At 43.0% G+C, this 102,150-nt stretch overlaps 3 protein-coding genes across 4 annotated transcripts; 1 reads left to right on the top strand and 2 right to left on the bottom strand.

The window, feature by feature from the left end:
* Nucleotides 1–16,627: 16,627 nt before the first annotated feature.
* Nucleotides 16,628–58,269, bottom strand: ern2 (endoplasmic reticulum to nucleus signaling 2). The gene is made up of 22 exons (XM_003229643.4): nt 54,456–58,269; nt 51,570–51,690; nt 51,310–51,346; nt 48,370–48,442; nt 48,214–48,286; nt 44,274–44,399; nt 42,878–42,985; nt 41,412–41,670; nt 38,683–38,761; nt 38,446–38,599; nt 35,572–35,681; nt 32,654–32,815; nt 32,288–32,558; nt 29,835–29,925; nt 28,165–28,354; nt 26,608–26,707; nt 26,227–26,426; nt 24,220–24,367; nt 23,222–23,349; nt 20,389–20,512; nt 20,228–20,295; nt 16,628–17,297 (listed from the first exon to the last, which is right to left on the bottom strand). The coding sequence occupies exons 1-22, from the start codon at nt 54,546–54,548 to the stop codon at nt 17,118–17,120; spliced, it is 2,895 nt and encodes a 964-aa protein (XP_003229691.3). The 5' UTR covers nt 54,549–58,269; the 3' UTR covers nt 16,628–17,117.
* A 2,270-nt stretch (nt 58,270–60,539) lies between these two features.
* Nucleotides 60,540–78,113, bottom strand: ubfd1 (ubiquitin family domain containing 1). 2 transcript variants are annotated; one of them, XM_062964531.1, is made up of 7 exons: nt 77,961–78,113; nt 73,929–74,195; nt 73,626–73,834; nt 71,452–71,517; nt 71,220–71,325; nt 69,441–69,523; nt 60,540–66,821 (listed from the first exon to the last, which is right to left on the bottom strand). In XM_062964531.1, exons 1-7 carry the CDS (start codon nt 77,998–78,000, stop codon nt 66,711–66,713), a joined length of 882 nt encoding a protein of 293 aa, XP_062820601.1. In that variant the 5' UTR covers nt 78,001–78,113; the 3' UTR covers nt 60,540–66,710. The 2 variants fall into 2 exon arrangements, with proteins under 2 accessions (XP_062820601.1, XP_062820600.1); XM_062964530.1 differs by having other exon boundaries at nt 77,916–78,040.
* A 35-nt stretch (nt 78,114–78,148) lies between these two features.
* Nucleotides 78,149–100,813, top strand: ears2 (glutamyl-tRNA synthetase 2, mitochondrial). Its single transcript, XM_062964529.1, has 9 exons — nt 78,149–78,299; nt 81,577–81,732; nt 85,326–85,515; nt 87,141–87,616; nt 89,190–89,298; nt 92,098–92,251; nt 93,518–93,648; nt 95,651–95,786; nt 100,296–100,813. Exons 1-9 carry the CDS (start codon nt 78,239–78,241, stop codon nt 100,377–100,379), a joined length of 1,497 nt encoding a protein of 498 aa, XP_062820599.1. The 5' UTR covers nt 78,149–78,238; the 3' UTR covers nt 100,380–100,813.
* Nucleotides 100,814–102,150: the final 1,337 nt, after the last annotated feature.

The raw sequence follows: 102,150 nt of genomic DNA on the forward strand, positions 1-102,150 counted from the left end.
TTTCAATACATCGTGATATTTTGGTGCTAAATTCGTAAATACAGTGATTACTATAGAGCATTACTGTGTATTGAACTACTTTTTCTGTCAAATTTGTTGTCTAACATGATGTTTTGGTGCTTCATTTGTAAAATCATAACCTAATTTGATGTTTAATAGGCTTTTCCTTAATCCCTCCTTATTATCCAAGATATTCGCTTATCCAAGCTTCTGCCGGCCCGTTTAGCTTGGATAAGTGAGACTACTGTATTATTATTATTATTATTATTATTATTATTATTATTATTACATTATAATAATAAATATATAATAAATAAATTATAATAAACTATAATATAAATAAAATAATAATAATGTAATAATAAGATATAAAAAATAAAATATAATATTTTATTATAGTTACATTATATTTATTTTTATTATAATTATTATTATTAGCAAACAAGATAGACATGCTGAATTTCATATCACAAAATCACAAGTCGAACACTTCCCAAGCGTTTAGGACTGTGATGTATTTTCGGATGATGCATGTACATCCCAGCAGGGTGGCCTTTTGCATTTGGCAGATCGTAATTTTGTCAATGTCTATTATTATTATTTATTGTTCTATTATTATTAAATATAATTATAAAAATATAATAAATAAATTATAATAAAATATAATATAAATAAAATAATATTAAATAATGTAATAATAAAATATAATAATAAAATATAAAAAATATAATATTTTATTATAGTTACATTATATTTATTTTTTATTATATTTATTATTATTATGAATTGTATGACACAGCAAACAAGATAGACATGCTGGATTTCGTATCACAAAATCACAAGTCGAACACTTCCCAAGTGTCTAGGACTGTGTGATGTATTTTCGGATGATGCGTGCAGATCCCAGTAGGGTGGCCTTTTGCAGTTGGCAGATCGTAATTTTGTCAATGTCTATTATTATTTTATTATTTGATGTACAAGATGAGTCCACAGCAAACAAGATCACTATGTGAGGTATCGGCAAATAATGTGTGCAGATCCGAATTTTATCAGCGCTGATTGTTTTCAAGTGCTGGCTAAGGTATTTAGGTATTGCACTCAGTGTGCCCATCACCACTGGGACCACCTTGACTGGCTTTTGCCATTCCACAGATACGAGTACATTAGTTTGTAACAATTTAATCCCAACAAAGTGGGAACCAATGGATGGCCATCTGTCGGGAGGGATTGCATGGTGTCTTCCTTGATGACAAGGAGTTGGGCTGGGTAGCCTTTGAGGGCCCTTTCCAACTCATTTTTTCATATGCTTCTATTTGGGAGTCCAGTGGTGTATCTCCTCCTCTGGAGGCTGGGTGGCCATCTGTCGGGAGGGATTGGGTGGCGATTTCCTATCTGGGAGAAGGAGGACTGGATGGCCTTTGCGGGTCTGTTCCAATTATATGAGTGATAATGATAATAATAATAATAAATGACAATGAATAATAATACAGTGATTCTATTTTACTGCCTAGCAAAAAGGGGTTGGACTGGATGGCCTTTTGGGTCCATTTTATGATTCAGAGGCTGGATGGCCATCTGTTGGGAGGGATTGGATGATGTCTTCCTATCTGGGAGAAGGAAGAATGAATGGCCTTTGCTGGTCTCTTCCAATTATATGATGATGATGATTATGATTATGATTATGATGATGATAGATGGTTGTGGATAATAATATAGTAATTCTATCTTCCTGCCTGGCAGAAAGGAATTGGACTGGATGGTCTTTAGGGTCCCTTCCAAGTCTAGGATTCTGTATGTAGAGACTGTATGGCCATCTGTCAGGAGGGGTTCGATGGTGCCTTTTTCCTTAGCAGAAGGGGGTTGGACTGGATGGCCTTTGGGGATCCCTAGAATTTTATGGTTCTATGAATTCAGTCTAGATAGCCTTTGGAGTTCCCTTATATTCCACTTAATATAAACTACAGGGGAGTCCAATGCTGTCTCTATCCTCTGGAGGATTTTAAGCAGAACCTGGATGACCATCTATCGAGAGGGTTTTAAGATTGTATCTTCCTTTATGGCACAGTGGGGTTGGCATACAGGGGACCCTTCTCACTCTAATGGAATATTTATGGAGCATATGGGAGTACAACGGAGTCTCTTTCCTTCTCTGGAGGTTTTGAAACAGATGGACATCTGTCAGGAGGGCTTGGATGGTGTCTGGCAGAAAGAGGGTGGACTGGATAGCCCTTGGGGGTCTCTTCCGACTCTAGGATTCTAAGCAGAGCCTGGTCAGTCCTTGGATAGGAGACCTCAAGACGGAATACAGGGAGTTCCCAAGTTGGAAAACTCGGAACAGGTCCATTTTTCAGTGTAACTCCACCCAAATATATACACACACACACACACACATATATATCCATATATCGGGCTGAGCAGCACCTGGGGTGCTCATTTGCATAATAATAATAATAATAATAATAATAATAATAATAAATAACAATAAATAACAATAATAATAATAGATATGAAATCCAGCATATCTATCTTGTTTGCTGTGTCATAATATAATAATAATAATAATAATAATAATAATAATAATAATAATAATAATAATAATAATAATAATAATAATGGGAGCCCCTGATGACGCAGCATGTTAAAGTGCAGAGCTGCTGAACTTGTGGACCAAAAGGTCGCAGGTTTGAATCCGGGGAGCGGAGTGAGCGCCCGCTGTCAGCCCCAGCTTCTGCCAACCTAGCAGTTCGAAAACATGCAAATGTGAGTAGACCAATAGGTGAAGGTAAGGGTGCTCCATGCAGTCATGCCCGTGGCCACATGACCTTGGAGGTGTCTACGGACAATGCCGGCTCTTCGGCTTAGAAATGGAAATGAGCCCCAACCCCCAGAGTTGGACACGACTGGACATTAAGTCAGGGGAAAACCTTTACCTTTACTAATGTAATAATTGTTATTTTATTGTATGACACAGTAAGCAAGATACATATGCTGGATTTCATATCACAAAATCACAAGTCGAACACTTCCCAAGTGTCTAGGACTGTGTGATGTATTATTTATTTATTTATTTATTTATTTTATTATGACACAGCAAACAAGATAGATATGCTGGATTATTATTATTATTATTCCACTGATCTGATTATGCGGCCAAGCCAAACACTGGGTCGGGGGTGCATGGGGGTCCGGGAACAGAGGCCATTTCTATTTCCTCAGTTCCTCTGTCCTTGGTAAAACAATAAATCCTTGAATTCGACTTATGTATATCTTTTATTAGGGGAGGTCTGGGGCCTTCGATCACATAAGGGTGCTTTGAATTTGCTCTTACTTTGGCACATGTATGTATGTAAGTATGTATGTCAAAACATGCAAGTAATTGTGTTTGCTCAGAGTCGAGAGTGTTGTGCAGAACCTTCAAAAGGCCAGTGTTGATCCTCAACGGTGTCCATAGGAACGGAAAGTCTGGATCGGTTCTGGATTTTCGGTCACAGAAGGCCAGGAGAACGGCTCCTTTGTGACCCGCTTCTGGTTCAGTCAGAGACTGTTGGGAGAGATTCATTCCACAGGTAGATAGAGTCGAATGACTGTCCTTTCTTCTGCCTGTGGGACGTGGACTTTTGTTGATTTCTGTTTTGGTGGAGCATCCTTATGGTCCTCGCCTGTGTTGCCATCTCCATGCAAAGCTCTCTTCAGGCCTCCCTTTGCTGGTGCCAACGCTAAAAGTTCAGCCGGTTGGCAGAGTCCAAGAAGGAGGGATCCAGACAAAGAGACCACCTCTCTTCTCTGACCCAGTCCTGAAGGACCTGGAGGCCCGTTTGAAGAAGATGGCTATTCACTGGCAGTGGGGCCTCCCCAAAATGGTCCAGGATCCTCTCTGCGCAGTCTCGCCGGCCACATTAGGAAGAAGCCCAGCCTGCAAAACCCACAGTTTATGTCCAAACCCATGGACATAAAATGGAAGGGACACCACCAAGAGAGGGTCCTCCTCAGAAAAAGGAGGCCCAAAGGTTACCTAATGAAGAACACCAGAAACCACCAACAGCTCTTCCACTAGCTTTCATTCCACTTCCAAAGATCAATGCACTGCAATTGTATGTGCCAAGAAAATCAGAGCTAAAACCACCCAGGGCCACGGAAGACTGCAAGGCCACGTTTGCTGGCCCTTCTCATAACCTGGAGAAGCAGTTGGAGGAGCAGGTGGTGGAGAAGGTAGACATGAACACCCAGCACGAGAACCTGAGGCGGTTGCTCCGTGATCATGACCAGAGGGCAAAAGCCCGACCCAAGGCCAAGAAGGTCCCAACTCCTACCAAAACACTGGGGGTAGGTAGGGCTCCGAAGGTCTCAGAGGGATCTGCAGAAAGGGACCAACCAAGAAGAAGACCCATGGCTAAAGCGCCTGCAGAAGGGAAGGCAAAGGACCCCACAGCCTCCCCCCAGCTTCCCACAAAGGGTAGATTGGCTCCCAGCGGGACCTCCGACGTGTAGTTCAGAACACCTTCAGGTCAACTAACCGGGCCAGCCCAAAGACCGGTCAGGAAGAAACTTTGGAGACCGGAAGGAACAAGGCTCCGATGGTCTCAGAGGGACGTGGAGAAAGGGACCAGCCAAAAAGATGACCCATGGCTAAAGTGTCCACTGGAGAGGAGGCAATGGACCCCACAGCTTCCCACAAATGGAAGATTGGCTCCTGGTGGGACCTCCGATGCATAGTCCAGAACACCTTGGCAGCCTTCAGGTCAACTCACTGGGCCAGCCCAAAGACCGGTCAGGAAGAAACATTGAAGACCAGAGGGAACAAGGCTCCGATGGTCTCAGAGGGATGTGGAGAAAGGGACCAGCCAAGAAGAAGACCCATGGCTAAAGTGTCCACTGGAGAGGAGGCAACAGACCCCGCAGCCTCCCCACAGCTTCCCACAAATGGATGATTGGCTCCTGGCGAGACCTCCGACGTGTAGATCAGAACACCTTGGCAGCCTTCAGGTCAAGTAACCGGGCCAGCCCAAAGACCGGTCAGGGAGAAACTTTGAAGTCCGGAGGGAACAGGGTCTCCGATGGTCTCAGAGGGACGTGGAAAAAGGGACCAGCCAAGAAGACGACCCATGGCTAAAGTGTCAACTGGAGAGGAAACAACAGACCCCGCAGCCTCCCCACAGCTTCCCACAAAGGGAAAGTTGGGTCCTGGCGGGGCCTCCCACGTGTAGTTCAGAACACCTTGGCAGCCTTCAGATCAACTAACCGGGCCAGTCCAAAGACCGGTCAGGAAGAAACTTTGGAGACCGGAGGGAACAGGGCTCTGATGGTCTCAGAGGGACGTGGAGAAAGGGACCAGCCAAGAAGACGACCCATGGCTCAAGTGTCCACTGGAGGGGAGGCAATGGACCCCACAGCTTCACACAAAGGGACGATTGGCTCCCGGCGGGGCCTCCAACGTGGAGTGCAGAACACCTTCAAGTCAACTAACCGGGCCAGCCCAAAGACCGGTCAGGAAGACACTTTGAAGACCAGAGGGAACAAGGCTTCGATGGTCTCAGAGAGATGTGGGGAAAGGACCAGCCAAGAAGACGACCCATGGCTAAAGTGTCCACTGGAGGGGAGGCAACGGACCCCACGGCTTTGCCATGCCACGAGGAGTTAGAATATCACCTGCTGCCTTGTGCCTTTAAGATTCTAAAGGAGTAGATCTTAGCTTTGGCTCCTGCCAGCCTGAAATGGCAGTTATTTTTTGTCAGTTAGATTTTGTCAGTTGGTGAAGCACTGGAAGGAAGTGTAGGAAGCCAAAAAGAGTATAGAAATTCACGTCACGTCGGAACTGTACCCAGATTAGATTAAAAAGCCATACACTACAGCAATAGAGACAGTCATGACAACATTGTATTAGTCACTGAAGGGGCAAAGATGTAAAAAACACTCCTCTTAATCCAAAGTCAAAAGCAGGAGCGCCTTTTCTGTGAAGAGGGCGAGGAAAAACACCACAAAAAGTTGGATCTTCAAACTGCAAAAGAACTATTGATTGCGTGGCCATAGCAATGTGACAAATACATGCATACATGCAATCAAAGGATTTGTCCGAATTTCCAAAATGTTTGAAGAGGGTTTTATCACCTCCACAGAAAGTACCGAGCACATCCTTATTGGCTTACAAAGATTATTTCCCCCATTTGTCTAATGTTGTCTACGTCACAAGCATCTTAACCATCATGCAATCCCATTGGTTTTCTATGCTGTAACAACATGTGATTCTTTAGACGATGGTGCTTTCATGTTACTGACCCTGACTTGTTGCAAGTATACGCTCGAAATCGTATGGGACTTGATGTATTGTTATTATTTGAAAGTAACTTCTTTTCTCTGGAACAACTCTTTTCCCAAACATCAGCATTTTCTCTCAAGCGCAGGGAGGAGACAAAAAATTATTAAAGTTGTCTTTCCCAACCTTTTTTACCTGGAGGAATCCTCAAAAATCATTATTATTTCAAGGATTATTTCAAGAAAAAAATGATTATATCTACAGCTTTAAAAGGGTTTCTTTCCCAATTAAATATCTCACAGAACCCATAGCAAGTTTTTGTGAAGCCCTATGGATGGCTATGGACCCTGCAATAAAAATTAAAGTGACCTTGAAATATGGCAGAAACATTTATTAAAATATGTGTGGGGAAGCAAAATGCCAGATGTGACTACATTGAATCTAGCTTTTAAAAAATTTGTTTCAAAAACAATTATTGTTTCATACACTCACAGAGCAATATCTTCTTATTCAAGTTGTAACTTCCTCCATACTCGATCCTATACCTCCCAGTCTCTTGGATCAATTTTTAAGGGATATAACTAAAGAAGGGATGTGCAGAAAAACTCCTTTTCATAAACTTTGTTCTGTCCAAGGAAAGGAGATTGCTTGTAATCCTAACAGGCCTCTTGCAACTTAGGTCAATCAAAACATATGGGACTTATAGAAATTACAAGTATCTTTGAAAATTCTTTTTAAACCCACGTCCCTCTCATCACCTCAATCCTACAAAGAATCTATTCTATGATTCTATGAATCCAGTCATGACAAGACTTTATACTCTGTGGCAATATCTATCCAGAACTGCATAGACTTAAAGATTTATTTCCTCACAAGAGACTTCATAGTGGCAACAAGAGGAAAAGTGATCCATTTTGTCTGTTAATATTTCGTTTTACCAAATACAATGTCCGTTCTGTCCTTCATCATCATCATCATCATTTAATTACTTATTAATCGCACTCCATCCAAGATGCTCTAGGCGATTTACAAGATAAAATTGTAAAGGACAAAAACATACATACAAATATTGATAAAATTAATAATAATAATAATAATAATAATAATAATAATAATAATAAAACTTTATTTATATACCGCCCTATCTCCCGGATGGGACTCAGGACGGTTTACAGTCACAAAAGCAACACAAACATTACATAACAAAATAATACAGTAGAGTCTCACTTATCCAACATAAATGGGCCGGCAGAACGTTGGATAAGCGAATATGTTGGATAATAAGGAGGGATTAAGGAGAAGCCTATTAAACATCAAATTAGGTTATGATTTTACAAATTAAGCACCAAAACATCATGTTAGACAACAAATTTGACAGAAAAAAGTAGTTCAATACACAGTAATGCTATGCAGTAATTACTGTATTTACGAATTTAGCACCAAAATATCACGATGTATTGAAAACATTGACTACAAAAATGCGTTGGATAATCCAGAATGTTGGATAAGCAAGTGTTGGATAAGTGAGACTCTACTGTACACATTATTAAACAAATAATACAATTTTGACAATAAATCACACTTACATGACCAGATCAAGGGGACGGGAACCATAAAACCAATATATTAAAATGTATCATTTTAGGCTAGGGAAATCTTGTGCCATATATTCAGGCTCAGAAATTGGCGGTAACATAGATCAAAAGCTATCAAAAGATGGAGGAGGCAAAAGAATGGTTTACCCCAAGGCAGCGTTCTTGCCCCGACCTTATTTAACATCTTCACGAACGATCAGCCACAACCACCACTCACAAAGAGCTTTATATACGCTGATGACCTTGGCCAGGGGTCCCCAAACTTTTTAAACAGGGGGCCAGTTTATGACCCTTCAGACCTTTGGAGGGCCAGACTATAGTGGGCTGAGCAATAATAATAATAATAATAATAATAATAATAATAATAATAATAATAATAATAACAACAACAACAACAATAAAAAGAGGGTTGGAAGAGACCCTTTGGGCCATTGAGTCCAATCCCCTTCTGCCTTTGTGCACCAAAAGCACAAGCAAAGCACCCCTGACAGATGGCCACCCAGCCTCAATGTTAATAATAATAATAATAATAATAATAATAATAATAATAATAATAATAATAATAATTCTCAATTAAAAGACAAAGTATGGATTGTCGATGTTGCAATCCCAGGGGACAGCAGTATTGAAGGGAAGTGACTGGAAAAGCTTACACAATATGAGGATTTAAAGATCGAACTGCAAAGACTCTGGCACAAGCCAGTCAAGGTGGTCCCAGTGGTGATCGGCACACTGGCTGCAGTGCCTAAAGACCTTGGCCTGCACTTAAACACAATCGGCGCTGACAAAATTACCATCTGTCAGCTGCAGAAGGTCACCTTACTTGGATCTGCCCGCATTATTCACCGATACATTACACTTGGGAAGTGTCCGACATGTGATCCAATACAACAGTCAGCAGAATGTCTGCTGTGGACTCATCTTGTTGTGTTTCTAATAATAATAATAATAATAATAATAATAATAATAATAATAATAATAATGACAGCTGGCCGCACTACAAACTAGAGCTGACAGCTGGCGCAACAAAACATTGCATGGAAAGTTCCTTGAAAAAATTGAAGGAAAAGCTGATAAGGAGAAGACCTGGCTCTGGCTCACGAATGGGACCCTGAAGAAGGAGACAGAAGGCCTGATCCTTGCAGCCCAGGAGCAAGACATCAGGACAAAGGCAATTCAGGCCAAGATTGAAAAATCAGCTGATGACCCAAAATGCAGACTGTGCAAGGAAACCGACGAAACCATTGATCATATCCTCAGCTGCTGTAAGAAAATCGCACAGACAGATTACAAACAGAGGCGCAACTATGTGGCCCAAATGATTCATTGGAACTTATGCCTCAAGTACCACCTCCCAGCAGCAAAGAACTGGTGGGATCACAAACCTGCAAAAGTATTGGAAAATGAACATGCAAAGATACTGTGGGACTTCCGAATCCAGACTGACAAAGTTCTGGAACACAACACACCAGACATCACAGTTGTGGAAAAGAACAAGGTTTGGATCATTGATGTTGCCATCCCAGGTGACAGTCGCATAGATGAAAAACAACAGGAAAAACTCAGCCGCTATCAGGACCTCAAGATTGAACTTCAAAGACTCTGGCAGAAACCAGTGCTGGTGGTCCCGGTGGTGATGGGCACACTGGGTGCTGTGCCAAAAGATCTCAGCCGGCATTTGGAAACAATAGACATTGACAAAATCACCATCTGCCAACTGCAAAAGGCCACCCTACTGGGATCTGCACACATCATCAGAAAATACATCACACAGTCCTAGACACTTGGGAAGTGTTCGACTTGTGGTTTTGCGAAACGAAATCCAGCATATCTATCTTGTTTGCTGTGCCATACAACGTCGTTGTGTTGATAATAATAACAACAACAACAACAACAACAACAACAACAATAATAATAATGGTTGTAAGAGAAGAAGAGGCCCCTTGGGTCATTTAGCCCAACCCCCTTCTCCCCTTGTGCCGTGGGGGGCGGATAAATGGCTTCGATTGGCCGCATCCGGCCCCCGGGCCTTAGTTTGGGGACCCCTGACCTTGGCCTTACAACACAAGCAAAAGATTTTGAAACATTTGAAAATCAACTCACCAATGCCTTGAAAGATCTCTCCAGCTACTACAAAGAGAACCACCTGAAGCCCAACCCTTCCAAGACACAAGTGTGTGCTTTCCACCTACGTCACCGTGAAGCCAACAGGAAACTGAAAGTTACTTGGGAAGGCCAAGAGCTCAAACACTGTTTCCATCCTAAATACCTTGGTGTCACCTTAGACCAATGATGGGCAACCTTTTGCACCTGCTGTGTCAAAATTCACCAAAAAACCTAGCATGACTTGGGGGGGGTGTCGCTTCGAGAAAAAAACCATAATTTCACAATATGTATAGTTTAAATAACAAAAATATATAATTGTAATATATAACTGTATTTAATAAATCAAAAACTATTTACTACCATTATTTCCATGTACAACAATCTATGGTACCTCTTGCAGTTTCCACGCTGATTGCTCTCTATTGTAGTTTCAACGTAGTCACGAATAATGAATAATATAATAATAATATAATAGTAATAATATAATAATGTACTACAATAATAGAATAATAGAATGATACATATATATACAGTAGAGTCTCACTTATCCAACACTCACTTATCCAGCGTTCTGGATTATCCAACGCATTTTTGTAGTCAATGTTTTCAATAAATCATGATATTTTGGTGCTAAATTCGTAAATACAGTAATTACAACATAACATTACTGCGCATTGAACTACTTTTTCTGTCTAATTTGTTGTATAACATGATGTTTTGGTGCTTAATTTGTAAAATCATAACCTAATTTGATGTTTAATAGGCTTTTCCTTAATGCCTCCTTATTATCCAACATATTCACTTATCCAACATTCTGCCGGCCCGTTTATGTTGGATAAGTGAGACTGTATACCGTGTTTCCCCGAAAATAAGACAGTGTCTTATATTAATTTTTGCTCCCAATGATGTGCTAGGTCTTACTTTCAGGGGATGTCTTATTTTTTCCATGAAGAAGAATTCACATTTATTGTTGAACAAAAAAATGAACATTTATTATATACTGTACAGTAGTTGTCATCACAAACCAGCATAACCAGACAAACTGTGAATCCTATCAAGAATTTCTTGTTACTACCAATATTTCCATGTACAACACTCTATGATACGTTCATTTACCGATCCTATATGCTCTGGTGTTCTGTTCGTTGGGCATGCTTCCAAACAAAAGCTTTGCTAGGTCTTACTTTCGGGGGAGGCCTTATTTTTAGCAATTCAGCAAAACCTCTACTAGGTCTTATTTTCTGGGGATGTCTTATTTTGGGGGAAACAGGGTATATATATGTAATGTGCATAATTCCCATGGAGCAAACAACAAAACCACTGGACCAAATCACACCAAATTTGGCCACAAAAGACATTTTGTCAAAAGACACGGCAGCGTGTCAGCAAAAATGGCTAGGCGTGTCAGTGCTGACACGCGTGTCATAGGTTGGCCTTAGACCAAACACAAACATATAGGAAACACTGCACGAACACCAAGCACAAAGTAGCTGCACACAATAACATCCTGCGGAAACTGACTGGCAGCGCATGGGGTGCAGACCCACAAGTAATAAGATCATCAGCCCTGGCCTTGTCTTTCTCAACTGCTGAGTATGCCTGTCCTGTTTGGCACAAGTCTGCCCATGCAAAGCAGGTGGACATAGCACTGAACGAAACATGTAGAATAATCACAGGATGCCTTAAACCTACACCTGTTGATAAACTCTATAAGCTAGCTGGCATTGCCCCCCCTGACGTGTGACGGGAAGTTGTTAGGGTTAGAGTGTGTAGCGGAACCAGCAGTGTCCAGTTAACACCATGTGCAAAGAAAACCACACCAGGCAGAGGAATTGAAAGAACAAAGGAACTTTACTTGTTGAGTTGAAGTTAAGTAAACAGTTCAGCAATCGTACAATGTCCTTGTAGTTGCATAAGATCAATAACTAATAAATCAGCAATCAATATATCCAGCATAGCATATTCGAACTGCTACTTGACCGTAGCTAGAGAGCCTGCCTTTTTCTGTGCTCTCTCAGCAAGTGTCAGACCCCAGGCAGCAGGGCACCAAGAATCATACACGGAGGCCAATCTCTATCTAATATCTTTATTAAGGAAATGTATAAAAGCAATAAAAACAAGTGAAGAATATAGTTCAGAGGCAGACCTTTCAAATGAGGTCAAATATAGTCCAAAAATGTATTGTCCAATAAATGATATTAGAGTTCAAAGTTTAAATCCAATACCGAAACACACACTATTGCCAAGCAATAGTGTGGGGAAATGCCAGAGTCTTAGGAGTCCAAGGTAGCTTGACAACAAGGCTGGATATAATCTTGGTTCTTTAACAAGGTCCGTGACTAGGAACAAGGCAAACAGTGATTCTTGGAACTAGATCCGTGGTTAAAAGCAAGGCAAGGCAGTACTTGAATTCTTGATCCGGGAAGCAAGGAACTGGGGTTACGAAGTCCACACACGATCTTACTCCTGAAGCTGCTCTGTTGACTCCGCAAAGATTCTCCCGCGTCAGGCACCTATATTGGGGTCTCGTTTTCCCGCCAACAACCTCTTTCCCTAGAGAACGGGAAGCGAAACCCAACTTTGTCCAGATGCAAGACTCCTTAGAATTTCCCAAGGGAAGCAGGTCTAATCAGCCTGTTGTTTGGCTGCAATCCGTAAACTCCTGCGATTCTGTTCCCTCACTCCTCTGTCTGCACAATAGGATTCTCTCCTAGGGAACGGAGGCGAGGAATGTCCAAGGTCTGTTTTACTGAATTCTTGGGTACAAACATCAACATCCGGCAGGTGAAAAGACTCCGGCTCTTGCTGAACCGGCGAAAACCCCATGTTTTCGTCTTCATCTGCCACGATGGCACTAGGAACAGGACTACAAGGCCCATGAGGCATCAGAGCAAGCTCAGATTTCCAACTGACAATCTCAGCCATCTGACAGCAAACCGATACATTGTTTGAGGCGTGGCTTGCCTCTGCAAAGAGCTGAGCTCCCTTTGCAGGCAACTTTGCAAGGATTTCTTTACACACACACACATATAGCAATTTGGCGCAATAGAAGTTGCTGCTAACTGTGAGAGAAAAAAGGTTGAACATTGTGAAAGCCACCCACTGCATGACTATCAGCCTCCTCTCAACAGACTCAAATCAAGGAAGGGTTTCATGAGAACCACCACTCCTCTTGATGTCCCCCCAGCAACAGCAAGGGTGTCCCTCTGGGCAGCTAAACCAGGCAATTCCAACTGGATGGCCTCCCAGGAGGGTCTTCCTCCAGGGGCAAACCAGGAATGGGCAACTTGGAAGTCCCTAAACAAACTGAGAAGCGGAGTGGGCAGATCTAAAGACAACCTGGCAAGATGGCACTACCTGGAGGAATCCTCCACCTTGTGTGACTGTGGAGCTGAACAAACAACTCCGCATATGTCTGCTTGCCCACAATGCCCTGCCTCATGCACGGAGGAGGAGCTGTTTAAAGCTACAGACAATGCGACTGCTGTTGCCCGCTTTTGGTCCAAAACTATTTAGCTGTTTGTGATTCCTTTAGTTTATCACTTTTAAACTTATTTATTATGCAATCCTTTTGACACGAAATAAATAAGCATGGAAGCAGAACAGCTTCCCACAAAGGGAAGATTGGCTCCTGGCGGGGCCTCTGACGTGTAGTTCAGAATACCTTGGCAGCCTTCAGGTCAACTAACCAGGCCAGCCCGAAGACCGGTCAGGAAGAAACTTTGGAGACCGGAGGGAACAGGGCTCCGATGATCTCAGAGGGACGTGGGGAAAGGGACTGTAACAAGCTAAGAATGACTAAGATTTTTTCAGGCAGGGGAGAATTTTTTTATCCCACCACTGCCAGCAGTTTGTAAAGGACTATAACAACTACCACCAATTTGTAACATGGCGGCACCAATTGGCAAGGAGGTGCCTCCAATGCAGCAATGCGCAACCACCAAAGACTCAGGGAGGAGACCTTTTATTATTTTTTTCTTCTTCTTCTTCACTTTAAATGGTAGCGTAACTTAGTTTAGAATATATGTGACAGAGGTCTGGAGGTTGAAAGAACAATAACAAGTTTATTCAGGCACAGAGCTTAGTGGTTTCAATGTTGTTTCTCACTTAGAGGTACACTTTCTTCAACAGTTGCATCCACAGATGAATCCACTCTCAAAATACTTTCTCCTTTCCTTGAGCAATTTAAACCTTTTCCTCTTCTTTCAACTGATACTATTAACTGAACACTTTGGATCTAACTGGAATTGCTTCCTTTTACCACTCAGATTCTACCAATAAACCCAAACAAGTCACTTGACTTGCTTAATATGACACAATTAAATATCTGAGCTTCCCTGGTTTCCCTAACCTGGAACCAGTCTCTTCCCTGTAACTCTCTGACCAGAGACTCTAAAACCAGCCTTCCCTGTGGTTCTCTGACCACAGACTGTAAAACCAGCCTTCCCTGTGGTTCTCTGATCACAAACTCAGTCACTTTTCAAATTCTGCTCTCTCTTCTGCTAAACGGCAGTTGGCTCCGCCTACATCTCCATGGCAACCAGTTTCAGAATGCAGAGATGGCTACCCCCTTCATGCAATAACTTCATGCAAAAGAAATACACACAATTTAACATATCATCTTCATACTTCAGTACAGGGACCAGCCAAAAAGACAACCCATGGCTAAAGTGTCCACTGGAGGGGAGGGAATGGACCCCACAGCTTCCCACAAAGAGAAGATTGGATCCCGGCGGGGCCACCCACATGTAGTTCAGAACAGCTTGGCAGTCTTCAGGTCAACTAACCGGGCCAGCCCAAAGATCGGTTAGGAAGAAACTTTGGAGACCGGAGGGAACAGGGCTCCGATGGTCTCAAAGGGACGTGGGGAAATGGACCAGCCAAGAAGACGACCCATGGCTAAAGTGTTCAATGGAGGGGAGGCAACGGACCCCACAGCTTCCCACAAAGGGACGATTGGCTACTGGTGGGGCCTCCGACGTGTAGTTCAGAACACCTTGGCAGCCTTCAAGTCAACTAACCGGGCCAGCCAAAGACCGGTCAGGAAGACACTTTGGAGACTGGAGGAAACAGGGCTCCGATGGTCTCAGAGGGACCTGGGGAAATGGACCAGCCAAGAAGATGACCCATGGCTAAAGTGTCCACTGGAGGGGAGGCAACGGACCCCCAGCTTCCCACAAAGGGAAGATTGGCTCCCGGCGGGGCCTCCCACATGTCATTGAGAACACTTTGCGAGCCTTCAAGTCAACTAACTGGGTCAGTCCAGAGTCCGAGGCCGAGAGTGTGTGACTTGCCCAAGTTTATCCCAGAACAAAGTCGCAATCCAATTAGTATTTTCTATATTTTATACATAGAAATGATTTTTTTTTAAAAAAGTCGCAATCCAAACTCTGATAGTAGCAGTAATAGATAATGATAGCAGTAATAGATAATGGTAGCAATAATAGATAATGATAGCAATAATATATAATGATAGCAATAGATAATGATAGCTATAATAGATAATGATAGCAATAATAGATAATGATAGCAGTAATAGATAATGATAGCAATAATAGATAGTGATAGCAATAATAGATAATGATAGTAATAATAGATAATGATAGCAATAATAGATAATCTATCCCACACAGTAGTAGCAGTAATAGATAATGTGATATTTATTGTGTTTATTATTAGACCCAGTCTCTTTTGTGTTACTGACGATGGAGTTTTGGCCACCAATTATTTGGATGCCATCCAAGAACTGAGACATAGATTGTCAACGCTGACATGGCATGTTATGAATAACTTTTCAATAAATTTTTATTGCAATTTCAGTGTGAGAAGTATATCAGAACTTTTACACAACATTTAGACATACAGACATATAGACCAGTGATTCCCAAAGTGGGCGCTACCGCCCCCTGGTGGGCACTGCAGCGATCCAGGGGGGCGGTGATGGCACCAATTAGGACACGGGGGCGGGGCCAGGGGAGGGGTGTGGCTTCTTCCCAAGAGCCCGAGACAGGGCTGAGAATCTATACCTCTCCTGAGGCGCGTGGTGGGACACAGAGGGCGGAGCTAGGGAAGGGGGCGGGGCCTCCTTCCAAGAGCAGAACAGGGCTGAGCCTCTATACCTCTCCTGAGAGGCCTTTTAGGACTAAAGGGCGGGGCTAAGGGTGAGGGCGGGGCCTCTTCCCAAGAGCCCGAGACAGGGCTGAGCCTCTATACCTCTCCTGAGAGGCCTTTTAGGACTAAAGGGCGGGGCTAAGGGTGGGGGCGGGGCCTCTTCCCAAGAGCCCGAGACAGGGCTGAGCCTCTATATCTCTCCTGAGAGGCCTTTTAGGACTAAAGGGCGGGGCTAGGAGTTGGGGCGGGGCCTCTTTCCAAGAGTGTGAGACAGGGCTGAGCCTCTATATCTCTCCTGAGAAGCCTTTTAGGACTAAAGGGCGGGGCTAGGGGTGGGGGCGGGGCCTCTTCCCAAGAGCCCGAGACAGGTCTGAGCCTCTATACCTCTCCTGAGAGGCCTTTTAGGCCTAAACGGCGGGGCTAGGAGTTGGGGCGGGGCCTCTTCCCAAGAGCTTGAGACAAGGCTGAGCGTCTATATACCTCCCCTGAGGTGCTTGTTAGAACATGGGGGCCAGGTATAGAGGTTCAGCTCTGTCAGGCACTTGGGAAGAGGCCCCACCCCCTCCTCTAGCCCCGCCCCCTGTGTCCTGGCAGGCGCCGCAGGACAGGGATAGAAGCTCAGCCCTATCTCAGTGCTCGTAACTCCGCCCATCCCAGTCCTGGCCACCCATTTGTGGCCCCGCCCCCTCTCCCTCCCAGCCCTGCATCTTGGACTAAGGGAGAGGCTCAGCCACACCCTCTCGAGCAGGAGCCACACCCACCCCTCTAAGCCACGCCCCCCTTTCCAGGGCCAAATAAGTTTGGGAACCACTGATAAAGACATACAGCTTTTATGCAACTATATCGGATTCTCAAACAACTTGAAAAACCCAGAGCGGTCCAGTGATTCCGGCCATGAAAACCCTTCGACAACACAGTGCTGAGCTCAACTGACCCCTTGGAGTGGGATGGCGGTGATCAGGGAGCGCCAGGCGCATGGCTTGGCTGCTGTGAATATGTCAAGGGGAGCTGCCACTCAAAGCGTCCAGCCCCAGCGGCTCCTTTGGGGCCCTTCCTCAGTGCGGCTCTGGGGCGTAATACCTCCGCAAGGGCCCTTCTCCGGCGCAGAGGCGCAAGGCCCGGTGCGTGTGCAGCAGCAGCCGAGGGAAGCGGCTTGTGAAATAGCAGACAAACCCCTGCGGGACGTGGCCCAGGGCCTCTTGCACCTCGGCAGGCAATTCGTGGTAGTGATGCTTCTGCAGAGAGACATAGAGAGACTAGCCATGCATTGCTCTTCTAGCAGAGGATTTTGACCACCAAACCCTACCTTGCTCTATCTATATTTATAAAAGGGTAATGAAATTTCGGCCTAGGACAAAACAACAAAACGACACATCCCAGAAACACTAAACTTGGCAGCACAACCCCTCATCCATGCCTCTACGTTCATACAACAAAAAGAAAAGAAAAATAAAGTCCTAATTAGAGGGAGAGGAATAATTGTTTTTATCCACTTGCTGCCAGTTAGAAGGCTAAGCTCCGCCCACTTGGTCTCCTAGCAACCCACACAGCGCAGGGGACAGGCAGAGTTAGGCCTCACTTAGGCCTCTTCCATACTGCCTATAAAATACAGATTATCTGATTTGAACTGGATTATATGGCAGTGTAGACTCAAGGCCCTTCAACACAGCTATATAACCCATTTATAATCTATATATAATTTATAACCAGGGGGCTCTGGTGGCACAGTGCGTTAAAGCGCTGAGCTGCTGAACTTGCGGATCGAAAGGTCCCAGGTTCAAATCCCGGGAGCAAAATGAGCGCCTACTGTTAGCCCCAGCTCCTGCCAACCTAGCAATTCGAAAACATGCCAATGTGAGTAGATCAATAGGTACCACTCCGGTGGGAAGGTAATGGCGCTCCATGCAGTCATGCTGGCCACATGACCTTGGAGGTGTCTACAGACAACGCCGGCTCTTCGGCTGAGAAATGGAGATGAGCACCAACCCCCAGAGTCGGTCACGACTGGACTTAACATCAGGGGAAAATCTTTACCTTACCTCATCTTATATTATCTGCTTTGAACTGGATTATCTTGACTCCACACTGCCATATAATCCACTTCAGTGTGCAGTCGGACACAATTGGACTTAATGTCAGGAGAAAACCTTTACCCTTTACCTTAACTACCACCAATTCCTCAATACTTTATTTCCCATACCACCAGACTTCGCCACAGCAACACGTGGCCGGGAACAGCTAGTTATTTCTAAAGAGCTGGATTACAGAGGATCTGAAATCACAGAGTGGCAGAATGGTTTGAGCATTGGATAGTTGGCTAACAAATGAAGTTTATTATTACCGTATATACTGGAGTATAAGCCGACCCGAATATAAGCTAGGGCACCTAATTTTACCAGAAAAAACCTGGGAAAACATTGACTCCAGTATAAGCCGAGGGTGGTAAATTTCAGAAATAAAAATAGATACCAATAAAATTACATTAATTGAGGCATCGGTAGGTTAAATGTTTTTGAATATTTACATAAAGCTCAAATTTCAGATAAGACGGTCCAATCATTATTCTCATCTTCTTCAATATAAATGTGCTTATGTATCCTTTTAATAATAATAATAATAGAGTAAAATAATACATGTAATAATAATAATAATAATAAATACAGGAAAATAATACAAGTCATAATAACGGTGTAACGGCATCAACTGCCACTTGTAAGCCGCCCTGAGTCCCCTTGGGTGAGAAGGGCGGAATATAAATAATTGAAATAAATAAATAAATAAATATTAACTGCATTAAGTTTGGGTTGCTGTGAGTTTCCTGGGCCGTATGGCCATGTTCCAGAAGCATTCTCCCCTGACGTTTCGCCCACATCTATGGCAGGCACCCTCAGAGGTTGTGATTTATATTGTAAACTAGTTCAGTGAGGTTTGTATATTTGTGGAAAGTCCAGGATGAGAGAAAGAACTCTTGTCTGTTGGAGGCAAGTGTGAATGTTGCAATTAATCACTTTGATTAGCATTGAAAAGCCTTGCAGCTTCAAAGCCTGGCTGCTTCCAGCCTGGGGGAATCCTTTGTTGGGAGGTGTTAGCTGTCCCTGATTGCTTCATGTCTGGAATTCCTCTGTTTTCAGAGTGTTGTTTTTTAAAAAAAAAATTATTGAAGTTTATTATTAAAAAGAAAAAGAAAAACAAACAAACAAGCAAACATGTAACATAAATGAAGGACGTACAGACATACCATTGTGCAAAAAAGTAACAAACAAAAAACATAGATTACTATACAAATTTGTGTGAATGTCTGAGGAAGAAATAAATAAATTAACCTTAAGAGGAAAAAAAAGGGAGAAAAGGAAGAAAAAGAGTAAAAATTGAAGCCTAAATCATCCCAACAGACGCAACATCTATGCACCAACAATACAATTACATTAAAATTGACTTCCTTCTATTGTGCGGTGTTGTTCTTTATTTACTGTCCTGATACAGTAGAGTCTCACTAATCCAAGCCTCGCTTATCCAAGCCTCTAGATAATCCAAGCCATTTCTGTAGTCAATGTTTTCAATATATCATGATATTTTGGTGCTAAATTCGTAAATACAGTAATTACATCATAACATTACTGCGTATTGAATTACCTTTTCTGTCCAATTTGTTGTATAACAGGATGTTTTGGTGCTTAATTTGTAAAATCATAACCTAATTTGATGTTTAATAGGCTTTTCCTTAATCCCTCCTTATTATCCAAGTTATTCGCTTATCCAAGCTTCTGCCGGCCCGTTTAGATTGGATAAGTGAGAATTTTTTAAAAATACACTGGTAGTCAGATTTTGTTCCTTTTCATGGTTTCCATGAAATTTTTTCCATGGTTGCATTTTTATGGTTTCCAAAGCCTGGCTGATTCCAGGCAGGAGTCAGCCAGGCTTCGAAGCTGCAAGGCTTTTCAATGCCTGATATAGATGTGGGTGAAAAATCAGAAGAGAATGCTTTTGAAACATGGCTATACAGCCCGGAAAACTCACAACAACCCATCGATTCCAGCCATGAAAGACCAATGGTTGGGGAATATGGGTGCTCTATGCTGCCTAACAGCCCTCAACTTCCACGGGCTCATATATCCAACCCCTTTTTAATTCCTGTGGCTTGGTTTTAGGTCAGCAATAGGGATACCTTGTTCCTCATGGCCCGGAGGAGGTCACGCACAGAGCTGCCTTTGTACGTCCGGAACTTGCGGAGGTCTGTGGCAAGAAAGAAAGAAAGAAAACAGCAAATATCCTATTGTGGGTTCTATGGGCAGTCAAGGGTTTCCATGGCTATCTATGAGACCAGACCTGTCTGCAGCGGGAGGGAGATGTGGGTCCGCCAGTCGCCACGCACCACTTTGTGGTCCCCGGCTTCCAATGCGCTGACAATGGGTCCCTCCGCAGGCTCCTTCTCAATGCGGTCGCTGACGTCCTGGGACCAAAGCAAAGGCGCAAGAAAATACAGAAAAAGAAATGCACCTTCAAAATAATAATAATAATAATAATAATAATAATAATAATAATAATAATAATAAAACTCAGCCGCTATCAGGACCTCAAGATTGAACTTCAAAGACTCTGGCAGAAACCAGTACAGGTGGTCCCGGTGGTGATGGGCACACTGGGTGCTGTGCCAAAAGATCTCAGCCAGCATTTGGAAACAATAGACATTGACAAAATCACCATCTGCCAACTGCAAAAGGCCACCCTACTGGGATCTGCACACATCATCCGAAAATACATCACACAGTCCTAGACACTTGGGAAGTGTTCGACTTGTGGTTTTGCGAAACGAAATCCAGCATATCTATCTTGTTTGCTGTGCCATACAACGTCGTTGCGTTGATAATAATAATAATAACAACAACAACAACAATCTGTCAGCTGTAAAAAGCCACCTGACTGGAATCTGAACACATCATCCAAAAATATATCACACAGTCCTAAACACTTGGGAAGTGTTCGACTTGAGATTTGTAATACGAAATCCAGCATATCTATCTCATTTGCTGTGTCATACTGTGCCTTTGTGCCAATAATAATAATAATAATAATAATAATAATAATAATAATAATAATAATAATAATATGATGTTTGGCCCAATGGCCAAACAATAAGGTGTCACCAGCCAGAGGCCTATAAATATCTGGGCATATTAAAGCTGGACAACATCAAGCATGAACATGTGAAAACTGTGGTCAGTAAAGAATACACACAAAGGGTCAGAAAAATTCTCAAAAGCAAGCTCAATGGAGGCAACACCATCAAGGCCATAAACACCTGGGCCATACCTGTCATAAGATATACTGCTGGCATTATAAATTGGACACAGGCGGAACTGGACAATTTGGACAGAAAAACAAGAAAACTCATGACCATTCATCATTCACTGCACCCTCGCAGGGATGTTGACCGGCTATATCTGCCTAGAAGATCCGGGGGCAGAGGACTCTTACAAGTCAAACAAGCAGTCAAAGAAGAAGAACATGCCCTGGCAGAATATGGAAAGCAAAGTGAAGAACCTGCTTTGATTGAAGTCAAAAATCAGAAACTCCTCAAAGCACAGCAGACAAAAAACCAGTACAAGAAAACCGCACTACAAACTAGAGCTGACAGCTGGCACAAGGAAGCATTGCATGGAAAGTTCCTTGACAAAATTGAAGGAAAAGCTGATAAGGAGAAGACCTGGCTCTGGCTCACGAATGGGACCCTGAAGGAGGAGACAGAAGGCCTGATCCTTGCAGCCCAGGAGCAAGACATCAGGACAAAGGCCCAATGTGGCCCAAATGATTCATTGGAACTTATGCCTCAAGTACCACCAACCAGCAGCAAAGAACTGGTGGGATCACAAACCTGCAAAAGTCTTGGAAAATGAGCACGCAAAGATACTGTGGGACTTCCGAATCCAGACTGACAAAGTTCTGGAACACAACACACCAGACATCACAGTTGTGGAAAAGAAAAAGGTTTGGATCATTGATGTTGCCATCCGAGGGGACAGTCGCATTGACGAAAAACAACAGGAAAAACTCAGCCGCTCTCAGGACCTCAAGATTGAACTTCAAAGACTCTGGCAGAAATCAGTACAGGTGGTCCCGGTGGTGATAGGCACACTGGGTGCCATGCCAAAAGATCCCAGCCGACATTTGGAAACAATAGACATTGACAAAATTATGATCTGCCAACTGCAAAAGGCCACCCTACTGGGATCTGAGCGCATCATCCGAAAATACATCACACAGTCCTAGACACTTGGGAAGTGTTCGACTTGTGATTAGTGATACGAAATCCAGCATGTTTATCTTGTTTGCTGTGTCATACTGTGTCTTTGTGCCAATAATAATAATAATAATAATAATAATAATAATAATAATAATAAATTATATAAAAATGTAATGTGTGTTTTTCCCATGGAGTAATCAACAAAACCATTGAACCAAATCACATCAAGTTTGGCCACAAAAAACATAGTCATCCAATCTGGGTCTTTCAATAAAAAAATAAAGTCCAATTTATGGAGGACAAGGAAGAGCCGTTCTCCCCCTGGCTGCCAGTCAGAAGGGTAGGCCCCGCCCCCTTCATGTCATAGCAATCCCCTCAGCCACAATGGCGCCCAGTGGACAGGCAGGGTTCACTTAGGCCTATAAAATACAGGAAATAACATATACTAACTACCACAAATTCCTCAATACTTTATTTCCCATACCACCACACTTTGCCACAGCAACGCATGGCCGGGCACAGCTAATAATAATAATAATAATAATAATAATAATAATTATTATTATTATTATTATTATTATTTATTTATACTCCACTCCATTTCTCGAAGGACTCGGCTTACACTGGGACAAGACCAAAACAGTATTAGAATCCAAAACAGTATTACAAATTGACTCTGATTTATGGCAAACTTAGCATACAGATTTCTTGGTAAGACCTATTCAATGGAATGGAAAAGATTGGGGTTTGCTCAAGGTCACACAATGGGTTTCCATGACACATCGGGAACCTGAACCCAAGGCCAGTCCTCTATGTGTTTTAATTCGTAAATGTATCATGGATGCATAGATAATTAACAGTAATAATCAGGTTAAAAGCAGTATGCCTCTTAATGTATTATAACTTTGGACATCTGACCTGGAAGAACTGCAGCTGCTTTTCGGGGTTCCAGAAAAAGGGGTGCAGGAGGACCTGGGCGGCCGAGGGGCGCAAATGGGGGTTGCTGTCAATCATGGCTTCTATCAGATCCCGTCCAACCACGTTGTCTTTGGGGCAGAAGGATAAAGAGTTGGTTAAAGCAAGTCAAGCACATTGCTTTTGAAATGGCAGACAAAGGTTTGAGGAAATGAGACAAAGAGAGTTCCGGTGGCTGTAGGAAAAAAATGACGTTTATTCTCAGTAGCCAGAGAGACTAAGCAATATGGACCCTCCTTTCTCCAGGAAAAAAAAGGGTACAAGACAAAGGAACACAGATCCTTATATACTATTTTGGCCTACCTCTATCTACGTCACATAGGTATTATCCATCACCAATTAGTGTCAAAAAAGTCTTACTTTGCACTTTACTAAAAGCTACTTTTGCATTTTCCTAAAATATAGACTACTTTCAAGACCTCTGACCCTCCATTAGGCCTTATCTAAGGAATTCCCATCTAGGCTCTCAGGATCCATTAATTAAGGAATTCCCCCTACCTTAGCTTGTTAGAGAGTCATTAGCACTCCTACATGGCACCAGGTCTTATCTTGACATCCCAAAAAGCCTTAATTTGTTTCTTGTCCATTAGCTTATCTATTCTTGTTGACACTTAATATATGTCTCTGAAACTTAGAGTGAACTTTGGTCTTTTGCTATGGGTAGACAATTATCTGCTGAGCAGAGTGTATTTTAGGCTATAGGCATACAATTCTGCTTGTGATTACATTTTCCTATTTCTATTTCTTAACATGATTACATTCAATATATAGTTTCCAATACAAGTATTATATTTTCCCAATACACCTTCATCACTTTCATGAATGTAAACAACATCCCTGCAAAGCAAGCCAGTAGTACTATCAGACCCATAGTGATGCAGGGACGAGAACTAAGTGAATGTGGATTATTCAGTCCCACTTGAACTCAGATTCACCCTCACCATGGGTCTCCTGCTGCAGCCACTCCAGACTATAGGTCCCGGATAGGATGTTGGCCTGGCGACGGAAGCTCTGCCCAAAGGGATGCCGCCCGCCGGACACCACGTAGTAGAAGACGCAGCCAGCCGAGAAGAGGTCCACTGCACAGGTCTGCCGGGAATCAACCAGGGGTTGGGAAACTGTTTGGCTTCCCGGGATCCAAATCCAAGGATAGGGAACTGTCTCAATCTGGCCGCAAAGAACTCCCCAGAAGACCAGGCTCTTCCCTTCCCCATGGCACCATCCTTGGCTCATCCCCACTTGGCCCTCCTTCTGGGCAGGATGGCACAATCTAAGCCCTCCTGACAAATCTAGCCATAGATCTGATTGCAAGAGAGAGAGATGATAGATAGATAGATATACTGTATTTACTCAAATCTAATACTCACCCTTTTTGGCTAAATCACCTTGCCAAAATTTGGCTGCGCATTTAGGTAAAGATAAAGATTTTCCCCTAACATTAAATCCAGTCGTGTCTGACTCTGGGGGTTGGTGCTCATCTCCTTTTCTAAGCCAAAGAGCCGGCGTTGTCCGTAGACACCTCCAAGTTCATGTGGCTGGCATGACTGCATGGAGCGCCGTTACCTTCCCGCTGAGCGGTACGTATTGATCTACTGATATTTGCATGTTTTCGAATTGCAAGGTTGGCAGGAGTTGGGGCTAAGAGCGGGTGTTCACTCCGCTCCCTGGATTCGAACTGTCAACCTTTCAATCAGCAAATTCAGCAGATTGGAGGTTTAACCCACTACACCACTGGGGGCTTATATACAATATATTATTATATTATTAGTATAACTCAATGCTAATAATATAATAATATATTATATTATTATATTATTATTATTATTATTATTGGATTTGAACCACTAACCTTTCAGTCGGCAAGTTCATATTTCTTAATGAACTAAGTGCCCCTCTCTTTTCATTGGAATATAAACTTTTTGGAGCATGGCAGCACAAATGTATGTATATATGGCAGCACAAATGTATGTATATATACTAGGGTTATCCAGAAAGTAGATTACATTTTGGAATTAAAGATGGGTAACCACCCCCCCCCCCACCCCCCGATGATTTCGACATATTTTGCACTTTTGGCCCAGATTCTTTGAATTTAACCCATTATTTTATCATTTTATTTCTGTTTGTGATTTTTTAAAGACTGTTTTTATTGTTGCTTGATGTTTTTATCGTTGATTGATCTGTTCTATTGTTCTGCTTTTATATTGTTGTGTCTGGGCTTGGCCCCATGTAAGCCGCCCCAAGTCCCTTCGGGGAGATGGGGCGGGGTATAAGAATAAAATTATTATTATTATTATTATGAACAAAGTATAAGAGAAAACATTTACCATATGCAGTTGAAAGCCAGACCCAAATACCACTTCTCAACATAGTCACCATTCAAATCTAGGCACTTATCATAGCAAGGAATGAGCTTGGCAACTCCTTCCCCACAAAACTCTGCCGCTGGCCTCCTCAACCAGCCGGTCACCCCTTTCCGCAGCTGCGCATCGTCACCAAAACGCTGCGTTGAGGACGCAAGAGGCAGAGTTTGGTGGGGAAGGAGTTGCCAAGCTCATTCCTCGCTATGATAAGTGCCTAGATTGGAATGGAGAATATGTTGAGAAGTGGTATTTGGGTGTGGCTTTCAACTGCATATGCTAAATGTTTTCTCCTATACTTTGTTCATTTTTAATTCCAAAACGTAATCTGCGTTCTGGATAACCCTCGTATATACACACACATACACATATGATAGATATAGAGATGGAAAAGACCCCCAAAGCCATCCAGTTCTACTCCCAGCCATGCAGGAAAAGCACAATCAAAGCGCTCCAACAGATGGCCATCCATTTTGCACTATTGGAACTGCATGTCACTGGAATCTGACCGCCCCGATGGAGAAGGAGAAGGGTCTACAATGCAGTGGGATAGCTCTGGGGTCGCTCTCTCCTCGCCGCTGAACTCACGGGGTTCTCCGTGGGGTCCTCCCTCAGCAGCTCTGGTGCAATCCATCCCTCGGTGCCCGGGACCCCCGACCGGAGGCTGAAGCTCTGGCGGCCCCCTTGGAGCTTCTTGCAGAGGCCAAAGTCGGAGATGACCGCCCGGATCCGGCCGTGGCCGTCGGGGGATGAGACCAGGATGTTGCAGGGCTTCAGGTCGCGGTGGACTGGAGGGAGAACGGGGCGAGAGAAAGGAGGTCACACTCTCTTAGAGTTCCAATGCTGTGCAAGTCACACTCTCTCAGCCTTTGAGGAAGCCTTTGAGGAAGGCAACGGAAGCGAAATCCTGCCCAGAAAACCCCAGGTTTGGAGCTGGGGTACTAAATGACAATGCTTGCTCCTTCTTACCGATGCTAAGGGAATGGAGGTGGGCCAAGCCGGACATGGTTTGGTAAAGCACCGTTTTCAGATTCAGGCCTCGCCGTGGGAAGTCCGGGGTCTCCACATACTAGAAATACAATCAGGAGGAAAAACAAACAAAGCAGGTACAATACACAATATTTCCTTCTTTGGAGTCCTATGCTCAATAGATGTAGGTGCATTCTGTCAAAAGTGTTAAGAGATATGGTTTGTGTGGTGTGAATTTTTCATTTGCAGTGTAACATTCCAGTAAAGCAGTGGTTAAGTGCATAGAGAAAGATTAATTGCTAGAGTGACACTGTGTAGTTGGAGCCTCCAGTGGCCTAGGGGATAAAAGCCTTGTGACTTGAAGGTTGGGTTGCTGACCCGAAGGCTACCAGGTTCGAATCCCACCCGGGGAGAGCACGGATGAGCTCCCTCTATCAGCTCCAGCTCCATGCGGGGACATGAGGGAAGCCTCCCACAAGGATGGTAAAAAGATCAAAAACATCCGGGTATCCCCTGGGCAACGTCCTTGCAGACAGCCAATTCTCTCACTCCAGAAGCAACTCCGGTTGCTCCTGACACAAAAAACCCCCTGTAGTTTCCGCATTGCCGGACATAAGTCACTGTTGTGGAATGTGGGCGTTGACAAGTTTATAGATAATGTTCTTCTGCCGGACATGTAGATGGACTTCCCTGGCTATGCTTTGTATATAGATGTAATTACTGCAATAAAAGTTAAGAACTGCCGGGTTTGGCTGAGTGTGCATTTATGTTCGTGTGACTAAGCAGATTGCTAAATCGCCAACTGAGAGGAATTGAGATGGAGAGGTGAATGAGTCTCAATTTACCTCTCCTGAAGCTCCTGAAGGGGCTGTGGCGCAGGTGGGAGAGCAGCTGTAATGAATCACTGCAATGAATCACTCTGACCAGGAGGTCATGAGTTCAAGGCCCGCCGGAGCCTATGTTTGTTTGTCTTTGTTCTATGTTAAAAGGCATTGAATGTTTGCCTATATGTGTAATGTGATCCACCCTGAGTCCCCTTCGGGGTGAGAAGGGCGAAATATAAATGCTGTAAATAAATAAATAAATAAACTATTTCCTATGTAGCTTTGCCTCTGGATATGCCCCTCCCTTCCTGTGAGCTGGTGCCTTTCTCCAGGAAGTTCCAAGGAGAGAAGAAAGCTCAGAGTAAACAAGTTAGGTCATTGGTATCACTTGTGCCAAGTGGGTGTGGAAGGTGAGGAAGGCCCTCAGCCATTGGTCAATTTTAGATAAGCCAAGATATATATTCTTTGTTAACTACGCACATGTTGTGATGGCCATTTGCATGGTACAGACCCATTAGAGTGGGTGCCTATGGCTGTTTGCCTTATCATTAGTTGTGATAACAATAAAAGGCTTGTTTTATTGGTCTCTTGGAATTCTCTCCTTTACTTCCCCTCCGGGCCAGTCTCCACTGATAAAAAGGACTGTTGCAAAAACCCCTGCAATGGGAGCAACAGCAATCCACGTTTGCTTTGAGCCTTGAATATCCCCGCTTTGGAAGCCCTGGACTCTCACCTCTTGCAAAGTGGCAGAGCAGAGCTCGATGGCGATGTAGCGGAACTGCTGGTCAGCCTCGGTGCAGAAGTAGCGCACGACGTTGGGGTGCTCGTCGGACTCCCGGAGCAGCTGCACCTCACGGTCCACCAGTGAGATGCAGGAAGGCAGCAGGCGCTTCACGGCCACCGGACGGCCCTCAAAGCGGCCCCTGGAGAAGGAAGAAATGAAGGAACGAAGGAGAGAATGAGAAGAAGGAAAGAAGTGACGAGTGGAGTGCCATCACCAGGGTTCCGTCCTGGGCCCGGTTCTGTTCAACATCTTTATTTATGACATAGATGAAGGGTTCGAAGGCACGATCATCAAGTTTGCAGATGGGACCAAATTGGGAGAGCCAATACTCCAGAAGACAGGAGCAGAATCCAAAACCATCTTCACAGATTAGAGAGATGATTGGCCAAAACTAACACAATGAAGTTCAACGGGGACAAATGCAAGATACTCCACTTAGGCAGAAAAAATGAAATGCAAAGATACAGAATGGGGAATGATGCCTGGTTCGATAGTAGTATGTGTGAAAAAGATCTTGGAGTCCTCGTGGACAAGAAGGTGAACATGAGCCAATGATGTGATGCGGCAGCTACAAAAGCCAATGGGATTTTGGCTTGCATAAATAGGAGTTTAGTCTAGATCTAGGGAGCAGGAGCCCCGGTGGCGAAGTGTGCTAAAGCACTGAGCTGCTGAACTTGCAGACCGAAAGGTCGCAGGTTCAAATCCCAGGAGCGGAATGAGCACCCGCTGTTAGCTCCAGCTTCTGCCAACCTAGCAGTTCGAAAACATGCCAATGTGAGTAGATCAATAGGTACCGCTCCGGTGGGAAGGTAATGGTGCTCCATGCAGTCATGCCAGTGGCCACATGACCTTGGAGGTGTCTACGGACAATGCCGGCTCTTCGGCTTAGAAATGGAGATGAGCACCAACCCCCAGAGTCAGACATGACTGGACTTTACGTCAGGGGAAACCTTTACCTTATACTAGATCTAGGGAAGTCATGTTACTCCTGTATTCTGCCTTGGTCAGACCACACCTGGAATCACACTGTGTCCAGTTCTGGGCACCACAAATGAAAGGAGATGTTGACAAGCTGGAAAGCGTCCAGAGGAGGGTGACTCAAATGATCAAGAATCTGGAGAACAAGCCCTATGAGGAGCGGCTTAAAGAGCTGGGCATGTTTAGCCTGCAGAAGAGAAGGCTGAGAAAGAGACATATGTATAAATATGTATGGGGAAGTCATAGGGAGGAGGGAGCAGGCTTGTTTTCTGCTGCCCTGGAGACTAGGACGCAATGGAACAATGGCTTCAAACTACAGGAAAGAAAGGAGATTCCACCTGAAAATTAGGAAGAACTTCCTCATTGGGAAAGAGAGCTGTTCAGCAGTGGAACTCTCTGCTCCAGGGTGTGGTGGAGGCTCGTTCTTTGGAGGCTTTTAAGCAGAGGCTGGATGGGCATCTGTCGGGGGTGCTTTGAATGCGATTTTCCTGCTTCTTGGGAGGAGGTTGGATTGGATGACACATGAGGTCTCTTCCAACTCTGTGATTCTATGATTCTATGTAGAGGAAGAAGGGAAGGTAAAGGAGGAGAAGGAAGGGTTTAGCACCTTGGAGAACTCATTTTGAGTTTTTACCACTCACCTGAAGACAAAGGTGCCCCCAGCCCCTCGGCCCAGCACTTCCTTGGGGCTGAAGGAGATCTTCCCCACCACAATGTCTTCTGGGTTGGCATCTGTTGGGAAGGGAGACAGAGAGGACTGATGAAGGCATATTGGGAAAATACAGTAGAGTCTCGCTTATCCAACGTAAATGGGCCGGCAGAACGTTGGATAAGCAAATATGTTGGATAATAAGGAGAGATTAAGGAAAAGCCTATTAAACATCAAATTAGGTTATGATTTTACAAATTAAGCACCAAAACATCATGTTATACAACAAATTTCACAGAAACAGTAGTTCAATATGCAGTAATGCTTCATAGTAGCTCCTGTATTTACGAATTTAGCACCAAAATATCACGATATATTGAAAACATTGACTACAAAAATGCGTTGGATAATCCAGAACGTTGGATAAGCGAGACTCTACTGTATAATACTTGTATGGAAACTATATATTGAATGTAATCATATTAGAAATAGGAATAGGAAAAATGTAACCACAAGCAGATTGTGTGCATATAGCCCCAAAATGCACTCTGCTCAGCAAATAACAGTCTCCCCATAAGCAGAGACCAAAGTTCACCCTAAGTTCTAGAGACATATGTTAAGTGTCAATAAGAATAGATAAGCTAATGGACAAAAGACAAATTAAGGCTTTTTGAGATGTCAAGATAAGACCTGGTGCCATGTAGGAGTGCTAATGACTCTCTGACAAGCTAAGATAGGGGGGAATTCATAATAATAACAATTTATGCATTTGACCAGTCATATGACCATTTCAAAGTGCAACATAAATAAAAACAAGGCAAAAAGGATGGGAGGACAGGCAGCTGACCATCTGTTTGTCGTCAAAATCTTATTTTCCTGATTCTTCTTTCAGGAAATGTGCTCTTTTCTTGATAGCTTTCAGGATTAAAAGGCTGACTAATTATGGTGGATCTTTCTTGTCCTTGCAAGAGGACTGTCAGAAGATCATTTCTGTTGGGGGACCTAAAATTAGATAGTAATGGCTGTAAATAACTGTGCCGGGTAGGGGGAATTCCTTAATTAATGGATCCTGAGAGCCTACATGGGAATTCCTTAGATAAGGCCTAATGGAGGGTCAGAGGTCTTGGAAGTAGTCTATAGTTTAGGAAAATGCAAAAGTAGCTTTTAGTAAAGTGAAAAGTAAGACTTTTTTGACACTAATTGGTGATGGATAATGCCTATATGACATAAATAGATGAAGGCAAAAATCTGTATATATAAAAGAGTGATGGAATCAGGGCACCGGGCAAAACAACAAAACTACAGGCTCCCCAACCTCGAAATTTGACAACACAACCCATCATCCACGCCTCTAGGTTGATACAACAAAAAGAAAAGAAAAATAAAGTCCTAATTAGAGGGAGAGCAATAATTGTTTTTATCCAATTGCTGCCAGTTGAGAGGGCTAATCTCTACCCTCTTGGTCTCCTAGCAACCAACTCAGCCAAGGGACAGCCAGGGTTCAGTTAGGGGACAGGCAAATTTAGGCCTCACTTAGGCCTCTTCCACGGATTATCTAATTTGCACTGGATTATATGGCAGTGTAGACTCAGGGCCCTTCCACACAGCTATATAACCCATTCATCTATATATATAAGGGTAATGAAATTTCGGCCTAGGACAAAACAACAAAACTACACATCCCAGAAATACTAAACTCAGCAGCACAACCCCTCATCCATGCCTCTACATTCATACAACAATAAGAAAAGAAAAATAAAGTCCAAATTAGAGGGAGAGGAATAATTGTTTTTTATCCAATTGCTGCCAATTAGAAGGCTAAGCTCCGCCCACTTGGTCTCCTCGCAACCCACTCAGCCCATGGGACAGGCAGAGTTAGGCCTCACTTAGGCCTCTTCCACACTGCCTATAAAATACAGATTATCAGATTTTAACTGGATTACCGTATATGGCAGTGTAGACTCAAGGCCCTTCCACACAGCTATATAACCCATTTATAATCTTATATTATCTGCTTTGAACTGGATTATCTTGAGTCCACACTGCCATATAATCCACTTCAGTGTGCATTTTATACAGCTGTGTAGAAGGGGCCTCATATAATCCAGTTCTAAGCAGATAATATTATAAATATAATATGTAATAATTACTGTGATATAATAATACAGAACAATATAATCTCTAAAATCAGGACAGTAAATAAAGAACAACACTCTGAAAGCATAAGCCACAGCAACGCGTGGCCGGGCAAAGCTAGTAGTATATAAGAACCTGGAGACAGGAGGGTCTATATTCTCTCTGGCCACTGAGAATAAACGTCTTTTTTCCTACAGCCACCGGAACTCTCTTTGTCTCATTTCCTCAAACCTTTGTCTGCCATTTCAGGACAACAGTAGGGCCACATCCTCTGCAGAAACTGTGAGCAGAGTCCTCACCCAAACCCACCTGAGCAGGTGTTTCCAAGGAGAGGACTCTGAAGGGACGTCTGGTTGGGCTGTTCTAATGAAGAAGCGGAAGAGGAAGAGCCCAGGCTTTGATCTGTCAGTTGTGAGGAACTCCTTGGCGTTTCTCCTTGTCTTGGGCTGGGATCATTCATGATCAGAGAGTCCCTGGAACGGGGTCCAAGAGGGGACCCTGTGTTCGCTTGCTGCTGGAGACGCTGGAGACGCTCTTCCAGATGCTGCTCCAGGTACAACTGCTGCTTGCGGTTCTGTTGCTGCAAATGTTGGAGGAGAGATGTTGCCATCACTCCCCAGGTCCACAAAACCTTGAACTCTCTCCCTCAAGGGGCCTCCAAGGGTCCTCACTCACCCAGAGCATGAAGAAGAAGAGCCCCGCGCCCCAAAACACGGCCACCAGGCCTGCTGCCACCGGCTCCCAGTTGCCAGGCTCTGGGTGAATTTTGACCGTCTCCGTCTCCATGGTGAGAGGCCCACGGTATGGGACGCCTGCGTTGGGGGGCTTCTCCAGAAGCTGAAACAGGCACAAGGGAGCATTTATGGAGGAGCACCACTGAAGGACACCTTTACCTACTTCTTCTTGTGTCCCAAGGGGAAGGGGCTTGATGGGAGAGGATTTGGGGTACATATATTGGAGTCTCCTTCTCTGGAGGCTTTCAAACAAAGGTTGGATGGCTATATGGCAGGAGGGCTTTGATTGTGTCTCCCTGCCTGGAAGAAGGAGGTTGGGATTGTCAGAGCGGTTTCTTAGACACACACGCAGCAGAAGTCGCTGACGAGGAAGCTCTGGATAAATAACGACGCTGTAGTCTTCAGTTCATAGAATCATAGAATCATAGAATAGTAGAATTGGAAGAGACCACATCGCATTCAAAGCACCCCCGACAGATGGCCATCCAGCCTCTGCTTAAAAGCCTCCAAAGAAGGAGCCTCCACCACGGCCCACGTTATCTAACAAAAGTTTACTTACTAACGGAAATCTCACAAGATGATACACAGCTCTCACGCAGGCACACACGGGAAGGGACAGAGAGAAGAAGATAGGAAGTAGAGGGCTATTTATCTCAGCCTCTGCTGTCTGATGCAATCCAAGCTTAACCCTTTACACACTGGTATAGTAAGCAGTATATGATGCAATCACAGTGTATGATGCAATCCCCAGCACACATTGCATACATGACTCAATTACATTTAAACAACTCTATATACAATCATTCCCACTTCAACAGGGACTGGATGGCCCTTGGGGTCTCTTCCAACTGTATGATCCTAAGTAAAGGTTTTCCTCTGAAATAATAATAATAATAATAATAATAATAATAATAATGTAACAACATCAAGCATGAACATGTGAAAACTGTGGTCGGCAAAGAATACACACAAAGGGTCAGAAAAATTCTCAAAAGCAAGCTCAATGGAGGCAACACCATCAAGGCCATAAACACCTGGGCCATACCTGTCATAAGATATACTGCTGGCATTATAAATTGGACACAGGCGGAACTGGACAATTTGGACAGAAAAACAAGAAAACTCATGACCATTCATCATTCACTGCACCCTCGCAGGGACGTTGACCAGCTATATCTGCCTAGAAGATCAGGGGGCAGAGGACTCTTACAAGTCAAACAAGCAGTCAAAGAAGAAGAACATGCCCTGGCAGAAGATGTAAAGCAAAGTGAAGAACCTGCTTTGATTGAAGTCAAAAATCAGAAACTCCTCAAAGCACAGCAGACAAAAAACCAGTACAAGAAAACCGCACTACAAACTAGAGCTGACAGCTGGCACAAGGAAGCATTGCATGGAAAGTTCCTTGACAAAATTGAAGGAAAAGCTTATAAGGAGAAGACCTGGCTCTGGCTCACGAATGGGACCCTGAAGAAGGAGACAGAAGGCCTGATCCTTGCAGCCCAGGAGCAAGACATCAGGACAAAGGCAATCAAGGCCAAGATTGCTGTGTCATTATAAAATAATAATAATAATAAAGTAAAAGGTGAAGGTTTTGCCTGACATTAAGTCCAGTCATGTCCAACTCTGAAGGTTGGTTCTCATCTCCATTTCTAAGCTGAAGAGCCGGCGTTGTCCATAGACCCCTCCTAGGTCATGTGGCTGGCATCATTGCATGGAGCGCTGTTACCTTCCTGCAGGAGAGGTACCTATTGATCTACTCACATTTGCATGTTTTCGAACTGCTACTTTGGCAAACCGCCAAGCTTTCGATCAACGAATACAGCAGCTCAGCAGTTTAACCCACTGTGGGCTCATAATATATTATTATATTATTAGCATAGCACAATGTTAGTATGGTATTATATATTCCTATATTATATTATGTGAGCCCCCGGTGGCACAGTGTGTTAAAGCGCTGAGCTGCTGAACTTGCGGACCGAAAGGTCACGGGTTTGAACCCAGGGAGCGGAGTGAGCACCCGCTGTTAACCCCAGCTTCTGCCAACCCAGCAGTTAAAAAACATCCAAATGTGAGTAGATCAATAGGTACCGCTCTGGTGAGAAGGTAACATCACTCCATGCAGTCATGCTGGCCACATGACCTTGGAGGTGTCTACGGACAACGCCGGCTCTTTGGCTTAGAAATGGAGATGAGCACCAACCCCCAGAATCAGACATGACTGGACTTTACATTACATTACCTTACCTATATTGTACTATATCACTGTACTGCAATATTTTTAGTAATATTACATATAATATTATGTATTTATTTATTTATTTCATAAATAAATAATATTTATTTATTATAAATAATAATATTTATTTATTTATTATAAATAATAATTATGTTTATTATAAATTATATTTAAATTTATTATAAATAATATTTATATTGGGGGCTCCCAATATATGATCTTACCAAACACTTAATTCTCCTTTTCATTTGTGACTATTACTGGATTTTTATGTATTATTTATGTGCATTTGATTGTATCTGTTTGGATGTTTTGCTTTGTAGACTTAGCACCAAACAACGATTACATTGACAAAGTATTGAGTCAATTCGTGCAGTTTCCAGGAATGAAAGGGGAACCCCATTGAGGCCATGAGCCCCATTCCCATTATTAGACATTCCTATTGGGGATGCTTTCCAAGGATGCTGAAAAGTCTTGGGATTGGCAATAATAGGCATGAAAACTGAGAAGCCATGCATAAATGCCTTTATGGGCAAGGGAGATGGCTGTGGGATGAGCCACACTGGGCTGGATTGGGCTACTAAACCACCCCACAAACTGGTTCTGGCATAGGATTCACACACTTCGTCAAAAAGGGAGCTGCGAGGCATGACGGTCTCCGGGTTCCTCCGCAGGGGCTCCGGAAAGGCCCTCAGCATCGTAGTATGGACCACCGGTGGGAGCTCGTGGTGCCCTGCAAAACAAAAAGAAGAAAGGGCAAGGAGGAAGGAGGAACTCTAGGCCTTCATGAGGTCTTGTAAATAAACTAATTACTGCCAGGATCAGCTGACAGATATGCAGCCTTATTTGTTCGTGCTACTAAACAGATGCTGAGTTGCCGGACCGAGGGGAGAATTGAGACAGGTGTCTGTAAGTGTCTCAATTTATCTACCTCACATCCATCATCCACATTCCAACAGATGCTGTGAGTTTTTCGGCCTGTATGACCATGTTCCAATAGCATTCTCTCCTGAACTTTCACCTGCATCTGTTGCTGACATCTTTAAAGGTTCTGCTGGCAATGTAACAAGTGGAGTGTAATGCAATACTGTCCAGAGAAAGAACCCTCGTTTGCTAAACCAAGAGTGAATGTTGCAATTAGCAAGTAATGGGTAGCCACGAATCTGTAAAGTCAATCAGTGAGGGTATCTACACTGATTTTTTTTTTCGTGTCAGGAGCAACCGGAGTTGCTTCTGGAGTGAGAGAATTGGCCGTCTGCAAGGACGTTGCCCAGGGGACGCCCGGATGTTTTGATGTTTTTGCCATCCTTGTGGGAGGCTTCTCTCATGTCCCCGCATGGAGCTGGAGCTGATAGAGGGAGCTTATCCACACTCTCCCAAGGTGGGATTCGAACCTGGCAGCTTTCAGGTCAGCAACCCAACCTTCAAGTCACTTAGTCCACTACACCATCTGGGGGCTCCATTTATAATCTACACTGATTATAAATGGGTTATATAGCTGTGTGGAAGGGCCTTGAGTCTACACTGCCATATAATCCAGTTCAAATCAGATAATCTGTGGAAGAAGCCTAAGTGAGGGCTAACTCTGCCTGTCTCCTGGGCTGAGTTGGTTGCTAGGAGACCAAGTAGGCAGAGATTAGTCCTGTAACTGGCAGCAAAACCATTATTCCTTTCCCTCTAATTAGGACTTTATTTTTCTTTTCTTTTTGTTGTATCAACCTAGAGGCGTGGATGATGGGTTGTGTTGTCAAATTTCGAGGTTGGGGGGCCTGTAGTTTTGTTGTTTTGTTGGTCGCCGTGAATAGAAGAAAATTGAGCAATTGGCATTGGGCGGCAGTGTCCCAGTCAGCCACTGGAGGGCAGTAGAGTGAAATTTCTATATTAATTCAATGGAGGAAAATTGGGCAATTTACAACATATTAATGGCAGAAATTCAGTGCCTAAATATGTATAATAGAAAAAAATCATACCAACTAAACTCTAACATATAGCTATAAATAAATTAGACATATGAATACACAGCATGTAAACACTAAGACAAAGCATTAAAACATCCTAATATAAATATTAAAATCGCAATATTATAATCTCTGTGCATGGTAATAGAGCAGGGGTCCCCGAACTTTTTAAACAGGGGGCCAGTTCACAATCCTTCGGACCATTGGAGGGCCGGACTATAGTTGGCCACCGAACAACAACAACAACAACAACAACAACAACAACAACAAATAACAGCAATAATAATAAAAAGAGAGTTGGAAGAGACCCTTTGGGCCATTGAGTCCAATCCCCTTCTGCCTTTGTGCACTGAAAGCACAAGCAAAGCACCCCTGACAGATGGTCACCCAGACTCAATGTTAATAATAATAATAATGATAATAAAGAGGGTTGGAAGAGACCCCTTGGGCCATTTTGTCCAACCCCCTTCTGCCTCTGCGGACCAAAAGCACAAGCAAAGCACCCCTGACAGATGGCCACCCAGCCTTAATGTTAATAATAATAATAATAATAATAATAATAATAATAATAATAATAATAATAATGGCTCACGAATGGGACCCTGAAGAAGGAGACAGAAGGCCTGATCCTTGCAGCCCAGGAGCAAGCCATCAGAACAAAGGCAATTCAGGCCAAGATCGAAAAATCAGCAAGTGACCCAAATGCAGACTGTGCAAGGAAGCTGAGGAAACCATGGATCATATCCTCAGCTGCTGTAAGAAAATTGCACAGACAGACTACAAACAGAGGCACAACTCTGTGGCCCAAATGATCCATTGGAATTTATGCCTCAAGTACCACCTGCCAGCAGCAAAGAACTGGTGGGATCACAAACCAGCAAAGGTCGTGGAAAATGAACATGCAAAGATACTGTGGGACTTCTGAATCCAGACTGACAAAGTTCTGGAACACAACACACCAGACATCACAGTTGTGGAAAAGAAAAAGGTTTGGATCATTGATGTCGCTATCCCAGGTGACAGTCGCATTGACGAAAAACAACAGGAAAAACTCAGCCGCTATCAGGACCTCAAGATTGAACTTCAAAGACTCTGGAAGAAACCAGTACAGGTGGTCCCGGTGGTGATGGGCACACTGGGTGCCATACCAAAAGATCTCAGCCGGCATTTGGAAACAATAGACATTGACAAAATCACGATCTGCCAACTGCAAAAGGCCACCTTACTGGGATCTGCACGCATCATCCAAAAATACATCACACAGTCCTAGACACTTGGGAAGTGTTCGACTTGTTCGACTTTTGTGAAACTAAATCCAGCATATCTATCTTGTTTGCTGTGTCGTACAACGTCATTGTGTCAATAATAGTAATAATAATAATGGTTGTAAGAGAAGAAGAGAACCCTTGGGTCATTTAGTCCAACCCCCTTCAGCCCTTGTGCCGTGGGGGCCACATAAATGGCTTTGGTGGGCCGCATCCGGCCCCCGGGCCTTAGTTTGGGGACCCCTGTAATAGAGAGTGGGATGGGGAGGCTTACCGATGAGGAGCCACTGGCTGTGTTGGGCGGCGATGACGCTGCCCTTTGGGTACTTGACGCCGGTGCTGGGGGTGATCTCACGCTCGCCGGACTCCCGCAATGTCACGTCACTGGTGGTGGGACCCTCCGACCTGGCCAGAGTGACCCCCTGGGGCTGCAAGGAAAGCACTTCAGCACTTCATCCCTTGTCCCATCCCTAAGTGACCAATACCTTTGCCAAGGAGAGAGGGAGCTCACCACCAGCGCCACTCCTTCATGGACCAGAGACTTCAAGGCGTAGAAGCCCAGCGGGGATTTGCCCACATAAAGCGTTGGCCTGGAGAAAGACCACAACGGAGGGGGAAAGCCCAGTTAGTTTCCAATAAACAGCGAGACATTCAGGGGAAACATCACGACACAACTGGTGTCCCTTCTGGATGGCCATCCGTCTGGAGGGTTTGTGTCTTGTATAGAAGAGTATAGTTGAACTAGTTGGCTTTTGGCTGTCCCTTCCATGTACAGTAGAGTCTCACTTATCCAACGTTCTGGATTATCCAACGCATTTTTGTAGTCAGTGTTTTCAATATATCATGATATTTTGGTGCTAAATTCATAAATACAGTAATTACTACATAGCATTACTGCATACTGAACTACTTTTTCTGTCAAATTTGTTGTACAACATGATGTTTTGGTGCTTAATTTGTAAAATCATAACCTAATTTGATGTTTAATAGGCTTTTCCTTAATCCCTCCTTATTATCCAACATATCCGCTTCTCCAACCTTCTGCCGGCCCGTTTATGTTGGATAAGTGAGACTCTACTGTAGATAGATAGATTTGCATATTGATTAGTCCAATAATAAATAAGAAAATCTTATCTACTCTAGGAGCCTATGATTCAGAGGTTGGAGGGCCATCTGTTGGGAGGGCTTGGATGGCGCCTTACAATTGCTCTATTGTTGTGAACTTTAACTTCCTAGCAGTTTTTACAGCATAAATAGTTTTTAAACTGTTACTAATGTTTATGGTATTTTAACTTGCACTATTGTTATTGTTGTTTATCATGTATGCTCATAATTTTGTATTTTTAGTTGTTGTAAGCCACCACGAGTCCCTTCGGGGAGAAGGGGCGAGGCATAAAGAAAATTTTATCCATCCATCCATCCATCTATCCATCTATCCATCCATTCACCCATCCATTGATCCATCGATCCATCTATCCACCTATCTATCCATCCATCCATCCATCCATCCATTCATTCATCCATCCATTGATCCATCCATCCATCCATCCATCCATCCATCCCTCTATCCATCTATCCACCCATCCATCCATCTATCCATCCATCGATCCATCCATCGATCCATCGATCCATCCATCTATCCATCCATCCATCTATCCATCCATCGATCCATCGATCCATCCATCTATCCATCCATCTATCCATCCATCTATCCATCCATCCATCTATCCATCCATCTATCCATCCATCTATCCATCCATCCATCCATCCATCCATCGATCTATCCATCCATCCATCCATCCATCCATCCATCCATCCATCCATCCATTTGTTGTGGTAATCTCTGAGCGGTTAGACTCAATGTAACCCTCTCTGGGGGAGATTCCACCAAAATGCAGCAGAGTAGCAAAAGCAAAGCTTTCAAATGCAACAGTTACTTACACGGGGTGAGCAAAGAGAAGCCTTTGTCTATTTAGGATTGCAATGGACTGCAGAGTCTCAATAAAAGTTCAAAAAGTGTTTATTCAGGTAAAAAGAACTCCCTTGTAGATAGAAAGGCTTGGGAGCTGTCTAGTCTACTCTGGACTGGTTTCTAAGGAAAAATAAGAAAGGAAAAATAACAAACATCTAAATAGTTACATCTTGCCAGGAGAGATGGCAGGATGCTTCTTGTTAGCTAGAAGAACAAAGGGAGAAGAAAGAACCAAAATGGTTCCGACCACATGGTCCAGTTTATTGGGGCCATAAAAGATATTCTGACCAATGGGAAGTTAGTGTCCCTAAAGATTCACATTTCTACTAACTTCAAAGTAAGGGATGTGACGTACACAGGATAGAGTAAAACACTCTAAAGCCTGTCTAGGCCTGCTTTGGAAACAGGGAAAGGATTCCCTCAATCTAACTCTATCATCTATCTAATTACATTTAGACTTGAGTAGTCCAGGATGATTCCCAACACCATTGACCCATCCATCCATCCATCCATCCATCCATCCATCCCTCCATTCATCCATCCATCCATCCATCCATCCCTCTATCCATCCATCCATCCTTTGATCCATCGATCCATCTATCTATACATCCATCCATCCATCCATCCATCCATCCATCTATCCATCCATCAATCTAACCATCCATCAATTTATCCATCTAATCCATCAATCCATCCATCTATCCATCCATCTAATCCATCCATCCATCCATCCATCCATCGATCCATCCATCCAACCATCTATCCATCCATCAATCTAACCATCCATCAATTTATCCATCTAATCCATCAATCCATCCATCTATCCATCCATCTAATCCATCGATCGATCGATCCATCCATCCATCTATCCATCGATCCATCTAATCCATTGATCCATCCATCCAACCATCTATCCATCCATCAATCTAACCATCCATCAATTTATCCATCTAATCCATCGATCCATCCATCTAGCCATCCATCTAGCCATCTATCCATCCATCTATCCATCCATCCATCGATCCATCCATCCATCCATCATCCATTGATCCATCCATCATCCATCTATCCATCTATCCATCCATCCACCCACCCACCCATCCATCCATCCATCCATCCATCCATCCATCCACCCACCCATCCATCCATCCATCCATCCATCTATCCATCCATCCATCGATCCATCCATCTATCCATCCATTGATCCATCCTTTGATCCATCGATCCATCGATCCATCCATCGATCAATCCATCCGACATGTACCTACATCAGCTGGGCCTTGGCGTTGGGCTCCTTGGCGGGGCGGTAGTCCCAGTGGAGGAGGCGGAGGTGCTGGGAGCGCAGGAGGAGGAAGCGCAGGCTCTCGGGGGCCATGTTGAAAAGCGGGGCCCTGCGCAGGGTCTCCTGGTGCCAGGCAAAGACCCCCACCACAGGGGACCCCAAGTCCCGCATCCAGAGCACCTCACCCTTGGCCCGGGACACCGTCACCAGCAGACCCTCCCCGCTGGAGGCCAGGTGAGCAATGGCTGCAGAGAGAGGAAAAGAGGGAGAGTGGAGGGTCAGTCCTGGCCTTTGCGAGGATGAGACCTGAGCAGTGAGACCCTGGGTATTAGCAGCATAGTTTTACCTGTCTCAGGTGTGACAGGTGTGTAATTGTTGGTATGTGAATACCTTAAAACAATGCTACGTTGCTTCCAAACCTTGGAAAAAGGGAGATTTTACCAGTCCTAGCAGATATGGAAAGATTTACAGTAAACTCTATTAACAATAGCACTCATGGGGTTTGTTAAATGCTGGATAAATGTTATTGCTGGTTACTTAATCAAGTCTGACTAATATTATGCTCCATAGTATACCATAAGCTCTGTCTCAACTTAATTACAGTAGAGCCTCACTTATCCAATACTCACTTAACCAATGTTCTGGATTATCCAACGCATTTTTGTAGTCAATATTTTCGATGCATTGTGATATTTTGGTGCTAAATTTGTAAATACAGTAATTACTACATAGCATTAATGTGTAATAAATTACTTTTTCTGTCAAATTTGTTGTATAACATGATGTTTTGTTGCTTCATTTGTAAAATCATAACCTATTTTGATGTTTAATAGACTTTTTCTTAATCTCTCCTTATTCGCTTATTCAACGTTCTGCCGGCCCGTTTATGTTGGATAAGTGAGACTCTACTGCCTACTGTATTAATATTGAAATACAGTTTTTAGCAACAAATGAAGAGGCTGCTGTGAGTTTTACGGGCTGTCTGACTATGTTCCAGAAGCATTCTCTCCTGACGTTTCGCCCACATCTATGGCAGGCATCCTCAGAGGTTGTGAGGTCTGTTGGAAAGTGGGGTTTATATATCTGGGGAAGGTCCAGGGTGGGAGAAAGAACTCTTGTCTGTTAGAGGCAAGCGTGAATGTTGCAATTAATCACCTTCGAAGCCTTGCAGCTTCAAATCCTGGTTGATTCCTGCCTGGGGGAATCCCAACAGAGGATTAATTGCAACATTCACACTTGCTTCCAACAGACAACAGACAAAACCCCACTTGCCTACTTTCCAACAGACCTCACAACCCCTGAGGATGCCTGCTATAGATGTGGGCGAAACGTCAGGAGAGAATGCTTCTGGAACATGGCCACACAGCCTGGAAAACTCGCAGCAACCCAGTGACTCCGGCAATGAGAGAAGGAGACCCCATCCTGCCCCACCGCATCCCCCGCTTTGCTTACCATCCTCCTCGCCCTGGTCCTGGATTGGTGCCGCAGCCGAATAGTCCAGGAAAGTGGCATTCCAGTGCAGTTCACGGGACTTGGTGTCGTACATGGTGATGACGTACTCTGGGGCAGAAGAGAAGGGGGTCTGGGAGGTCAGGGGCACTTTATTTGGCAGTGCAAGAGGTTGCTGTTTGGAGCCCAAGCAGAGGTTGGATGGCCATCTGTTGGGAGGTCTTGGATGGTGTCTTCCTACTTGGTCAGAAGTGCTGGACTGAATGACCCTTGAGGTATCTTCCTACTATAGGGTTCTATGATTCTATCATTGGAAGGTTTTTAAACAAAGGCTGGATGGCTATCAGTCGGGAGGGCTTTGATAGTGTTTTTTGGCAGAATAGGGATGGACTGGATATCCTTTGGGGTCCCGATGGCGAAGTGTGTTAAAGCCCTGAGCTGCTGAACTTGCAGACCGAAAGGTCGCAGGTTCAAATCCCAGGAGTGGAGTGAGCGCCTGCTGTTAGCCCCAGCTTCTGCCAACCTAGCATGACAATGTGAGTAGATTAATAGGTACTGCTCTGGCGGGAAGGTAACAGCGCTCCATGCAGTCATGCCGGCCACATGACCTTGGAGGTGTCTACGGACAACACCGGCTCTTTGGCTTAGAAATGGAGATGAGCACCAACCCCCAGAGTCGGATATGACTGGACTTAACGTCAGGGAAAAACCTTTACCTTACCTACTCTAGGATTCTATTATTCAATTTTTTCCCGTGTCAGGAGCGACTTGAGAAACTGCAACTTCCCAAGTGTATAGGACTGTGTGATGTATTTTCGGATGATGCGTGCAGATCCCAGTAGGGTGGCCTTTTGCAGTTGGCAGATCATTGTTATTATTATTATTATTATTACTATATTTTATTATGACACAGCAAACAAGATAGATACGCTGGATTTCATATCACAAAATCACAAGTCGGACACTTCCCAAGTGTCTAGGACTGTGTGATGTATTATTATTTATATATTATTATATTATATTATAATATTATATTATAATATTATTATATATAATTATATTATATATAATAATTATATTATTATATTATAATATAATGATATTATATATTATTATTTATGTATTATTATTATTATTATTATTGCTTCTGGGGTTCCTTCTAATTCTAGGATTCTATGATTCTATAAAATAGGCTCGATGGCCATCTGTCGAGAGGGGTTGAATGGTGTTTTTATGGCAGATTAAGGATGGACTTGACGACCTTTGGGACCCCTTCCATCTTTAGGGTTCTATGACACTATTCCCCACCAAAAGGGAGATGGTGAGCATGTAGCAATGGGTGCCAAAACCTCTACTCTACACAGCCCCCCAAAAGGAGAAAGAAGCAATGAGGTCTCACGGGAGCGGCCGATGTAGAGGAGTGGGGCTCCGGGGCACAGGCCTTCCCCCCAGGCCGCTGTCGACAGCGTGGTCTGTCTCTGCCCTGAGGCGGGATCCACTACGAACCAGGCGTCTTCCTTCTTCCCTGGAAAAAGAGCGGAGTTCTCAGTGGGACTCACAACTCGGAGCAGGCTAGCTCAATGAAAATACCCTCACTGATTGACTTTACAACTTCATAGCTACTCAGTAACATTCAAACTTGCCAATTGCAACATCCACACTAGTGGTTCCCAACCTTTTTTTGACCAGGGACCACTCTCCAACATTAGTACCAAAAGGGTTATGATTCGTTTTGGTTATTTGAGGTGCTGATTCGGAAAATTGCATTGGATAGACTGGTTCAAGATTGGGAAAGGAGTGCGGCAGGGCTGCATACTTTCACCCTCCCTATTCAACTTGTACGCAAAACACATAATGCGACGTGCGGGGCTTGAGGAATCCAAGGCCGGAGTTAAAATTGCTGGAAAAAACATCAACAACCTTAAGTATGCAGATGATACCCCTATTACAACAAGATTCGATCTTTCTATTTAGAGCTTCTGCTGGAGAACCATCCTCATCTAGAGAATAAGGAGAAACTGCACATCCTTCTACAGGGCTCAGATAAAAACTATTTTAAAACTGACCCTTTTTACGCAAAAAGCGCTGGCCATCTGCGATAAGATGGAAGCGGAGAGCTGTGATATTAATGCCAATAACAAAATCCAAATTTGAAATTTACTATGGACAAGCCGCTAGCTTTACTTACCTTTGCCCCCGCTCAAACCTTACCTTAAGGGAATAATTAATTTTAATCTTTTTATTCTGTATTTGCACAAATACCTAGGAGTAGGTTGGCAGGCTAGTAGGCCGGGATGCTTTGTATCTATACATGGTTTTACATGGTTTTACTGTATGTATGGGTAAGTGTGTACGTTTTGTATGTTTCACATGTTTTGATATGGTCAAAATTGACTAATCAATAAAGAGTTGTTGTTGTTGATTCTTGAGTGGGATATTTAAGGTGTTGGAAATATCAACCTCCCAAGTCTTTCACTATTTATTTGGTAATGAATATATTTGCTAACCTGTATTCTATGTGTATGTTGATTTGCCAGTTTAACTATACCTCTGGTGTGGGAGGGATTATAGACATGTGATTGTACTGAGCATGTTCAGACTCAAGACTCCATTTTATGGCCAGTCTATTCTACACCGCAATGGAGGTGGATGCATGTTGCTGTTTGGACTTCAGTAGAAAAGTATGACTTATGGACTTCAGTGAGTACAACTATACCTAAAAACTATGGACTATTGTCTCTATTTTGGAATCATGGGATCTTAGAGCAAGAAGGGCCATCTAATCAATAATCAATAAAGAGTTGTTGTTGTTGTTGTTGATACCACTCTGATGGCCAAAAGTGAGGAGGAGCTGAGGAGCCTTATCACCAAGGTGGAAGAAGAAAGTGCAGTTAAACATCAAGAAAACCAAGATCATGGCAACCAGACAGATTGACAACTGGCAAATAGAGGGAGAAAACGTGGAGGCAGTGACAGACTTTATATTTCTAGGCGCGAAGATCACTGCAGCCAGGAAATCAGAAGACGTTTCCTTCTTGGGAGGAGAGCCATGGCCAACCTTGACAAAAGAGTGAAGAGCAGAGACATCACACTGGCCACGAAGGTCCCCATAGTGAAAGCAATGGTCTTCCCCATAGTCACCTATGGCTGCGAGAGCTGGACCATAAGGAAGGCTGAGCGAAGGAAGAGAGATGTTTTTGAAGGAAAATCCTGAGCGTGCCTTGGACCTTGGCGAGAAGATCCAACCAGTCCATCCTCCAGGAAATAATGCCCAACGGCTGCTCACTGGAGGGAAGGATATGAAGTATTTTGGCCACATCATGAGGAGACAGGAAAGCTTGGAAAAGATCACGATGCTGGGGAAAATGGAAGGAAAAAGGAAGAGAGGCCGACCAAGGGCAAGATGGATGGACGGTATCCTTGAAGGGACTGGCTCGACCTTGAAAGAACTGGGGGCGGTGACGGCCGACAGGGAGCTCTGGCCTGGACTGGTCCATGAGGTCACCAAGAGTCGGAAATGACTATGCGACTGAGAGAGACACCACATCAGCTCTAGTTTCTTATGTAAGCCATCCCGAATCCCTTCAGGGAGAGGGAGGCAGGGCACAAGAATAAAATTATTATTGTTATTGTTATTATTATTATTCTGATACAGAACATATGCCATCCAGTAGTCGCCATTTGCTCGCCCACAGAAAACCATATTCAATAATCTAGAGCTGATGTGGTCTAAGGTAAAGGTAAAGGTTTCCCCTGACGTTAAGTCCAGTCATGTCTGACTCTGGGGGTTGGTGCTCATCTCCATTTCTAAGCCGAAGAGCCAGCGTTGTCCATAGACACCTCCAAGTTCATGTGGCCACTGGCATTAATGCATGGAGCAACGTTACCTTCCCGCCAGAGCGGTACCTATTGATCTACTCACATTGGCATGTTTTCGAACTGCTAGGTTGGCAGGAGCTGGAGCTAACAGCGGGCGCTCGAGCCGCTCCCAGGATTTGAACCTGGGACCTTTCAGTCTCCAGCTCAGCTCCTGTTCTATCCAATACAATTTTCTGAATCAGTACCCCAAATAAGCCCAGGAACAGGCCTAAAAACGAAGACGCCAAGAATTTTTTTTTGGTTGGGCTGTGTTATTATCCATGGATTTTGTTAACGGTCAAATAAAAAAAAGAAGGGGAGGGGGCTGAGGTTGAAAAAAATACAAAAAGCGGAGCGTGAGACCCAAGAAACTGTCCCTAACAGCTATAACAACAACAGCAGCAGCAGCAGCAGCAGCAACAGCAACAACAACTTTGGGGGATTAAACTGGGTCTTACAAAGAGCTGCTTTCCCATTACAACTGATGTGTGCCAATGGGCGCTATTATTATTATTATTATTATTATTATTATTATTATTATTATTAATATATAATAATAATAATAATAATAATAATAATAATAATAATAATAGACACTTGGGAAGTGTTCGACTTGTGAATTTGTGATATGAAATCCAGCATATCTATCTTGTTTGCTGTGTCATAATAAAATATGATGATGATGATGATGATGATGATGATGATGATGATGATGCAACAACAACTTTGGGGGACTCTCCTCTCCCTCTCGAAGCCCTCAGTGGCACAGTGGGTTAAACCACTGAGCTGCTGAACTTGCTGACCGAAAGGTCGCCGGTTCGAATCCAGGGAGCGGATTGAGCTCCCACTGTTAGCCCCAGCTTCTGCCAGCCTAGCAATTCAAAAACATGCCAGTGTGAGTAGATCAATAGGTACTGCTCTGGCGGGAAGGTAGCGGCACTCCATGCAGTTGTGCCAATGGCCACATGACCTTGGAGGTGTCTCTGGACAACGCCGGCTCTTCAGCTTAGAAATAGAGATGAGCACCAACCCCCAGAGTCAGACATGACTGGACGTAACACCAGGGGAAACCTTTACCTATTACTATATTGAACTATATCACTATACTGTAATATTATTAGTAATATATAATATATAATTAATACTATTATATGGTATTATTATTAGTGTTAGACAACGCCGGCTCTTCAGCTTAGAAATGGAGATGAGCACCATGCTCCAAAGTCCGACAGGACTAAACTTAATGTCAGGGGAAAACCTTTACCTTTACCTGCCTCTCTCTGTCTCCCACCTAGGACATTATTCAACAGGTATATATTCACTCCACTTGCTTCATTGCCAACAGAACCTCTGACGTTGCCATTAGCCATAGATGCAGGTGAAACGTCAGGAGAGAATGCTGCTGGAACATGGCCATACAGCCATGCCTTCAAGAACACTTCTGGGAGCCTTTTGTGCTGCGATCCCCCTTCTCCTTGTACCTGTGTAGATGATGCCATCGGAGCTCCGGCAGGGAGAGGACTGGACCAGCTCTGGGATGGTGAAAGGCAGCTTCTGGAGAAGAAGGCAGCAAAGGAGAGGGTCAAAGGGCTCCCCGAGACCCCCAACGCCCCGCTCCCAGGCTCCACCCCACTCACCATCAGGCCCTCCTTGTTCTTGCCCCCCACAACGTAGAGGCTGCCGTCATTTGGGTCCGGAAGGAAGGCTGGCCTGGAGGAGAAAACGGTTCCAAGTTGTCCATCACGTGTGGTCCCCCAAATATTAATGCATGATTCACAAAACACACTGGGACCCACATATTAAAATTTCATTTTTGTTGGCCGGCCAGAATCCTAAAATAACACACAAAACAGCCCTTTTCCTATTCAAAGCCACACAACTGAGAATTGCATATCTGGAATCAATTGGGGTAAACTGTGCAGGTGATGCAGATATTTAACCTGAACGGGGTCTTGTTAACAGCTTGTTTATTTTAACTTCTTTTTTTACCGCGGGTTGTATATTGTATGTTGTATGTATGTCTATGTGTTAAATGTTTTGATACGGCCGATTTGATTTTAATGCATGAAAACTGGAGCACGTTTGGCCAAGCAACCTTAATGCCCCTGGTGGCACAGTGTGTTAAAGCGCTGAGCTGCTGAACTTGGGGACGGAAAGGTCCCAGGTTCAAATCCCGGGAGTGTAATGAGCTCCCGCTGTTAGCCCCAGCTCCTGCCAACCTAGCAGTTCGAAAACATGCAAATGTGAGTAGATCAATAGGTACCGCTCCGGCGGGAAGGTAACAGCGCTCCATGCAGTCATGCAAGTGGCCACATGACCTTGGAGGTGTCTACGGACAACGCCGGCTCTTCGGCTTAGAAATGGAGATGAGCACCAACCCACAGAGTCGGACACGACTAGACTTAATATCAGGGGAAACCTTTACCTTTACCTATGAATGGGAAATGGAAGCCAAGGCTGGGAGAAGCTGTGGCAGTTTGCTTTTGCCTGAGCCAACTGTGAAGAACTAAAATGCTGTATTTCTCCAATTCTAAGTCACTTTCCTCCGCTATGTATACATCTCCAAAGATGGAGCACATCTCAGAATTGCAGGTGTGTATCTTATGTATTTTTTGTCAGTGGCAACGGCACTGAGATCTTACAGAATGAGTCTTACATTCGATGGCATCTTACTATTGAAGAAATGTGTTTTTGTAGTCAATGTTTTCCGTCCTTTTCTTCCTTCCTTGTTGGCATTTGCAGGAATTGAAGTACGCCAAGGACAAAGGGGGAAAGTGGAAGGAGGAGAGAAAAACTGGGACATTTTACAAGCTGAAAAGTGGGTAAAGAAATAGGGCCACTTTTGTAATAATGGGGGAAAAAAACAGAATAAACAAATGCTATTGGTACAAACCACAAAAGGAAGGAGGACTAGGATTACCCGAAATCAAAAGATATTATGAAGCAAACCAATTGAGACATGTGGTAGAAGGGATGCTTAACAAAGTAGAAATAGACTTTGGATGGAAATAATTACTAAAGATATAGAAATGAGATTAGAAAATATATTTTTTAAGGAATATTCAAAAAAGGAAATCAACCAAATGGGAAATGTGTCATTAAAAACATATTAACAATATGGAATAAATATAAAAGCCACCTAATTAAAGAGAACTCTAAAATAATGCCAGTGATAATGGAGAAGAAATTTCCCAAAAACTTAAAAAATGTGATGGATAAGGAATTGAAAAGGAAGAAAAGGAAGAAATTAGACAAAATTGGAAGTTGGAGGGAACAAAAAAAGGAGGAAAACAACATAAAGGGAATCCTAGGTGATTTAAATATATCATGGCTTCATTGGGTCCAATTAGATAAATGGTTCCAAAATTGGCAAAGAAAGAGCTGGGAGGAAAGAGAACCAACAAAATTTGAAAATATAGTATTAAAAGAACAGACTAAAGAGGGAAATGAATATCCGAAAGGGATAACCAGTATGATATATAAAATATTAATAGAGATTAAAGGTGGGAGGAAAGGGATATTAACAAGGGAAATATGGGAGGAAGAACTGGGAATAAAAGTAGGAGAAAGAAATTGGGAAAAATTATGGAAAGCAAGGCATCTCAAAAATTTATCAATTAGAATAAAATAAAACTACTACAAGATAGTATGGAAGTGGTATTTGACCCCAATAAAGATACATAATATGGATAAGAGTTGTTCAGAAAAATGTTGGAGGGGTTTTCAAGAAAGGGAGACATATATTCATATGTGGTGGGAATGTAAGTATGTACAGAGTTTTTGGGGAAAGGTCATAGTAGAAATAGAGAGTATCATGAAGAAAAAAATTAATACAAACCCAGCGACTATACTATTATCTATTTATAATACAGAGGAATGGAAAGAAAATGAAAAGAATTTGGTAACAATGTTGCTAATGGCTGCAAGGTTATTAATAGCAAGAAATTGGAAAGGGGAGGTGGAAATTAAAATAGAAGATTGGTACAAGGAAATTTGAAAATTAGCAATAAATGATAAATTAACATGCAATTTAAATGTCAAAAAAGGCCTAAGGAAGAAAAATGATCTTGAAAGTATATGGAAGAAATTTATTGAAGAAACATTAAGGAGAGAAGATGGGAATCAACCCCAACCAGAAGCAATGAGGTTCTGGTTGGACTATAAAGAAATGGACTCCGGTGATGGGGAGAACACTGGGGGAAGGAAAAGACTTAATTATATGAATTGTAAAGATTTTTCTTTTCTTTGTAACAAATTAATAGTAATGTAATAAAAATATTTAAAAAAAATAAAAAATAAAAGAAATAGGGCCACTGAGAGGGTCTGTGTAGCCTTCGTATCCATCAGAATATGAGACTGCAATGCAAAAGTTTTGCACTAAGAGGACTCCTTTTGGCAAAGGAAGCTGGCTGTTATACACACACAGTGGTACATATGCAAACCTATTGCCAGTCAGTCCTGACAGCCCATTTCTTCCCCCAAAATAGTCCTTGAGCTCCCCAAATCTAAGTCCCTTTCTGCTCCTGGATCTCCGTCCTTTCGTTGGTGCCAAACCTGAATTTCCATGTTTTACTCACTGGGCTCCAGCGTCGATCGGAGCCTGCAGAGCTGGGTCTGAAATAAGATTTGAGAAAAACAGACTCCATATTAGAGTGTGAGTGTGTCTCTGGTTCAAATTGCCCCTCATTTTTGCACCCCAACATCCACAAATTGTGTAGATGAAAGTCACAATCTCTAGCCCTTTTTGCCCTGGCGAAGGAGGCACATCTGTGGTGTCCACCTTGACGTTCATGTGCCAAGACTCCTCCTTCCCTGGACACTTCTTATTTGCACCCACCGTCCTTCAGGGTCCAAGCGACATCCCCCGTCGTCTTGCTCACGGCGTGGAGGCTCCCGTCCAGCGTGGAGACGAAGACCAGCGAGTCGGGGGCCACAACGGTGGGGCTCCCGGCCAGAGACTGAAGGAGATTTGGGGAAGGGAGGCAGGAGAGAAGTGAGGCCAAGAGGTGAATGGTTTCCCCTGACATTAAGTCTAGTTATGTCCGACTCTGGGGGTTGGTGCTCATCTCCATTTCTAAGCTGAAGAGCCGGCATTGTCCATAGACACCTCCAAGGTCATGTGGCCAGCATGACTGCATGGAGCGCCGTTACCTTCCTATTGATCTACTCACAGAACACTGGAACTCAGAGGAACCAGAAAAGAGCCGTGGCTAGTTGTCCCAATTTTATTTATTTATTTACAGTATTTATATTCCGCCCTTCTCACCCTGAAAGGGACTCAGGGCGGATCACATTATATACATATAGGGCAAACATTCAGTGCCCATATACACATAGAACTGAGACAGAGACAGACGCAGAGGCAATTTAACCTTCTCCTGAGGGGATGTTCTATTCTGGCCACAGGGGGGAGCAGCTGCTTCATCATCCACTCTGACGGCACTTCCTCATTCCAATGTCGTAAATTAGTTAAACTTGCCTCCCCACTTTTATAAGTGGTACCTTATTTCCTACTTGATAGATGCAACTATCTTTCGGGTTGCTAGGTCAGCAACGAGCAGGGGCTTTTTATTTTTATTTTTAATTGGCGGGTGCTCACCCCGCCATGGGCTGACCTCGAACTCATGACCTCATGGTCAGAGTGATTTATTGCAGCAGGCTGCTCTCCAGCCTGCGCCACAGCCCGGCCCCATTTTCCCTCTTCTAGCAGTTTCTTTACTTTTCAAGAAGTTGGTAGGGTCAGCTAAGGCCAGGGCCAAAGGCTTCTTCTCCTTGGACCCTATTTTCCTAGGAATAACTTTTGGGAAACTGGTGACATTTCCCAACTCAAGGGTTTTCTTTCGCATGTCGACTTGCGTGTGCCTGTGCCCATTTGGATGCTATGGCAAACCTCTCATTTTGCAGGGTTTTCTTAAGACAAGGGATGCACAGAAGTTGTTTCCTTCCCATGAAGGGCCACCTAGGTAAAGGTAAAGGTTTTCCCGTGACGTTAAGTCCAGTCGTGACCGACTCTCGGGGTTGGTGCTCATCTCCATTTCTAAGCCCAAGAGCCGGCGTTGTCCAAAGACACCTCCAAGGTCATGTGGTCGGCATGACTGCATGGAGCGCCCTTACCTTCCCGCCGGAGTGGTACCTATTGATCTACTCACATTGGCATGTTTTCGAACTGCTAGGTTCGGGGCCGGGCTGTGGCGCAGCTGGCTAGTAACCAGCTGCTATAAATCACTACTGACCGAGAGGTCATGAGTTCGAAGCCCGGGTCGGGTTAAGCCTCCGACCATTAATAGCCCCAGCTTGCTGTTGACCTATGCAGCCCCGAAAGACAGTTGCACCTGTCAATTAGGAAAATTTAGGGACGCTTTATGCGGGAGGCTAATTTACAACAACATAAAACTGCCAGCAAAACACGAGGAAAGGAATGAGGAAGTACAGCCACTACTGGACGGTGAAGCAACTGTGGCCGGAATTGTGAAGCTGGAAAAATGTTAAAAATGCCTCTGAGTCTGTCTAATGTATGTTGTTTGTCTGTTGGCATTGAATGTTTGCCATATATGTGTTCATTGTAATCCGCCCTGAGTCCCCTTCGGGGTGAGAAAGAAGGGCGGAATATAAATACAGTAGAGTCTCACTTATCCAAGCTAAACGGGCCGGCAGAAGCTTGGATAAGCGAATATCTTGGATAATAAGGAGGGATTAAGGAAAAGCCTATTCAACATCAAATTAGGTTATGGTTTTACAAATTAAGCACCAAAACATCATGTTCTACAACAAATTTGACAGAAAAAGTAGTTCAATATGCAGTAATGTTATGTTGTAATTACTGTATTTACGAATTTAGCACCAAAATATCACGATATATTGAAAACATTGACTACAAAAATGGCTTGGATAATCCAGAAGCTTGGATAAGTGAGGGTTGGATAAGTGAGACTCTACTGTACTGTAAATCTATATATATAAAAGAGTGATAGCATCACGGCAGCGGACAAAACAACAAAAGTAAACACCCCACAACCTCAAAAATTAACATCACAACCCCTCATCCATGCCTCTAGGTTGATACAACAAAAAGAAAAGAAAAATAAAGTCCTAATTAGAGGGAGAGGAATAATTGTTTTTATCCAATTGCTGCCAGTTAGAAAGCTAAGCTCCGCTCACTTGGTCTCCTAGCAACCCACTCAGCCCAGGGGACCCTTTTCCTTAACTACCACCAATTCCTCAATACTTTATTTCCCATACCACCATACTTTGCCACAGCAACGCGTGGCCGGGCACAGCTAGTAAATAAATAAATTACTAGGTTGGCAGGAGCTGGGGCTAACAGCGGGCACGCATTCCCCTCCCGGGATTTGAACCTGGGACCTTTTGGCCACCTAGTCATTGGGAAAGTTGTTTTTCTTTCTTGGGGGTCCCTTTCAGTGGCGGCGGAGGCCCTTACAAACTCCCCGGGCATCCAGATTAATGCCAAGGAGCCGAGAACCAACCTCCTGCTTCCAATCCAACTATTGCCTCAAGCCGCTCCCTCTGGGCAAACAAAAGCACCAGGGAGCTGTTTCTTCTCCCAGAAGTAAAAGGGACCCCTAAGGGCATCTAGCCGGACCCCCTGCCAGGGGGAAGCACAAGGCAGCAGTTTCAAAACAGTCCCACCTGAGCACCTCCATCGTCCAGGCATCCTTCCTTCCAGGTGGGAAAGATGCCCACCTGGATGCCAGTGTTTCCTTACCTGCAGAAGCAGCAATGGCAGAAGCAGGAGTAGAGTAGTGGGGCTCAGGCAGAGGACCCCCTGGATATCCCAGGGCTTGTGGCAGGAGCCCATGGGACACCCCCGGCATGCTTTTCTCGGCCAGACGGCTGCTGCTCCTCCCGATCCTCCTGGGTCTGCCTTGAGGTCTCCACCCCAGGCAGCTCCCCGCCTTGGACGTCTCGTCTCTCCGATGGCCCTGCCTGCCTGCCTCCTCCCCGGATCCGGCTCCCTGCCCTGCCCAGGCGGAACCGGCACCCACAAGAGGAAGGCCTTCCCGAGGCCAGGTGTCCCTTCCCCCTTCCAAACCCTTCATTTTCTCAGTATAAGGTTGCACTCTGCACATGAACAGAAGTGGCCTATTTTCTTGGCTCTCTTAACAAACTATGCCATCTCCACTGGGTCCACCGAGGAGGAAGAGGATGCATTTGGTCTCTCCTTATCCCGCCAATCCATGCAAAGTGTTCCTGAGCATGTGCAGAGCACCGCACCGGCCTTTCCATACTCTAGGTCAGGGGTCCTCAAACTTTTTAAGACGAGGGCCGGTCCACAACCCTTCAGACTGTTGAGGGGCCGGATTATCATTTGAAAAAAATACAAACAAATTCCCATGCACACTGCATATGTCTTATTTGTAGTGCAAAAACAACAACAAGTGAGTGAAAAACTCAGGGCTATGTCTGTTTTTATTGTTTTTATTGTTATTTTAAAGCCAAGCGTATTGTTTTAATCTATTTCTGTAAACCGCTCTGAGCCAAACTGGGAGTAGCGGTATATAAGTTTAATAAATAAATAAACAAACAACAAGAAACAACAAGAACAAGAACAATGAAAGAACAGTACAATATTTAAAAATAAAAACAATTTTAACCAACATACATTTATCAGGATTTCAATGGGAAGTGTGGTCCTGCTTCTGGCCAATGAGATAGTCAAGTTAATTAGGGTTGTTGTTGTTGTTGTTGTTGTTGTTGTTGTTGTTGTTGTTGTTGTTGTGTGCCTTCAAGTCATTTCAGACTTTGGGTGAGCCTAAGTCTAAAATTTATTTATTATTTATTTACTGCATTTATTTACAGTAGAGTCTAACTTATCCAACATAAACGGGCCGGCAGAATGTTGGATAAGCAAATATAATAAGGAGGCATTAAGGAAAAGCCTATTAAACATCAAATTAGGTTATGATTTTACAAATGAAGCACAAAAACATCATGTTAGACAACAAATTTGGCAGAAAAAGTAGTTCAATACGCAGTAATGCTATGAAGTAATTACTGTATTTATGAATTTAGCACCAAAATAATAATAATAATAATAATAATAATAATAATAATAATAAAATATCATGATATATTGAAAACATTGACTACAAAAATGCGTTGGATAATCCAGAACGTTGGATAAGCGAGTGTTGGATAAGTGAGACTCTACTGTATTATATTATTAGCATAGCACAATATTAGCATTATATATTACTACTAGCTGTGCCCAGCCACGCGTTGCCGTGACTAGGACTTTATTTTTCTTTTCTTTTTGTTATATGAACGTAGAGGTGTGGATGAGAGGTTGTGCTGTCAATTTTCGAGGTTGTGGGGTGTTTAGTTTAGTTGTTTTGTCCGGTGCCGTGATTCCATTACCCTTTTATATATATAGATATTGAACTATACCACTATACTGTAATATTATTAGTAATATTATATGTAATATAGAACATATAATTAATATTATTATATGGTATTATTATTAGTGTTATATTGTATTACATTATAATATTATCAATATTATATGTATATGCAATATATTATATTATAAAACTGAGGGTGGGGGCCGGGTAAATGACCTCAGAGGGCCGGGGCCTTAGTTTGGGGACCCCTGCTCTAGGTGGAACATCATGAGCAAGGAGGCCTTTTCCAGAAATGTGTGTGTGTTTTCCACCCGTGACTTTCGGCACACAAATCCAGTTGTCCAGCCCATCTGCCGTCTGCTTGGCCATAAAGTCTTGCGGGCAGGAAACCCTTTATTTGAAGGTGTCCCACGTGACAACAACAAATCCAACAGGTGCTTCTGCCTCTTGAATCGATTTCTTTGCCTTGTTATGTTTGTGTGGTGACCAAAAGAGCCATTTGAGGCCAATACAGCTCTTTCTGATAAATAAACCCACAGCTACTCCAGGGCCCTGGTTGAATGCAAAAAAAAAAAATATGTAAGAGCACATTGCTGTTCAAAGAAACAAGATATGGCAGCGAGGTTACGCTCACTCAGCCTGAAAGGGAATCAAGAGAGTCATTCCATGCCAAGTGTTCTAAACCATCCCACCATCATGTCTCCAATTTTGTTCAAATTTTAGCAGTAGCACTAGTCAGGTGTTAAACTAAGTTTCCCAAAATTTGGGGTCTCTAACTGCAATAGTTGCTGACCTAAATCCTCTTATCTGAGGAGTAGTCATTCAGTCAGCATGCGCACGACATTTAAGAAAATTTTTGGGGTCTCATAAAATTGAAATATATAAGAATGGCTAGTAAATTGAAATCCTGTACAGTTTTTTCCCTGTTGATTCCATGAAATTAATTTTAACATTATTTATTTATTTCCATCGTTTCTATCCCGCCCTTCTCACCCAAAGGGACTCAGGGCGGCTTACAAAACTGGCAGAATTCGATGCCAATACACAACAATACAAAAGAATAAAAACATAAGCAGTTAAATACAGATTTTACAGTTGACTGCAGAGTCACACTGGAGGACCTTTAAATTATGGGTGCAAAATCCAGTTAAGAAAGTTGACTCAGTGTGCATCAAAATGTGTCGCGACAAATTTTGACCAATATTCAGACTGTAACAATTTCCTTGCAAACGAAGATACGAACTTGAAATTTTAACCAGGCATGATGCTTGTGCTGGACATAATACTGCCAGATTTGCAACTACCCAGCATCTATATCCACTCTGTAGGATCTCTTCAAATTTGGCACTTTTGGAGCAAATAGTAAAATCTAAGGTAAAGGTTTTCCCCTGACATTAAGTCTAGTCGTGTCTGACTCTGTGGGTTGGTGCTCATCTCCATTTCTAAGCCGAAGAGCCGGCGTTGTCCGTAGACACCTCCAAGGTCATGTGGCTGGCATGACTGCATGGAGCGCCGTTACATTCCCGCCGGAGCTATTGATCTACTCACATTGGCATGTTTTCGAACTGCTAGGTTGGCAGGAGCTGAAGCAAACAGTGTAAAATTTACCAAAGTTCAAATCCAATTATTTTTTTAAAAAAGTGTCTACCTGAATGTTTGTGAATAGTATCATCTGAAAGAGAAAATGTTGCTCTACAAGACTGATATGTTTTTATTTTGCAATTCGACCATTAAGTATCATAGAATCATAGAATAGTAGAGTTGGAAGAGACCTCATGGGCCATCCAGTCCAACCCCCTGCTAAGAAGCAGGAAATCACATTCAAAGCACCCCCGACAGATGGCCATACAGCCTCTGCTTAAAAGCCTCCAAAGAAGGAGCCTCCACCACGGCCCGGGGGAGAGAGTTCCACTGTCGAACAGCTCTCAGTATCCATTTACTCATGGCCAAGTATGTGATATTTTGTACATTTATGCATTGCTTTATGTATCCTCATGGTTAGTTACTACATGGCTATTGGGTGTGGCCTCTATGGTGATGTGGTTTCAATTTGATATATATAATATACTTAGGCCTGAGTAAACTGATACTTAATTGTCGCATTGCAATTACTAGCCATTCTTATACAGGGTTGTTGTATGTCTTTCGGGCTGTGTGGCTATGTTCCAGAAGTATTCTCTCCTGACGTTTCGCCCACATCTATGGCAGGTTGTGAGGTATGGAACCTCTGAGGATGCCTGCCATAGATGTGGGCGAAACGTCAGGAGAGAATACTTCTGGAACATGGCCACACAGCCCGAAAGACATACAACCACCCTGTGATCCCGGCTATGAAAGCCTTCGACAACACATTCTTATACATTTACAGTAGTTTCAATTTTATGAGACCCCAAAAATGGCATTTTCTTAAATGTCGTGCACACACTGACTACCCTTCAGATAAGGATGTCTAGATCAGCAACTATAGAATTTAGAGACCTAAAATTTTGGGAAACTTAGTTTAACACCTGACTGGCACTACAGCTAAAATTTGAACAAATTTGGAGAACATAATGGTAGGAACCTTTTTAAAATTTTAGACCAGTTGGCATGGAATGATCCAAGAGTAACCTGTTTTTGCTGAAGAAGCGTAGCCAAGAAAACCCTAGGAAAGTCATAATGATCTTGTCAAGTCGCACTCTCTCAACCTCAGGAGCAGAAATGTGGAAGCTGAGAATTTTCTTTTGAATTAATTATAAAACACCATCTGACACTCTTGGTGGATCAGGCCAAGAGCTCTGTGCCAACGAGGAACGGCCAAAGCTCCTTTGGAAACAAGTTTCGAACCAAAAGTATTTCCTGGAAACTCCAGTCTGGCAAGTTTAGAGGCAGTTTTATCAGGAGAGGTTTCCTTGATGGAAAGAGAGGTTAAGGTTAACCACACAACTGAAAAGAGACCCCACGGACCTCCTGGACACACCTTGCTGGACAGAAATATTCTTGCTATGGCACACAAAGGGGCAATGCCATTAACATTTCTTTATGAGTTGAATGCACTGGCCAAGAGCAACTCTTTGGGAAGCAATTGCAGGCAAAAGCAGGATGCATTTAGAAGAAAATATCTGTAAAGTGTGCATGAGGGAGATTTGGGCACAGAATTTGGAGCCACAGCAAAGCTTCTGACTTGCAGCATACCTAATGAACTAAAGTCCAGCCACATTTGGCAAGAGAGTCCCCAGTCTAAACACATTACTTGTCCTGTTTGACCCCAAAAGGTTTCCTCTCCCTCCATCCCAGAAGAGGCTTTCTGCCTGCATTTTATTTTGAGTTTTACATGTTTTGGCCTCACAGTAGCCCTCCACCCCTGCTTCAATCTCAAAGGGAAAAGCCTATGAAGCTAATGTGTTGTCGAAGGCTTTCATGGCCAGATTCACAGGCATCCTCAGGACAGTAAATAAAGAACAAGATTCAGAAAATGGGAATTCCAGATGTGAAACAATCAGGGCCAGCTAACACCTCCCAACAAAGGATTCCCCCCAGGCAGGAAGCAGCCAGACTTTGAAGCTGCAAGGCTTTTCAATGCTAATTCATGCTTGCCTCCAACAGAAAAAAAGTTCTTTCTCCCACCCTTCCACAGGTATATAACCCCCACTTGCCTAGTTTTCAATATACAGTAGAGTCTCACTTATCCAACATTCGCTTATCCAACGTTCTGGATTATCCAACACATTTTTGTAGTCAATGTTTTCAATACATCGTGATATTTTGGTGCAAAATTCATAAATACAGTAATTACTACATTGCATTACTGCATATTGAACTACAGTAGAGTCTCACTTATCCAACATAAACGGGCCGGCAGAAGCTTGGATAAGCGAATATCTTGGATAATAAGGAGGGATTAAGGAAAAGCCTATTAAACATCAAATTATGTTATGATTTTACAAATTAAGCACCAAAACATCATGTTATATAACAAATTTGACAGAAAAAGTAGTTCAATACCCAGTAATGTTATGTTTTAATTACTGTATTTACGAATTTAGCACCAAAATATCACTATAAATTGAAAACATTGACTACAAAAATGGCTTGGATTATCCAGAGGCTTGGATAATGAGACTCTACTGTACTTTTTCTGAGAAATTTGTTGTATAGCATGATGTTTTGGTGCTTAATTTGTAAAAATCATAACCTAATTTGATGTTTAATAGGCTTTTCCTTAATCCCTCCTTATTATCCAAGATATTCGCTTATCCAAGCTTCTGCTGGCCCGTTTAGCTTGGATACGTGAGACTCTACTGTACTTCATAACCTCTGAGGATGCCTGCCATAGATGTGGGCGAAACGTCAGGAGAGAATACTTCTGGAACATGGCCAGACAGCCCGAAAAACATACAACAACCTTGGCTATGCAATTGTTCGGCGGCTGAACCTGAGGAACCAGGCAAAGGGAAGCAAAGCAGTTCATTATCAAAGTTTAATATGGACATGGCTGATCAATCATACAGAACAGAACCAAGGCGAACAATAAACGGGATGCGGTTACACTTCGACATATTCCCAGCAGCGTGGCGCTTAGCCCCCTCCCATCTGTGTCCCCCCTTTTCCATTCCTGCTTTCCAGCTTCTCTGCAGAAGAAGAAAAATGCAACAGCTCTGTCCAGAGACTCAGAGGCACAACGGAAGGCCCTCCCCGGCACCCAGAAACAGCGGAGATGGAAACCACTTCCTGAAAGGGATGCCAACGCAAGATCCCACCCCTGGAAAACAGCCAAAGCCACGTGGAAGCAGAAACCTGGATCTTGGCAGCAACCAAAGGCTTAAAGGAAGGAAACAACCCTGTGCTTGTCCTTAATGGGGAGACACTGGAGGTAATGAAGGCGTCTCAATGCTGGGCCCCAAAAGAGAAGGGGGCAAGGAGAGGGGGAAGGAAATGTGAGAGGAGTATTGCACCTGATAGGAACGTATTGCGAAATTCACCCCAAGCAAGATCTTGGGCCCTAAGATGGCACTAAGGAACAGACCGAAGCCAACCCACAAATGAAGGACTGGGCTGGTGATGTTTCCCGTGGCCCTAGGCACTGGCTACAGTGACAAGGTTTCCTGAATCACCAGGCATTGCATTTGCACAGAACGGGGAAGAAGCGTCCCTTTTGCAGACAAGCGTAAAAAGAGAGACCCAAGGGGAGTGAAGAAGCAGTAAACCTCACCACCCTTTCCCCATCCTTCTTCTCCAAAAATGTAGAGTCTCACTTATCCAACATAAACGGGCCGGCAGAATGTTGGATAAGCGAATATGTTGGATAATAAGGAGGCATTAAGGAAAAGCCTATTCAACATCAAATTAGGTTATGATTTTACAAATGAAGCACCAAAACAACAAATTTGGCAGAAAAAGGCCCGGGCTGTGGCGCAGGCGGGAGAGCAAGCCAGTTGCAATTAACTGCAATGAATCACTCTGACCAGGAGGTCATGAGTTCGAGGCCCCTCGGAGCCTATGTTTGTTTGTCTTTGTTCTATGTTAAAAGGCATTGAATGTTTGCCTATATGTGTAATGTGATCTGCCCTGAGTTCCCTTCGGGGTGAGAAGGGCGGAATATAAATGCTGTAAATAAAAGTAGTTCAATATGCAGTAATGCTATGTAGTAATTACTGTATTTACAAATTTAGCACCAAAATATCACGATATATTGAAAACATTGACTACACAAATGCGTTGGATAATCCAGAACGTTGGATAAGTGAGTGTTGGATAAGTGAGACTCTACTGTATGTGTTTCCTCCTGGCAGAGAGGTCTTTTTTTGCAGCAGGAGGACAGATCTGGACAAGATCCACTTCGGCTGAATGATCCAAGGATTCTCCGGATGAAGCGTGGCTGCTGGGGAGGCCTTTTAATTCCCCGCAATGCTCTACAAAAGAGAATGTTCCTCCTTACTAAACAAATGAGTGCGGAAACAGTGCTGGCCGAGGCGGGAAAGGAAAGGCTGTGTGGCTCCTGGGAGCCAAACTGGGGCACCTCCGGACCAAATGCTACAGGAGGAACGCCACCAAAGATGCTGGGATTATAGTTTGCATCACATTGCACAGGTTTTCACTCTCTAAGATGAGGCATGTCCAAAGGGACTCGATAGTCCCCGAAAGAGAACACAAAGCAGCACCCTAAAGCTCTAAGAGGAGGACGAGGCACTCGTGGAAAAAGGAGGAAAGAGAACAGTCATGGAGGGTCGGCAACCCACTAAAGAAGGCCTAACAGCCATACTATAGGTCTCTTTGCATGGCGACAAGGCGGGATATGATGCCACGTTCCCTACATCAGAACAGAATGGGATCCATTGGGCCTGGAGGAACAGCAAACCAACATCCGGAGGGACTCCACCCCCCTGGTCCTGCCTTGCAGGGCTGGCGTGAAAAGTCCACAAAGGCAGACTGACAGGAGCGGAAAGTGCCACCCATTTTGCCCTGTCAATGGCAAGGTAAGCTACTAATACAAAGGCAAGAAGGGCTTCGAAAACATTTGAGAGTCGAGGAGGATGGAAACGTGCTACTTTTCTGAACAAAGACAGATACTCTAGATTGGGTTTCTATATCTGACTATTCCAGTTCCGTTGCCCTTAAGAAGAATATACACCAGGGCCAGGTTTGAACAACTCGGTATTATGATGCAAACTGGTCGCTACTGTAACATCCCAAGAAATGAGAGATTGTGTGTCTGGGGAGATCAAATAGTGGAAGATATCGAACATTTTTTGACTGACTGCCCAGCAAATGCCGAACTTCGACACAGATATTTACATCCATTACTACATAATTTTTGGTCTCCCAACAGAAATGATCTTCTGACAGTCCTCTTGCAAGGACAAGAAAGATCCACCATAATTAGAGTAAGCCTTTTTATCCTGAAAGCTATCAAGAAAAGAGCACATTTCCTGAAAGAAGAAGAATCAGGAAAATAAGATTTTGTCGGCAAACAGATGGTCAGCTGCCTGTCCTCCCATCCTTTTTGCCTTGTTTTTATTTATGTTGCACTTTGAAATGGTCATATGACTGGTCAAACAAATAAATTATTATTATTAGATTGGGCTTCTAGGTTTCACAGTGACTGTGCCGGAATAAGGGTTGTTGTTGTTATTATTATGGCTGGGCATAAGTTTATTATTACTAAGAGGAGAAGATAAAGGGGGTTGTTGCAGCCACATGATAGAAAGGTTCATACTAATAGTACCCTGTTTCCCCTAAAATAAGACATCCCCAGAAAATAAGACCTAGTAGAGGTTTTGCTGAATTGCTAAATATAAAGCCTCCCCCGAAAGTAAGACCTAGCAAAGTTTTTGTTTGGAAGCATGCCCGGCACCCACCAAATGAAACACCAGAGCATGCAGGATTGGTAAAGGTGAATGGAAATAATGGTAATAACAAGAAATTCTTGACAGGAGTCACATTTTGTCTGGTTTGGTTATGTTGGTTTGTGATGACAACTACTGTACAGTATATAATAAATGTTAAATTTTTTGTTCAAGAATAAATGTGAATTCTTCTTTATGGAAAAATAAGACATCCCCTGAAAATAAGACTTAGCGCATCTTTGGGAGTAAAAAATAATATAAGACACTGTCTTATTTTCGGGGAAACACGGTAGTAGTAGTAGTAGTAGTAGTAGTAGTAGTAGTAATAAGCCAACCATCCAATCCAGGAGTAAGCCTCCAATCTGACTTGGGAGCACAATAGGCCTCACTTCTGAGTCAACAGGTCCAGGTCTACATTGCTGGACATCCAGCAGATTTGGCAACTGGCTACTTTCTTGAGCCTGCCCTCCCTCACAGGCTTGGCATAGTACCAACACAGTTAATATTTAAGATAACTATGCCAAAAAGGAAAAAAAAAGAAGAAGTCCTCAACCAGTAGAACCGGTTTAGCTTTGATAAGGAACTACTGCCAATAATTCCATTTTCCCAAAGTGCGTCGTGGGAGGGGAAGGATGGCTGCTCTTCCTTATGGCTTCACAATTTGGACGTGTTTTAGGGTTTTTAGTCGCCTGGCAACGTTTCAATAGAACAAAAGATTACTCTTATCAATAGTTCTGATCATCCACTGCTTGAGTCTGGCTAAAGCGCACCAGAGAAGAGCTGAAGAAGGAAGACCAACTCAGCCCAAGAGGGAAGCAGAATGGATAACTCTGGACCCACTCACATAAAACAACATGCACTCCTCCTGGAATAACAGGATCCCCCTTTGTGTTGTTGAAGGCTTTCACAGCCAGAATCACTGGGTTGCTGTGAGTTTTCCAGGCTTTATACCCATGTTCCAGAAACATTCTCTCCTGATGTTTCACCTGCATCTACGGCAGGCATCCTCAGAGGTTGTGAGGTCTGTTGGAAACTAGGCAAGTGCGGTTTAAAGTATTTATCTGTGGAATGTCCAGGGTGGGAGAAAGAACTCTGTGTTGTCTGACATGGTGGTTGAGTGGTCCAGCAGTTCTGTGTTCTCAAATATGGCCATCCAGCCCAGAAAACTCACAGCAACCCAGGTCTCCCTTTCATTCATATCCTTAATTTTACTTTCACGATCCCTGACTATGTTCGATAACACAGCGAAGCAGGTGACTTTCTAGCGCTCCTTGCAGTAAATTTATTGTCTTATGTCAGGATAAACAAACAATGGTTCAGTGCAGGAGAAGACACTATCTGCTCTTTCATTCAAGTGCTGCAGGAAGAGCACAACTAATGCAGGAAAGATGTGAAAATGCCACCTGGGTAAAGGCGGCAGACCTAGAATAAAAGCGGTGAAGGTCAAGGTTTTCCCCTGACATTAAGTCCAGTCGTGTCCGACTCTGGGGGTTTCTAAGCTGAAGAGCCGGCATTGTCCGTAGACACCTTCAAGGTCATGTGGCCATTGGCATGGCTGCATGGAGTGTTGTTACCTTCCTGCCAGAGCAGTACCTATTGATCTACTCACATTGGCATGTTTTTGAACTACTAGGTTGGCAGAAGCTGGAGCTAACAGCGGCCGCTCACTCCACTCCCGGGATCTGAACTTGCGACCTTTCGGTCTGCAAGTTCAGCAGCTCAGGGCTTTAACACACTTCGCCACCGGGGTTCTAGAGTAGGGGAGAGTGCGGATGAGCTCCCTCTATCAGCTCCAGCTCCATGCGGGGACATGAGAGAAGCCTCCCACAAGGATGGGCATGGCCCCATGTAAGCCGCCCCGAGTCCTCATTGGGGAGATGGTGGCGGGGTATAAATAAAGTTTTATTATTATTATTATTATTGTAAAAACATCAAAACATCCGGGCGTCCGCTGGGCAACGTCCTTGCAGACGGCCAATTCTCTCACTCCAGAAGCAACTCCGGTTGCTCCTGACACGAAAAAAAAAATGTGGCCGGCACGACTGCATGGAACGCCATTACCTTCCCTATTGATCTACTCACATTTACATGTTTTCGAACTTCTAGGTTGGTAGAAGCTGGGGCTAACAGCGGGTGCTCACCCAACTCCCTAGATTCGAACCCCTGACCTTTCGGTCAGCAAGTTCAGCAGCTCAGCTGTTTAAGCTGCTGCACCACCAGGGACTCCAATAAAATCGGATTCACTCACATTTACAGACTTTTCCCATCTCTTCCCAGAAAGGCTTATCTTTTGGCATAGGGCACAGGAGAATAACTATTATCTGATATACAACAAGATTACTACACAGCAAACAAGATCTCTATGCTGGCTGTTGCATTGGATCACACATTGGATACTTCCCAAGTGTCTTGGACTATGTTAATAATAATAATAAACCAGAAAACAATGGCTGGGAGAGTGCCACAGATACTGGGATGAAGCAAAATGCGGCCCATAGAAGAGCATAGAAAGCAAAAGGGAAAGGTGACAAGGCGGCTGCAAAGTGATCTGTTCCAAAAGAGAGATGGAGTCTAAACGGGGAAAGGATGTGGGTCAAGACAAGGGTAAAAGGGGTCTGGCATAATATCCATTTCCCCTCCAGCCATGACAGGAAGCCCTGCCTTGGCATCACTACTAGAAGTTAAAAAGAGTTGAGCACATCTTTGGGTTAAGAGAAGAGGGAAACGTTGCACCATCTTTCTACAATACAAGAAAAACAAACCAAGAAAGATATGGCTTATGAGACCCCAAGTTTGCATACTGTTTCAAAGATCCTAAGGAGAGGGAGAAACCTATTCCCCAAAGCCTCGCTTGTCACAAGCAAACAGCTCAAATCATAACAATGAAGAGCGAAAAACAACTGTCTCTCGTCCCAGTCGTGTTGAAAGATGCACAGCGGTGTGTCGGCCTTTTCCTCGCAGAAGGGCGAGGCTTGGCAGAGTTAAAAGTGTATGACACACACTTCGGGGTTTGTGAATTTAAGATTTATTGATTTCCATCATGTTTGTTTTTAAATAGGATCGAACGAAGCTGGCTGCAGAACAGGGGTGGCGGCTGTTCTCTTTCTTAAGTTAAAAATAAACTAATGGGGGGGAGAGAGTGTGTCCCCACCTCTGGCGTCCTCCCTGGCCTCTTTGGGATCGAACGGAGGCAGATGTCCTGGGATGACCCCCGTCCAGGCCCCTCTCCCAGCAGTGTCTGTCCCTCGGTCCGTGAGACGGTCCCCCCAGCGCCAGAGGTGAGGCGTGCCTTCAAAAGAACTGCCACTTGCCCAGCACCGTGTCCTTGATGGCGTCCACGTATTGGGTGGGGACCCAGTAGACCCAGTAGTAGGAGGCTTCCGTCGGCCCCAGCTGGAAGGCCTGGAAGGGAAGAAGGAGGAGAAGGAGAGGCAGCCGGAGGAGATGGAGGCTCAGGCAAAGGGGTGTCTCACCAGTGAGGAAGAGGAGCAGGAGCTTCTTGTGGAGCTCAACACTTTAGCATGTTCCTGACCAACTTTGGGGGAAATGATCCAAACACGTTGTAGTTCACCCACAATCACAAAGCACTGTGATGGATCCAGACCAAACTTGGCACACAGACCCCTCAAAACCAACTTTAAGAACTGGCAGGGTGGGGGTTGTCAGTAATTGTAGTTCACTCGTATCTAGAGAACTGTGAACCCCACCAATAATGGATCTGGACTAATATATTGTCAAAGGCTTTCATGGCCGGAATCACTGGGTTGCTGTGAGTTTTCCAGACTGTGTGGCCAGACAGTGGGGCCAGGCTGTGGCGCAGCCGGCTAGTAACCAGCTGCTATAAATCACTACTGACCGAGAGGTCATGAGTTCGAAGCCCGGGTCGGGTTAAGCCTCCGACCATTAAAAAAAAAATAGCCCTGGCTTGCTGTTGACCTAGCAGACCCGAAAGACAGTTGCATGTGTCAAGTAGGGAAAATTTAGGTACGCTTTATGTGGGAGGCTAATTTAACTAATCTACAACACCATAAAACTGCTCACGAGGAAAAGAATGAGGAAGAACAGCCACCAATGGACGGTGAAGCAACAGCTCCCCCTGTGGCCGGAATCGTGAAGCTGGAAAGATGTTAAAAAATGCCTCTGTTTCTGTCTAAAACTGAATGTTGTTTGTCTGTTGGCATTGAATGTTTGCCATATATGTGTTCATTGTAATCCGCCCTGAGTCCCCTTCGGGGTGAGAAGGGCGGAATATAAATACTGTAAATAAATAAATAAATAAATGTTCCAGAAGCATTCTCTCTTCAAGTTTCACCCACATCTATGGCAGGCAGCCTAAGAGGTTATGAGGTCTGTTGGAAACTAGGCAAGGGAGATTGATATACAGTAGAGTTTCACTTATCCAACACTCGCTTATCCAACGTTCTGGATTATCCAACCCATTTTTGTAGTCAATGTTTTCACTTCACTTCACTTCACTTCATTTCTTAATTAGTCGCTCTCCACCAGAGTGCTCCGAGCAACTTACAATTTAAAATATCATTCCACAATATAAAAAACATTCATCATAAAAACATTCAACATAAAAACATTCAACCAATACATTGTGAAATTATGGTGCAAAATTTGTAAATACAGTAGAGTCTCACTTATCCAACACTCGCTTATCCAACGTTCTGGATTATCCAACACATTTTTGTAGTCAATGTTTTCAATACATCATGATATTTTGGTGCTAAATTCGTAAATACAGCAATTACTACATAGCATTACTGTGTATTGAACTACTTTTTCTGTCAAATGTGTTGTATAACATGATGTTTTGGTGCTTAATTTGTAAAATCATAACCTAATTTGATGTTTAATAGGCTTTTCCTTAATGCCTCATTATTATCCAACATATTCACTTATCCAACATTCTGCCAGCCCGTTTATGTTGGATAAGTGAGACTCTACTGTACAGTAATTACTACATAGCATTACTGTGTAATGAACTACTTTTTCTGTCAAATTTGTTGCATAACATGATGTTTTGGTGCTTAATTTGTAAAATCATAACCTAATTTGATGTTTAATAGGCTTTTCCTCAATCCCTCCTTATTTATTTTTTTTTTTTTTGCAAATAATTTTTATTGGGGTTTATCACTAGCGAAACACAAAAACAAACAAACAATAATAATGAAACAACACAAAACAACTTAACCGAATCAATCCCTCCTTATTATCCAACATTTTGCCGGCCCGTTTATGTTGGATAAGTGAGACTCTACTGTATCTTGCATTGTCTAGGGTGGGAGAAAGAACTCTTTGTCTGTTGGAGACAAGTGTGAATGTTGTAATTAATCACCTTGATTACCATTGAAAAGCCTTGCAGCTTCAAGGCCTAACAACCACCATGTCAGACAACACAGAGAAGCCACTGAAATCCACAAGCATGTGGACAATTTTAACAGAAAGTAGGAAACCATGGAAATGAACAAAATCCGGTACCAGTATTCAAAAACTCTAAAATCTGGAGAGTAAATAATTAACAACACTCAGAAAACAGGGAAATTTCAGACAGGAAACAATCAGAGCCAGGTAACACCTCCCAACAAAGGATTTCCCCAGGCAGGAATCAGCCAGGCCTTGAAGCTGCAAGGCTTTTCAATGCTAATCAAGGCGATTAATTGCAACATTCACACTTGACTCCTACAGACAAGTTTTTTCTCCCAACCTGTACTTTCCACACATATATAAACCCCACTTGCCTAGTTTTCAATATACCTCACAGCCTCTGAGGATGCCTGCCATAGATGTGGCCGAAACGTCAGGAGAAAATGCTTCTGGAACATGGCCAGACAGCCCAGAAAACTCACAGCAACCTGGATCTGGACTAAAATTGGCAAGCCGAACCACCACTGCCAACTTAAAATACTGATGGGGTTTGGGGGCAGTGACAGATGATGATGATAAGAATTTCAGTGGTGAATGTATACATTATGGCAGACCTAAGCCGGCTTGTAATTCTGTAAGGCCCCTTACCATCATGTGATAATCCTCATGTCCTTCAATGGGTTCGCTCACCACGTTCTTGATGGACCCCATTGGCAACTTTTCTGTCCTTTCTGCAAGGAAACAATACAACCAGACATGTTTATACTCTCTGTTTGGGAGCTCCTTCTACCCTGCGGAAGGGGCAAGGCGGGAAACAGTTTCCCTAAATGGCATGCCGTGTGTTCCTTGATCAGACCATACCTGGAATCACACTGTGTCCAATTCTGGGCACCACAATTTAAGGGAGATGTTGCCAAGCTGGGATGTGTCCAGAGGAGGGTGACTAAAAGGATCAAAGGCCTGGAGAACAAGCCCCATGAGGAGCGGCTTAAAGAGCTGTCTAGCCTGCCCCCGTCTTCAGAAGGAATATTCCATCTCAAATAAGAGAAAAAAATCAACTGCTGCTTTCTCAGGTTATATTATAGAAATTCAGTTAGCATTTCTCTTACCATCTCTTTCCTTGAAACTAATCTGACCTAAAGTAGAATCATAGAGTTGAAAGAGGCCACATGGGCCATCTAGTCCAACCCCCTGCCATGCAGAGAAAGCACAATCAAGTAATCCTGACAGATGGCTATCCAGCCTGTTTAAAAGCCTCCAAGGAAGAAGCCTCCGGGCAGAGAGTTCCACTGCTGAACAGTTCTTATAGTCAGGAAGTTCTTCCTAATGTTCAGTTAGAATCTCCTTTCCTGTAATTTGAACCCATTGCTCCAAGTCCTACATTCCAGGGCAGCAGAAAACAGATCTTCTCCCTTTCACATCCTTTCACATATTTGTACCATGTCTCTTCTCAGCCTTCTCTTCTGTCTCTTCTGTACAAACAAATTCCGATGTACACTACACATGTCTTATTTGTAGTGCAAAAACAACAACAATGAAATAACTATGAAAGAACAATACATTATTTAAAAATAAAAACAATTTTAACCAACATACATTTATCAGGATTTCAATGGGAAGTGTGGCCCTGCTTCTGGCCAATGAGATAGTCAAGTTAATTAGGGCTGTTGTTGTTGTTGTTGTTGTTGTTGTTGTTGTGTGCCTTCAAGTCATTTCAGACTTTGGGCGAGCCTAAGTCTAAAATTTATTTATTTACTGCATTTATTTACTACATTTGTATCACACCCTTCTCACCCCAAAGGGGACTCAGAGTGGCTTACAAATTATATGTACATACAATATGTTATATTATCAGCATAGCACACTATTAGCATTATATATTACTATATTGAACTATACCACTATACTGTAATATTATTAGTAATATATAATATATAATTAATATTATTATATGGTATTATATTGTATAAAATGATAAGATTATTATCAATATCATATGTATATACAATATATTATATTATTAAAACTGATATAAAATATTATATTATAAATGGGGGTGGGGGCCAGGTAAATGACCTTGGAGGGCCGCATCCGGCCCCCGGGACCTTAGTTTGGGGATCCCTGATCTAGACATTATACTCCTTTTGATGCAGCCCAAAAATCCTACTGGGTTTTTTATATACAGCATCATATTGTTTATATACAGCATCACCTGTTCAACTTGTTGTCAATGAAGACTCTAAGATTTTTTTCACATGTACTGTTGTCAAGCCGGGCATCACCTATTCTGTATCTCTGCATTTCATATTTTTCTGAAAGACCAAGCTAGGTCTTCACAAGTCCATGGACCTTTAGGGTCCCTTGCAAAGCAACAAATGCAACATCCGCTTCCCCAAGAGCCCAAGGGACAGACTCCAAAGCCCCCACCTTTCGTGCCAATCCAGAGCTGATCCTGTTCGAGTTTGAAAGTGAGCCGGACTTTTCCGCCAGACTTGTTGTACATGCCCGATAAAGGGACAGTTGGCAGTCGTTCCTGAAGAGGCAAAGAACAGAAATCATCCATGAAACAAGCCAAGCAGCTACTAGCTCTGCCATCAGAAAAACCGTTCTCCTTTGCTTTGTCGGCAGAAAAGGAAAAACTCATGATCTTGGCACTTACCTGGACACCTTTGACAGAAGGCATCACGTCATCCGGTTTGCCTTTATCTAATACTTTCCTGTGTTGCTGTAACAAAGCAGAAATCAGAACTGAAATTCAATGCAAACTCAGCAGGACCTCCCTTCTGCCCAGATGACAGAGCCTACATGAGAGGTTTACCAATTGCAGCAGACAGACTTTTGAGAATGAGAGACATGATATCTAAACATCAGAGGATACTTTGTTATGTCTCACTCGTGCAATCTAATACCAGATCAGAAGTATATTCACTTTATCAGCAACCTTTTCTAAACAGCATGCGGATTTTGAACTCTCTTTAATCCTGTGGTGCTTATTCTCAGGATCAAACATTAGAAAGGGTCAATGGGGATACAATTTAGAACACAGTACAGAGAAACGCTAAAAGAACCAATGAATACGAAAAGAAATATTTAGATTTTGATAATACTGTATATTATTATTAGTGACATTTATATCCCGCCCTTCTCACCCCAAAGGAGACTCAGGGTGGCTTACAAGTTATATGTACATACAATATATTATATTATTAGTATAGCACAATATAAGCATTATATATTACTATATTGTACCATGCCACTATGCTGCAATATTATTACTACTATTAGATGTAATATATAATAATAATAATAATATTGTATTACATTATATAATTTGTAATACTTGTTCGTTGGCAACATTTCAGTTTTGTCAACAGTGAAATGTTACAAAGGAAGGAAAATATGTATCAACATATGTATCAGCACTTTGTAAAATTTTCCATTGAATTAATTAAGACTACTCAAAAGTCAGCAATATTTTACTTCAAAAAGCCATTTACCATACTAACAAATTGTGATAACTACTTTCTCTGAAGTCAAAGGAGGAATTTGGGTGCCAACTCGGTCAAGAATATGCTGACACTTTGGAGAAGCATATTACAGTAGAGTCTCACTTATCCAAGCTAAACAGGACGGCAGAAGCTTGGATAAGCGAATATCTTGGATAATAAGGAGGGACTAAGGAAAAGCCTATTAAACATCAAATTAGGTTATGATTTTACAAATTAAGCACCAAAACATCATGTTATACAACACATCTGACAGAAAAAGTAGTTCAATTCATAGCAATGTTATGTTGTAATTACTGTATTTACAAATTTAGCACCAAAATATCACGATATATTGAAAACATTGACTACAAAAAATGGCTTGGATAATCCAGAGGCTTGGATAGGTGAGGCTTGGATAAGTGAGACTCTACTGTATTACTATTATTTTTTAACTTTACTTATATCCCGCCTTTCTCCCCATTGGGACTCAAAGTGGCTAACAACCAAACAATTTACTAGCAATGTAAAACAAAGCAATTAAAAATCAATTAAATATTAGTCTTTGGATAATGTGTTGTCGAAGGCTTTCATGGACGGGATCACAGGATTGTTGTATGTCTTTCAGGCTGTGTGGCCATGTTCCAGAAGTATTCTCTCCTGACGTTTTGCCCACATCTATGGCAGACATCCTCAGAGGTTGTGAGGTATGGAATAAACAGAAGTCACTGGGGACAGGTAGATTTGCAATGTGGCAGTTTTCCTTTGAAGAACAAACTGAACTGAGAATGAAAGGATTTTGCTACTCAGGAGTAGCAGAACTGTAACATGGCACAATAGGAAAATTGTAATATGGGCCAAGATCCCACCTTGTGGTTGTGTAGTATGAGGAAAACTGCCTCATTGCAAATCTACCGGTCTCCAGTGACTTCTGTTTATTCCATACCTCACAACCTCTGAGGATGCCTGCCATAGATGTGGGCGAAACGTCAGGAGAGAATACTTCTGGAACATGGCCACACAGCCCGAAAGACATACAACAATCAAGTCTTTGGATACACAGTTAAAATATAATTAAAGTACATACCTACAATAAATACAATAAAAATTACATGTAAAACTCAGCAAAGCATCCTGTCTGTTTCTCCAGCCGTAAAACTGGAAAAGCCATTTACTCTGCAAGCCTGTGACCATAATGGCCCAAGAGATCAAAGGCTTCAGGCCAACTTGCTGCTGCATCAGCGCATAAGCGGAAGGGCTTCTCGTCTAACCAGCCAAACAACCAAACTTTCTGTAGCAAACCCGGCACAATAGCATGTCAAACCGCCCAGGACAGAGGCCGACCCACCTTTTGTCGGCAGAGAGGCTCCTTTTTACTCTCTTCTGGCTTCACTTCCTGCTGCGCGGCATCCTTCGGCGTGTTCACGGCCAAGACATCGTTGATCGTTGAGCCGACCACCATGATTTTGGCTCCGCTGATCACCTTGATTTCCCGTAACGTCTTCTCCTCTGGCACCAGTCCTTTGAACATGACCTTTTGCATGGCGGGTGGGAGGCCTGGCAAAGAAGGGACCAACAGGGGTTGGACTTAATGTCTCCTGGAGGCGAAGGGTGGCAGAACGGCCTCTCAGAGAGGCACAGAAAGGCTCACCTGTGAGCGAGTGGATCTTCTGCTTCAGGTCCGCCCCCGTGCTGTCCAGTGGGAACTTCAAGTCGTACTTGTTTTTGTTCCAGATTATTTTGAGTTCAACCAGTTCTTTCTCCGCATCGGCTTCCCCTCCATTGCTGACAGAGTCTGGGGGGTCGCCAGAGGGCTCCTCTGGCAGTTTCTCAGCCGCAAGGGAGTTGTTTGGGCTATCGTCCCTACAGCCTAAAGATGGATCCTGGGTCTCCGCGTCCATGTTGGCGTCTTCTGAATCTGGGAAGAAGAGGAACAAATGACCAGGGCATCCAGAACAGAAGCTTAATCCGTTTCCTTCCTGCCATTCCCTTTTCCTTCTCTACTTCATCTTATTTAGATTGCAAACTTGATGGCAAATTTACTGATAAGACCACTTAAAACAGGATGAGTGCAATGCTAAAAGCATACAAACAAGGGTAAAAACACTGCAAATATATACATGGCAAGTTTCTCTGCTGAGCAAATTGGATATTTGGACTGTAATAAAGATTGATTGATTGCTTCTTTTGCAATTAAATGATTAAAATTCACTATTTGTAAAATGCTCTGAGAGCCTTTGTGGCTGAAAAATGGGGTGCAACTCCTCTAACCAAATAAATGAAACAATTAAAGAGCAACGTATAAATATTCTAAAATATAAACATGAACATATATAAATTCTCTAAACCAATGTTTCTCAAAGGTCTTCTACACATTTGTATAAAATCCAGATTATCTGCTTTGAACTGGATTATCTGGCAGCATAGACACAGATAATCAACTTCAATCCCATTATCTGCCTTGTTATTCTGGATTATATGGCAGTATAGATGGGGCCAAACAGGTGTTTTGGATTTCAGCCTCCACAATTTCTAACAGCTGGTAAACTACTTGGGATTTCTGGGAGCCAAAGTCCAAAACACCTGGAGCACAGTTTCAGAAACACTGCTCCAAGTAAATAAATTATATAAGTGAATACCACAGTATAAATACTTAAACCAGGAGTTCCAACCTTTTTTCACCCTGCCCCACCTAAGCATCTCTTTTTTAAAAAAATATGAAATATAATTCATATTATTCCAAAAGGGAAAGATTTATTCATATAGAGAAAGTCTAAATGCCTGTTAAACTTGTCTAAACAAACCTACAAATAATAATAATAATAATAATAATAATAATAATAATAATAATAATAATATAATTATGAACTTTATTTTTAACCCGCCCTCTCTTCCAAAAACAAAAAATGGCAAACATCCAATGCCATGTGTAAATAACAAATTAGAACAACTAAAGCAAACAGTTAACAACAGTTAAAAATAAAACAATTGAACAACCTTGGCTAAAAGATATAACATATAACTCAGTCAGGCCTCATAAATAACACCTTAAGCACTTAAGCTGTTAAAATCTGTATAAAATATAAAAATATAGAAAAAATATAGCCCTTCAATAAGTTAAAAAATTGGTTGTCAACATCGTCAGATGGTTTAGAATCGGAGGTGGAAACTAATCTTCCTCTCTGGGTTTCTGTGAAGTTTCCGGGCTGTATGGTCATGTTCCAGAAGCATTCTCTCCTGACATTTCACCCACATCTATGGCAAGCATCCTCAGAGTTTGTGAGGTCTGTTGGAAACTAGGCAAATGGGGTTTGTATAACTACGAAATGTCCAGGGTGGGGGAAAAAAATTCTTTTCTGCCTGAGGCAAGTGTGAATGTTGCAATTGGCCGGCTTGATTAGCACTGAAAAGCCTGTCAAATTCAAGGCCTGGATGATTTCTGCCTGGGGGAATAATAATAACAACACTTTATTTATACCCTGCCACCATCTCCCCGTGGGGACTCGGGCTGGCTTACATGGGGCAGAGGCCCAAACAACATAAAGGCAAAATATAAGCAACATAATACAAATCACAATATAAAAAAGATAAAACAGTAATACAATATATCAATGAAAACAACAACACAAGGATAAAAAATTGCATTTAAAACACATAAATGGTAAGACCATAATAAATATAGGATAGATTATTTTAAAAAATCCTTTGTTGAGAGATGTAAACTAGCCCTGATCTGTTTCTTGTCTGGAATTCCTGTTTTCTGAGTGTTCTTTATCAACTGTCCTGATTTTAGAGTTTTTTAAATACTGGTAGCTAGATTTTGTTCATTTTCATTTCCAACAAAGGATTCCCCCAGGCCGGAAACAGCCAGGCCTTGAAGTTGCCAGAATATTCAGTGCTAATCAAGGTGGTCAACTGCAACATTCAGGCAGTCAAGAGTTGTTTCTCCCACTCTGAACATTATTCCAGAGGTATAAAAACCTCACACGCTTAGTTTCTAACAGACATCATAAGCTCTGAGGATGCCTGCCATAGATGTCGGCGAACCGTCAGCAGAGAATGCTTCTGGAACATGGCCAGACAGCCCGGAAAACTCACAGCAACCCAGAAAGACAGCTGACTAGCAAAACCAAGGCCTTTGCCACTGATGTATAAATGTATTTATTTATGTACAGTAGAGTCTCACTTATCCAACACTAGCTTATCCAACATTCTGGATTATCCAATGCATTTTTGTAGTCAATGTTTTCAATATATTGTGATATTTTGGTGCTAAATTCATAAATACAGTAATTACTACATAGCATTACTGCGTATTGAACTACTTTTTCTGCCAAATTTGTTGTCTAACATGATGTTTTGGTGCTTCATTTGTAAAATCATAACCTAATTTGATGTTTAATAGGCTTTTCCTTAATGTCTCCTTATTATCCAACATATTCGCTTATCCAACATTCCGCCGGCCCGTTTATGTTGGATAAGTGAGACTCCACTGTATATCTTATTTTATACATTTATATCCCACCCTTCTCACCCCGAAGGGGACTCAGAGCAGCTTACAAATTAAATTTACATACAATATTATATTATTAGCATAGCACAATATTGGCAATAAATTACCATACTGTACTATATCAATATATTGTAACATTATTAATAATATTACATTACATATAATATATAATTTATATTATTACAGTAGAGTCTCACTTATCCAAGCCTCGCTTATCCAAGCCATTTTTGTAGTCAATGTTTTCAATATATCGTGATATTTTGGTGCTAAATTCATAAATACAGTAATTACTACATAGCATTACTGCGTATTGAACTTCTTTTTCTGTCAAATTTGTTGTATAACATGATGTTTTGGTACTTCATTTGTAAAATCATAACCTAATTTGATGTTTAATAGGCTTTTCCTTAATGCCTCCTTATTATCCAACATATTCGTTTATCCAACATTGGATAAGTGAGATTCTACTGTATTTATTATTTTATACATTTATATCCCACCCTTCTCACCCCGAAGGGGACTCAGAGCAGCTTGCAAATTAAATTTACATACAATATTATATTATTAGCACAGCACAATATTGGCAATAAATTACCATATTGTACTATATCTATATACTGTAACATTATTAATAATATTACATTACATATAATATATACTGTATTATTTTATACATTTATATCCCACCCTTCTCACCCCGAAGGGGACTCAGAGCAGCTTACAAATTAAATGTACATACAATATTATATTATTAGCACAGCACAATATTGGCAATAAATTACCATATTGTACTATATCTATATATTGTAACATTGTTAATATTACATTACATATAATATATAATTTATATTATTATATTAAAATTATTATAAAGTGCTTCTCTGCCTTGGCTGCCTCAATTAGCAGCCATTTAAGGCCTTTAGGCCCTTCGAGGAGGAAGCAGCCCTTGGCCTGGGATTCAGGCCTCTTGAGGGTGGGCTGAATGCCCTCTGACACCCCTCTGAACTGCTCTCCAGCCTTGGGAGTTGTAGTTCGACAAGGTCTGGCGCCTCCTCCGCCTGAGAGGGCTGCTGCCTCCCCAAACTACAGCTCCCAGGACCCCGCCCCGGCCCCCCTCCTGCTTGCCGGCCCCGCGGTGGCTCCTCTCCTCCTCCTCGGCCTCCTTCTCACCGGGAGAACCGGACGTAGAGGAGGCGGCGGCGGCGGCCATGATGATTGTGTACAACCCGCCCGCGGGGCATGACGGGAAAAGGCGCCTCGCCGCCCCGATTGGCCCTCGCCGGCCTCCGTAGCCCGCCTCTTCCGCTTGCCTTAGTGGCTTCCCAAGCTGCGATGTCAAAGAGACGTGGCGCCTTTAAGAGTGACTCCGCCCCTCGCCCTGATTGGAGTCAATCATTGACGACGCTTAAAGGCGCCGCGCCGATTTCTGAGCTTCTCGTGGAAGTATCATGGGAGGGAGCGCTGCCCTGCGGGAGGCCGTGCGGGTGAGATTCGCACCCAGCCCCACAGGTAAATATGCGGAGGAGGGTTTAATGGGTGGATTCGGACTACAACTCCCAAAATCCCCTTTAAGAACCAGCCTCCCCTTTCCAGAGATAGCAGGACTGCAGATCCCAGCACTCCCTTTGCAGAAGGGCCAGGGCTACCACTCTGGAACCCCTTTTCCCATGAATGCATTCTTCCTGTACTACAGAACCCAGCACCCCCAACCAGACAGTGTGACTGCAAGCCCCAAGAATAGGAATGTAGCTCTGTGTACTACAGATCCCAGCATCCTTAAGCAACCAATGGGATTGCAAGGCCCAAGAATAGGAATGAATGCAGGTTTGAGTCTACTTAAGCTGCCATTGCTTAGTGCTATTGGATAATGGTGTATTATTATTATACTACCCTGCTTCCCCGAAAATAAGGCATCCCCAAAAAATAAGACCTAGCAGAGGTTTGGCTGAATTGCTAAATATAAGGCCTCCCCCGAAAGTAAGACCTAGCAAAGTTTTTGTTTGGAAGCATGCCCGGCGCCCGCCAAACAAAACACCAGAACTTGCAGGATCGGTAAATGCACATACCAGTTGTACATGGAAATAATGGTAATAATATATTAATGTTATATTATTTATATTTATACAGTAGTAACAAGAAATTATTGACAGGAGTCATAGTTTGTCTGGTTTGGTTATGTTGGTTTGTGATGACAACTACTGCACAGTATATAATAAATGTTCATTTTTTTGTTCAACAATAAATGTGAATTCTTCTTCATGGAAAAAATAAGACATCCCCTAAAAATAAGACCTAGCACATCTTTGGGAGGAAAAAATAATATAAGACACTGTCTTATTTTCGGGGAAACACGGTAGCTGTGCCCGGCCACGCGTTGCTGTGGCGAAGTCTGGTGTTATGGGAAATAAAGTATTGAGGAATTGGTGGTAGTTAAGGTCAAGGGTGAAGGTTTTCCCCTGACATTAAGTCCAGTCATCTCTGACTCTGGGGGTTGGGGCTCATCTCCATTTCTAAGCCGAAGAGCCGGCGTTGTCCATAGACTCCTCCAAGGTCATGTGGCCACGGGCATGACTGCATGGAGCGCCGTTATCTTCCTGCTGGAGCGGTACCTATTCATCTACTCTCATTTGCATGTTTTTGAACTTCTGGGTTGGCAGAAGCTGGGGCTAACAGTGGGGGCTCTCTCTGCTCCCCCAATTCAAACCTACGGCCTTTCGGTCCAGAAGTTCAGCAGCTCAGCACTTTAACACGCTGCGCCATCACGGGATATTATTTCCTAAAGGCTGTGAATATACAATATTTCTGATTTTTTGTCTGTTGGAGGCAAGTATGAATGCTGCAATTAGGAAAAATGATTAGCATGTAATGGCCTTGCAGCTTTAAAGCCTGGCTGTTTCCTCCCTGAGTGAATTTTTTGTTGGGAGGTGTTAGCTGGCCCGGATTGTTTCCTGTCTGGAATTGCCTTGTTTTCAGAGTGGTGTTCTTTGCGATATTAATTAGATAATCTGTGGAAGAGGCCTAAGTGAAGCCCAACTCTGCCTGCCCCCTGGGGTGAGTTGGTTGCTAGGAGACCAAGTGGGCGGAGCTTAGCCTTCTAACTGGCAGCAATTAGATAAAAGCAATTATTGCTCTCCCTCTAATTCGGACTTTATTTTTCTTTTCTTTTTGTTCTATCAACCTAGTGGCATGGATGATGGCTTGTGTTGTCAAATTTCGAGGTTGGGGGGCCTGTAGTTTTGTTGTTTTGTCCACTGCCCTGATGCCATCACTCTTTTATATATATAGATAGATTGTATTACATTATACAGTAGAGTCTCACTTATCCAAGCTAAACGGACCGGCAGAAGCTTGGATAAGTGAATATCTTGGATAATAAGGAGGGATCAAGGAAAAGCCTATTAGACATCAAATTAAGTTATGATTTTACAAATTAAGCACCAAAACATCATGTTTTACAACAAATTTGACAGAAAAGGTAGTTCAATACCCAGTAATGTTATGTTGTAATTACTGTATTTACGAATTTAGCACCAAAATATCATGATATATTGAAAACATTGACTACAAAAATGACTTGGATAATCCAGAGGCTTGGATAAGTAAGACTCTACTGTATATTGTAAATAACTTATTTCTTACATAGTAAATCTTTATATCCCGTTTTTTTCTCTCACGGGACTCAAAGCGGCTTGCAACATATTAAAATCATGTAAACAACATTCAAATAATCGATAAAAGTATAAAACATCATAAAACTCATTCCACCATGTTTCACAATAACAATACAATAATATATAATAATCATACTATGCTATACTAATAATATAATATATTGCATAGGTAAAGGTTTCCCCTGACGTTAAGTCCAGTCATGTCTGACTCTGGGGGTTGGTGCTCATCTCCATTTCTAAGCCGAAGAGCCGGCGTTGTCCGTAGACACCTCCAAGGTCATGTGGCCGGCATGACTGCATGGAGTGCCGTTATATTGCATATATATATAATATTACAGTAGAGTCTCACTTATCCAAGCCTTGCTTATGCAAGCTTCTGGATTATCCAAGCCATTTTTGTAGTCAATGTTTTCAATATATCGTGATATTTTGGTGCTAAATTAGTAAATACAGTAATTACTATGTAGCATTACTGCGTATTCAACTACTTTTTCTGTCAAATTTGTTGTATAACATGAAGTTTTGGTGCTTAATTTGTAAAATCATAACCTAATTTGATGTTTAATAGGCTTTTCCTCAATCCCTCCTTATTATTCAAGATATTTGCTTATCCAAGCTTCTGCCGGCCCGTTTAGCTTGGATAAGTAAGACTCTACTGTAATAATAAAAATAGAGTAGAATAAATGTAAAAGTAACAATAATAGAGTAAAATAATAAATGTAACAATACCAGTAATAATAGAGAAAATAATATATATACCATATATACTTGAGTATAAGCCAACCTGAATATAAGCCCACCCGGACCCCCACCCGAGTATAAGCCGAGGAGGGGTTTTTTTCAGTCCTAAAAAAGGGCTAAAAAACTAGGCTTATACTCGAGTATATACAATAATAATAATAATAATAATAATAATAATAATAATAAAAACTTTATTTATATACCGCCCTATCTCCTCGAGGTACTCAGGGCGGTTTGCAATATAACAGAAACATACAACAAGTTAAAACCGTATAGCAATTATGACATAAACATAAATAAACAAAACATACATGAGGAAAGGTGCAGATTTGCAAGCTTTTTGCCTTCTTTTTTCTCACCTCCATCTTCCGAAGGCTTTCTGCACCTGGGGGGCCTGCGGACCGCACTGTACAACTACCTCTTCGCCCGGAAGCACAACGGCCGCTTCCTTCTGCGCCTGGAGGACACCGACCAGAGCCGGCTGGTGGACGGAGCAGCCCAGGGCATCGAGGACATGCTGGAGTGGGCAGGTGGGGCACCCTTCCCATGTTTTCCCCAGCGAGGTGGAAAACCCACTAGGCTGCATCATTTGTGCACACATCTAGCCTCTAGGGATGATGGGACTTGCCATGGAGTCTTACAGAGGACCCCAGGGTTGGAGGAGACCCCAAGGATCATCCGGTCCAAACCCAGTTCTGCTAGACACAAAGGCACAATTCAATCCCTCCCATTAGATGGCTGTTTAATTGGATCACATGTTGGACACTTCCCAAGTGTCTAGGTGTCAAGGACAGAACGCCACAAGATAAGATATAACAAAGTTTATTGGAGTTACAGAACCAAAAATGCCCGTAAAAGACAAGGGCTAGGCAAACATTGGCCTTAAAAGTAAAAAGACACAAGGAAAATGTTCAAAAGATAAACCGGATTAAACCGGAGTTTAATCCGGGTCAAACCAAAAAAGCTTACTTCAGCCTGGGACTTAAACAAACAAAAGCTGGTGAACAAAAGGTTCAAAGGAATACAAAAAACTGGCAGCAGATGCTTCTCTGCTGCCAAAAGCTATGTTTGAGTAACTAAGAGGTTACTCCTCCACACAGCAAGCAATTTCCAGATACAAACGCAGCATTCAAGGGCAGAAGCGGTCAGCGAAGTTTCAATCCGGTCCGAAGGTCGTAAGGCAGGTACAGACGTTTGTAGTTCACCAGGTCCAACGATAATCACAGGAAGGAGAGTCCGAGGCCGTAGTCAGTCAGTCAGTCAGTCAGTCCAGAATAAACAGATGGCGTCCGTCAAGAAGACGACGGAGGTCCAAGGTAGTCAGCAAACGAATCACACCCGTCTTCAGGAATTTCCCACACAGAGCCCAAGCGTTCGTCCAGATTACCTTGCCCAACGCAATTAGCCATTGCTTCCAAACCCCATTTTATGCCAGTTTACAGCTCCTTATCACTATCAGCTGTTACCCTAATTCCAGGCGTTTCCTCATCACTTTCCTCATCAGAACTGAAACACCTTTGACTATGCCCCACAGCATCCCCAGCTGTGGATCCCGTCCCATCCCTCCAGCTTGTCCACGGGTCTAATCCTGAAGGTCCCCAATCGCCTTCCATACTATCATTGCCAGTGGCATCCAAATCCTAGGACTGTGTGATGTATTTTCGGATGATGCGCGCAGATCCCAGTAGGGTGGCCTTATTATTATTATTTTATTATGACACAGCAAACAAGATAGATATGCTGGATATCGTATCACAAAATCACAAGTCGAACACACCCCAAGTGTCTAGGACTGTGTGATGTATTTTCGGATGATGCGTGCAGATCCCAGCAGGGTGGCCTTTTGCAGCTGGCAGATCGTGATTTTGTCAATGTCTATTGTTTCCAAATGCCGGCTGAGATCTTTTGGCACGGCACCCAATGTGCCCATCACCACCGGGACCACCTGCACTGGTTTCTTCCAGAATCTTTGAAGTTCAATCTTGAGGTCCTGATAGCGGCTGAGTTTTTCCTGTTGTTTTTCGTCAATGCAACTGTCACCTGGGATAGCGACATCAATGATCCAAAACTTTTTCTTTTCCACAACTGTGATGTCTGGTGTGTTGTGTTCCAGAACTTTGTCAGTCTGGATTCGGAAGTCCCACAGTATCTTTGCATGTTCATTTTCCAATACTTTTGCAGGTTTGTGATCCCACCACTTCTTTCCTGCTGGGAGGTGGTACTTGAGGCACAAGTTCCAATGAATCATTTGGGCCACATAGTTGTGCCTCTGTTTGTAGTCTGTCTGTGCGATTTTCTTACAGCAGCTGAGGATATGATCAATGGTTTCGTCGGTTTCCTTGCACAGTCTGCATTTTGGGTCATCAGCTGATTTTTCGATCTTGGCCTTAATTGCATTTGTCCTGATGTCTTGCTCCTGGGCTGCAAGGATCAGGCCTTCTGTCTCCTTCTTCAGGGTCCCATTCGTGAGCCAGAGCCAGGTCTTCTCCTTATCAGCTTTTCCTTCAATTTTGTCAAGGAACTTTCCATGCAATGTTTTGTGGTGCCAGCTGTCAGCTCTAGTTTGTAGTGCGGTTTTCTTGTACTGATTTTTTATCTGCTGTGCTTTGAGGAGTTTCTGATTTTTGACTTCAATCAAAGCAGGTTCTTCACTTTGCTTTCCATATTCTGCCAGGGCATGTTCTTCTTCTTTGACTGCTTGTTTGACTTGTAAGAGTCCTCTGCCCCCTGATCTTCTAGGCAGATATAGCCGGTCAACGTCACTGCGAGGGTGCAGTGAATGATGAATGGTCATGAGTTTTCTTGTTTTTCTGTCCAAATTGTCCAGTTCCATCTGTGTCCAGTTTATGATGCCAGCAGTGTATCTTATGACAGGTATGGCCCAGGTGTTTATGGCCTTGATGGTGTTGCCTCCATTGAGCTTGCTTTTGAGAATTTTTCTGACCCTTTGTGTGTATTCTTTACTGACCAGTCTTCACATGTTCATGCTTGATGTTGTCCAGCTGTAATATGCCCAGATATTTATAGGCCTCTGGATGGTGACACTTTATTGTTTGGCCATTAGGCATATTTATGCCCTCACTTTCAATGATTTTTCCCTTCTTCAATGCCACTGTTGAACATTTGTCCAAGCCAAACTCCATGCTGATATCAGTGCTAAAAATTTGGACAGTGTTAGTCAGAGACTGGATTTCAGTTTCCGTTTTTCCATACAGCTTCAGGTCATCCATGTACATCAGATAATAATAATAATAATAATAATAATAATAATAATAATAATAATTTGAAACACAACAAGATGAGTCCACAGCAGACACTCTGCTGGCTGTTGTATTGGATCACACGTCGGACACTTCCTAAGTGTCTAGGACTGTGTGATGTATCGGCAAATAATGCGTGCAGATCCCATTAAGGTGGCCTTCTGCAGCTGGCAGGTGGTAATTTAGTCAGTGCCAATTGTGTTTAAGTGCAGGCCAAGGCCTTTAGGCACTGCACCCAGTGTGCTGATCACCACTGGGACCACCTTGCCTGGCTTGTGCCAGAGTCTTTGTAATTCGATCTTTAAATCCTCATATCTTGCCAGCTTTTCCAGTTGTTTCTCCTCAATCCTGCTGGGATTGCTACATCGATAATCCATACTTTGTTTTTTAACATGATCATGAGGTCAGGAGTCTTGTGCTCCAAAACTCTGTCTGAATTTTGAAGTCCCAGAGTAGCTTGACATGTTCATTCTCTGTAACTTTTTCTGGCTTGTGATCCCACCAGTTCTTTGTTGCAGGCAGATGGTATTTGTGGCACAAGTTCCAATGAATCATCTGTGCAACGGTGTTATGCCTCTGCTTGTATCATTATTATTATTATTATTATTATTATTATTATTATTAATAATAATAATAATAATATTTTGGTGGCCCATCTATGGGCCCTTTCCACCTTGTCCCCATTTTCCTTGAATTGCTTTGCCCGGAATTGGACCCAGGGATATTATTCCAGATGACAAGAACAGAAGAGAGCGGGACTATAACTTCCCCCAATCTGTTGAATCAGCCCAGCTTTGTATTCACCTTTGCAGCTCCTTGTTCTGCGATGGCTTTTCTGATCTCTCCCCTTCTCTCTCTTGCAGGCATCTCTCCGGATGAGAGCCCTCGCCGAGGGGGTTCCGTGGGGCCCTACCTGCAGTCCCAGCGCCTGGGCCTCTACCGGGAGGCCTCCGACTTTCTCCTGGACAAGGGGGCTGCCTACCGCTGCTTCTGCACCCCACGGCGCCTGGAGCTCCTCAAGAAGGAGGCTCTGCGAAACCGGCAGACCCCACGGTCAGGAACCGGAGAGGGACTGGCTTGGGGTCCCTGAACCAAGCAGCTGGTTCTGGGGTGGTGTGCACCATTCCATCAATTGTTGTGTTTAATTTATCTCCAATCATGGCTCATAGCATCACCCCCAGGAAAGACTTGAACCAAGTTGAAACACAGCAATTGCCATTCAAAAGTTCAGTTACACAAACATAATTTATGCTGTGGTGCCCATGCTGGAAAAAAGTGGGGGATATATATATGACTTACCATATATACTCAAGTATAAGCTGAGTTTTTCAACCCATTTTGGGGCTGAAAAAGCTCCCTTCGGCTTATACTTGAGTATAAGTAAAGGTAAAGGTTTTCCCCTGACGTTAAGTCCAGTCGTGACCGACTCTGGGGGTTGGTACTCATCTCTATTTCTAAGCCGAAGAGCCGGCATTGTCCGTAGACACCTCCAAGGTCATGTGGCCAGCATGACTCCATGGAGTGCCGTTACCTTCCCGCCGGAGCGGTACCTATTGATCTACTTACATTTGCATGTTTTCAAACTGCTAGGTTGGCAGGAGCTGGGACTAACAGCGGGCGCTCATTCCGCTCCCGGGATTTGAACCTGGGACCTTTTGGTCCACAAGTTCAGCAGCTCAGCGCTTTAACACACTGTGCCACCATATACTTATACTTGAGTATAAGGCCGGCTTATATTTGGATCAGCTTATGCTTGAGTATATACGTAATCAGAGTTGGATAGTTTTATTTTATTAAAATCTTATTATTATCTTAAATTATACCCAATCTAGTATTATAATAATATTATTTATTTATACCCTACTTCAGTAGCCACAGTGGTGAAGTGCGTTAAAGTACTGAGCTGGAGACCGAAAGGTCTCAGGTTCAAACCCGGGGAGCAGCTTGAGCGCCCGCTGTTGCTCCAGCTCCTGCCAACCTAGCAGTTCGAAAACATGCCAATGTGAGTAGATCAATAGGTACCGCACCGGCGGGAAAGTAACGGCGCTCCATGCAGTCATGCCAGTGGCCACATGACCTTGGAGGTGTCTACGGACAACGCCGGCTCTTCGGCTTAGAAATGGAGATGAGCACCAACCCCCAGAGTCAGACACGACTGGACTTAACGTCAGAGGAAAACCTTTACCTTTACTATACCCTACTTCATCTCTCCCAAAGGAGACTTAGAAGCAGCTGAATGATTACAGTTCAGCACCACTTTAACTGTCATGGCTCCGTGTTATAGAATGCTGAGATTTGTAGTTTGGTGGAGTGCCAACACTATTTGGCAGAGGAGGAGAAAGTCTTTGTCAAACTACAATTCCCATGTAAGCAAAAGCTGGATAGGCAACCGTCAGGAGTTATTTCATTGGATATTCCTGTATAGTAGGGGGTTGGACTGGACGTCCCTTGGAGTCCCTCCCAACTTTATGATTCTATGATTTCATAACATTGAGCCATGGAAGTCAGGCTGCATTGCAGTGTAGAGGCACCCTTGGTTTCACCACAAGCCCTCATTTTCTCAAAACCTTGTAATCTTGTAGAAATATCGTAAATGAATAAATAAATCTTCTGTGGGCCAAATTCTGCTGCTTACACTTGATTTCACTGGTGGATCTCCCTCTCTTCTCGCCATCAAGGTACGACAACCGTTGCCGACACCTGAGTCCCTCGCAGGTGGAGGAGAAGCTCTCCCAGGGTACAGACCACGCGGTGCGCTTCCGCCTGGAGCAGGGTGCCGAGGAGCCCTTCCTGGACTTGGTCTACGGATGGAGCCGCCACGAGGTGTCCAGCGTGGAGGGGGACCCGGTGATCCTGAAGAGCGACGGCTTCCCCACCTACCACTTGGCCAACGTGGTGGACGACCACCGGATGGGCATCAGCCACGTCCTGCGGGGCACTGAGTGGCTGACCTCCACCTCCAAGCACCTGCTGCTGTACAGGGCCTTTGAGTGGCAGCCCCCTCGCTTCGGCCACCTCCCGCTCCTCCTCAACCGCGACGGGAGCAAGCTCTCCAAGCGGCAGGGAGACCTCTTCGTGGAGGGCTTTGTGCGGGAAGGATGCCTGCCGGAAGCCCTGCTGGACCTGCTCACCAACTGCGGCTCCGGCTTTGTGGGTAATTGGGGTCGGCTAATGGGGCAAAACCTTTTACTTATAATATACTAGCTGTACCCGGCCACGCATTGCTATGGCTTATGAAAGTGCTTTGTTGGCCAGGTGGAATAGCAGTGAATAGCCTTGCAGCCTCAAAACCCTGAACCCTGGCTGTACCCTGGCACCATTGTGGCCGAGGGGGTTGCTAGGAGATGAAGTGGGCAGAGCCTAAAGGAGGCAGGGCCTACCCTTCTGACCAGCAACAAGGGTTGAAAACGGCTCTTCCTCGTTTTTTCTTTCATTCTTTTTTTTCGTGTCAGGAGCAACCGGAGTTGCTTCTGGAGTGAGAGAATTGGCCGTCTTCAAGGACGTTGCCCAGGGGACGCCGGGATGTTTTGATGTTTTACCATCCTTGTGGAAGGCTTCTCTCATGTCCCCACATGGAGCTGGAGCTAATAGAGGGAGCTCATCTGCACTCTCCCTGGGTGGGATTTGAACCTGGCAGCCTTCAGGTCAGCAACCCAACCTTCAAGTCATGAGGCTTTTATCCCCTAGGCCAGTGATGGCCAACCTATGACACGCGCGTCAGCACTGACACGCCTAGCCATTTTTGCTGACATGCTGCCGCATGTAGATTGATTGGATGACTATGTCTTTTGTGGCCAAATTTGGTGTGATTTGGTCCAGTGGTTTTGTTGTTTACTCCATGGGAATTATGCACATTATATCTATATATATAAAAGAGTAATGACATTTCGGCCTAGGACAAAACAACAAAACCACCCATCCCAGAAACATTAAACTTGGCAGCACAACCCCTCATCCATGCCTCTACGTTCATACAACAAAAAGCTCCAGCTACTCCAGAAAACGGCCAGGCTTTGAGACTGCAAGGCTATTCCTTCTATTCCACCTGGCCAACAAAGGATTCCCATAAGCCACAGCAACGCGTGGCCGGGCAAAGCTAGTTTATATATATATTATATCATTCTATTATTATTATATTATTATTGTAGTATATTATCATATCATTACCATTATTATTATATTATTCATTATTCATGACTACATTGAAACTAGAATAGAGAGGAATCAGCGTGGAAACTGCAAGAAGTACCATAGATTGTTGTACATGGAAATAATGGTAGTAAATAGTTTTTGATTTATTAAATACAGTTATATATTACAATTATACATTTTTGTTATTTAAACTATACATATTGCGAAATTATGTTTTTTCTTCTTCTCAAAGTGACACACCACACAAGTCATGCTAGGTTTTTTGGTGAATTTTGACACACCAAGTGCAAAAGGTTGCCCATCATTGCCCTAGGCCATAGATTGGATGACTGTCTTTTGTGGCCAAATTTGGTGTGATTTGGTTCAGTGGTTTTGTTGTTTGCTCAGTCCTACAAACGTATATTACATTTTATATATAATAATAATAATAATAATAATAATAATAATAATAATAATAATAATAATAATAATAATAATATAAGGAAGGCAATGCAGTTGGGGTTTTTGTGGGTTGGGAGTTGCAAGAGGAACGCCAAGGCACTTCTGGGAGACAGGATAATGAACTTGTTTTGCAGGCAACCGGGTGGGAAGGACGCTGCCGGAGCTGATAGAGGAGTTCGACTTGGGCAGAATCGAGCGGCACTCGGCCCTTTTGGACCTGGAGAAGCTCCCTGAGTTCAACAGGTGGGGAGCGGCTAGACGGGACCCATGCTATTCCCTTTTTATTTGGCATGCTTTGAAATATATCCACTCCACGCCATCGATGCCTCTTGGAACTGATTCCCCAGCATACCCTTTTCTCTTTGTTGTTTTGTAGTTGTTGTGTGCCTTCAGGTCATTTTTGACATATGACAATACTATCCCAAGCTTTTCTTGGGAGAAATTATTCAGTTTCCTTTGGCCTTCTTTTGAGGCTAAGAGCCCGTGACTGAATGATTCAGTGACTGCGCAGGATTCAAACCCTGGCCTCTAGCATTGTGGTCTAGCACTCAAGCCACTAGACCACACTGGCTTAATAATAACAACAACAACAACATCACACAGTCCTAAACACTTGGGAAGTGTTCAACTTGTGATTTTGTGATACGAAATCCAGCATATAGATCTCATTTCCTGTGTCATACTATGTCTTTGTGTCAATAATGATAAGAACAACAATAATTGTTTTATTTCTTATCCGCCTCTGCTTGTGGCTTGAAGCGGGCTACAGCATAATTAAAACACATAAACACTGTAAAAAATCTATGTACATATGCAAATGTATTTCTAGAAAAGATACCTATTAAAAAGAATATATAAGATACATATTAAAATACACAGACTTGAGATTAAACATAACAAATTGGTAAGCTCGTTTTAGGACTTGGTATTATTATTATTGACTGTATTTAATAATAATAATAATAATTATTATTATTATTATTATTATTATTATTATTATTACTACTATTATTTACATCCCACCACCATCTCCCTGAAGGCACCCCAAGGTGCAGCATATAATATACAACTGTACATGAGTATAAAATAATATCATATAAATTATAATAACAACCACTATTAACACCTATAACATAAAATCAAAATACAGTCGAGTCTCACTTATCCAAGCCTCGCTTATCCAAGCTTCTGGATTATCCAAGCCATTTTTGTAGTCAATGTTTTCAATATATCATGATATTTTGGTGCTAAATTTGTAAATACAGTAATTACTACATAGCATTACCGTGTATTGAAGTACTTTTTCTGTCAAATTTGTTTATAACATGATGTTTTGGTGCTTAATTTGTAAAATCATAACCTAATTTGATGTTTAATAGGCTTTTCCTTAATCCCTCCTTATTATCCAAGATATTCGCTTATCCAAGCTTCTGCCGGCCCGTTTAGCTTGGATAAGTGAGACTACTGTACATATGAAAATATATTTCTAGAAAAAATACCTATTAAAAAGAATATATAAGATACATATTAAAATACACAGACTTGAGATTAAACATAACAAATTGGTAAGCTCGTTTTAGGACTTGGTATTATTAACTGTATTTAATAATAAATTATTATTATTATTATTATTATTATTATTATTATTATTATTATTATTATTATTACAGTATTTACATCCCACCACCATCTCCCCAAAGGCACCCCAAAGTGCAGCATATAATATACAACTGTACATGAGTATAAAATAATACTATAAAAATTATAATAACAGACACTATTAACACCTATAACATAAAATCAAAATAGCACAATTTTAAAAACACATAACATCTGTTGATAAAACTAGCTGTTGATAAAACCCCCTCCTTTCTCCCTGCGGGGACCTCAGGAGTCTTATAACTCGGCTCGGGCTGTGGCGCAGGCTGGAGAGCAGCTGCAATGAATCACTGCAATGAATCACTCTGACCAGGAGGTCATGAGTTCAAGGCCCGCTCGGAGCCTATGTTTGTCTTTGTCTTTGTTGTATGTTAAAAGGCATTGAATGTTTGCCTATATGTGTAATGTGTAAAGGGCAGAATATAAATGCTGTAAATGAATATAAATGCTGTAAATAAATAATCTTATTATTATTTTATTATGACACAGCAAACAAGATAGATATGCTGGATTTCGTATCACAAAATCACAAGTCAAACACTTCCCAAGTGTCTAGGACTGTGTGATGTATTTTCGGATAGTGCGCGCAGATCCCAGCAGGGTGGCCTTTTGCAGTTGGCAGATCGTAATTTTGTAAATGTCTATTGTTTCCAAATGCCGGCTGAGATCTTTTGGCACGGCACCCAGTGTGCCGATCACCACCGGGACCACCTGCACTGGTTTCTGCCAGGTTTGTGATCCCACCAGTTCTTTGCTGCTGGAAGGTGGTACTTGAGGCATAAGTTCCAATGAATCATTTGGGCCATGTAGTGGTGCCTCTGTTTGTAGTCTGTCTGTGCGATTTTCTTACAGCAGCTGAGGATAGGATCAATGGTTTTGTCGGTTTCCTTGCACAGTCTGCATTTTGGGTCATCAGCTGATTTTTCGATCTTTGCCTGAATTGCCTTTGTCCTGATGTCTTGTTCCTGGGCTGCAAGGATCAGGCCTTCTGTCTCCTTCTTCAGGGTCCCATTCGTGAGCCAGAGCCAGGTCTTCTCCTTATCAGCTTTTCCTTCAATTATTTATACCCTGCTTTATTTCTCCTTCAGGAGACGCAAAGCGGCTTAAAATGAAAGCATCATGCGATATAAAATATACAACTATGCAAACATTAAAACAGAATTAAATATAAACAGTATTTTTAAAATTCCCCAGTTAAAAACAACAACAACAATAATAATAACAACAACAACTTTATTTTTATACCCCGTCTCCATCTTCCCATGGGCAGGCATGTTGCTCTTGACTGAGCATGATGCTCCGATGGTCACGTTCCTGGCTCTCTCTCTGGAGTTGGCTCTCTCTCTCTCTCTCAGCTGAGATCCAATGTGATATTTTGCCCAGGACCCATTTGTCCCGGAGGATTGGGGACGAGGCGCTGCGGCGGGAGCTTGTGTCCGAGCTGCAGGCGGCTGTAGAAGAAGCCTTTGGCCAGCGGCTGGTGGACCGAGGGGTCCTGGAGGCACCGTATGTGGAACAGGTCCTCCTCCTGCGGAGGGTAAGTCCAGCTGCACACACAGATGGGTGTATTGCTTGTGTGTGTATACATATGTATACACTTATACTTATGTGGAGCCCCCAGTGGCGCAGTGTGTTAAAGCTCTGAGCTGCTGAATTTGCGGACCGAAAGTTCACAGGATCGAATCCGGGGAGTGGAGTGAGCACTCGCTGTTAGCCCCAGTTTCTGCCAGCCTAGTAGTTCGAAAATATGCAAATGTGAGTAGATCAATAGGTACAGCTCTGGCGGGAAGGTAACGGCACTCCATGCAGTCATGTCAGTGGCCACATGACCTTGGCGGTGTCTATGGACAACACCGACTCTTTGGCTTAGAAATGGAGATGAGCACCAACTCCCAGAGTCAGACACTACTGGATTTAATGTCAGGGGGAAAACTTTACCTTTACCTATACAGTAGAGTCTCACTTATCCAAGACTCGCTTATCCAACGTTCTGGATTATCCAACGCGTTTTTGGAGTCAATGTTTTCAATATATTTATTTATTTATTTATTTATTTACAGTATTTATATTCCGTCCTTCTTTCTCACCCCGAAGGGGACTCAGGGCGGATTACAATGAACACATATATGGCAAACATTCAATGCCAACAGACAAACAACATACAGTATACAGACACAGAGGCATTTTTTTAAACATTTTTCCAGCTTCACGATTCCGGCCACAGGGGGAGCTGTTGCTTCACCGTCCAGTAGTGGCTGTACTTCCTCATTCCTTTCCTCGTGTTTTGCTGGCAGTTTTATGGTGTTGTAAATTAGCCTCCCGCATAAAGCGTCCCTAAATTTCCCTAATTGACAGGTGCAACTGTCTTTCGGGGCTGCATAGGTCAACAGCAAGCCGGGGCTATTAATGGTCAGAGGCTTAACCCAACCTGGGCTTCGAACTCATGACCTCTCGGTCAGTAGTGATTTATAGCAGCTGGTTAATAGCCAGCTGCGCCACAGCCCGGCCCGTGATATTTTGGTGCTAAATTCATAATGCAGTCATTACTACATAGCATTACTGCGTATTGAACTACTTTTTCTGCCAAATTTGTTGTCTAACATGATGTTTTGGTGCTTCATTTGTAAAATCATAACCTAATTTGATGTTTAATAGGCTTTTCCTTAATGCCTCCTTATTATCCAACATATTTGCTTATCCAACGTTCTGCTGGCCTATTTATGTTGGATAAGTGAGACTCTACTGTACTTACGTATCTTCCCCACTCACTCTCAGGCTTGCTTGCTTCCTTCCTCCTTCCCAGGGCCACGTCAACCAGCTCAAGGACTTAGTGTCCTCCAAGTACACATTCTTGTGGATCCGTCCCTCTGTGTCCCATGAAGAGCTGCATTCAATTTCGTCTGAGGCAGAGAAGATAGGAACATTGGTCCTCGGGTGAGTGAGAAGGTTAGGATTATACATGAATTGCTGAAGTTCCCCCTACGCCTTTGGAGGAGAAAGCAGCGAAAGGTTGCCCATCACTGCAATAGATTCTCTCTCTCACATACGGAAAAACCTGTTCAAACTGATTCTCCAGCAGCAGGACAGCAACAGTTGCAAAACCGATTCCCAGGTCCTTGCAAACTCAGCTCATCGGCTTCATGCATTTGATTTTCCAGTTAACACAGATATAGTATCTTCGCAAACCATGACAGAGGTTTCCATCTCCACACAACCCTAGAGTTGGGAGAGACCCCAAAGGTTGTCTAATATGACCTCATTCTTCCATTCAGGAAGACACAATCAGAGCCCTCCCAACAGATGACTATACAATGTGTTGTTGAAGGCTTTCATGGCCGGAATCACAGGGTTGTTGTATGTCTTTCAGGCTGTGTGGCCATGTTCCAGAAGTATTCTCTCCTGACGTTTCGCCCACATCTATGGCAGGCATCCTCAGAGGTTGTGAGGTATGGATAAACTAAGTAAGGAAAGGAAAGAATATATATCTGTGTAGAGTCCAGGGTGTGGCAAGAGTCCTTTGTCACTGGGAAGCCAGCATTAATGTTTCAGTTAATCACCCTAATTAGCATTGGAAAGGTTTTGTCTCTTGCCTGGGGGCATCCTTTGTTCTGTCATTAGCTGTCCTCTGTCCTCAGAGTGTTGGTTCCCATCTACTGTTTTGATTTTAGAGTTTTTTTAATACTGGTAGCAAGAGGGATCCTCTCTCCTCTGCAGGAGTCTACCGGATACCATGCAGCTGTGGACACGTCTACATAGGGACCACCAAACGCAGCATTGCCCAAACAAGAGTCAAAGAACATGAAAGGCACTGTAGACTAATTCAACCAGAGAAATCAGCCATAGCAGAGCACTTGATGAACCAGCCTGGACACAGGATATTATTTGAGAACACAGAAATGCTGGACCACTCCAACAACTATCATGTCAGACTACACAGAGAAGCCATTGAAATCCACAAGCATGTGGACAACTTCAACAGAAAGGAAGAAACCATGAAAATGAACAAAATCTGGCTACCAGTATTAAAAAAACTCCAAAATCAAAACAGTAGATGAGAACCAACACTCTGAGGGCAGAGGAGCCCCAAGGACAGCTAATGACTGAACAAAGGATGCCCCCAGGCAAGAGACAAAACCTTTCCAATGCTAATTAGGGTGATTAACTGAAACATTAATGCTGGCTTCCCAGTGACAAAGGACTCTTGCCACACCCTGGACTCTACACAGATATATATTCTTTCCTTTCCTTACTTACCGTGTTTCCCCGAAAATAAGACAGTGTCTTATATTAATTTTTGCTCCCAAAGATGTGCTAGGTCTTATTTTCAGGGGGGTCTTATTTTTCTATGAAGAAGAATTCACATTTATTGTTGAACAAAAAATGAACATTTATTATATACTGTACAGTAGTTGTCATTACAAACCAACATAACCAGACAAACTCTGAATCCTATCAATATTTTCTTGTTACCACCATTATTTCCATGTTCAACTGGTATGTACATTTATCAATCCTGCATGTTCTGGTGCTCTGTTTGGCAGGCGGTGGGTATGCTTCCAAACAAAAACTTTGCTAGGTCTTACTTTCGGGGGAGGCCTTATATTTAGCAATTCAGCAAAACTTCTACTAGGTCTTATTTTTCGGGGATGTCTTTTTTTCGGGGAAACAGGGTAGTTTATCCATACCTCACAACCTCTGAGGATGCCTGCCATATATGTGGGCGAAACGTCAGGAGAGAATACTTCTGGAACATGGCCACACAGCCCCAAAGACATACAACAACCCAGATGACTATACAGCTTCTGCTTACAAACCTCCAGAGAAGGCAATCTGTTCCACTCGTAAACAGATCTTCCTAAAGTTTAGCCAGAAGTAGGGCTGTGTTTTTGGAATCTTGTTTCTGTGCCACAATTCTGTCTATTCTTTTTCCCGACAGGCTCCTGGACCGGCCGGTGGCCCCTCTCTCCCTGGAGGAGCTCAGCAGGGACTTGCGACTGCTGACGGAGCAAATCAAAGAAACCAAATACAGTAGCGCAATGAAGCTGCTCCGCTTGGCCCTCAGCGGCCGACAGGTGAATGCTCTCCCCTCAAAATGATTTCTTATGCTTCTCCAAAAGTCGGTAGTTGCCTTCTAGGTTTCCAAAGTTTCTGAAACAATGCAGATGAAATCAATAGAACTGGCCATCCATAGAATCATGGAATCTTAGAGTTGGGAGAGACTCCTAAAGACCATCCAGTCCAACCTCTTTCTGCCTGGCAGAACAGCACATCAAAACACTCCCCGCAGATGACCATCCAGCCTCGTAGACATGAGCAAGTTCATGGAGAAATAGGGTGTGGAGATGTGGCAGGGAGGAATCTTTTTATCCCACCGCTGCCACCAATTTGTGGAGATGTGGGGTAGAGGAGGAATCTTTTTATTAATTATATTATTATTATTATTTTACTATTTCCGCTGCCACCAATTGTGGAGATGTCAGGCAGAGGGGAATCTTTCTTCTTTATTCTTTTTATTTACTTTAGATGGTACTAGCTGTGCCCGGCCACGCGTTGCTGTGGCAAAGTGGTGGTGGTATTGGTTAAAAATTGTTGTGTAATTTTTATTTCACATTTGTATTTTTTTATTAATTTTATTGTAAGTTATCTTTTTATTTATTATATTTTATTATTTTCTTGTATTATTTTTAGTTATTTTCTGTTATAGTATTTTATTGTATTAATTTTTTAATGTTTTTAATTATTTTTAGTGTTTTTTTATTATTTTTTTATTGGGTTGCTAGGAGACCAAGTTGGAGGAGCTTAGCCTTCTAACTGGCAGCAATTGGATAAAAGCAATTATTCCTTTCTCTCTAATTAGGACTTTATTTTTCTTTTGTTTTTGTTGTATCAACCTAGAGGCGTGGATGATGGGTTGTGTTGTCAAATTTCGAGGTTGGGGAGCCTGTAATTTTGTTGTTTTGTGGGTCGCCGTGATGCCATCACTCTTTTATATATATAGATATAGATATAGATATAGATATAGATATATATAGATATTTTTTACTATATCCGCTGCCACCAATTGTGGAGATGTCAGGCAGAGGGGAATTTATCTTCTTTATTCTTTTTATTTACTTTAGATGGTATCGTAACTTAGTTTTGAAAATATGTGACAGAGACTTGGATATGGAAGAACAAAACAAGTTTATTTCAGGCACAGAGCTTGGTGGTTACAATATTACTTCTTAGAGTTAAACTTTCTTAATCAGTTGCAAATATAACTTATGATGAATACTCTTTCAAATACTTTCTCCTTTCCTTTCCCAACCAAAACTACTAACTGATCACTTCAGATCTATCTGGGATTACTTTCCCTTCCTACTCAGACTCTACAAATAAACCTAAACAAGTCACCTAACTTGCTTAATTCAACACCACTAGAGATCTGAGTTTCCCTGGTATCCCTAACCTGGAACCAGTGTCTTCCCTGTGACTAAAAATCACAGACTAAACTGTTTTTTAAAACATTCCCTCCTTTTCCTTCAAACAGCGGTTGGCTCCGCCCTCGTTACTATGGTAACCTGCCTCAGAATGCTGAGCTGGTTACCATCCCCCACGCACTGGTAACTAATACTTACCCTTTTAAACACAGCCAAACATGACTTTCAAAACGAAATTAAACAAACATGACATCTATAAATCAAAATAAAAACACACTTCTTTACATAGGGCTATAGAATCGATGCTGAGAAACTTGATAGATTTGTGATTCGACCTTCTGCCAGGACATTCGCAGCTAAAATTGCTCCTGTAATAAGCCCCCCTCCCCCTTTTGGTTATGCACTTGAGAATAACAAACAGGTGGAGAGTCTTGCAGAAGTTAAAAGTTTGGAGTTGTTATGAAAGTTTGGGATCTTGTTTTTTATTTATTTTTATTTATTGACAGTATTTATATTCCGCCCTTCTCACCCTGAAGGGGACTTAGGGCGCATCACAATGCACATATACATGGCAAATATTCAATGCATTAGACATACAACATGTATAGACAGGCACAGAGGCAATTTTAACATTTTCCAGCTTCATGAGCGTATGCTCGATTCCGGCCACAGGGGGAACTGCTGCTTCATCATCCACTGTGACACCGGGTCCTTGATGGAGTACGTCCTCATGTTCCGGCACCCACGGTGACGTAAATTAGTTAAATTAGCCTCCCCGCATAAGTCGTCCCTAAATTTCCTACTTAACAGATGCAACTCCGAGCCCTAGGGGAGTGGCGGCATATAAGTTCAAAGAATCTATATATATAAAGTGATGGCATCACGGTGACCCACAAAACTACAGGCCCCCCAACCTCGAAATTTGACAACACAACCCATCATCCACGCCTCTAGGTTGATACAACAAAAAGAAAAGAAAAATAAAGTCCTAATTAGAGGGAGAGGAATAATTGCTTTTATCCAATTGCTGCCAGTTAGAAGGCTAAGCTCCTCCCACTTGGTCTCCTAGCAACCCAATAAAAAATAATAAAAAACACTAAAAATAATTAAAAACACTAAAAAATTAATACAATGAAATACTATAATAACAGAAAATAACTGAAAATAATACAAGAAAATAATAAAATATAATAAATAAAAAGATAACTTACAATACAAATAATTTAAAAATACAAATAACGTCAAATAAAAATTCCACAACAATTTTTAACCAATACCACCACCACTTTGCCACAGCAACGCGTGGCCGGGCACAGCTAGTAAATAAATAAATAAATAAACTGTCTTTTGAGTTGCTTAGGTCAACAACGAGCTGGGGCTATTTAAGGGTCGGGCACTCAATCCCACCCGGACTTTGAACTCATGACTTCTTGGTCAGTAGTGATTCATTGCAGCCTGCTTCACCATCCACCTTCTTGTTATCCTAGCCCCACATCATGTGGTGTTATCATGTGGTTCCCTTTTGCCCAAACAATGAAGAAAACTCCCTGGTCCTGAGGATTTTTTCCCTTTGTCTTATGCAATAGCATCTATATCCGGGCTGTGGCACAGCTGGTTAACTGCCAGCAATGCTAGATCAGTGCCGACCGGAAGGTTGGATAGTTCAAAGCCCGAGTCGGATTGAGCACCAACCCTCACTGTCCACCTAAGCAGTTCAAAAACAGCTGAGTTGTGAGTAGAGAAATTAGGCACTGCTTAAGCGGGGAGGTATTTTACGACACCATAAAAATGCCGGAGATCAAAGAACAAAGAGGGAACTCCTGCAATCAAAAAGGGCTTGTCTTCATAGCGGATGAAGTGACAGCACCCCCCTGTGTCCGGAATCGAGCGCCGAAGGTGGAAAATGCCAAACTACCTCTATCTGTCCGAATGTTTGCCGTGTATGTGTGCATTGTGATCTGCCCTGAGTCCCATTTGGGGCGAGAAGGGCGGAATATAAATACTGTAAATCTATATATATAAAAGGCTGATGGAATCGCGGCACCGAGCAAAGCAACAAAAGTAAAGGCCCCCAACCTCGAAATTTGACAACACAACCCATCATCCACACCTTAAGGTTGAAGCAACACAAAATCACTTCACGCACCTCCACATGGACAGAACCCACAACGCACCATCGGGAGCCATGCCGGGAGGGAAAGAGAAAGCATAATGTCCTCTGGCAAGAGGGAAGGCAGGCAATGGGGAAAAGCTGTCCCCTGGGTCCTAGCGCCCGCCCATCATCCGAATCATTTACAGTAGAGTCTCACTTATCCAAGCCTCGCTTATCCAAGCTTCTGGATTATCCAAGCCATTTTTGGAGTCAATGTTTTCAATATATCATGATATTTTGGTGCTAAATTCGTACATACAGTAATTACAACATAACATTACTGCATATTGAACTACTTTTTCTACCAAATGTGTTGTCTAACATGATGTTTTGGTGCTTATCTCCACAATCTCCACCATAAAAATAATAATAGAATCCTACAGTCACACAGATAGGAGAGACCCCTAAAGGCCATCCAGTCCAACCCCTTCCTGCCATGGAGAACACAATCCAAACATTCCCAACAGATGGCCATACAGCCTCTTGATAATAACAATACTAATATCACGGAATCCTTATGTTTGCAGACAGCCCTAAGAATCATCCAGTACAACCTCCTTCTACCATGCAAGACCACACAATCCAAACACTCCTGATAGATGGCCATCCACCCACTATATAATAATGATGATAATAAAAATAATAACCATGATGATAACAGCAACAACAACAATAATAATCATAGAACTATACCATCCAATAATTTGGACACACCCCTAACAGCCATCCACCCCAACCCTTTTTACTATGCACCAAGACACAATCTAACCATTCACAACACTTGGACAACGTATGCATACTATACAATACTACACAGCAACAAAGACCCCCTCTACTCTCGCCACTTTCACATTACACAAACAACCAAATACATACTAGACATAAAGACAACCATACAACGGACATTCAATACCACCACTAACTCAACAATTTCTCACCAACACCACCAGACAACGCCACAGCAACACGTGGCCGGGCACAGCTAGTAAATAAATATATATCTCTTTCAGGAAGGGCCCAGCGTTGCCGAAATGTTGGTCTCCTTGGGGCGCAGAGAGGCCTGCACCCGGATCCAGAAGGCCCTGTGCAGGTGATCTTGCAGCCGTGGAAGAGTGACAGCGCAAAGGACCAGTGATCCATGGATTAGGAAGAATGCGCTTGCCCTGGACCGTTTGTGATAATGGACTTTCAGAAAGAAAGGACTCAATGGGACTTCCAATAAACGAATGTGGAATTGAAATGCGTCCCATTGAAAGAAGCAACTTTGGGGAAATACTCCACGGCTTCCATGATTCAGTGGCTCAACATGGCAACGACTGCGATCGCAATGTGTTCTGTGCATAAATAAAGTGGAATCATGGGTGCTGGGTGCTTAAAAACTAGCAATCTGTCACCTAAGAAAGATTTTTGAAAAGTTCATGCAAAACCTGGAGATTACCTCTTGTAAAGCTCTCCGTCTTGGTTTGGGGATTCTGGGTCTGAACTAACTTTCCGAAGCTCTCCATGAAAATAAAAGAGCAAAAATAAATTGTGTCTATTGGGAAAGAATAGGAGCCCTCGGTGGCGCAGCGTGTTAAAGCGTTGAGCTGCTGAACGTGCAGACCGACAGGTTACAGGTTTGAATCCGAGGAACGGAGTGAGCGCCCACTGTCAGCCCCAGCTTCTGCCAGGCGTAGCAGTTCGAAAACATGCAAATGTGAGTAGGTCGGAAGTCCCGCAGTATCTTTGCATGCTCATTCTCCAATACTTTTGCAGGTTTGTGATCCCACCAGTTCTTTGCTGCTGGGAGGTGGTACTTGAGGCATAAGTTCCAAGGAATCATTTGGGCCACATAGTTGTGCCTCTGTTTGTAGTCTGTCTGTGCGATTTTCTTACAGCAGCTGAGGATATGGGCAATGGTTTCATCGGTTTCGTTGCACAGTCTGCATTTTGGGTCATCAGCTGATTTTTCAATCTTGGCCTGAATTGCCTTTGTCCTGATGTCTTGCTCCTGGGCTGCAAGGATCAGGCCTTCTGTCTCCTTCTTCAGGGTCCCATTCGTGAGCCAGAGCCAGGTCTTCTCCTTGTCAGCTTTTCTTTCAATTTTGTCAGGGAACTTTCCATGCAATGTTTTGTTGTGCCAGCTGTCAGCTCTAGTTTGTAGTGCGGTTTTCTTGTACTGGTTTTTTGTCTACTGTGCTTTGAGGAGTTTCTGATTTTTGACTTCAATCAAAGCAGGTCTGTGCTCTTGATATTCTATGTCCAGATTGGATATTATTATTATTATTATTATTATTATTATTATTATTATTATTATTATTATTATTATTATTATTTTATTATGACAGCAAACAAGATAGATATGCTGGATTTCGTATCACAAAATTACAAGTCAAACACTTCCCAAGTGTCTAGGACACAATGTTTTGTTGTGCCAGCTGTCAGCTCTAGTTTGCAGTGCAGTTTTCTTGTACTTTGCTGTGTTTTGAGGAGTTACTGATTTTTGTCTTCAATTAAAGCAGGTTCTTCACTTTGCTTTACATATTCTGCCAGGGCATGTTCTTCGTCTTTGACTGCTTGTTTTATTTGTAAGAGTACTCTGCCTTTTTATTATTATTATTATTATTATTATCAACACAACGACGTTGTATGGCACAGCAAACAAGATAGACATGCTGGATTTCCTTTCACAAAACCACAAGTCGAACACTTCCCAAGTGTCTAGGACTGTGTGATGTATTTTCGGATGATGCGTGCAGATCCCAGCAGGGTGGCCTTTTGCAGCTGGCAGATCGTAATTTTGTCAATGTCTATTGTTTCCAAATGCCGGCTGAGATCTTTCGGCACAGCACCCAGTGTGCCCATCACCACCGGGACCACCTGTAC

This window comes from Anolis carolinensis, unplaced genomic scaffold (assembly GCF_035594765.1).
Source record: "Anolis carolinensis isolate JA03-04 unplaced genomic scaffold, rAnoCar3.1.pri scaffold_13, whole genome shotgun sequence".
In the NCBI taxonomy this organism is placed as follows: Eukaryota; Metazoa; Chordata; class Lepidosauria; order Squamata; family Dactyloidae; genus Anolis; species Anolis carolinensis.

Coding starts and splice junctions, on each gene's coding strand:
- ern2 (XM_003229643.4), bottom strand. CDS start 54,548: ATGGGCTCCTGCCACAAGCCCTGGGATATCCAGGGGGTCCTCTGCCTG. Junction 38,762..41,411: donor AACGCCAAGGCCCAGCTGAT/GTAGGTACATGT, acceptor GTCTTTCTCCAG/GCCAACGCTTTATGTGGGCA. Junction 35,682..38,445: donor CAGCCAGTGGCTCCTCATCG/GTAAGCCTCCCC, acceptor TTTGTTTTGCAG/GGCACCACGAGCTCCCACCG.
- ubfd1 (XM_062964530.1), bottom strand. CDS start 78,000: ATGGCCGCCGCCGCCGCCTCCTCTACGTCCGGTTCTCCCGGTGAGAAG. Junction 73,835..73,928: donor GAAGATCCACTCGCTCACAG/GTGAGCCTTTCT, acceptor CTTCTTTGCCAG/GCCTCCCACCCGCCATGCAA. Junction 71,518..73,625: donor AGCCTCTCTGCCGACAAAAG/GTGGGTCGGCCT, acceptor GCTTTGTTACAG/CAACACAGGAAAGTATTAGA.
- ears2 (XM_062964529.1), top strand. CDS start 78,239: ATGGGAGGGAGCGCTGCCCTGCGGGAGGCCGTGCGGGTGAGATTCGCA. Junction 85,516..87,140: donor CGAAACCGGCAGACCCCACG/GTCAGGAACCGG, acceptor CTCGCCATCAAG/GTACGACAACCGTTGCCGAC. Junction 89,299..92,097: donor AAGCTCCCTGAGTTCAACAG/GTGGGGAGCGGC, acceptor TATTTTGCCCAG/GACCCATTTGTCCCGGAGGA.